Source organism: Maniola jurtina, chromosome 26 (assembly GCF_905333055.1).
Source record: "Maniola jurtina chromosome 26, ilManJurt1.1, whole genome shotgun sequence".
Classification (NCBI taxonomy): Eukaryota; Metazoa; Arthropoda; class Insecta; order Lepidoptera; family Nymphalidae; genus Maniola; species Maniola jurtina.
Window position 1 is genome coordinate 2,780,458 of NC_060054.1, and position 143,526 is coordinate 2,923,983.

At 40.0% G+C, this 143,526-nt stretch overlaps 7 protein-coding genes across 16 annotated transcripts; 4 read left to right on the plus strand and 3 right to left on the minus strand.

Moving 5' to 3' along the window:
* Positions 1 to 564: 564 nt before the first annotated feature.
* Positions 565 to 39,342, minus strand: LOC123878297 (zinc finger and BTB domain-containing protein 49-like). The gene is made up of 6 exons (XM_045925443.1): positions 39,199 to 39,342; positions 37,506 to 37,827; positions 36,659 to 36,788; positions 1,244 to 1,387; positions 1,013 to 1,156; positions 565 to 805 (listed from the first exon to the last, which is right to left on the minus strand). The coding sequence occupies exons 1-6, from the start codon at positions 39,340 to 39,342 to the stop codon at positions 619 to 621; spliced, it is 1,071 nt and encodes a 356-aa protein (XP_045781399.1). The 3' UTR covers positions 565 to 618.
* A 3,837-nt stretch (positions 39,343 to 43,179) lies between these two features.
* On the plus strand, positions 43,180 to 64,632 carry LOC123878537 (phenoloxidase-activating factor 2). 2 transcript variants are annotated; one of them, XM_045925751.1, is made up of 9 exons: positions 43,180 to 43,345; positions 55,232 to 55,421; positions 56,249 to 56,366; positions 57,301 to 57,406; positions 58,185 to 58,294; positions 59,761 to 60,011; positions 60,713 to 60,897; positions 62,462 to 62,626; positions 63,292 to 64,632. In XM_045925751.1, exons 2-9 carry the CDS (start codon positions 55,232 to 55,234, stop codon positions 63,451 to 63,453), a joined length of 1,287 nt encoding a protein of 428 aa, XP_045781707.1. In that variant the 5' UTR covers positions 43,180 to 43,345; the 3' UTR covers positions 63,454 to 64,632. The 2 variants fall into 2 exon arrangements, with proteins under 2 accessions (XP_045781707.1, XP_045781708.1); XM_045925752.1 differs by having other exon boundaries at positions 43,183 to 43,345; positions 59,782 to 60,011.
* An 892-nt stretch (positions 64,633 to 65,524) lies between these two features.
* On the plus strand, positions 65,525 to 95,794 carry LOC123878565. The gene is made up of 10 exons (XM_045925837.1): positions 65,525 to 65,629; positions 66,093 to 66,161; positions 66,661 to 66,726; positions 67,001 to 67,129; positions 72,097 to 72,165; positions 73,505 to 73,648; positions 74,876 to 74,991; positions 93,214 to 93,395; positions 94,655 to 94,838; positions 95,595 to 95,794. Exons 1-10 carry the CDS (start codon positions 65,606 to 65,608, stop codon positions 95,728 to 95,730), a joined length of 1,119 nt encoding a protein of 372 aa, XP_045781793.1. The 5' UTR covers positions 65,525 to 65,605; the 3' UTR covers positions 95,731 to 95,794.
* Positions 95,795 to 97,527: 1,733 nt separating this feature from the next.
* LOC123878587 lies at positions 97,528 to 104,986 on the minus strand. Of its 4 annotated transcripts, XR_006798848.1 has the most exons (9): positions 104,902 to 104,986; positions 103,668 to 103,718; positions 102,944 to 103,156; positions 101,744 to 101,809; positions 100,891 to 100,956; positions 100,288 to 100,407; positions 99,792 to 99,893; positions 98,148 to 98,815; positions 97,528 to 97,686 (listed from the first exon to the last, which is right to left on the minus strand). XR_006798848.1 is itself a non-coding variant. In XM_045925860.1 (8 exons), coding segments are annotated over exons 1-8 (867 nt in total). In that variant the 5' UTR covers positions 104,903 to 104,986; the 3' UTR covers positions 97,528 to 98,567. The 4 variants fall into 4 exon arrangements, 3 of the variants coding, with proteins under 3 accessions (XP_045781816.1, XP_045781817.1, XP_045781818.1); XM_045925860.1 differs by having other exon boundaries at positions 97,528 to 98,815; XM_045925861.1 differs by having other exon boundaries at positions 97,528 to 98,815; positions 103,668 to 103,733.
* Positions 104,987 to 105,403: 417 nt separating this feature from the next.
* LOC123878262 lies at positions 105,404 to 108,780 on the plus strand. 6 transcript variants are annotated; one of them, XM_045925408.1, is made up of 4 exons: positions 105,650 to 105,957; positions 106,213 to 106,450; positions 106,749 to 106,937; positions 107,939 to 108,780. In XM_045925408.1, the coding sequence occupies exons 3-4, from the start codon at positions 106,791 to 106,793 to the stop codon at positions 108,740 to 108,742; spliced, it is 951 nt and encodes a 316-aa protein (XP_045781364.1). In that variant the 5' UTR covers positions 105,650 to 105,957; positions 106,213 to 106,450; positions 106,749 to 106,790; the 3' UTR covers positions 108,743 to 108,780. The 6 variants fall into 6 exon arrangements, with proteins under 6 accessions (XP_045781363.1, XP_045781362.1, XP_045781364.1 ...); XM_045925404.1 differs by lacking the exon at positions 106,213 to 106,450 and having other exon boundaries at positions 107,939 to 108,070; positions 108,116 to 108,780; XM_045925405.1 differs by lacking the exon at positions 106,213 to 106,450 and having other exon boundaries at positions 107,939 to 108,019; positions 108,071 to 108,780.
* Positions 108,781 to 125,466: 16,686 nt separating this feature from the next.
* Positions 125,467 to 127,173, plus strand: LOC123878626 (protein ANTAGONIST OF LIKE HETEROCHROMATIN PROTEIN 1-like). Its single transcript, XM_045925933.1, has 2 exons — positions 125,467 to 126,014; positions 126,179 to 127,173. Exons 1-2 carry the CDS (start codon positions 125,565 to 125,567, stop codon positions 126,998 to 127,000), a joined length of 1,272 nt encoding a protein of 423 aa, XP_045781889.1. The 5' UTR covers positions 125,467 to 125,564; the 3' UTR covers positions 127,001 to 127,173.
* A 30-nt stretch (positions 127,174 to 127,203) lies between these two features.
* Positions 127,204 to 129,937, minus strand: LOC123878298. The gene is made up of 2 exons (XM_045925444.1): positions 129,357 to 129,937; positions 127,204 to 127,782 (listed from the first exon to the last, which is right to left on the minus strand). Exons 1-2 carry the CDS (start codon positions 129,702 to 129,704, stop codon positions 127,204 to 127,206), a joined length of 927 nt encoding a protein of 308 aa, XP_045781400.1. The 5' UTR covers positions 129,705 to 129,937.
* Positions 129,938 to 143,526: the final 13,589 nt, after the last annotated feature.

Below are 143,526 nucleotides of genomic sequence, written 5' to 3' on the forward strand. Positions count from 1 at the left end.
TGTAGGTCTTAAATAAAAAGTTTTATCTGCATGGGAGAAATTAATTTTGTTGCATAGGTATTGCTCTGTAACCCCTATATTGTGTAGATGCTTTTTAGCAAGGTCATGTCCTACTGAACAGTAAAAACTATTAAGAGCATTTGTTATGTTATTTGGGTCAGACGAAAAATTTACCATTTTGTTGTTTATTAACATTTCCTTAATTGGCAACTTTTGTTTAGTTTTTCGATTAGAAGCTTCATTCAGAATTTCCCATATTTTTTTAGAGTCCCCTGAGTGTTTGTAAATTTTTTTCCTAAAGTATTTTTCTCTTGTTTCTTTTATTATTCTATTACAAATGTTTCTATACTTACTACTACTTTATTATTCTATTACAAATGTTTCTATACTTAATACTATAAGGGTTTCATTTTTTCTTTTGAGGTACGGAATTCTAAAAAGTGTTATTTATTGTACGATCGATGGTACGGAACCCTTCGTGTGAGTCTGACTAGCACTTGACCGATTTTTACTAAACACAGTGACTCTGTTACCTCAGTTAAATAAAAGGTTAAACATTTAAAAAATCTTTAATTAAGTACAGTTACATAAATGATTTCTATTTTTTAATATCATTAGCTAAACATAATTGCTGCGCAAGTGCCGCGCCGCGTCGGCCGCATCAGGCGCGAGCGAGTCGCCGGTAGCTCCGACGCGAACACGGCCGGGCCGCTGCGCAGGTATAGCGATGCTGTGCTGCTTCAGAAGGTGCTTCTTCCAGTGGCAGCGACGCGTGAACGCACTGTGACAGACTTCGCATTCGAAGCTGAAAAAAAAAAAACTTTGAGCCCCTGTAATTTTAAAACTACATATTTTTAGAAAAATCTACAACACCACAGGCACAGATATTAGTTTCTAGAATATGTCTGCAAACTTTCATGGGCTTTGGTTGCTTAATATTCAAATGAGATTGGGGCTACGATTGTATGGGGTAAGTGACGGAGAGAGGCCTGTAGTAGCGCGTCACAGGTACCGTTTGATGTCGCTGTGCGAGTCGACGTGCCGGCGGAGGTGCGTCCGGTCGTAGAACATCTTGCCGCAGATGTGGCACGCGTGGCGCAGCACGCGCTCGTGCACGATGCGCACGTGGTCGCGCAGGTTCGACACGGTGTAGTAGCTGTTGCTTAATATTCAAATGAGATTGGGGCTACGATTGTATGGGGTAAGTGAGGGAGAGAGGCCTGTAGTAGCGCGTCACAGGTACCGTTTGATGTCGCTGTGCGAGTCGACGTGCCGGCGGAGGTGCGTCCGGTCGTAGAACATCTTGCCGCAGATGTGGCACGCGTAGCGCAGCACGCGCTCGTGCACGATGCGCACGTGGTCGCGCAGGTTCGACACGGTGTAGTAGCTGTTGGGGCATTGCGAGCATTGGTACTTCTTTGTTCCTGTAACCAATTTTGGACTTGCCTTTAGAAATCTATTAAAAATATGCTCCTGAGAAAAGCATATTATACTATCGAAGATTATGTAAATGATAAAAAAGCGTGGATTTGACCTGCAATTCGCTCCAGCAATGCGCAGGACTCCAATTGCTTTTATACATGGCATAATATTGTATATCAAATCTTTGAAAAGAGCAACCGCCGAGTTTCTTGCTGGTTCTTCTCGGTAGGAAAGGCATTCCGAACCAGTGGTAGATGCTTTTGGCGATTCAAAAGAACTTGTAAAAGTCTAATTAAATAAAAATATTTCGAATTTGAATTGTTGAATGAATAAGTAAGAGATTGCACAGCGATTTTTTTAGCGTTCCCTACGTCAAAAGGAAAAATGGAACCCTTATAGGATCACTTTGTTGTCTGTCTGTATGTCCGTCCGTCCGTCCGTCGTGTCTGTCAAGAAACCTATAGGGTAGATACCCGTTGACCTAGAATTATGAAAGGCAGGTAGGTAGGTTGGCACAAGTACAGGAATAAATCCGAAAACCGTAAATTTGTGGTTACATTATTTTAAAAAAAATTAAATGTGTTTCAATTTTCAAGGTAAGATAACTATACCAAGTGGGGTGTCATATGAAAGGGCTTTATTTTTGTGTACTTATAATAGTTTTTTAGTTATCGTGCAAAGTGTTGGAAAAAATAACCGAGTACGGAACCCACAGTGCGCGAGTCTGACTCGCACTTGGCCAGTTTTTTACTTGAGACAGCTACAGTACCGCTTACCGGTGTGTATGAGCAGATGTTTGACCAGGTCCCACCTGTAGCTGGTGCGGTAGTCGCAGTGCTCGCAGAAGAAGGAGGGCGGCAGGTGGTACCGGATGTGCGAGGAGTACGCGCCGAGGCTCGCGAACAGCTTGCCGCACACCTGGAGTGAATCACTTCAGACAGCTACAGTACCGCTTACCGGTGTGTATGAGCAGATGTTTGACCAGGTCCCACCTGTAGCTGGTGCGGTAGTCGCAGTGCTCGCAGAAGAAGGAGGGCGGCAGGTGGTACCGGATGTGCGAGGAGTACGCGCCGAGGCTCGCGAACAGCTTGCCGCATACCTGGAGTGAATCACTTCAGACAGCTACAGTACCGCTTACCGGTGTGTATGAGCAGATGTTTGACCAGGTCCCACCTGTAGCTGGTGCGGTAGTCGCAGTGCTCGCAGAAGAAGGAGGGCGGCAGGTGGTACCGGATGTGCGAGGAGTACGCGCCGAGGCTCGCGAACAGCTTGCCGCATACCTGGAGTGAATCACTTCAGACAGCTACAGTACCGCTTACCGGTGTGTATGAGCAGATGTTTGACCAGGTCCCACCTGTAGCTGGTGCGGTAGTCGCAGTGCTCGCAGAAGAAGGAGGGCGGCAGGTGGTACCGGATGTGCGAGGAGTACGCGCCGAGGCTCGCGAACAGCTTGCCGCATACCTGGAGTGAATCACTTCAGACAGCTACAGTACCGCTTACCGGTGTGTATGAGCAGATGTTTGACCAGGTCCCACCTGTAGCTGGTGCGGTAGTCGCAGTGCTCGCAGAAGAAGGAGGGCGGCAGGTGGTACCGGATGTGCGAGGAGTACGCGCCGAGGCTCGCGAACAGCTTGCCGCATACCTGGAGTGAATCACTTGAGACAGCTACAGTACCGCTTACCGGTGTGTATGAGCAGATGTTTGACCAGGTCCCACCTGTAGCTGGTGCGGTAGTCGCAGTGCTCGCAGAAGAAGGAGGGCGGCAGGTGGTACCGGATGTGCGAGGAGTACGCGCCGAGGCTCGCGAACAGCTTGCCGCACACCTGGAGTGAATCACTTCAGACAGCTACAGTACCGCTTACCGGTGTGTATGAGCAGATGTTTGACCAGGTCCCACCTGTAGCTGGTGCGGTAGTCGCAGTGCTCGCAGAAGAAGGAGGGCGGCAGGTGGTACCGGATGTGCGAGGAGTACGCGCCGAGGCTCGCGAACAGCTTGCCGCATACCTGGAGTGAATCACTTCAGACAGCTACAGTACCGCTTACCGGTGTGTATGAGCAGATGTTTGACCAGGTCCCACCTGTAGCTGGTGCGGTAGTCGCAGTGCTCGCAGAAGAAGGAGGGCGGCAGGTGGTACCGGATGTGCGAGGAGTACGCGCCGAGGCTCGCGAACAGCTTGCCGCATACCTGGAGTGAATCACTTCAGACAGCTACAGTACCGCTTACCGGTGTGTATGAGCAGATGTTTGACCAGGTCCCACCTGTAGCTGGTGCGGTAGTCGCAGTGCTCGCAGAAGAAGGAGGGCGGCAGGTGGTACCGGATGTGCGAGGAGTACGCGCCGAGGCTCGCGAACAGCTTGCCGCATACCTGGAGTGAATCACTTCAGACAGCTACAGTACCGCTTACCGGTGTGTATGAGCAGATGTTTGACCAGGTCCCACCTGTAGCTGGTGCGGTAGTCGCAGTGCTCGCAGAAGAAGGAGGGCGGCAGGTGGTACCGGATGTGCGAGGAGTACGCGCCGAGGCTCGCGAACAGCTTGCCGCATACCTGGAGTGAATCACTTGAGACAGCTACAGTACCGCTTACCGGTGTGTATGAGCAGATGTTTGACCAGGTCCCACCTGTAGCTGGTGCGGTAGTCGCAGTGCTCGCAGAAGAAGGAGGGCGGCAGGTGGTACCGGATGTGCGAGGAGTACGCGCCGAGGCTCGCGAACAGCTTGCCGCATACCTGGAGTGAATCACTTCAGACAGCTACAGTACCGCTTACCGGTGTGTATGAGCAGATGTTTGACCAGGTCCCACCTGTAGCTGGTGCGGTAGTCGCAGTGCTCGCAGAAGAAGGAGGGCGGCAGGTGGTACCGGATGTGCGAGGAGTACGCGCCGAGGCTCGCGAACAGCTTGCCGCATACCTGGAGTGAATCACTTCAGACAGCTACAGTACCGCTTACCGGTGTGTATGAGCAGATGTTTGACCAGGTCCCACCTGTAGCTGGTGCGGTAGTCGCAGTGCTCGCAGAAGAAGGAGGGCGGCAGGTGGTACCGGATGTGCGAGGAGTACGCGCCGAGGCTCGCGAACAGCTTGCCGCATACCTGGAGTGAATCACTTCAGACAGCTACAGTACCGCTTACCGGTGTGTATGAGCAGATGTTTGACCAGGTCCCACCTGTAGCTGGTGCGGTAGTCGCAGTGCTCGCAGAAGAAGGAGGGCGGCAGGTGGTACCGGATGTGCGAGGAGTACGCGCCGAGGCTCGCGAACAGCTTGCCGCATACCTGGAGTGAATCACTTCAGACAGCTACAGTACCGCTTACCGGTGTGTATGAGCAGATGTTTGACCAGGTCCCACCTGTAGCTGGTGCGGTAGTCGCAGTGCTCGCAGAAGAAGGAGGGCGGCAGGTGGTACCGGATGTGCGAGGAGTACGCGCCGAGGCTCGCGAACAGCTTGCCGCATACCTGGAGTGAATCACTTCAGACAGCTACAGTACCGCTTACCGGTGTGTATGAGCAGATGTTTGACCAGGTCCCACCTGTAGCTGGTGCGGTAGTCGCAGTGCTCGCAGAAGAAGGAGGGCGGCAGGTGGTACCGGATGTGCGAGGAGTACGCGCCGAGGCTCGCGAACAGCTTGCCGCATACCTGGAGTGAATCACTTCAGACAGCTACAGTACCGCTTACCGGTGTGTATGAGCAGATGTTTGACCAGGTCCCACCTGTAGTTGGTGCGGTAGTCGCAGTGCTCGCAGAAGAAGGAGGGCGGCAGGTGGTACCGGATGTGCGAGGAGTACGCGCCGAGGCTCGCGAACAGCTTGCCGCATACCTGGAGTGAATCACTTCAGACAGCTACAGTACCGCTTACCGGTGTGTATGAGCAGATGTTTGACCAGGTCCCACCTGTAGCTGGTGCGGTAGTCGCAGTGCTCGCAGAAGAAGGAGGGCGGCAGGTGGTACCGGATGTGCGAGGAGTACGCGCCGAGGCTCGCGAACAGCTTGCCGCATACCTGGAGTGAATCACTTGAGACAGCTACAGTACCGCTTACCGGTGTGTATGAGCAGATGTTTGACCAGGTCCCACCTGTAGCTGGTGCGGTAGTCGCAGTGCTCGCAGAAGAAGGAGGGCGGCAGGTGGTACCGGATGTGCGAGGAGTACGCGCCGAGGCTCGCGAACAGCTTGCCGCATACCTGGAGTGAATCACTTCAGACAGCTACAGTACCGCTTACCGGTGTGTATGAGCAGATGTTTGACCAGGTCCCACCTGTAGCTGGTGCGGTAGTCGCAGTGCTCGCAGAAGAAGGAGGGCGGCAGGTGGTACCGGATGTGCGAGGAGTACGCGCCGAGGCTCGCGAACAGCTTGCCGCATACCTGGAGTGAATCACTTCAGACAGCTACAGTACCGCTTACCGGTGTGTATGAGCAGATGTTTGACCAGGTCCCACCTGTAGCTGGTGCGGTAGTCGCAGTGCTCGCAGAAGAAGGAGGGCGGCAGGTGGTACCGGATGTGCGAGGAGTACGCGCCGAGGCTCGCGAACAGCTTGCCGCATACCTGGAGTGAATCACTTCAGACAGCTACAGTACCGCTTACCGGTGTGTATGAGCAGATGTTTGACCAGGTCCCACCTGTAGCTGGTGCGGTAGTCGCAGTGCTCGCAGAAGAAGGAGGGCGGCAGGTGGTACCGGATGTGCGAGGAGTACGCGCCGAGGCTCGCGAACAGCTTGCCGCATACCTGGAGTGAATCACTTCAGACAGCTACAGTACCGCTTACCGGTGTGTATGAGCAGATGTTTGACCAGGTCCCACCTGTAGCTGGTGCGGTAGTCGCAGTGCTCGCAGAAGAAGGAGGGCGGCAGGTGGTACCGGATGTGCGAGGAGTACGCGCCGAGGCTCGCGAACAGCTTGCCGCATACCTGGAGTGAATCACTTCAGACAGCTACAGTACCGCTTACCGGTGTGTATGAGCAGATGTTTGACCAGGTCCCACCTGTAGCTGGTGCGGTAGTCGCAGTGCTCGCAGAAGAAGGAGGGCGGCAGGTGGTACCGGATGTGCGAGGAGTACGCGCCGAGGCTCGCGAACAGCTTGCCGCATACCTGGAGTGAATCACTTCAGACAGCTACAGTACCGCTTACCGGTGTGTATGAGCAGATGTTTGACCAGGTCCCACCTGTAGCTGGTGCGGTAGTCGCAGTGCTCGCAGAAGAAGGAGGGCGGCAGGTGGTACCGGATGTGCGAGGAGTACGCGCCGAGGCTCGCGAACAGCTTGCCGCATACCTGGAGTGAATCACTTCAGACAGCTACAGTACCGCTTACCGGTGTGTATGAGCAGATGTTTGACCAGGTCCCACCTGTAGCTGGTGCGGTAGTCGCAGTGCTCGCAGAAGAAGGAGGGCGGCAGGTGGTACCGGATGTGCGAGGAGTACGCGCCGAGGCTCGCGAACAGCTTGCCGCATACCTGGAGTGAATCACTTCAGACAGCTACAGTACCGCTTACCGGTGTGTATGAGCAGATGTTTGACCAGGTCCCACCTGTAGCTGGTGCGGTAGTCGCAGTGCTCGCAGAAGAAGGAGGGCGGCAGGTGGTACCGGATGTGCGAGGAGTACGCGCCGAGGCTCGCGAACAGCTTGCCGCATACCTGGAGTGAATCACTTCAGACAGCTACAGTACCGCTTACCGGTGTGTATGAGCAGATGTTTGACCAGGTCCCACCTGTAGCTGGTGCGGTAGTCGCAGTGCTCGCAGAAGAAGGAGGGCGGCAGGTGGTACCGGATGTGCGAGGAGTACGCGCCGAGGCTCGCGAACAGCTTGCCGCATACCTGGAGTGAATCACTTCAGACAGCTACAGTACCGCTTACCGGTGTGTATGAGCAGATGTTTGACCAGGTCCCACCTGTAGCTGGTGCGGTAGTCGCAGTGCTCGCAGAAGAAGGAGGGCGGCAGGTGGTACCGGATGTGCGAGGAGTACGCGCCGAGGCTCGCGAACAGCTTGCCGCATACCTGGAGTGAATCACTTCAGACAGCTACAGTACCGCTTACCGGTGTGTATGAGCAGATGTTTGACCAGGTCCCACCTGTAGCTGGTGCGGTAGTCGCAGTGCTCGCAGAAGAAGGAGGGCGGCAGGTGGTACCGGATGTGCGAGGAGTACGCGCCGAGGCTCGCGAACAGCTTGCCGCATACCTGGAGTGAATCACTTCAGACAGCTACAGTACCGCTTACCGGTGTGTATGAGCAGATGTTTGACCAGGTCCCACCTGTAGCTGGTGCGGTAGTCGCAGTGCTCGCAGAAGAAGGAGGGCGGCAGGTGGTACCGGATGTGCGAGGAGTACGCGCCGAGGCTCGCGAACAGCTTGCCGCATACCTGGAGTGAATCACTTCAGACAGCTACAGTACCGCTTACCGGTGTGTATGAGCAGATGTTTGACCAGGTCCCACCTGTAGCTGGTGCGGTAGTCGCAGTGCTCGCAGAAGAAGGAGGGCGGCAGGTGGTACCGGATGTGCGAGGAGTACGCGCCGAGGCTCGCGAACAGCTTGCCGCATACCTGGAGTGAATCACTTCAGACAGCTACAGTACCGCTTACCGGTGTGTATGAGCAGATGTTTGACCAGGTCCCACCTGTAGCTGGTGCGGTAGTCGCAGTGCTCGCAGAAGAAGGAGGGCGGCAGGTGGTACCGGATGTGCGAGGAGTACGCGCCGAGGCTCGCGAACAGCTTGCCGCATACCTGGAGTGAATCACTTCAGACAGCTACAGTACCGCTTACCGGTGTGTATGAGCAGATGTTTGACCAGGTCCCACCTGTAGCTGGTGCGGTAGTCGCAGTGCTCGCAGAAGAAGGAGGGCGGCAGGTGGTACCGGATGTGCGAGGAGTACGCGCCGAGGCTCGCGAACAGCTTGCCGCATACCTGGAGTGAATCACTTCAGACAGCTACAGTACCGCTTACCGGTGTGTATGAGCAGATGTTTGACCAGGTCCCACCTGTAGCTGGTGCGGTAGTCGCAGTGCTCGCAGAAGAAGGAGGGCGGCAGGTGGTACCGGATGTGCGAGGAGTACGCGCCGAGGCTCGCGAACAGCTTGCCGCATACCTGGAGTGAATCACTTCAGACAGCTACAGTACCGCTTACCGGTGTGTATGAGCAGATGTTTGACCAGGTCCCACCTGTAGCTGGTGCGGTAGTCGCAGTGCTCGCAGAAGAAGGAGGGCGGCAGGTGGTACCGGATGTGCGAGGAGTACGCGCCGAGGCTCGCGAACAGCTTGCCGCATACCTGGAGTGAATCACTTCAGACAGCTACAGTACCGCTTACCGGTGTGTATGAGCAGATGTTTGACCAGGTCCCACCTGTAGCTGGTGCGGTAGTCGCAGTGCTCGCAGAAGAAGGAGGGCGGCAGGTGGTACCGGATGTGCGAGGAGTACGCGCCGAGGCTCGCGAACAGCTTGCCGCATACCTGGAGTGAATCACTTGAGACAGCTACAGTACCGCTTACCGGTGTGTATGAGCAGATGTTTGACCAGGTCCCACCTGTAGCTGGTGCGGTAGTCGCAGTGCTCGCAGAAGAAGGAGGGCGGCAGGTGGTACCGGATGTGCGAGGAGTACGCGCCGAGGCTCGCGAACAGCTTGCCGCATACCTGGAGTGAATCACTTCAGACAGCTACAGTACCGCTTACCGGTGTGTATGAGCAGATGTTTGACCAGGTCCCACCTGTAGCTGGTGCGGTAGTCGCAGTGCTCGCAGAAGAAGGAGGGCGGCAGGTGGTACCGGATGTGCGAGGAGTACGCGCCGAGGCTCGCGAACAGCTTGCCGCATACCTGGAGTGAATCACTTGAGACAGCTACAGTACCGCTTACCGGTGTGTATGAGCAGATGTTTGACCAGGTCCCACCTGTAGCTGGTGCGGTAGTCGCAGTGCTCGCAGAAGAAGGAGGGCGGCAGGTGGTACCGGATGTGCGAGGAGTACGCGCCGAGGCTCGCGAACAGCTTGCCGCATACCTGGAGTGAATCACTTGAGACAGCTACAGTACCGCTTACCGGTGTGTATGAGCAGATGTTTGACCAGGTCCCACCTGTAGCTGGTGCGGTAGTCGCAGTGCTCGCAGAAGAAGGAGGGCGGCAGGTGGTACCGGATGTGCGAGGAGTACGCGCCGAGGCTCGCGAACAGCTTGCCGCATACCTGGAGTGAATCACTTCAGACAGCTACAGTACCGCTTACCGGTGTGTATGAGCAGATGTTTGACCAGGTCCCACCTGTAGCTGGTGCGGTAGTCGCAGTGCTCGCAGAAGAAGGAGGGCGGCAGGTGGTACCGGATGTGCGAGGAGTACGCGCCGAGGCTCGCGAACAGCTTGCCGCATACCTGGAGTGAATCACTTGAGACAGCTACAGTACCGCTTACCGGTGTGTATGAGCAGATGTTTGACCAGGTCCCACCTGTAGCTGGTGCGGTAGTCGCAGTGCTCGCAGAAGAAGGAGGGCGGCAGGTGGTACCGGATGTGCGAGGAGTACGCGCCGAGGCTCGCGAACAGCTTGCCGCATACCTGGAGTGAATCACTTGAGACAGCTACAGTACCGCTTACCGGTGTGTATGAGCAGATGTTTGACCAGGTCCCACCTGTAGCTGGTGCGGTAGTCGCAGTGCTCGCAGAAGAAGGAGGGCGGCAGGTGGTACCGGATGTGCGAGGAGTACGCGCCGAGGCTCGCGAACAGCTTGCCGCATACCTGGAGTGAATCACTTCAGACAGCTACAGTACCGCTTACCGGTGTGTATGAGCAGATGTTTGACCAGGTCCCACCTGTAGCTGGTGCGGTAGTCGCAGTGCTCGCAGAAGAAGGAGGGCGGCAGGTGGTACCGGATGTGCGAGGAGTACGCGCCGAGGCTCGCGAACAGCTTGCCGCATACCTGGAGTGAATCACTTGAGACAGCTACAGTACCGCTTACCGGTGTGTATGAGCAGATGTTTGACCAGGTCCCACCTGTAGCTGGTGCGGTAGTCGCAGTGCTCGCAGAAGAAGGAGGGCGGCAGGTGGTACCGGATGTGCGAGGAGTACGCGCCGAGGCTCGCGAACAGCTTGCCGCATACCTGGAGTGAATCACTTGAGACAGCTACAGTACCGCTTACCGGTGTGTATGAGCAGATGTTTGACCAGGTCCCACCTGTAGCTGGTGCGGTAGTCGCAGTGCTCGCAGAAGAAGGAGGGCGGCAGGTGGTACCGGATGTGCGAGGAGTACGCGCCGAGGCTCGCGAACAGCTTGCCGCATACCTGGAGTGAATCACTTCAGACAGCTACAGTACCGCTTACCGGTGTGTATGAGCAGATGTTTGACCAGGTCCCACCTGTAGCTGGTGCGGTAGTCGCAGTGCTCGCAGAAGAAGGAGGGCGGCAGGTGGTACCGGATGTGCGAGGAGTACGCGCCGAGGCTCGCGAACAGCTTGCCGCATACCTGGAGTGAATCACTTCAGACAGCTACAGTACCGCTTACCGGTGTGTATGAGCAGATGTTTGACCAGGTCCCACCTGTAGCTGGTGCGGTAGTCGCAGTGCTCGCAGAAGAAGGAGGGCGGCAGGTGGTACCGGATGTGCGAGGAGTACGCGCCGAGGCTCGCGAACAGCTTGCCGCATACCTGGAGTGAATCACTTCAGACAGCTACAGTACCGCTTACCGGTGTGTATGAGCAGATGTTTGACCAGGTCCCACCTGTAGCTGGTGCGGTAGTCGCAGTGCTCGCAGAAGAAGGAGGGCGGCAGGTGGTACCGGATGTGCGAGGAGTACGCGCCGAGGCTCGCGAACAGCTTGCCGCATACCTGGAGTGAATCACTTCAGACAGCTACAGTACCGCTTACCGGTGTGTATGAGCAGATGTTTGACCAGGTCCCACCTGTAGCTGGTGCGGTAGTCGCAGTGCTCGCAGAAGAAGGAGGGCGGCAGGTGGTACCGGATGTGCGAGGAGTACGCGCCGAGGCTCGCGAACAGCTTGCCGCATACCTGGAGTGAATCACTTCAGACAGCTACAGTACCGCTTACCGGTGTGTATGAGCAGATGTTTGACCAGGTCCCACCTGTAGCTGGTGCGGTAGTCGCAGTGCTCGCAGAAGAAGGAGGGCGGCAGGTGGTACCGGATGTGCGAGGAGTACGCGCCGAGGCTCGCGAACAGCTTGCCGCATACCTGGAGTGAATCACTTCAGACAGCTACAGTACCGCTTACCGGTGTGTATGAGCAGATGTTTGACCAGGTCCCACCTGTAGCTGGTGCGGTAGTCGCAGTGCTCGCAGAAGAAGGAGGGCGGCAGGTGGTACCGGATGTGCGAGGAGTACGCGCCGAGGCTCGCGAACAGCTTGCCGCATACCTGGAGTGAATCACTTCAGACAGCTACAGTACCGCTTACCGGTGTGTATGAGCAGATGTTTGACCAGGTCCCACCTGTAGCTGGTGCGGTAGTCGCAGTGCTCGCAGAAGAAGGAGGGCGGCAGGTGGTACCGGATGTGCGAGGAGTACGCGCCGAGGCTCGCGAACAGCTTGCCGCATACCTGGAGTGAATCACTTCAGACAGCTACAGTACCGCTTACCGGTGTGTATGAGCAGATGTTTGACCAGGTCCCACCTGTAGCTGGTGCGGTAGTCGCAGTGCTCGCAGAAGAAGGAGGGCGGCAGGTGGTACCGGATGTGCGAGGAGTACGCGCCGAGGCTCGCGAACAGCTTGCCGCATACCTGGAGTGAATCACTTCAGACAGCTACAGTACCGCTTACCGGTGTGTATGAGCAGATGTTTGACCAGGTCCCACCTGTAGCTGGTGCGGTAGTCGCAGTGCTCGCAGAAGAAGGAGGGCGGCAGGTGGTACCGGATGTGCGAGGAGTACGCGCCGAGGCTCGCGAACAGCTTGCCGCATACCTGGAGTGAATCACTTCAGACAGCTACAGTACCGCTTACCGGTGTGTATGAGCAGATGTTTGACCAGGTCCCACCTGTAGCTGGTGCGGTAGTCGCAGTGCTCGCAGAAGAAGGAGGGCGGCAGGTGGTACCGGATGTGCGAGGAGTACGCGCCGAGGCTCGCGAACAGCTTGCCGCATACCTGGAGTGAATCACTTGAGACAGCTACAGTACCGCTTACCGGTGTGTATGAGCAGATGTTTGACCAGGTCCCACCTGTAGCTGGTGCGGTAGTCGCAGTGCTCGCAGAAGAAGGAGGGCGGCAGGTGGTACCGGATGTGCGAGGAGTACGCGCCGAGGCTCGCGAACAGCTTGCCGCATACCTGGAGTGAATCACTTCAGACAGCTACAGTACCGCTTACCGGTGTGTATGAGCAGATGTTTGACCAGGTCCCACCTGTAGCTGGTGCGGTAGTCGCAGTGCTCGCAGAAGAAGGAGGGCGGCAGGTGGTACCGGATGTGCGAGGAGTACGCGCCGAGGCTCGCGAACAGCTTGCCGCATACCTGGAGTGAATCACTTCAGACAGCTACAGTACCGCTTACCGGTGTGTATGAGCAGATGTTTGACCAGGTCCCACCTGTAGCTGGTGCGGTAGTCGCAGTGCTCGCAGAAGAAGGAGGGCGGCAGGTGGTACCGGATGTGCGAGGAGTACGCGCCGAGGCTCGCGAACAGCTTGCCGCATACCTGGAGTGAATCACTTCAGACAGCTACAGTACCGCTTACCGGTGTGTATGAGCAGATGTTTGACCAGGTCCCACCTGTAGCTGGTGCGGTAGTCGCAGTGCTCGCAGAAGAAGGAGGGCGGCAGGTGGTACCGGATGTGCGAGGAGTACGCGCCGAGGCTCGCGAACAGCTTGCCGCATACCTGGAGTGAATCACTTCAGACAGCTACAGTACCGCTTACCGGTGTGTATGAGCAGATGTTTGACCAGGTCCCACCTGTAGCTGGTGCGGTAGTCGCAGTGCTCGCAGAAGAAGGAGGGTGGCAGGTGGTACCGGATGTGCGAGGAGTACGCGCCGAGGCTCGCGAACAGCTTGCCGCATACCTGGAGTGAATCACTTCAGACAGCTACAGTACCGCTTACCGGTGTGTATGAGCAGATGTTTGACCAGGTCCCACCTGTAGCTGGTGCGGTAGTCGCAGTGCTCGCAGAAGAAGGAGGGCGGCAGGTGGTACCGGATGTGCGAGGAGTACGCGCCGAGGCTCGCGAACAGCTTGCCGCATACCTGGAGTGAATCACTTCAGACAGCTACAGTACCGCTTACCGGTGTGTATGAGCAGATGTTTGACCAGGTCCCACCTGTAGCTGGTGCGGTAGTCGCAGTGCTCGCAGAAGAAGGAGGGCGGCAGGTGGTACCGGATGTGCGAGGAGTACGCGCCGAGGCTCGCGAACAGCTTGCCGCATACCTGGAGTGAATCACTTCAGACAGCTACAGTACCGCTTACCGGTGTGTATGAGCAGATGTTTGACCAGGTCCCACCTGTAGCTGGTGCGGTAGTCGCAGTGCTCGCAGAAGAAGGAGGGCGGCAGGTGGTACCGGATGTGCGAGGAGTACGCGCCGAGGCTCGCGAACAGCTTGCCGCATACCTGGAGTGAATCACTTCAGACAGCTACAGTACCGCTTACCGGTGTGTATGAGCAGATGTTTGACCAGGTCCCACCTGTAGCTGGTGCGGTAGTCGCAGTGCTCGCAGAAGAAGGAGGGCGGCAGGTGGTACCGGATGTGCGAGGAGTACGCGCCGAGGCTCGCGAACAGCTTGCCGCATACCTGGAGTGAATCACTTCAGACAGCTACAGTACCGCTTACCGGTGTGTATGAGCAGATGTTTGACCAGGTCCCACCTGTAGCTGGTGCGGTAGTCGCAGTGCTCGCAGAAGAAGGAGGGCGGCAGGTGGTACCGGATGTGCGAGGAGTACGCGCCGAGGCTCGCGAACAGCTTGCCGCATACCTGGAGTGAATCACTTCAGACAGCTACAGTACCGCTTACCGGTGTGTATGAGCAGATGTTTGACCAGGTCCCACCTGTAGCTGGTGCGGTAGTCGCAGTGCTCGCAGAAGAAGGAGGGCGGCAGGTGGTACCGGATGTGCGAGGAGTACGCGCCGAGGCTCGCGAACAGCTTGCCGCATACCTGGAGTGAATCACTTCAGACAGCTACAGTACCGCTTACCGGTGTGTATGAGCAGATGTTTGACCAGGTCCCACCTGTAGCTGGTGCGGTAGTCGCAGTGCTCGCAGAAGAAGGAGGGCGGCAGGTGGTACCGGATGTGCGAGGAGTACGCGCCGAGGCTCGCGAACAGCTTGCCGCATACCTGGAGTGAATCACTTCAGACAGCTACAGTACCGCTTACCGGTGTGTATGAGCAGATGTTTGACCAGGTCCCACCTGTAGCTGGTGCGGTAGTCGCAGTGCTCGCAGAAGAAGGAGGGCGGCAGGTGGTACCGGATGTGCGAGGAGTACGCGCCGAGGCTCGCGAACAGCTTGCCGCATACCTGGAGTGAATCACTTCAGACAGCTACAGTACCGCTTACCGGTGTGTATGAGCAGATGTTTGACCAGGTCCCACCTGTAGCTGGTGCGGTAGTCGCAGTGCTCGCAGAAGAAGGAGGGCGGCAGGTGGTACCGGATGTGCGAGGAGTACGCGCCGAGGCTCGCGAACAGCTTGCCGCATACCTGGAGTGAATCACTTCAGACAGCTACAGTACCGCTTACCGGTGTGTATGAGCAGATGTTTGACCAGGTCCCACCTGTAGCTGGTGCGGTAGTCGCAGTGCTCGCAGAAGAAGGAGGGCGGCAGGTGGTACCGGATGTGCGAGGAGTACGCGCCGAGGCTCGCGAACAGCTTGCCGCATACCTGGAGTGAATCACTTCAGACAGCTACAGTACCGCTTACCGGTGTGTATGAGCAGATGTTTGACCAGGTCCCACCTGTAGCTGGTGCGGTAGTCGCAGTGCTCGCAGAAGAAGGAGGGCGGCAGGTGGTACCGGATGTGCGAGGAGTACGCGCCGAGGCTCGCGAACAGCTTGCCGCATACCTGGAGTGAATCACTTCAGACAGCTACAGTACCGCTTACCGGTGTGTATGAGCAGATGTTTGACCAGGTCCCACCTGTAGCTGGTGCGGTAGTCGCAGTGCTCGCAGAAGAAGGAGGGCGGCAGGTGGTACCGGATGTGCGAGGAGTACGCGCCGAGGCTCGCGAACAGCTTGCCGCATACCTGGAGTGAATCACTTCAGACAGCTACAGTACCGCTTACCGGTGTGTATGAGCAGATGTTTGACCAGGTCCCACCTGTAGCTGGTGCGGTAGTCGCAGTGCTCGCAGAAGAAGGAGGGCGGCAGGTGGTACCGGATGTGCGAGGAGTACGCGCCGAGGCTCGCGAACAGCTTGCCGCATACCTGGAGTGAATCACTTCAGACAGCTACAGTACCGCTTACCGGTGTGTATGAGCAGATGTTTGACCAGGTCCCACCTGTAGCTGGTGCGGTAGTCGCAGTGCTCGCAGAAGAAGGAGGGCGGCAGGTGGTACCGGATGTGCGAGGAGTACGCGCCGAGGCTCGCGAACAGCTTGCCGCATACCTGGAGTGAATCACTTCAGACAGCTACAGTACCGCTTACCGGTGTGTATGAGCAGATGTTTGACCAGGTCCCACCTGTAGCTGGTGCGGTAGTCGCAGTGCTCGCAGAAGAAGGAGGGCGGCAGGTGGTACCGGATGTGCGAGGAGTACGCGCCGAGGCTCGCGAACAGCTTGCCGCATACCTGGAGTGAATCACTTCAGACAGCTACAGTACCGCTTACCGGTGTGTATGAGCAGATGTTTGACCAGGTCCCACCTGTAGCTGGTGCGGTAGTCGCAGTGCTCGCAGAAGAAGGAGGGCGGCAGGTGGTACCGGAGTAGTGTTGAATTGGGGATCCTGTATCAAAATCCATGGGGATTTTGGATCACTCTCGCTAACGCTCGTTCGCTACGCTCACCGTGATACAAAATCCCCATGAATTTTGATACAGGATCCCCAATGTAGGCTACTGTCCACAACAACACATTAAATAAATGGAGTATTCCTAAATCCAAGCAACAATTAATCACTATCAACAGTGAGACAAAATCCTCAATGACTAGTTATTGCGGATCCTATATCATACGCCCGCACCGCACAGTGGATGATATAATACGATGAGTTCGACGAGACTGCGGCATTCATAAGAAATGCGAACGAGCCCATATGCATGATAATTTTACGTCTAAAAGTTTGCTCTCGCATAGTTAACCATTTGATTTGTTGCGCTCAAATTATTTTTGTATATTGATCGTGTTTCTGCTTGATCCGGCATTGCTGTATTCATTAGTATGAATTTCGATCGATTGATTCGAGGCTTGCGCATACTTATAATAGGTTGGATAAAGGTAGACTCTTTAAATGTTTATAGCTCATCAGAAATATATTCGTATTACATTAACGATTGCTTTTCCACATATCGGACATAACATTTTATCCAACGATAAAGCACATTTAGTACACGTTATAGCATGACCACATGGTATATAACACGCAGCTACTTCTTCTACAAGACAAATTTTGCAGCAAAGTGTTTCTTTAATATTTTCAACACATAATATGTTTCTGTCTGCAAAAGAACTTATTATATTGTTATTTACAAATTGTTCAGATACTTTTGATGCACCACAAACATCTTTGCTATCACTTTGTAGGTATGTTTCACCCTTCACAAGTAAAACATAGGGACAGGACGGAAACCAGCGTGCGTGCTCCGACCATGGATGATCTTCGATGCCCCAGTCTTTGAGCCTGCCATCACAAAAGTAACAAATCACGCGATCACTATCTCCTGTATAAAAAAAACCAGCATCAGCCATTTCTTGAGGTTTTTGATTTAAATCTTGAGGCCAGGTATCAAAACTTCGCAATCTTGCGATTTGAGTTGCATAGCGAGGATATTTAGGATATATTAACTCCATTCTGATCTACAAACAATGAATTTTGGATAAAGATTTATTAGTAAAAATATATTATAGCAGATTTCTAGTAAGGTGTGCAAGCTTATCATACATTATTATTTATCGAAAATTAATTCTTTAATGATGAATTTAGACACATTTCCCGCTATTTAAATATATTTCGATTGTTATAAATACTTTGATAAATAGAGATTAATGGACGAAAAAAATACGTACAATGCGTACTAATATAATAAATTCACTGATGCCCCCACGACTTCATCTGCATGGATTTAGGTTTTTAAATCCTGCGGGAACTCTATGATTTTCCGAGATAAAAAGTTGTCTATATCTCTCCAGTTCTTTTACTATACCCACGAAAAATCATGTCGATTCGTTGCTCCGTTGCGACGTGATTGAAGGACGAACCAATAAACAAACAAACAGACACACTTTAGCATTTATAATAAGTATGATTAGTGATGCAAAAAGGCGTCTGTCTAAACTAAAGACTAACGGCTGAATCTTGCCGAAATTTGATACACAGACAATTCACATCTTGGAGACGGATCCAGGATATTTTTTGACGTCGAAAATTAAAGGATTTCCACTCAAGTTTTAAATCAAATTCGCAAGGAAGAAGATTGAAGCATCAAATAGGAGCAAATATTATTAGACCTTTCACAAATTTTATACCTACCTATGGAAAGTAGTAAAATGTATAACCTTTTAACATTTTAACTATCGCGAGTCCGACGCATACCATTCCTTTTACGGTTAGATCTCAATTCACTGCGTAACTATAAACAACAGCGTCTTCCATGCTTCAAAATCGAACACCTATAGCTGATGCGGCAATAATTTATACGTAAGACAGTGTTCATACGAATGTATAAATCTAGTCTGATTACTTTCGCAAATATAAGTTTTATGTTGTGATGATTTAGTGTTTAAAGTTACATGCGCAAATGTTTAAATCTAATTTATTTCAATCCATTTCGTTTATTATGAAAGAGGTTTTAGAATTCGAGCGTATAAATAGGTCGATCCTAAGCGTCACCATTCCTTTCTTTCCGAGTTTTGGATACGACGACAACAACAGTCGAAATAAAGTATGTAAGTATTTTTATTTTATATGTTTATTTTTGAATTAAGCAACTAGGTACCTATTGAATTTTTATTTGGAGTTTTCATGTTGATAGTTACTTAAATTGTTTTTCAGGGCCTCTTCATCTTTCATCAATCCATTTGACGAAGACGAAGACCCCATCGCTTTGGTGCAGCCCCCATCAACATCGAAGTCTCTTAAGAAGAAACGTGAGGTGAAGCGGAAGAAGACGATCAAGAAAAAGGAGGTGACTTCTTCTGCTCCGAAGAATCCGTTCGAATCGAGCGGATCGGAATCTGAACCCGAAACGTCTCCAAATACACCTACGAGTCCATCTGTTAAGCGGAGGAGGTTTATTACCGAATCTGAGGTGAGTTGTCTTATTTATATTTTATTGGATTAAAGCTTTTAAAAGACTTCCCAATAAGAATGTTGTTAGGCAATTGGTCTGTATATAAATTTATGAATATAGTTTGTTAAAGTTATTATTTTGTTAGGGATCATATCCGAAGGGTACCAGTGGGATCCTATTACTAAGCTACCGCTGTCCGCCCGGACGTCTGTCTGTCAGCGGGCTTTATCTCATGAACCATAATAGGTAGAGAGTTGAAATTATCGCAGATGATACTAAATTGAATATTTTTCAATTTCAGGATGAATCTACTAGCAAGCCAGTGCGCGCTGCGAAATTGAGAAGTTTTCTCAGTCGGCGCGTTGCGTCGGGGTATACATCCCAATCAGACCCATCGAAGAAAGGCAGCTACTACTTCGAGCTGCGCGTCTACAACTCTGAAGAAGTGGAGAAACTCGCGAACAATGAGCGTTGGAAGCATGCCATCTGCACACTAAAACTTGCAACTGATTTAAATTCGGTGGTATGGAAGTCCCTCACCAAATTAATTGATGATAGTAAGGCTGAACTAAAAAATATTCAGCCCATTTTATACCCTGCAAATGAAAATAATTTCTAAGATAAATTTTGTAAATTAAATTTTGTAAATCTTAGAAATTATTTTCATAAATAAATTCAAAAAATATTTCATCTGCAACATATTGTATATAATAAGTATGACAATTAAATTACTATCTTTATGTTTGTGCCTGTAAATATTTTTTAACGTGTTTTTTTTACAGAAATTACAAAGCCTAAACCATACAAAGCCTAGACCATACAAAGCCTAGATCATACAAAGCCTAGACCATACAAAACCTAGACCATACAAAGCCTAGACCATATGAAACTAGAAATATAAAAACTAGAACCATATGAAACTAGAACCATATAAAATTAAATTAACGTGTTTTTTTTACAGAAATTACAAAGCCTAAACCATACAAAGCCTAGACCATACAAAGCCTAGATCATACAAAGCCTAGACCATACAAAACCTAGACCATACAAAGCCTAGACCATATGAAACTAGAAACATAAAAACTAGAACCATATGAAACTAGAACCATATAAAATTAAATAAAAATGTCTAAATGTTCATATCGAAAGATTTGAAGTTGGGATATTAATAACGTGATACTTACAGCCCTTATACTCTTACTAAGTCTGCACATTGTCTGAAAATAACTAGATTACTTTATTTTAATACAGTCATCTCATAACTATCCAAAATTTAAAATCTAGAACTGAGAAACTAGAACCATACAAACTAGATACTTGACATGTTTGAATGTTGATATCGAAACATCGCATTACTTCCATTCTATTAATAACTGTTTACTGTTTATTAGCCAATAGCTTGATTTATTATTTAGCTGTATTTCCTTACCGATTTTTTATACGCAGAATATTAAAACCAGAACTGAGAAACTAGATACTAAATAGATAAACAAGATAAGCAATTCTATGAAATTGAAAATGTTTTTCTGCAAAGAGTGTAACCTTTATGTTAAAACATCTATATCGTCACATAACAGAACAAATACTCATAAATCTAATAGTTTATTTCAATCTAGATATGAGAATGTGCAAATTATAAAAACGGCTTTTAGAAACAGAATAATCAGTTACAAAGTAAATCCGACCTCTACAACTTTAGTTCCAGAGAGTTTTTTTTCACAAATATTTAAAACCACACGCGAGATCATAAATATATCTCTAAAGAAACACACTGCCATTAAAGTAAATTTCGAGTTATTTGTTTCGTATATTTTACCAAAAAATTTTGAAAAGTCTATTAAATCTTTCAGTACTAAATATGGTATTATAGTCCAAAGTACTGATATTGATAATTTTTTATTACAATGTGCTCAAAAGTTAACTTGCAAATGCGCAGAATTCGAACAGTCAGAATCTGGTTGGACAATTGATTCTATCAGTCATTTGGAGATAAATATTAATAAATATAATCCTCTGAAAGGTGGATCATATTTGGCATTACCATCACATATAAGAAATACAAAATCATGTCTAAATATTCATAATTTCGATGATTGTTGCTTTTTATGGTGCATTGCTGCTAAAATGTATCCTACAAAACTTAATTCCAATAGAGTTTCATCATATCCTCATTATTCATTGCTTTTTGACATAAGAAATATGACATTTCCTCCGGGAATTGAAGATATTAAAACCTTTGAGAAGAACAATCCAACTATTAGTGTAAATGTTTATGGGTTAGAAGCCAATAATACAGTTACAGGTCCTTTGTATGTGACTTTAGCTCGAAAACTTACCCATGTTAATTTATTATATATTACTAAAAATGACAAAGCCCATTACTGTTTGATTAAAGACTTTGGCCGACTTGTGCGAAGGCAATTAACAAAACACAAGTCTAAAATATTTTTATGTGATGAATGTTTTTTATATTTCGCAAATGAACAAAAACTACACAATCACGATTGTGCTAAAAGACAAACTGTACTTCCAGAAGATGGTAGTAAGTTGCATTTTTCAAACTATGAGAGAACTCAAAGAATTCCTATCGTGATATATGGCGATTTTGAGAGCTTGCTTTGTAAATATTCAAACGAAAATAAATCTCTTTATACTGAAGATATACAAACACATGAACCATCTTGTTTCGCTTATTACATATGTTGCCATTCTAAACCTGAGCTTAATGACTTTGTAAGCTATCGCGGACCAAACTGTGGTAAAAAATTTGTTGAAAGCATTACGCGAGATGTAAAAAGATTGCACGGTATTTTAAATACAAATAATCCAATGTTTCCTCTTACTACCGAAGAGTTGACTTCATATAATGAAGCAAAAATTTGCTGCATCTGTAAAACAATGTTTAAAAAATATGATATAATAGTAAAGGATCATGACCATTTTACAGGTAAATACCGAGGCCCTGCTCACAACACTTGTAACATAAATGCAAAAAAATGTACGTTTATACCGATCATTTTTCATAACTTGAGTGGTTATGATTGCCACTTATTTATTAAAGAATTATCAGAAATTACCGGAAAAACGAGCTTGATACCAAAATCTAAAGAAAAATATATATCATTCACAAAATTTTTACCTATTGATAAAACAAATGCTGCTCAACTGAAGTTTATCGATTCATTTAATTTTTTGAGTTCGGGTTTGGATAAACTGGCAAAGAGTCTTCATCCGAATGATTTTCAGCATATGCGTGTATTTATTAAGGATGAACACTTATTAAATTTGGCCTGTAAAAAGGGTGTCTATTGTTATGATTATATGGATGCATGGGAGAAATATAATGAAACAAAGTTACCAAAACATTCGATTTTTTTTAATAAACTCACAGGTGAAAATATTTCCATTGAGGATTACGAACACGCTTTAAAAATATGGAAAACTTTTGGTATAAAAAACTTAGGAGAGTATACAGATTTATACTTACAATGCGATGTCTTATTACTATGCGACGTTTTTGAAAAGTTCAGAAATATGAGTTTAGACTATTATAATTTAGACCCCTGCTATTATGTATCATCTCCATCTTTAAGTTGGGACGCAATGTTGTTATATACTAAAGTTGAGCTTGATTTGATTTCTGATGTGGATATGTATCAGATGTTAGAAAAAGGTATTCGAGGTGGTTTAGCCCAGTGTTCATTGAGATATGCTGAAGCAAACAATAAATATTTACCATCCTACAATAAAAATGAGTCAAGTACGTACTTAATTTATTTAGACTGTGTCAACCTTTACGGTTTTGCTATGATGCAAAAAATGCCAATGCGTGACTTTAAATTTTTAAATGAAAATGAAATTAAAAATTTTGATGTAAGGAACATTTCTAAAAAAAGTCAGTGTGGATATATTCTCGAGGTAGATTTATGTTATCCGGATAATATTCATGATGCTCATTCAGACCTACCATTTGCTGCGGAAAAATATTCTCCTGCTCAAAATCAAAGCAAAAAATTGGTGGCAAATTTATATAATAAACATCGTTTTGTTATTCATTATATGCACTTGCAAGAATGCTTAAAGAATGGTTTATTGCTTTTAAAAATATACAGAGTGCTATCTTTTTATCAGGACAACTTTTTAGAGCCTTATATTTTTTTAAACACAAGTCTCAGACAAAATGCCAAGTCTGATTTTGAGAAAGACTTTTTTAAAAAGCAGAATAATTCTATTTTTGGAAAAACGATAGAAAACAAAAGGAAGCAGGTTGACGTAAAACTAGTAAACGTTTGGAGAGATACTACAAATAATACTAATAAATTGAATGGAGCGGAAAAATATATTAGTGCACCACATTTTCACAGTTTATCAATTTTTTCTGAAAACTTAGTAGCTATTCAATTGAAAAAAACAAAAATTGTCTTAGATCGACCAATATATATTGGATTCACGATTCTTGAACTGTCGAAAACGCATTTGTATCATTTTCATTATTCGGTCATAAAAAGAATCTATGGAAATAATGTTCAGTTATGTTATACGGATACTGATAGTTTACTATATCTTGTAAAAACTGATGATTTTTATGAAGATATGAAAGATAACATTCATTATTTTGATACTAGCAATTTTGAAGATGATAATATTTTTAATATGCCGAAAGCTAATATGAAAATACCTGGATATTTTAAAGACGAAATGGGAGGAGAAATCATTTCTAAATTTGTTGGTTTACGCGCAAAATTATATTGTTTACTTTCTGAGAAAAAAACTATCAGTAAAGCAAAGGGTATCACGAAGCCTGTGACAAAAAAATTAAACTTTGAGAAATATAAGAAAGCCTTATTTTGCAATGAAAATATAAGAGATGATATGTTTGTCATACGATCAAAAAATCATCAGGTTTTTACTCAGAAAATTAATAAATTAGTATTAAATAGTGATGATAATAAAAGGCAAATAATGGAAAATGATTTTAAAACTTTGCCTTGGGGGCATTACAGCACGATTCTTTAGTAAAAATATTATGCTAAGTACCTATGTATTTTACAAATTTTTATGTGTCTAATTTTAATATTAGTTTTAATGGTAATTTAGCATTTAATAAATTTGATTAAGTTTACCACAGTGTTTTATTTCAAATAAAATCACAACATATTTTATATTCCCTTTATTAATTCAACCAATTATTTACATTACTTCATAAACTTAGTACTTAACATAAGATTAACGTATTATAAAAACTTACTACTTAATGGAAAATATTCGGACTACAACTTACTTGCATGATATGAAAATATAAAATATACTTTATACTTTAATTAGAACTCATTTATGCTTTTTATTTTTACAATCGCAAAATAACAATAAAATAATATTAAATTTAACTATTCAGGCACACTTAGCTTTTGTATAATCCTATTAATTAAATCTTCTGTAGCATCCATCATATTGTCATAATTATCACTCACTATGTACTGTACACTCAAATTAGTCTTTGCACTGTTCTCCTGTTCTTTACTATCAATTTCAAGTATTTCAATTTTTATAATGTGGCTTCCCTTTGCTTTATTTTTCCGTATAACAAAAGATGAATCTGGAGCTGGTGAAATCACATGATCTATTTTTGGAAGCTTCTTTTTTAAAGACAATTTATTTTTCTTTTTTATGGTTTTCAAACTGGTGTTATTTTCAAGTGTTTCATTATTTTTTTGCTCACGTAAAGCTTTCAATCTATTCTCTTCTTCTCTTTCTAAAATAGCATCCAAGTCTTGAGCTCCATAAAATGGATTATTCATACTTGTGTTTCTTTCGTCATCCGTGAAATAAAAGTCCGACATGATGCTGTAACAAAATACAAAATTTTATAAATATAACAATAAAACAACATTTATAAAAATATCAATAAACAAATTCTAAAATAGAAAAGAATACAGTCAAAATATTATATAAGTAATTTTTTTTCACTAACCAGAAGCGAGTGAGTTCCTTGCGTGAGAAGATCTGGGAATGAAAATTGTTTAGTAACAAATCTATGGAGTCAAGTTTTCAAAACAATTGTATATACTTGTATGACATTCGTCCGCATTATGCAATCTCTAGCGACATGTTAGAACCTGTTTAGTATTAAGTTCTTACGAATTTCAATTTCATACTATTATCACAAGGTTTAAATTAAAATGTATACCTACATTTTAATATAATCATCGACAAATAATAGTGCGCTAGACAAGTGCGAAGTGAAACACGAATGTGATACCTACAAGCAATACCTTAAAATTTAAATCAACTAGCAATAATATGAAGTTATTTAATAAGTTGCATTTTTAAAATTATCATCAATCAGTAATATGAAGTTGATAAAACAGGCTGAATCATTAAAAATAAATTATATAGATGTTGAAACACCACCACCATGCTTTAGCCGACATAGTAAACTTCTACCAAACATAATTCGATGCATAATTTGCGGACCCTCCAACTGTGGGAAAACAAATATTATGATAAACTTATTATTGCACGAAAATGGACTTAAATTCCAAAATGTTTATATTTACTCAAAGTCCACTTTTCAATCTAAATATTGTTTCCTACAAAAAGTTTTTCAAAATACTCCAGATGTTAAATTTATTATGTTCAAAAATAGTGAAGAAGTTATTTCGCCAACTGAAGCCTTAAGAAATTCTATTTTCATTTTTGACGACGTGACTTGTGAAAATCAAGTTAATATTCGAAATTATTTTTCGATGGGCAGACACAAACAAATTGATTGCTTTTACTTGACCCAAACATATTCAAAAATTCCTAAGCAATTAATACGTGACAATGTTAACTTTTTAATTATTTTCAAGCAAGATGATATAAACTTAAAACATATATATAAGGAACATGTTAATTCTGATATGAGCTGGCATGTCTTTAAACAATTGTGTGCAAGTATTTGGAAAGATCCGTTTATGTTTTTATCAATCAACAAAGATTGCGAACTAAATAACGGTCGGTACAGAAAAACATTTGACATATTCGTGAAATTCGACTAACAATTTTACAATTATATACCACATACGAGACACAAATTTAGTCAGTCAAATGAGAGCACTGGTAAGAATACCTACCCATATTTAATTTAAAAATGGAAGCCGTTGTAAAGAAACAATTAATTAAATCAATTGAAACCATCAAAAAGAAAGCAAAACAAATGCGTGAAGAAGAAGATGATTTAGAACTAAAAAGGCGCAAACTTTTTAAATCCATAACGGATCCATTAGAATCCATAGTATTGCAAAAAAAAGAAAATAAAAACAATAGTCACCATGATTTACCAGATACATGTTCACCTTCAACTTCTGATAAAATTAAAAACATAGAAAATGATGATAAAAATTATGTAACACCAAAACCAATAACTTCTACCCAAAATTTTGAAGAAATCGAAGAATTCTATACTCCATCTCCAACGCCTGAAAAAAGCAATGAAATCTATAATTTGAATGTACCTTTTGGTGTACGTAATGAAAATAGTAATTTAATGATTGGAAATACAAAAGTAACATTTTCAGATGGTGATGCTCATAGCAAAAATATGATGGCTAAAATAGGAAATAGATCCTATGAAGTAACCCCAGGTTTGGCAGAATTATTATTTCAGAGTAAACCAGATGTAAAGATTGTATCTGATCAAGATAAATTAGTATATAAAGATATTTTATGCAATACTAGTGCACATAGGAGAGATTATAACCCTACGAATCAGATTAAAGGCGATAAAGGGACAAAATATACTAAAATTGTGAAACCTCTCTTTACTGATAGTGAATTAAAAGAAAAAAAACAAGGTGGTTTTATGCCAACTCTTAAAACTTTGAAAAAAAATACAGATTTCATATACTGGGATGATCCGAATGAGTTAGTAGATAGATTGAAAATTTTAATTGCTTCAAAAGATGCTGGCAACACTAGTCATGACAATGAGATTATATCAATAATTGAAGAACTTAAAGAAGCTGGTATAATAAAATAAGTATATAAAAATAAAACCTGGTTACATTTTTGCTTAGTTCTATAAACACTGTTGAACATGAATGTCAACAAGTTTGGTCATCATGTACACAAGAAACTGAAAATGGATAGCTCTGCCTTAGAAAATATCTTTGATGCTCAACATAAAATCATCAAACATGTTGGTACACCCATTGACCCAAACGACTGTGCTACTAAACTATATGTTGACAAATTCTTAGATGGGCTCTATATACGATTAAAAACAGTAGAGGAAACATTGTTGCAGTTAAAATCAGAAATAAATAGTCTAAAAAGGAATATAGAAGGTGTAAGTCGTAAATTCAAAAAATGAGCAAAGATAGTGTAGTAAATGAAATACATAAAAATGTTAGGAAAAATTTTCCTCGAAGACATGTTATACTTAAAGACATTGATGATGTATGGCAGGCCGATTTAGTTGATATGCAATCATTCTCAAAAGATAATTCACAATATAAATATATTTTAACAGTCATCGATGCTTTTTCAAAGTATGCATGGGCATATCCGCTTAAACTTAAAAATAAAGAAACTGTGACTGAAGCATTTAGTAAGTTACTAGAAAAAGGTCGTGTTCCCAAAAATCTACAAACTGATTTAGGAACAGAATTTTATAATAGTTGTTTCAAAAAATTATTACAAAAATACGGTATAAATCATTATTCCACTTATTCCACTAAAAAGGCGTCAATAGTAGAAAGATTTATAAGAACGTTGAAAACTAAAATGTACAAGCAATTTAGCTTGCAAGGGAATTACAAATGGAATGATGGAACCCTCGAGCACATCATGAAAAAATATAACTCCACATTTCACAGAACAATTGGTACAGCTCCAGATAAAGTTAATGAAAAGAATAAACAAAATATACTAAAAAGATACAGACTACTACAATTATCAGCACCATCGCAGAAACGTTCAAAATTCAAAATTGGAGATTATGTAAGAATAAGCAAATACAAAGGAACTTTTGACAAAGGATATACTCCCAACTGGTCAACTGAAATTTTTAATATAGCTCAAGTTCAAAACACTCATCCAATTACTTACCTTCTAAAAGATGCAAGACAGCGACCTATTTTAGGATCATTCTATACTGAAGAATTACAAAAAACAAAACATCCTGATATATATCTTATTGAAAAGGTTTTAAAAACAAAAGGAAATAAATTATATGTCAAATGGTTAGGTCTGCCGCCTAGTGAAAACAGTTGGATAGATAAACTAAATCTTTTATAAACACATTTTATGTTAACAACTTTCAGTCTCTTATTATCTACGATACTGAGCAGAGTTCTCTTTTATTAAAAATGGAGAAACAACCATCCAAGCGTAAAATGACTTTGAGAAGAAAATCTAACAATTTGAAAACAAGTAATTCTGGTGCTGGTTTTAAGAAAAGCTTTAAGGATATTGTATCTCGCGCGAAAAAACATATCCATAAATTGAAACCTAAATGCAAAAAAGCTGCAATCGAATTAGCTCTTGCTGCTGCTAAGGAATTAGCAGCGACATCTTCAGTTAATGTACCGCGTATAATACCCATACCAAAGACAGGTGGGGTTTTGCCACTAGTCCCCATATTTGCAGGATTGTCTGCCGCGGGCAGCTTAGCGGGTGGTACTGCTAGTATAGTGAAAGCAGTCAATGCTATTAATTTAATGAAAAAAAAATTTCAAGAACTAAAGAGACATAACGAGAAGATGGAAACATTGTGTATCGGAAAAGGATTATTTATAAAGCCCTATGGTAATGGTTTGGGAATATACACAGCAAAGGAAAAAAACTGATTCGGCGGCTACCTAATCGTGCTCTAAGTAACTTGGATATTCTAAAAATTTCAAAAAATATTCCTTATTTCAGAGGTGTATTTATGAGAAATGAACTTCCAAAATATCCTTTTAAAAAAGAGTGTGGTATCATCAACTTAGATAGCTCTCAAAATCCTGGAACTCATTGGGTAGCCTATGCAAAAATAAATAATTACATTGAATACTTTGATAGTTATGGTAATTTGAAACCGCCTAAAGAATTTGTAAAATATGTGGGAGCGAATATTAATTATAATTATGACAATTATCAAGGATCTAATTCTTATAACTGTGGCCATCTATGTATCAAATTTCTTATTAATTTTTGGAATAAAAATTGAAAATAAATAGATGATACAAAAATATGTAAGCTCATTTAACCATCATGTCTATTACACTCACGATCGTGGGTGAAAAATCTATTCTAGAATCATTTTACGCCCCTCCTCTTATTTTGGAAGACGAATATGAGTGTGGCTTAGTATATTTTTCTGCATTTAATTCAATTCCAAATGTAGACTATAATAATAATGTGTTTGAATATGGAGAAGAGAAAAAAAGAATTCTTATTCAACCAGGTGCTTACGATTTACAAGATTTGTATGAATACCTAAAAGAAAGAGTTGAAAATTGTGAATTACAAATAAAATCTAACATCAATACAATGACATGCTCTTTGTACTGTACTGAAACTATAAACTTTAATTCAGAAAATAGTATTGGACCTATGCTAGGTTTTTCTAACGAAAAACTAAAAGCAAATAAATGGCATGAATCTACAGAATCCGTTAACATTCTACCACTGTCTGTCATAAGGATCGAATGTGATCTTGTACAGAGTTCGTACACTAACGGTTCTCCTTCACATATTATTTATGAGTTTGTGCCAAACATTCCTCCAGGTCATAGATTTATAGAATCTCCAAGTAATGTGATATATTTTCCGGTCAAAAGAAAGATAATTTCATCAATAACAATAAAAATTTTGGATTTGGAAGGCAATAATATAAATTTTAAGGGCGAAACTATTGTTTTGTGTCTTCATTTGAAAAAGTCAAAATGATCGTATTTAACAAAAGTAATTATTATAAAGAGTATAACCCAACTATTAAGAAAGTTATTACCAAGGAAAGTGTAAAACAAAGAAGACGTGTTAGAGTATATAAAAAAATTCATCAGAGTAATAAACAATTTCTTAAAGCCCTCGGCTTCAAAGTATGAGCCTCCTTCAGATCAACGAATTACCTGAATTCGATAACTCTATCGAGAGTTATGAGGTTCATACATATAATCCATACAATAACAGTTTCAATGAAAATGATGAAATTCGGATACCTATTCACCAGCAAGATATTTACGTGTTACCATCAGCCAGTTCCATTTACATTGAAGGAAAAGTTTCGGTGACTCATAAAGATCAAGCTGGCAAAGTTCAAAAGAAAAGTGTTGACTTCAGTAATAATGCAATTGCATTTCTTTTTCAAGATATCCGATACGAAATGAATGGTGTTGAAATCGATCGTATTAGAAATGCTGGAATAACTACAACCATAAAATCTTTCATTTCAATGAATAGCGGTGACAGTAAAGCGGCTGCTGCTTGGGGTTGGAATATAGACGGATTTAAAAATCAAAATGGAAATTTTAATGCTTTGATACCCTTAAATAAGATTTTAGGTTTTGCTGAAGACTACAATAAAATAATAATAAACTGTAAACATGAACTCATACTTAACAGAGGTAGTACTAACATAAATAGTGTTGTCATGGGTAGCGATGATATTGTAGACATTGATATACAGAGAATCCAATGGCGAGTACCACATATTAAAGTATCAGATCAGCAAAGATTAATACTTTTAAGGAAATTAGAAAAAGATAATCCCGTACAAATAGCATTTAGAAATTGGGATTTGTATGAATATCCATTATTGCCAAAAACTACCAAACATTCATGGGCGTTAAAGACTGCTTCTCAATTAGAAAAACCTCGATATGTTATATTTGGTTTGCAAACTAATAGAAAAAATGTTAAAAACAGAGACAGCACAATATTCGATCATTGTACATTAACCAATGTCACATTATTCCTGAATTCCCACTATTATCCGTATGATGCTTTAAATCTCAAGTTTGAGGAAAATAAATACAGTATATTATACGACATGTACACCAAGTTTCGTCAGTCGTTTTACAACCTTCCTATTGATCCACTGCTTGATCTTCATACATTTAAAGAAATAGCGCCTTTATTTGTCATAGATTGTTCCAGACAAAATGAAAATTTAAAAACTGGTCCAGTTGATGTTCGTCTGGAAATAGAAACGTCTCAGGAAATTCCAAGCAATACCAGCGCTTACTGTTTAATCATAAACGATCGTCTTGTGGAGTATAGGCCGCTGAGTAACATTGTTCGAAAACTATCATGAAAATTATTGTGGACGTTCAAGGTTTTAAAAATGATCAAAATTACTTTCTGCCTAAAGAGATTGCTATAGTGTATAGTGATCGAGTTCAAGTTTTGTTAATAAAACCACCATATCCCTATGAATGGCTAACAGACACAGAAAAGAAACAAGTTAAATGGATTGAAAAGAATAGAAAAATATTATGGAGCGAGGGAATCGTGCCTTACGAGACCTATAAATACCATCTAATAGATATTTTAAAAAATAATGATATTTATTGTAAAGGCCTTGAAAAGCAGTTATGGTTAAAAGATATATTAAGTAATCCTAACGTACATAATTTAGAAGATAAAGGATGTCCTCGTTTATTAACATTGTATGAGTTGTATAATTCACATTCTGACATATATAGTTGTGTTTATCATCCGACCATCTGTGCGCTGAAAAATGTAACTTGTTTAAAAAAGTGGTGTATGAATAATAAAGTTTTAGATGATTAAATATGCTTGTTTAATTTCCATATACCTGCTTCTTTTATTTAATTTACTGATTATACTCGTATTGAAAACACAATATTTGGTGTAGGTTGTTATAGCCAAATAGTTGTTTTTCATGTTGTAAAAATATTACATTTGAAGAGTAATTTTAAAATTCAAGGTTTCTTAGTACCTATCTAGTTTTATCAACATATTTGCTCGTGCAAATAGAATGAATATTTCGTTCTTAAACCATGTGAATAGTTTGTTCAAAATACGGATAGTTGATTAATTTTTGCTTGGATTTAGCTACACTCCATTTATTTAATGTGTTGTTGAGGACAGTAGTTTAGAATTGGGGAATTCTGTATCAAAATTGGTGGCGATTTTGGATCACGGCGAGCGAAGCGAGCGAGCGTAGCGAGAGTGATCCAAAATCCCCACCAATTTTGATACAGAATCCCCAATTCAACACTACTTACCGGATGTGCGAGGAGTACGCGCCGAGGCTCGCGAACAGCTTGCCGCATACCTGGAGTGAATCACTTCAGACAGCTACAGTACCGCTTACCGGTGTGTATGAGCAGATGTTTGACCAGGTCCCACCTGTAGCTGGTGCGGTAGTCGCAGTGCTCGCAGAAGAAGGAGGGCGGCAGGTGGTACCGGATGTGCGAGGAGTACGCGCCGAGGCTCGCGAACAGCTTGCCGCATACCTGGAGTGAATCACTTGAGACAGCTACAGTACCGCTTACCGGTGTGTATGAGCAGATGTTTGACCAGGTCCCACCTGTAGCTGGTGCGGTAGTCGCAGTGCTCGCAGAAGAAGGAGGGCGGCAGGTGGTACCGGATGTGCGAGGAGTACGCGCCGAGGCTCGCGAACAGCTTGCCGCATACCTGGAGTGAATCACTTGAGACAGCTACAGTACCGCTTACCGGTGTGTATGAGCAGATGTTTGACCAGGTCCCACCTGTAGCTGGTGCGGTAGTCGCAGTGCTCGCAGAAGAAGGAGGGCGGCAGGTGGTACCGGATGTGCGAGGAGTACGCGCCGAGGCTCGCGAACAGCTTGCCGCATACCTGGAGTGAATCACTTCAGACAGCTACAGTACCGCTTACCGGTGTGTATGAGCAGATGTTTGACCAGGTCCCACCTGTAGCTGGTGCGGTAGTCGCAGTGCTCGCAGAAGAAGGAGGGCGGCAGGTGGTACCGGATGTGCGAGGAGTACGCGCCGAGGCTCGCGAACAGCTTGCCGCATACCTGGAGTGAATCACTTCAGACAGCTACAGTACCGCTTACCGGTGTGTATGAGCAGATGTTTGACCAGGTCCCACCTGTAGCTGGTGCGGTAGTCGCAGTGCTCGCAGAAGAAGGAGGGCGGCAGGTGGTACCGGATGTGCGAGGAGTACGCGCCGAGGCTCGCGAACAGCTTGCCGCATACCTGGAGTGAATCACTTCAGACAGCTACAGTACCGCTTACCGGTGTGTATGAGCAGATGTTTGACCAGGTCCCACCTGTAGCTGGTGCGGTAGTCGCAGTGCTCGCAGAAGAAGGAGGGCGGCAGGTGGTACCGGATGTGCGAGGAGTACGCGCCGAGGCTCGCGAACAGCTTGCCGCATACCTGGAGTGAATACTTCAGACAGCTACAGTACCGCTTACCGGTGTGTATGAGCAGATGTTTGACCAGGTCCCACCTGTAGCTGGTGCGGTAGTCGCAGTGCTCGCAGAAGAAGGAGGGCGGCAGGTGGTACCGGATGTGCGAGGAGTACGCGCCGAGGCTCGCGAACAGCTTGCCGCATACCTGGAGTGAATCACTTCAGACAGCTACAGTACCGCTTACCGGTGTGTATGAGCAGATGTTTGACCAGGTCCCACCTGTAGCTGGTGCGGTAGTCGCAGTGCTCGCAGAAGAAGGAGGGCGGCAGGTGGTACCGGATGTGCGAGGAGTACGCGCCGAGGCTCGCGAACAGCTTGCCGCATACCTGGAGTGAATCACTTCAGACAGCTACAGTACCGCTTACCGGTGTGTATGAGCAGATGTTTGACCAGGTCCCACCTGTAGCTGGTGCGGTAGTCGCAGTGCTCGCAGAAGAAGGAGGGCGGCAGGTGGTACCGGATGTGCGAGGAGTACGCGCCGAGGCTCGCGAACAGCTTGCCGCATACCTGGAGTGAATCACTTCAGACAGCTACAGTACCGCTTACCGGTGTGTATGAGCAGATGTTTGACCAGGTCCCACCTGTAGCTGGTGCGGTAGTCGCAGTGCTCGCAGAAGAAGGAGGGCGGCAGGTGGTACCGGATGTGCGAGGAGTACGCGCCGAGGCTCGCGAACAGCTTGCCGCATACCTGGAGTGAATCCAATCAAAAAGCTGTGATAGCCTTTTTTTTTTCTTTCGTCTGCCTTTACAAAGATTAGCCAATGTCAAGTTTGTGATCATTTACAAGTTAGGGAAACTATACAAGCATGGACTTCGTCTGTGCCGGCGCTCGCCGACACACGCGCGGCGCCCATCTAGAGCGCTTCCCAGTCAGTTCCACCACCAAAAAACACCAGTGAAACACAAAAACTGGCCACTTTTAACAAAAAAAAAAAAAAAAACACTCCATAAAGGCACCGCACGCGCGCCAGCAAATGCCAACACTGGCGAAGTTCTGTGTAATAGCCTAGTGTAGATGCGTGGACGACAAAATCCATACTAATATTATATGCGAAAGTGTGTCTGTCTGTCTGTCTGCTACCTTTTCACGGCCCAACCGTTTAACCGATTCTGACGTTTGGTACAGGGTTAGCTTATATCCCGGGGACGGACATATGCTACTTTTTATCCCGGAAAATCAAAGAGTTCCCACACGGGATTCCTAAAGACCCATCTGCTCAACCGATTTGTATGAAATTTGGTACCGAAGGGCTTGCGTCCATGTCATTGACATAGACAACTTTTTATCCCGGAAAACCAAACAGTTCCCACGGGATCTTCATAAACCTACATCCACGCGGACGAAGTCGCGGGCATCCTCTATTTAAAGATATTCTTTGTAAGATAATTTTATTTGCGCGCAGACCGTTTGGTTTTTAACAAAGAGGCAAAACAAAGGAAAATTATAAAAACGTCAAATTAACAATCGAGAAATATATATAAAATTGAGGGTAGTTAGAGAAAATATGTTGCATGAACTGACATTTCTAACAGATAATAAATGTATGATTTTAGATAAGTAATATTTGATTTTAATACATGGAATGTATTGTTACGTAGTTAATTAATTTATATTTAAAGCACAAGCTTTACGCTTAATTGGAGGGGAAAGGGGAATATTAGCGTGGCTAATATCCTTTAAAAAAACCGGTCAAGTGCGAGTCAGACTCGTGCACTGAGGGTTCCGTAATCGGGTATTTTTTCCAACATTTTGCACGATAAATCAAAAACTATGTACATAAAAATAAACAAAAATCTGTTTTAGGATGTACAGGTAAAGCCTTTTCATATGATAGCCCACTTGGTATGGTTATCTTATTTTGAAAATTGAATCACATTTTAATTTTTTTTTAATTGATGTAACCACAAATTCGCGGTTTTCAGATTTATTCCTGTACTTGTGCTATAAGACCTACCTACCTGCCAAATTTCATGATTCTAGGTCAACGGGAAATACCTTATAGGTTTCTTGACAGACAGACAGACAGACTACAAAGTGATCCTATAAGGGTCCCTTTTTTCGGAAACCTAAAGAAAGGTTTTAAAAATATAGAGCCACTAGCTGATGCCCGCGACTTCGTTCGCGTGGTTGTAGGTTTTTTAAAATTCCCGTGAGAACTCTTTGATTTTCCGGGATAAAAAGTAGCCTATGTGCTAATCCAGGGTATGATCTATTTCCATTTTAAATTCCAGCCCAATCCGTCCAGTAGTTTTTGCGTGAAGGAGTAACAAACATACACACACACACACACACATACAAACTTTCTCCTTTATAATATTAGTGTGATATCAAACCTCGCATATAGCAGGCCAAGTTTCCTTATGCAGTGTTTCTTTGTGTTCATCCGAGTCTTTTTTGCAAGTAAACTTGATTTGACACGTCTCACAGAATAATTTTGAGTACTTGAATTTTCTCCAGCGTTTTGGTGCTTCCGTCTTCTTTCTGTATGGTCCACGTTTTTTTCTCTTGTTCTTAATATTTCCAATAGCCTTTTCAAATTTTCTGTATAGAAAAAAAAAAGAAATTAACAAGTGTAAATTAAAAATTTATAACACCCCCGATTATATATAACACCCTCATGTCGAACTCATTATTTGGACTAATTTCTTAAACTGAACACTTTCAAGTTAAGATTTTTATATAATCGTATTAAGATAATACTGCCATTGTCGGAATTACAATGCCATAAGCCTAATTTGTCGTATTTTTTATTTTTATTAATTAAATTATTATTATTATTTATTATTTATATTAATAAATTATTATTATTTATTAATAATTATTGTATTAATTTACAAATTGCGAAAAACCAAATTAAATTTGAATTTCGCGGGCAGAGCCGTCGCATGCACCTTAACCATAGGTAGGCAATGTAGGCATCATAGGCACCACAAAAAAATTTTTTTTTGAATCGTGTATTTTTGAAAAGTTCAACATATATTGCAAATAAAACATCACACTTCACACTAATATTATAAAGGCGAAAGTTTGTATGTGTATGTGTGTGTGTATGTTTGTTACTCCTGCACGCAAAAACTACTTGATGGATTTGGCTGAAATTCGGAATGGAGATAGATAATATCCTGGATTAGCACATAGGCTACTTTTTATACCGGAAAATCAAAGAGTTCCCACGGGATTTCAAACCTAAATCCACGCGGGCGAAGCCGCGGGCATCGGCTAGTCTTCACTAACGCAAGAGGTGTTTAACTCGAGTTTTGAAGGCGAGTTTGAAAAATACTACAATACCTACTATTGGCATTGGGTTGTGCTTGGTAGGTAGTAAAATAATAGCCCAAATTATTTGCTAGTTTTCTGATTACACTATATATGTATATAAATACAAAAGCTTGCAATTCTCAGGACATCACTTCAAATTACTCCTTCACTCTCATAGTCCGATGGGACGGCAATCTAACACAACCGGAGAAAGATCAGGTGCAAGACAGAAAGACGTCTTCACTAAATTTCCTCACCTAGGTTTAGGTGTCCTTCTCGGTCTATCAATACTACTCTTCCCTTCCAAACTTTGTAATATTTCCTTTGGTACATCCTCCGTGCTTTCTTCATACTCACATTTGATCTCCTCTTTGACAATTGTTATACCTAATGACAAAATTTTAAAAGAAACTTTATTGGTAACTTCAAAAGGAAAAACGGAACCCTCATAGGATCACTTTGTTGTCTGTCTGTCCGTCGTGTCTGTCAAGAAACCTATAGGGTACTTCCCGTTGTCCTAGAATCATGAAATTTGGCAGGTAGGTAGGTCTTATAGCACAAATACAGGAATAAATCTGAAAACCAAGAATTTGTGGTTATGTCATTAAAAAAAAAAATTTAATGTGTTTCAACTTTCAAGGTAAGATAACTATACCAAGTGGGGTATCATATGAAAGGGCTTTACCTGTACACTCTAAAACAGTTTTGAATTTATTTCTATGCATAATAGTTTTTGATTTATCGTGCAAAATGTTGGAAAAATACCCGAGTACGGAACCCTCAGTGCGCGAGTCTGACTCGCACTTGGCCGGTTTTTTCTCTGCAGATACAGAACCCTCATAATAGTTGTTTTGCACCATTTAAACTATCACAATAATTACACTAATATTATAAAGGAGAAACTGTGTGTGTATGTATGTTTGTTACTCCTTCACGCAAAAACTACTAAACGGATTTGGCTGTTTGGAATGGAGATAGATAATATCCTGGATTAACACATAGGTCACTTTTTATCCCGAAAAATCAAAGAGTTCGCACAGGATTTCAAAAAACCTAAATCCACGTGGACGAAGTGGTGGGCATCAGCTAGTTTTATATACAAACCATTGTTCTGATCACTACCATCATTTATTACATTGTCAGCATCGTTAATTTGGTCTCCAATTAAGTTCTCTTTTAAATAATCTTCATCTAAATATTCTTCGTCAAAATTATCACTGGAATGATCTCCTTTGTCACTACTTTCGTTAAACTTGTCATTGGAATGATCTTTTTTGAAACACTCTCCGTTAAAATTGTTATTAGACTGGTCCCGTTTGAGCCAACCGTCGTTGAAAAAGTCCTCATCACTTTCCTTGTCAACAATTTTGCTAGTGTCATGGGTCTGCTCAGTTTTTATGTTGCTTTCCAAAAAATTTTGGCAGATCTGTTCCGTTAGAAGACACAGTTTTTTAAACTTATAGGCTACTGTTAGGCTTGTCTGACAACTTTTGCATATTTTTGTAGGTAGATCATCTTCTTTTTTTATCTGTAAACACATTGAGAATACTAGTAACTGCGAAAGGAAACAGTAGTTCCTTATCCTAATTTTATTACTAAAAATTTACATATTATAAAGTAACTATAACATAAAATAATCCTAATTGCTCCGCCGATTAGTGGCGGAGGCTTCTAAAGCTAATTGTGATGTGTGTCCGTGCCCAGTCCTCGCGCAACGTGATCGCGAATTTCGCCGCGTCAGGTGTCAGATTCCGCAGCGACTGTGGAAACGGTTAGTAGGCATGTCTAGCATTGCGGCCTGACTATGCCTGCGTAACATACTTATCAATGTAATGATAATAATTGATAATGCCCAGGATTTATACATGTGGATAAACTTAGATAGATAGATAGATAGAAACTCTTTATTGCACACAAAAACACATATAAGGATAACAACACAGTAGGAAGAAAAGGTTAGGTTCTTGAAATCCTGTGGAAACTCTTTGGTTTTCTGGGATAACTGGGATAAAAGGCTAGTATTGCTGATTAAGGGTTTAAGCTATCTCTAATTCAAATTTCAGCTGAATCGGTTCAGTCTTAGTGGTGATAAGTGAATAAAAAATATCCAAAATTTCACAATTATAATAAGTACTATTAAGCCTGGCTGTCTAATGAGGAAATGAAGCCAGTATTCTTGGCACCATTCCACGCGGGCATGATTGGTATACTACTAATATGATAGGCTAGCTTTAAGTTTCATTGTAATATTTTCAATAAAAAAAGGACTTATGATTTTAACAAGTGTAAATTAAAAATTTATAACGCCCCAACAAGTGAAGGTTACGGTCACTAGAAAAGAGCTGATAACTTTCAAACGGCTGAACCGATTTTCTTGGATTACAGCTAAGAACACTCTCAATCAAGCCACCTTTCAAACAAAAAAATCTAAATTAAAATCAGTTCATAAGTTTAGGAGCTACGATGCCACAGACAGATACACACGTCAAACTTATAACACCCCTCTCTTTTTAATTATGAAGCACATAAAATAGTGATGTATTTTTGATATGTTTCATGTTATAAATTAAAATACAGCTTTGGTAAGTTTGTGTGCGCAAAACTTGAATAGAATGGATTGATTTTGAAATTTTTACATATCATTGAATTTGTATATCAGAGTGTACCTATTTATATACTTTCTCAGTATATTTGCTAAGTTAATACTGTATTTTATTTTTTATTTTTTTAAACACATTAGAACTCACGGAGTTCTATAGACTTTGTTGTTTGTGTAAAGAGATTGTGAAAATCTTACCTTAATACCGGTACAGTATTCAATTTTTGTTAACAGCGTTCTAGCGAATATATTAATCATTTTATTGTTTGGAGTTAAGCAAATTCTGCAAGACTCCGATTTAATTTCTTCGTCTACGTCCATTGGGACGCGTTTTGTATTCATTTTACTCTTTTTTTTTAATTTACTCATTTTCGCACATAACTCTCATTTTTTGCATATTTAAATTGAATTAATTTATTATTTTATATTTAAAATTATGCCACAACACAAACACTTGCTCTCCACCACTTTTTTTTTTGTCGTCTGGCTTTACAAAGATTAGCCAATGTCAAGTTTGTAGTTATTTGTAACAAGTTAGTTAAACTACACAAGTATGGACTCCGTCTGTGCCGGCGCTCGCCGACATACGCACGGCACCCCCTTAGAGCACTTTCCAGTCAGTTTTAACAAAAAAAAAAAACACTCCAAAACGGCAGAGCACGCCCGCCAGCCAACACCAACACAGACGAAGTCCTCTCCACCACTTTTTCAGTGAGTGAATTACGGTGTATGTAATCTGTGGTAATTATTAAAAAAGGCTAGAACCCAGAGCAAAGAACCAGTTAATAAAAAAAAATCTAAAATGAACCAATCACAGAGCACAGACCATATTTTAACAATTAGCCGCCAAGTGACAGTTGACAGCTGTTTCGTGATATTCTACCGCTAGCGGAACTCTTAAATTCATTATGTAAAATTAAATTCGAATAGAGCCGCTGACGGTAAAATTACAAATAATGTCACTACCTATTTTACCGGTAGTAGTATCACATCCTAGTGAATACAATAGGTACAACCTTGCATACAACTGTCGCACCCATGGGCAACACTAGCGGCAGATTACGGTTACATGTAATTTTGCCACTAGTGGTTCATTAGTAAGAATCATTAAAATGCCGCTAGCGGCAATATACTTTATATTACCGTCAACGGTAAAATAACATTTATGATATTTTTGTAATGCCGGTAGCGGTGGATTAGCCTTTTTTAAATTATTTTCCTGTCAATGGAGTTTTATGGGGCATGAGACGGGTCTGCCCGCGAAATTCAAATTTAATTTGGTTTTTCGCAATTTGTAAACTAATACGACAACGTAGGCTTATGGCATTTTAATTGCGAAAATGGCAGTATCATCCTCACAGGTTTATTATATAAAAAAAAATCTTTACTTGAAAGGGTCCAGTTTAAGAAATTAGCTCTAGTATCGACTAACATTACTTAGATGGACAAAATCTTGGTTTAAAAGTTTGGTTTAACCAGCCAGCTCCAACTGAATTTTTAAAAAATGTGGGAGCTTTATTTACCCCGTATTTTATTTTTATATATTTTTTTATTATATACATATTTATTTATTACGGGTTTCCGTATTATCATACATCACCTAAATATGGAATAACCCGTAAAATAGGTCGCATCTCGCAATATTGCGATTGAGATATTAGTCTTGGATAAAGAAGCTATGTATTCTAATGGTGAAAGAATGATTAAAATCAGTATTTTCAGAGTTTATCGATTAGTAATAAGCAAACAGGCAAACAGACAGACAGGTAGACTTTAGACGAGTAGCTGATCCGTCGCATTGCTCCGATGTGGCGTGATTGAAGGATAAACAAACACATTTTGCGCATAATCCATACTAATATTTTAAATGTGAAAGGGTGGCTGTCTGTCTGTTTGCTACCTTTTCACGGCCCAACAGTTTATCCGATTCTGACGAAAGGTACAGGGTTAGGTTTTATATCCCGGGGACGGGCATAGGCTACGTTTTTATCCCGGAAAATCAAAGAGTACCCACGGGATTCCCAAAACCCCTTCCGCTTAACCGATTTATATGAAAGCATGGAAATTTGGTACCAAGGTAGCTTGCGTCCCTGTAATTGACATAGGCAACATTTTATGCCGGAAAATCAAACAGTTCCCACGGGATCTTTAAAAACCTAAATCCACGCGGACGAAGTCTCGGGCATCCTGTAGTATATTATATTATTACCTACATATTTATAATATTAATAGATATTAATGTCTCCTTGTAAGCATATCGCTTTATTTAAACTGGTTTTGTAATCTTAGTTGTAGTTGTTTGACCGCAGTCTTATTCTGGTCGAGTTAACTATTTGGTATTTTTATTTAATCACCCGACTGCTGCAAAGCAAAAAGGAAAGGTTATGATTTTAGCAGTATGTATGTATGTGTGTATGTTTGTATCCAGATTCTGTGTGTTCCACCGTAGCGCCTAAACTACTGGGCCGATTTTGATGAATGAGGTGTCAATCGATTCGTCGTAAAGGTCCGTGTGATATAGACTACACTTTATACGAAAAAATTGATCTAATGGATGTTACATCATCAAAAAAGTGGGGGTCTCCAAATTTTTTTTTGCTATTGTATCGAGTGGGGTGTCAAATGAAAGAGGAGAAAATTTTGAGTTCATAAATATAATACTACAACATTAAAATATACCAAGCGACAGAAAATCAATTTTACTATAATATTTCAGCGTTTATTAAGACGATCGCAGTCGGGTTTTAGTTTTCAACTTTATCTTGTTTTCTTTTGACCTGTATGTACGTACGTATAACGTAGTATGTCCACTCGTAACTATTTAACGGTCCTGACTGACTGATTGACTTATTGCCGCGAGTGTCACTGGGTACAAACAATTGTTAAAACAAGTGTAAATTAAAAATTTATAACACCCCCGACAAGTGAAGGTTACAGTAAGTAGAAAAAAGCTGATAACTTTCAAACGGCTGAACCGATTTTCTTGGATGATAGCTAAGAACACTCTCGAACAAGTCACCTTTCAAACAAAAAAACTAAATTAAAATCGGTTCGTTCGTTTAGGCGCTACGATGCCACAGACAGATACACAGATACACAGACACACAGATACACACGTCAAACTTATAACACCCCTCTTTTTTGGTCGGGGGTTAAAAATCAAAATGGTGTATTTAATTAATGCCCTTGTCACATACAAGCTGAAAAAGATGCAGTGCAAACTGCAGTCGGTATTTTTGAAAACTTTTAAATGACTTGTTTTTCAATCCATACACTAATAATCACACTAATATTATAAAGGAGAAAGTTTGAATGTGTGTGTGTGTGTGTGTGTATGTTTGTTACTCCTTCAGGCAAAAACTACTGGACGGATTAAGCTGAAATTTAGAATGGAGATAGATTATACCCTGGATTAGCACATAGGCTACTTTTTATCCCGGAAAATCAAAAAGTTCCCACGGGAATTTCAAAAACCTACATCCACGCGAACGAAGTCGCGGGTATCAGCTAGTAATAATTAAAATCCGAAAATACGTCTGTCTGCTAACTTTTCACGGCCCACCCGTTCAACCGATTTTGAGGGTAGGAAGGTACAGAGATAGTTTGCATACCGGTTTTGGAAAGTCGCTAGTCGTAAAAATTTATAACACCCCCGACAAGTGAAGAAAAGAGCTGATAACTTTCAAACAGCTAAACCGATTTTTTTGGATTATAGCTAAGAACTCTCTCGATCAAGCCACCTTTCGAACAAAAAATTGGTTGTCTGTAAAGTCGGTTTACTGACGATAGTTGAACGTGACAACAAAGGCCGATTGTGCTTCTTTGTCGCTCGTTCCGCGCTCTCGCTTGCACTTCAAGCCTTACATGGAACGCCTCAGAGCGAGGTAACGCCGCATGAGTCATGTTTTTTCGTGCGTGCAGCCGGCTCTTTCGAATTATAAGACGTTGTCACGTCAAAAAAAACTAAATTAAAATCGGTTGATTCGTTTAGGAGCTACGATGCCACAGACGGATACACAGGTAAACAGATACACCCGTCCTTATAACACCCCTGTTTTTGGGTCGGAGGTTAAAAAGTTTCCCTTCTAATCGAGAGTCGTTTATTTTTCTCATAGAATAAGACCGTCACAATGTCCGGGGACCTCGCGAACGAGGAAAATCGTAAATTAAACACACCGTCAAGTTAGACCACAAACACAGACATCACAATCATCACAAGTGATCCGTCCGCGACTGAGTGAGCCTGTGTTTGTCAAACTACTGAAATTGTTATGTTCTAAAAAGGTTCTAAAGTATTTTCAAGAAAAAATAGTTCGCTCGTTTGGGCGTCTGCACATCGAACAAGGTTAGTGCCTGGTTTTTTCATTTATTTTATGTCTTTTTATAGCTTGAATATCAGAAAATTATTTATTTAGCTAACCCGCCCCGACGTCAAGTCGAGTGGAATTTTAAAAATACGTAGTACTACCTACCTAAATTCTACTTAAAACAGACTTCCAATAAAGTTGAAAACTAAAACTTTACTGCGATTGTCTTAATAAACGATATTATAGTAAAATTGTTTTTCTGTCGCTTGGTGTATTTTAATGTTGTAATACATTTATATTTATGAACTCTTTTCTCCTCTTTCATTTGACACCCCACTCAATACAATAGTAAAAAAAAAAAATTTTGGAGACCCCCACTTTTTTCATGTAATATCCGTTAGGTCAATTTTTTTCGTATAAAATGCAGCCTATGTTTAGGCGCTACGTTGGAACACACAGAATCTGGATACAAACGTACACACATACATACATAGACTGCCGAAATCATAACCCTTCCTTTTGGCTTTGCCGCAGTCGGGTAAAAAGGAGGTACCTTTCAATTCCGCCCGTACTTTTTATATATATACTAGGGGATGCCCGCGGCTTCGCCCGCGTGGATTTCGATTTTTTTTAAATCCCGTAGGAACTCTTTGATTTTCCGGGATAAAAAGTAGCCTATGTCCTTCCCCGGGATGTATCCCAACTCTGTACCAAATTTCATTAAAATCGGTTCAGCGGTTGGGCCGTGAAAACGTAGCAGACAGACAGACAGACACACTTTCGCATTTATAATATTAGTATGGATGAGGTTTCTGGACAGATTTGCAAAAAATGTTTTTTTAACCAACAGTAGAAGTTTCCGTAGTGATGGCATAAAAATTTCTAGATCAATCTCCTTCGTCCTGATGCTACAGGGCTTACTGCCCGCCTAAGTTAGATATCAAGATTCAGGAAGTGTTCGTAGTGAATTAATTTAACCGAAGGTTCAAATCATTAAAGTAAGTCCAAATTAACTCGAATAACAGTAAGTGTAAATTAAAAATTTATAACACCCCCGACAAGTGAAGGTTACAGTAATAACTAGAAAAGAGCTGATAACTTTCAAACGGCTGAACCGATTTTCTTGGATTTTAGCTAAGAACACTCTCGATCAAACCACCTTTCAACCAAAAAAAACTAAATTAAAATCGGTTCATTAGTTTAGGGGCTACGATGCCACAGACAGATACACAGATACACACGTCAAACTTATAACACCCCTCTTTTTTGGTCGGAGGTAAAAAATGACTGATTGTCATACGATTTTCATCCCTTATTTAACCCTCTCAGGGGTGAAATTTTTAAAAATCCTTTTTTTTAATTTATATTGCTTGGTTTCTAGCCTTTTTATGGCGTTAATTTAAAAAGATGTTCTTCATATTTTATTTACAAGCATTTAACGTCCACGCATCGGTCAAGGTTGATTTTAGCATTTTTATGGCAAAAATAACGTCTTTTTAAAGTTGTTATAATATTATTGGAATGATGGCATCTATTGATTGGATAATGATCATAGTAGGTAGAGATACTACTACTAATTAGTTACTATTGTTGTTTTTCTTGTTTATTTAGTGGCTTTTGGTAGTGTACACAATAATGTAGTTCGCCAGTTTGCTTGAAGAAAACACGAAGGAGAACTACCTACCTACTAATTATTATACACAGCTTGCATGCCAGGGAAGAACAAAAACCGGGCTAAGTGCGAGTCAGACTCGCGCACCGAGGGTTCCGTACTCGGGTATTTTTACAGGTTTTCTTGACAGACACGACGGACAACAAGTGATCTTTTCCAAGGGTTCCGTTTTTCCGTTTTGAGGTACGGAACCCCGAAAATTCCGGGATAAAAGTAGCCTATATATACTTTTTGTCAAAGACAATAAGCAGAACAATGAAGAAATTAGTTTGACATTGCGTTGCGATGGTCTTCAACTGTTCACATTTGAGATTTGCATAGTAGGTAGGTACCTACCCAGATACGAGTCAGCACAATGGCCAAGGTTGTAATAGCATTTTTATAGCTTAACGTTTTTTTAAATATGTCTATTTGAATAACAATTATGTGCTTGCCTAGATGAACATTAATTGCGCCAACTCAGCGCTGTACCTATTAACAAAATAGAATAGGTATACTTAGGTAGGTAGATACCTATAACTACTTAATTTATTCTCTTTTGTAAACAATCTCTTGAATTGACCGAATCCATCTAAAATCTAGGGCTATTTATTTCAGACAGACAGACTGACGGACGGGCGAAGGGACGGAGGGCCGGACGGACAGACAGACGGACAGACACACAGACAGACCACAAAGTGATCCTATAAGGGTTCCGTTTTTCCTTTTGAGGTACGGAACTCTAAAAATACAAAAAAATACATATATTATTTAGGGTGAAGTGTGATATGAGGGTTCCCGAGTTTGGTTCAAGACAGGGACACTAATGAAAATTTATAATTTCTAAATTGTTTCTGGTCCGGTCTGGTCTGGTCTGGTCTAATTTTTCGGGTCGATTAGGTATTAATATCAATCGTCCGTGTCTGCGATAGTTATAAACAAAACGGGTTTGTTAACTGACCCGTCGCGCGTCGTTGTGAAGCTAGATTACTGTGTACCGTGTCTTGACCTTTTGATAATTAATAAAATAAATATTAATATAATACTTAGACTACCTTAGCATAATGATTAATAAGTGGCGTAGCTTGCCTAGGACGGGACCTGTATCAAAATGTGTTGGGGGGCCCAAAGGAAGGTTAAAGTGTGTTTAATAAAAGAAAGTGCGCGAGTCTGACTCGCACTTGGCCGGTTTTTTAGGGTTCCGTACCTCAAAAGGAAAAACGGAACCCTTATAGGATCACTTCGTTGTCTGTCTGTCCGTCGTGTCTGTAAAGAAACCTATAGGGTTTTTCCCGTTGACCTAGAATCATGAAAGGTAGGTAGGTAGGTCTTATAGCACAAGTACAGGAATAAATCTGAAAACCGCGAATTTGTTGTTACATCATTAAAAAAAAATTAAAATGTGTTTCAATTTTCAAAATAAGATAACTATACCAAGTGGGGTATCATATGAAAGGGCTTTCTTTACCTGTACATCCTAAAACAGATTTTTATTTATTCTTATGTATAAAAGTTTTTGATTTATCGTGCAATAAAAGTCAGTGCGCGAGTCTGACTCGCACTTGGCTGGTTTTTTTAATTCTATTACAGCCCTTGACTGCGATCCCACCTGGTGGTAAGTGTTGATGCAGTGAGTGGGCCAACTTAGGAGGGCTACATTGGCAGTTTTTATCAAACCCATTAATACCTACCTCATATCGGTTTCTACATGGCATCGTACCAGAACGCTGAATCGCTTGGCTATTCCATAGACAAATAAATATAAAGAGGGGTCTCTCCGTCACTCGCTCCATACAAACGTAGTTCGTATTTCATTGGAATACTAACCAATCATACTCATGCGGCGTCTCATCAATATCATGACTCATGCGGCGTTACCTCGCCGCAGGCGAGGTAACGCCGCGATCGGCCTTTGTTGTCACGTTCAACTATCGTCAGTAAATCGACTTTACAGACAACCAATTTTTTAGAAAAATCTAAAACACCACACGCACAGATATTAGTTTCTAGAATATGTCTGCAAAATTTCATGGACTTTGGTTGCTTAATATTCAAATGAAATTGGGACTACGATTGTATAGAGTAAGTGACGGAGAGAGCCCTGTTAAAGTTAGGTTGGTCGGTACTTTCATTGTTTTCTGAGAAATCATACGTTTCTAATCTAAATACGTAAAGGAAATCCCGTAAATGTCAACCGAATTGAGGTTATCTAGCTAATGATACCTAGTTAAGAGGGCTCTCTCCGTCACTCGTTTCATACAATCGTAGTTCCAATTTCATTTGAATATTAAGCACCGGAGACAATTAGTCTTTTTAGACATTGTAAGGTCTACATCTCCTGAGGATGCTCCGGTGTCGGGGCGAAACGCGCGTCGAGTGGTGTTGGAATTTGTGTGGTGCTTCGTACCATACAGATTTCTTTGGTTTGGCGGATTATAGCAAATTAAGCTTTTGGTTCCTTGTATATCATGGACTTCCGCAAAATAACGCCTGCTTCTATAATACATCTTTTCGAGGATTTGGATAATAAAGATCGACTAGGTAGGTACCTACCTAGTTTATCTAATTTATCCTTCATCATATTTTTATTTCGGTAATAAATATTTGTTTACCAAAAAACGTGAATAGCTATTCTAATCAAAATTCATATAATCATCAAACAATAATAATATTATTAGATAATAGCCCCCAGATAATTGGATTGGAAATGCCATCATTTCATATTATTAATATCTAGAATTTACTTTATTAATACCTGGAATTATTTATCCATACTAATATTATAAATGCGAAAGTGTGTCTGTCTGTCTGTTTGTCTGTCTGTCTGTCTGCTACGCTTTCACGGCTCAACCGCTGAACCGATTTTAAATAAATTTTGTACAGACTTAGGATACATTCCGGGGAAGGACATAGACTACTATTTATCCCGGAAAATCAAAGAGTTCCCACGGGATTCCTAAAAACTCATCCGCTTAACCGATTTGTATGTTTGGTACCGAGGTAGCTTGCGTCCCTGTAATTGACATAGGCAACTTTTTCTCCCGGAAAATCAAAGAGTTCCCACGGGATTTCAAAAAACCTAGATCCACGCGGACGAAGTCGCGGGCCTTAGCTACTGCTATTATGAAGCTTAAAGGATGTTTTAAAACTTCTATAAAATCGCCGAAATAGGTATAGGGGAGAGTGTGCATGAAAGAGCCAGGTTTTGAAAGAGCCGATGTGATTTTCCATTACTTATCGATATTCTACCAAAGTTTAATTTTACTCCTTAAATGGCAACACTGGATAGCTGTTACCCACAAACATTTGACAGTTTTACAACAGCAAATGGCCTCACAGGACTGTTACGAAAATTCGGAAGCCAAAAAGTAAGTTTCTTTGTGTTTCTTTCATCTTTTTTTTCAAAAAGGGTATTGCATAAGTTGACAAAACTGATATACAGTTTTGGCGTCTATATATTTGCCCTTGTTTTGCATAAATAATATCAGATCAGCGTTCTGGTATAGTGCCTTTTTTTTGAAGTTATATTTTTAAAAGCGTCGTGTTTTGAAAGAGCCAGTTATTTATGCTTTGAAAGAGCCGCCTCTTTCATGACACGAAAACTGGCTCATTCAATACATCGCACGGTGGGGCAGTTCCGGGAATTAGCTGGCCATAAATCGATTTCTCAAAAATGGCCATTGACAAACAAAACTTACTACCTTAGGTAGTTAAGTAGACACCGAACATAATGCCACTTCTCCATTCCTCTAATTAGGGGTGTTCACCATTTTGTGTCAGTCTAAACCTGAGCGTCACTCTACGTGTTCATATTGCGTTAACTGATTCAATTAAAACAACTTTTTAAAAAGTGATTTTTATATGTTAGTGAGTTATTTTTGAAAAAAATCTTAATGGATTCGATTATAACAGGTAAGCGCCCATATATTACATTTATAAAAAAGTTTGAATAACGATAAAATAGATATTTTATGGCACATGCAAAATAATGCTTCTGTTGCGGTCGAAAAATCATCTTTTAGATACTCAAAAAGGTTTTACTTTAACTTCCCACCGAGTCCCATCGGTTTTATTCATTGTAAATAAAAACTGACTATTATCCCTAATTGAATACATCGAGATTAGCTGCGGTCTCCCGCGGAATCCATATTTTGAAGGCTATGAAGTACATAGCGGAAAATCGCCGTATTTCACAAATTTCTTTTTTTCGGTTTAAACCGGTTTTTATTTGCTTCCAGAATAGGAAGGCACTTTAGGGACTCGCACCGTAACACGTGGATTTCTTTTTACTAAAATGCAATAACAAGACTTGCCCGATTTTGATGCAAAATTGATTTATCTTGAGAGATATATTCTATCACAAGATGAATATTGTGATGAACAAAAGAAGGAAGTTAAACATAATTTCTCACGTCTAAAGTCACAATTTAAGAAAAAATGGATCGAGTCACAAAAAAGGCCCATACTTTCGTTCAAAAGAATGATGAATGGTTAAAAGGAACATACGAAATACCGAGACCTAAATAGCTTTCTTCTGGTAGACCATCAAAGTCGTTTGAAGATTCAAGTGGGAGAAGTAAACGCAGAAAAACACTCAAAATGCGTAGCACTATAGAAACAGACCACAAAACTTTATATTGAGTTGTATCCCTGGCACCCTATGTCTCCAACAATGCATAAAATCTTAATACATTGTGCAACTGTAATGGATCATGCACTTCTGCCTATTGGGTTACTATCCGAAGAAGCAGCAGAGGCACGAAACAAACATTTTCGCCAGTATCGGTATTTCGCTAGAAAATGCTCAAGGGAGCAATGCAATTATGACGGCCTTAATAGGTTGTTGCTAAGTTCGGATCCATTAATATCGAGCATAAAGCCAAAACCTAAAAGAAAAAATGTGCCTCATAGCAAAGAAGCGTTGGAAATGCTTATTTCCGCTGAACTCAACACAGCAGAATGTCCTCATGAGGAATCTGAACCGGACCAACTTGACAAGGATGAATTGAGCTCTAGCTCTGGTGAAGACACTTGGGATTGATCTGAATCACATTATGTTTATTTTTGTATTTTTTTATTTACCATTGCATCTTTATTTTCTTCGTTTTTGTTTTTATATTTTCTTAATTTATCATAATCACGATTTTAATTTACTATTATAGTTTTAGTGTTTTTAGTTTTTTACTGTTTTATATAGAAATAAAATCTGTTTTGGCACTTTATGGAATTATTTGTTTTTCGTGTCAAAAAACGTTTGTTTCTCCTTCGCGGTAAAACTACTGAACCGATTTGGCTGAAATTTCGAATGAATATAGATTATGCCCTGGGTTAGCACATAGGTTACTTTTTATCTCAGAAAATCCATGGTTTCCACATGATTTAAATCAGAATTTCGACAAACAGGATTTAAAACCAAAATATACGCAAGCGGGGCCGCGCCGCCATCAGTTAGTTTTAAAAAATAAGTTCCCAAAATACTAAAAAATATAATTTAACCTATTTACAACACATATATGGGAGAAAATAATATTGGCCGCCTAATTCCTGGATCTGCCCCACTGTGCATCGTTTAGTTTTAATTAACCCCCGACTAAAAAAGAGGGGTGTTATAAGTTTGACGTGTGTGTCTGTGTGTCTGTCTCTGTGTGTGTGTGTGTGTGTCTATGGCCACGTAGATCCTAAACCAATGGACTAATTCTGATGGTTCTTTCTTTTTGTTTGATAACTGATGTGATAGAGATTGTTCTTAGCTATAATTTATTTATTTATTTATTTAATCTTTATTGCACAAAATACAAAAAAAAAACAAAAGGCGGACTTAATGCCTAATGGCATTCTCTACCAGTCATATTTATAGAGGTCGGGGGTGTCCAAAATTTTTAATTTTAGTTATTTCATTATTATATGATATATGTTTCAGAATAAAAAGATATGTCTTCGCAAGCGTCAACAGCTAAAAAACGGGTAAGGCCCACAACTGCTGCAATAGAAGAGGCTGTAAAAGAAGTGCTTGCTGGAAATCAGTCCATACATAGAACAGCGTTAGCGTTATCGTGTGGCCTCTAAGGGGTGATTAATTTCTTCTGCCAAAAATGTTTTTAATTTTAAATTGTTTTTATATTGTTTTTATTTTTTAAGTTATAGAGTAAGAATACGAAAAAGGGCTCTATTTTATGTTTTTAGACAAATTTTTATTAATTATTTAATTTTTGACTAAGACAAAGTTCAAAAGTTTTAATTGTTGATTAAGACAATGTTTAATTATTACTGAGACTGTTTAAAAATTGTGATTTTCATAGAAATACTAAAGTAAGCTTAGTATTAATCTGATTTTAAATACTTAACATAATTTTAATTGATAAAAAACCGTTTAGTACCACAAAAGTAGGTATCGGCTCTTTCATAACACATGGTGGCTCTTTCATTGACCTGCTGCTATGAAAGAGCCGATTTCCTTTTTTTTTTAAACTATTTATATAAGAGATTATCAGCGTTGTTATCCTCTTTATTTTTATTTTATAACATTGCCAATTAAAGTGATTATAAGAAAACCTAGTTTCATTTGAAAATAATATAGTAAAAGTGTGTTTTTTTTTACACTATTCAAAACTGGCTCTTTCATCCACACTCTCCCCTACCTACCTCCATGCAGAATAGATTACCTTGTTTTTTGTTGTCAATAATTATTAATTAAAATCGCTTATTTATTATACACCTATACTTATGTATTCTAGGAATCTTGTTTATTAATTAAAAATCTGATCAAACGACAAGGTTGCAGCCATTGCAGCAATTTGAATCTGCACGTCATTCAATGAATTTCAATGTCATACCAGACACATATACAGAGTGTTTGGTAATTAGTATAATATAATGACGACACGTACCCATGCTACTTTGATCTGATAAATACAATGCTGAAGTAAAATGACGAAATAAAATTATAAAAATTTTCATACAAAATTTTAATTTTTTTTGTCCAATTTTTCATGGGCCTAACGTGCGCTAACTCACTGAGATCGTTCGCCTATCTAAAGATGGCCAACAATCTCAGTGAGTTAGGGCACGTTAGAGTCATGAAAACTTGGACATAATTTTTTTTTTAAATTTTGTGTGGAAATTTTTATAATTTTATTTCGTCATTATACTTCAGCATTGTGTTTATCAGATCAAAGTAGCATGGGTACGTGTCGTCATTATATACTGATTACCAAACACCCTGTAGTAGTTCACGACAGATTGAGAATTGAATTGCCCAGTTAAAACCAATTTGCTCTTATCCATTGAGGAGTTCTGTTCTCCATCTCCGAAGATATTCATCAGATCTTCACCAAATTTATATGGGACCACCTGCACAATATACCCTTTCAAACAAAAAAAAATATTTCCAAATCGGTTCAGGGGTCATTGAGTAATCAATCGGTGAACATACATAGATTCCGATGAATTGAGAACCTCCTCCTTTTTTGAAGTCGGTTAAAAAAAGCTTATTATACAATCGAAGATTATCTAAATGACAAAAAAGCTTGGATTTGACTCGCCCCAGCAATACACGGTGCTGCAATTGCTTGTATACAGTATGGCATATTATTGTAAATTGAATACTTGAAAAGAGCAACCGCCGAGTTTCTTGCTGGTTCTTCTCGGTAGGAACGGCTTACCGAACCAGTGGTAGATTATTTTGACGATTCAAAAGCACTTGTAAAAGTTTAATTGAATCAAAATATTTTGAATTTTGAATTTTTAATTCAGCAATGGCGAGTTCGCGGAATCACCTATGCCCGGTTCTTATTATCTACTAATCGTTATTGTACAAAAGCTACTATTCGTTTTTGAGTTACGAGTAACGAACCGTAAATGCCGTTCCTAAAAATTTTTGGGTCAGCTACCTGAGACGGCCAGATGTTGGTTATCCTCCTTACCGAAGCACTCCGTCGACAACCATCACGTTTCGTTTTACCAATGAAGCATGTTTAGAATTACAATAAAAATTAATTTCTTTATTATTATTTTAAGCATGTGGATGTTATGGTGTGAAAAAATGTTTTTTTTAGTTTAATCTATGATTTCGGTGTTGCAGAAATCTTTTTATTTTATTGGAAAGAATTTTTTTTTAATATTAAAGAATAGTCGGGTAAAAACCGTGCGTTGAATTTGAGCGAAAATCGTTATACGGGTAATTGGGATTTACCGCTTACTAATAATTGAAGCCAACCATATTTCCTGAAAAACAAACGAACGTCTTTTGGGTTTTTCTTTCACGGTAATGTTTATAGCTCGGATAAGATATATTTCATACTAGCTGATGCCCGCGACCTCGTTCGCGTGGATGTTTTTTTTTAAATCCCGTGGGAACTCTTTGACTTTTCAGGATAAAAAGTAGCCTATGTGCTAATCCAAGGTATAATCTATTTCCATTCTAAATTTCAGCCCAATCCGTCCAGAAGTTTTTGCGTGAAGGAGTAACAAACATACACACACACACATTCACATATACACACAAACTTTCGCCTTTATAATAGTGTGATAGTGTGAAGTGTGATGTGTGAATATGATGTTCATAAATACACATACGGGACCATAAAAGAACGAGGCTCGACTCGCGCTTGACCGGTTTTTATGGATCGCCGCGCCGCCGGCTAGATTTTGGCAAAAAATGGCAAAACTAGTTTACTTAATAATGTATACAGATTTTATAGCCCAACAACGCTAGAATGATATCAATCCGTAGGGCCACGGCTTTTTCGCTTTTTCGTAACGCCGCGCTGGCCAAACACACAGTGGCATAAGAGAGAGACCGTTTAAAGACCCCTGTTAGATTCATCGGATGGGGCCTCTCCCTCAATGAATAGAAGGTTAATCGACGCCGTTCAAATAATCAATGATATATTTATTATAATGGTCACGCGCGGTCGCAGCCCAATTTTTAGGGGGTCTTGACTCATGGTTAAGTAAACAGTTCCTTGGGAACGCCGAGTTTCTTGCTGGTTCTTCTCGGTAGGAAAGGCATTCCGAACCAGTGGTAGATGCTTTTGACGATTCAAAAGAACTTGTAAAAGTCTAGTTGAATAAAAATATTTTGAATTTTGAAAATAATCAAAGCCTGCGTTGCAAGATTCTATTTTGGCGCACCCCAGGCCTTAATTTATAATTTTTTTCACCTTATTCTGTTTACATCTGCATTCTTAAAGACCTAATATAACTTACACTTCTAAAAGGCTTCTTTTATATGTATACCTATTTATATTTTCACCAACAACTTCTATAGAAATATGACTATATAAAATGTACAAATTCACTGCAGTATGGTTGTTCATTACAGGTGCACTTATGAATGAAAATGACCTAAAGTAATATAATATTCTTTTTTTTACCTGACTGCGGCAAAGCCAAAAGGAAGGGTTATGATTTTAGCAGTCTATGTATGTATGTAGGTATGTGGGACTCTTTCCAGTCCGTGGGCCCGTGGCATTTTGCGCGCCAAGTTTACCGGCAAGTTTGCAGCGAACTTTGACGTTACATCGCCTTTTGCGATAACGCCGTGGCCCAGCGCCCAGCAACCGGAATGACGAACAGCTAATGACCTTCGCAGCCGCAGAGTTGTTTTCTTTGACACCACACTGTGAATATCAAAGTTTATCATCTGTCCATTATTTATACATTCACCTTGGGCTGGGGCTGCCAATGGCTTTTGACACTGAAATCATAATCTTAATCCATATTTAATGCAAAATACAAAATTTTTAATGACTAGCTGATGCCCGCGCGACTTCGTTCGCGTGGATGTAGATTTTTTAATAATCCCGTGGAAACTCTTTAATTTTCCGGGATAAAAAGTAAACTATGTCCGTCCCCGGGATATAAGCTGACCCTGTACCTTTCGTCAGAATCGGTTAGACTGTTGGGCCGTGAAAAGGTAGCAGACAGACAGACAGACACACTTTCGCATTTATAATATTATAAGTAGGTATGGATTTATTAATATTATTATAAATGAGACATTGTGTCTGTCTGTCTGCTAATTTTTCATGGACTATCCCTTTAACTGATTTTGACGAAATTTAGTACAGAGATAGCTGGATTAGATGAAAAATGCGAAATAGAAAGATAATTCTGATTTTCAGTATAACTAAGAATAACATAAGAATACCATAAGTTCAGCAACTCAAAACAATTGCGACTGTAATAATAATTTCACACCATTAATGCAGGTTTTCCGGAATCGACCTACGGTATTCACGGTGATTTTGATTATATTTTTCGTTATTTCCAGATGTTCAAGTTAATTATATCCCTGGGCGTACTGGCGCTCGCCCGGGCCGCGCCTCAGGCAGCGGACGGTGACTTGGACGCGGTCATCGCACAGATCTTCGGCAAGCCGAGCTCCACCATCGCGCCCGCTGTCGACAACAAGAACAACCTGGCGTCGACAATTGTGCCACCTATCAACACTAATACGCAGAGTGAGTAGCTTGTCGTTATAGCGCGAAACATTATAGCGCGTAACGTTAAAGCACGTAACTTTATAGCGGGTAACGTTATAGCGCGAAACGTTATAGTATACAACGCTATAACATAGCGCGCTATTAAACGCACACTATAAAGGCTGCTGGACATGCTGGCGCTTGTCCGGGCCGCGCCTCAGGCAGTGGATGGTGACGTGGTCATCCTACAGATCTTCAACAAGCCGAGCTCCACCGTAGCACCCGCTGTCGACAACAAGGACCAGGCATCGACCACTGTACCGCCTATCAACACGTTATAGCGTATGACGTTACTCGGCTATAGGCAATTCTGCCCAATAATGTTATAGCGTGTAACGTTATAATATAACGCGCTATAAAGGCTCCCTTGCTGGGCGTCACACAAGCCGCGACTATAGTAGCCTATAAACACCAAGCATGTATGCAAGTGCAGTAGCATGTTGTTATAGCGAGTATAACATGATAAAATACCACGTTGATCATGATCATCAACTAAAGGTTTAAAAATCCTACATCCAGTTTATAAGGAATATAGTTTCATTAATATGCAGGTACTTTAAAAAAAAAAAAAAAAGAATATTAGCCGCTATTATGCTGCTAATCATGACTAATACTCCCCTTTCCCCTCCAATTAAGCGTAAAGCTTGTGCCAGGAGTGGGTACGACAATATTGCAACGGGTGGGGTTTGAACCGCCTACCTTACGGAATTCAGATCGGTCCTCAGCCGTTGAGCTATCGAGGCTCAACGTTTACTTTAAGGATGTATTTTAACATTTACTGTATGGTACCCTTTTCCTTATTTCAGCGGGCGTAAAATCGCCGTGCAAAACCGAGGACGGGGCAGACGGCACCTGCGTCAACTACTACCTGTGCAACACCGACAACAACGTCATCACGGACGGCGTCGGGCTCATCGACATCAGGTACTCCATAGCCACGAGTCAGCCGCATCAGTAGTGCCATATAAATGCAGGAGTTATGTCGGACTCCTACCGACTAAAAACCTCACGAAGTTCTATCCCAGCGCTGACGACGGAGCACAAGAAACCGACAACACTTCGTTACTCCGCCAGCGGATGTCCGCCGCAGCAAACCCAGTATCTGTCTGTGAATGTCCTAAACTAATGAACCGATTTTAATTTAGTTTTTTTTTGTTTGAAAGGTGACTTGATCGGGAGTGTTCTTAGTTATAATACAAGAAAATCGTTTCAGCCGTTTGAAAGTTATCAGCTCTTTTCTAGTTAACTGTAACCTTCACTTGTCGGGGAGTGTTATAAATTTTTAATTTACACTTGTCTCTTTTACATACTAAACCAAGTGTAAATTAAAAATTTATAACACCCCCGACGATCCAAAGTATCTGAGTTTTCCAGAACATCATTTTCAAATAAAGAATTATGTATTTAGGCAACGTCCATCTTGACAGCTTGACATTTGTCTATTGACATAATATTATGAACCTAACGGTTATCTAACCTTCTTTTCTACAAGAAAACTAGAAAAGAGCTGATAACTCTTAAACGGCTGAACCAATTTTTTTAGATTATAGCTAAGAACGCTCTCGATCAAGCCACCTTTCAAACAAAAAAAACTAAATTAAAATCGGTTCATTCGTTTAGGCGCTACGATGCCACAGACAGATACACAGATACACAGATACACAGACACACAGATACACACGTCAAACTTATAACACCCCTCTTTTTTGGTCGGGGGTTAAAAATAGAGTAATGATTGTAGTTTGGGGATAATACTGCACGTTTCCATGGACCTGTGTGGTATTGTCCCCAAAATACTGGTGATATTGCCCTAGTATACCCAAGCCCTAGTATACTAAGTCCGCTTATTATTTTCCAGGGTAGGCGACGGCAAATGTCCGTCATATTTGGACGTGTGTTGCATCGCCCCAGACACCAGGGACCCTATTGACCCTATCACTCCACCCCCGGACAAATTGCCTCAGGTAGGTGTTTTTAGGGTTCCGTACCTCAAAAGGAAAAACGGAACTCTTATAGGATCACTTTGTTGTCTGTCTGTCTGTCCGTCCGTTCGTCGTGTCTGTCAAGACAATCTATAGGGTAAGTTTCCCGTTGACCTAGAATCATGAAAGGCAGGTAGGTAGGTCTTATAGCACAAGTACAGGAATAAATCTGAAAACCGCGAATTTATGCAGAGTTCCCCTTCTTTCAAAGCATTCTCTCCATTTAACGACAACTCTCAATAACGTCATAAAATGCGCAGTCCCTTCAGTGTCGTTATAGAGTTTTTTTTGTTTTTGTTTTAAATATTAGCCATGCTTATCATGATTAATACTCCCCTACCCCCTCCAATTAAGCGTAAAGCTTGTGCCAGGAGTGTGTACGACAATATTGTCGTGTCACTATTTAGTGCAGCGGGTGGGGTTTGAACCGCCGGCCTTTCGGAATTTAGTTCACTCCTCAACCGTTGAACTAGATCGAGGCTCTTTATACTGTACTAGAGGATGCCCGCGGCTTTGCCCGCGTGAATTTCGGTTTTTTTTAAATTTCGCAGGAACTCTTTGATTTTCCGGGATAAAAAGTAGCCTATGTCCTTCCCCGGGATGTAGCCCATGTCTGTACCAATTTTCATTAAAATCGGTTTAGCATTTAGACTGTGAAAACGTAGCAGACAGAAATATAGACAAACCAGACAGACAGACAGACACACTTTCGCATTTATGATATTATTATGGATTTTCTAAATCTTCTGTATCTTCACAGCGCACAGGTTGCGGTTGGCGCAACCCCAACGGAGTAGGCATGGCCACCACGGGAGACAATGACAGTGAAGCCAAGTTCGGAGAGTTCCCATGGATGGTTGCCATTCTTAAGTGAGTATAATTTGAGTTTGTAGCACGCCATGCTTTCTTTGTCTTTGTTCTAACACCTTGTTTTGTATTGACTTCGAGAAATGCACCTATGTAGGTAGTTGGCTAGAATAATAGAAGTTGGGTTTATACAAAAAGTATGCATACCAAAATTTTAATTCTTAAAATGTTTTACTCCATACAAAAGTATTATGTATTCTGATTATTTATTTTTAATAGATAAGTATCCACTTACTGAAAATAGTGTAATGATAGAAACTAGATTTAGCTCGAACATATTTAACCACATCGGGGATTAAAGAAATGTTTTAAGTTTGTGTCAAACAAAAAATTACCAATCTTTTAGTATTTAGTGCTAGGAGTAGGTACGACAATAATGCAACGGGCGGGGTTTGAACCGTCGACCTTTCGGTTTTCAGTCCACTCCTTTACCGGTTGAGCTATTGAGGCTCTAAAATATTTTACTTACGTACATTATTTCTGAGGTTTTAGTTTGCACGAAGTATTTTGTGGATTCATTAAAAAAATGCACGTTTTATTCGGTAGCAAATGGCACGCATGATACATTTATTTGCACCCACATTGTTCTGTCACTAAACTATTTATTTTACATATATGAATTATAATAATAAGTATATTATGTTATCATTAGGTATATTCTTCTCCAGCAATTAGCAATTATTATATATTTTATATGTAAAGGGATAAACTGACTATCCCACACACATACTCGTAGCTCAACGCTGAAACTAGAACTTTTTTTTGTATTATAGAAGCAGGCGTTATTTTGTTAAGTCCATGATATACAAGGATGATATAAAAGCTTAATTTGCTATAATCCGCCAAACCAACGAAATCTGTATGGTACGCAGCACCACACAAATTCCAACACCACTCGACGCGCGTTTCGCCCCGACACCGGAGCATCCTCAGGAGATGTAGACCTCACAAACGGGCGTCGAGTGGTGTTGGAATTTGTGTGGTGCTGCGTACCATACAGATTTCGTTGGTTTGGCGGATTATAGCAAATTAAGCTTTTATATCATCCTTGTAGAACTTTTTTTCATAAATAAGTATTTCTATTTTCACATAATTGTATTTCAAACTTGAGAAATGAGATTTTCTCTAACGGGTTCTACTTCACTAGGAAAGAGTTTCTATGTAAATTTGGTACGATAAAGAATATTTTACTTTACTTTAATCCATGTGAATCGTTGATGGATAAAATTCGATCCCCAACTTAAAAGTGGGTACCTAGTATTCATTTAGTAGCATTTTTTCTGCAAATCAAAACTTTCTTCGCGGTAAACGGCTGATATTTTAGCAGCTACAATTTTCAGTCAATACCTACTCAAATAGTCTGTCACAGTTACCAACACAAACGTCACTGACTGACTGACTGTCCCTTCCCCACATGTTTGCAACCACTCCAATATCAACTCAATCCTTCATATTAATCTCACATCAAGTACCGACTACATTGACCCCAGGATCGAGCCAGTCAACGACAATGACCCTGAAGGTCAGAAGCTCAACGTGTACGTCGGAGGAGGTTCCCTGATCGACCCCAGCGCGGTGCTCACAGCGGCTCACTACGTTGCGGATAGGAAGCCCATCAGGGTGCGAGCTGGGGAATGGGACACGCAAACCACCAAGGAGCTGTACCCTTACCAGGACAGAGATGTTTCCGCCATTGAAATTCACAAGGATTTCAACAAGGGTGAGTTTTAACTATTTTACTATTTAAAAGCATGTCTGCTTAATAGTCATTGTTAGGGTTATTCATATTAAGTATGGAGTTTTTTGTGATCCATATTCGTCATCCCTAACAACGTTGTATCTACGAGTAGGTATGTGGCCAATACTCCAATAGATGGTTGGAGTAAGTTTCAATTCGGCCTTTGTTTGCCATTGTGCAAGGGAGGCGCCGATATGTTCTTAGCAAAGAGTATGTAATCACTACTTTTGTTCTTAGGAGACCTCGGGCCTCCCAATATGCGCTGAAGGCAGCTATTGATAGCTTATTGGCAGCCATTAACTTAGCGAGGAATGTTCTTAAGAGTTAATGTATGCACAGACACCAATTTCCCAGTATTGTGACCTCATTTGTTTCCAAGAGGAAACAAATTTCATCTACTTACACCACTAGCATGGGTTGTGCCCTTTCCTATTATGCCAGGTTGATACTTTCTCGCACATATTGCGCAAACCTGCACATGCAAATATCGTGGAACTTGCTTACATTTGGGGCGTTCTTTCAAAATTACGATATTATCATAAGCTTAGGATAGGCCTTCCCTAAAGAGCGCCACCACACCCAATCCTCAGCCTTCCTCATCAAGCCACTTCCAGCCAGATGGATTGTTTAAATGCTAGACTGAAGAATGTGCAGACTTTCTCAATATACCTACAATTTTCCAGGTAATCTGTTCTACGACATCGCGGTGCTGTTCCTGAGCAAGCCAATGGACATGGCACCCAACGTAGGAATCGCATGTCTGCCGCCACCACGCGAGCGTGTGCCCGGCGGCACGCAATGCCTCGCCTCGGGCTGGGGCAAGGACAAGTTCGGCAAAGAGGGACACTACCAAGTCATACTTAAGAAGGTCAGTGTCATTTCCTATTACCCTATCACTCCAGGCCATCTATTCTTCGACATTGCGGTATTGTTCCTGAGCAAGCAAAGCAGAGTGAAGTGAATGGCTGCCCCAGAAAGAATAGAAAGACTTAAGGGACAAGGAGCGAGATAAACAACTTGTTGGAGGTCAAGAATGCGCCCCTGGGAAACACGCTCAGAGCAAGTAGTCGGGCTCTCCCGCGATTCGGTCCATATAACCGAGAGGTTGGTGAGGCCGTGGGAGGTGGAGTGTTATTCCTGAGTAAGCCAATGGACATGACACCCAACGTAGGGATAGCATGTCTACCGCCACCACGCGAGCGTGTGCCCGGCGGCACACAGTGCCTCGCCTCGGGTTGGGGCAAGGACAAGTTCGACAAAGAGGAACATTACCAAGTCATACTTAAGAAGGTCAGTGTCATGTCTCATATTACCTTATTACTCCAGGCAATCTATTCTGTGATATCACAGTGTTATTCTTGAGCCAGCTGGTGGACATGGTGCCTTTTTCTTTTTGTTCTCGTGAGGAAAATCCGTCATGGATACCACTGCCCACGGGGGAGCACAGTGGTTATGTCGGACTCCTACCGACTAAAAGCCTCACGAAGTTCCATCCCACCACTCATGACGGAGCATAAGGGACCGAAAACACCTCGGTGGACATGGTGCTTAACATGTTTAACCTCATTTCTAATTTGACCACGAGTTTCTCTACGCGATCAAAAGAGGAATGAGCAGAGCCTAGGAGAACCAGAGTAAACAATATAGCTCAAATGGTTGTTTTGAAGGAACAATGAATGGGGCAGATAGAAGCCGATAGACATTTGGGTTTCAAGTTGGTTGCAAGATTTTTTTTAATGTATCTTTTAACACATTTTTTTTGGGAACCCTGAAGTAAGTTTAAAACCCTGTATCTGTGACCAGGGTCCCTGAACTTCCTTCTGCTTAGACATTTGCTTCTCAGACATTGGTGCCTACATTTCGACACCTCCCACGTAAGTTGTTGTAAGCCACAAAATTGGTGTTTTGCGTTTTTTAAATCCATACTAATATTATAAATGCGAAAGTGTGTCTGTCTGTCTGTCTGTCTGTCTATCTGTCTGCTACGTTTTCACGGCCCAACCGCTGAACCGATTTGAATGAAATTTGGTACAGACATGGGATACATCCCGGGGAAGGACATAGGCTACTTTTTATCCCGGAAAATCTAAGAGTTCCCACGGTATTTAAAAAAACCGAAATCCACGCGGGCGAAGCCGTGGGCATCCTCTAGTAACAAATAACAATGTCTATTTTTTCTGTTTTACACTTTCAAATTTAAAAAAATGCTAAAAATGCTATTTTTAAAGAACTTATGAGACGTAGGTATAATGTTGTATTTTTCGACCGAGGATGGCGTAAAACATCATTAATTCGACCTTTACAACGTTTAACGTGGGGTGAAGTGTGGAAAATGTCCCGCGTTCGCGTCTTGTATGTAACAGATACAACAGATCACGCCGGAATTCAAACGTGACTCGAGTCCTCCGATATAATTATAAGTTTTTTTCCAGATCCAAGTACCAGTAGTGGAGAGGAAGCAGTGCCAGGCCGCACTACGCAAGACCCGTCTTGGCCACTTCTTCGAGCTCCACAGTTCGTTCATGTGCGCTGGCGGTGTGGCCGGCAAGGACACTTGCAAGGGTGACGGAGGATCTCCTTTGGTGTGCCCTATTGAGGTAAAGGCCGATTCACACCAATCGCGTACACGTGACACGCGCGTAGTGCGTTGTAAACCCCTAACACACCGGGATACACATACGTCCACGCTTAACGCAAGCGGTGTGCCATGTTCCATACATTACAACGCAATGGTACGCGCTACGGCCTACGTCTACGCTTACGCAGTCTGTATGAACGAGTTATAAACCCTTTGTCTGAGAATTTCTTTTAGCATCATAAGTTAAAACGATCAAATATCATAATAACGATACAAAGAAACATATTCGAGTTGAGAACCTCCTATTTTTAGGGTTCCGTTACTCAAAAAGAAAACGGAACCCTTATAGGATCACTTTATTGTCTGTCTGTCTGTCTACACAAATAAAGCTGAAAATAGCACAAGTAAAGGAAAAAAATCCGAAAACCGTGCGCATGGTTACATCACCAAAAAAAAAGTGTTTCAATTTTCAAAGTAAGATAACTATACCAAGTGGGGTGTCATATGAAAGGGCTTTACCTGTACATTCTAAAACAGATTTTTATTTATTTTTATGCATAACAGTTTTTGGAAAAAATACCCGAGCACCTCGGCGCGAGTCTGACTCGCACTTGGCCGGTTTTTCTTGAGTCGATAAAAAGATTAGTACAACAGGAATGAAATGAATCTCTCTTGTCCGTTCAGGGTGACCCAGACCGCTACATGCAGAGTGGTATAGTGGCGTGGGGCATCGGCTGCGGCGAGGACGGAACCCCCGGTGTCTACGTCGACGTGTCCAACCTGCGCAACTGGATCGACGACAAGATCGCCGGCAAGGGGCTGGACACCAAGCTCTACTCCTTCTAGAAGATATCAAGAAGCAACAGAAACATCTCAAATCAATCAATAATCAATAGAAATTCTATTCTCATTCTATCATGCGTCTACTGCTGGACATAGGCCTTTCCAAGAGCGCGCCACCAAATACGGTCCTCCGCCTTCCTCATCCACCCGCTCCCCGCCATCTTCTTCAGGTCAACAGTCCAGCGGGCTGGAGATCGTCCCACACTGCGCTTACCGGTACGCGGTAATCCATACTATTATGATATACAAGGCGGCCTCATTCCACTTTCCTTCTTCTACAAACGCACCGCACGCCACCGCACGCAGTTTCACCCTCACCACCTGGGTGTCTGGTGCACATCAACCGCCCGTTGTGCTAGATCCTTTTTTACACGCACATACCAACTATGGAATCAACTCCCATCAGCTGCGGTTCCCACTAGATTACAACATGGGGTTATTCAAGGGGCGGACCAACAAATTCCTGAAAGGCCGGCAACGCATCGGCGGTACCTCTGGTGCTGCAAGTGTTAATGGGTGGCGGTAATCACTTAACACCAGGTGACACGCCTGCTCGTTTGCTCGCTATCTTTTATAAAAAAATAAACGCAGGAGAACAGTGACATACATACCAAATTCTCACTATACAGTCAAAAGTTACCACTTGTCCCTACAAAATGACATAACTAGGTACTGTTGAGCTGTCCCCAAAGTAGGTACTTAACAACTATAAAGGGTCGATACACTGTTCAGATTTCCCCGGCTGAACAGTAACTGCAAGTTTTAACTTGTCTATTTTTGTATGAAGATTGTATTTTGTGTTCTTGTAAGGGATCTGAATTTCAATATTGTTATATACAATCGAGAACTTGTTCGAGTATTCCTGTCAAAAACTAGACAAAATGGTCGTCACAGACTACGTTTGTGAAAATACAAATATTATGTCTAAGTCTTAGAACTATTTTGTGGTGATTTCAATCCCAATTACTATGTGAAAAGTTACCTACAGTCACATATTTTACATTCTGACCTACAAAAAGATATTTTGATAATAATCACTGATTGATGTGTACTGTATATTTTTAAAATATTGACGCAAATGAACAAATTTTTACTAATAAAACAATTGCCTTAGTTTATTTTAAAAAATGTGATATAATGTTATTACTTATCTGTATTTGAATAAAATAATACTCAATTTAAGCAGCCTCTCTCCTATTTGTTTTAAATATGTATAAGTGTCAACATAATAATATTAAATCTTGAAATGTCTCTACTTTTAAACATTTTGTTCAACGAAATAAAAAGTAAAGAAAAGTTACTGTGTTTCATTGCCAAAAAATATACCTTCTATTAAATTAATTAATTTAAAAAAAATGAAAATTAATTTTGGGGCAATACTACCAGAAGTGCTATCCTTTTACATTTGGCTCCGTCTTTTATAAAAACTTTGGTGGTAAATAAAAGCTTCAACCAGGATAAATTCGTGTCTTTCACTACTTCGGGTATTACTTTACTGATTTTGATGAAACTATTAAATTAGAAAGAAAGAGGAAAGAAAACTAATTTATTCAAATTAGGTATCTGAACATTTCTTTCTTATAAATGGGAAGTGACAGGTTCGTTTCCCGGGAAAGGCAAAATTAAATCAAAATTGTCTCTGGTCTACCCTGTAAGGGGCTTCGGCCGTTGCAAATTACTTAATTTAAGATAACTTACTAGACGATACCCGGGACTATATAGGTTTTATGTATTTAATAATCAAACAAGTGTAAATTAAAAATGTATATAACACCCCCGACAAGTGAAGGTTACAGTAACTAGAAAAGAGCTGATTTAACTTTCAAACGGCTGAACCGATTTTCTTGGTTTATAGCTAAGAACACTCTCGATCAAGCCACCTTTCAAACAAAAAAAAAACTAAATGAAAATCGGTTCACTAGTTTGGGATCTACGATGCCACAGACAGATACACAGATACACACGTCAAACTTATAACACCCCTCTTTTTGGGTCGGGGGTTAAAAAGTATTTTGTAAAATAAAAGGCTGTTTCAACTAGGGCTAACGATCAATTATATTTTTATCTACATTTTATGTACCTACGCATTATTTGATTACAGTAGTTCTCTAATTGTTCAAAACCTTTCAGTCATAGAGAACGACTGGTATTAGCTATGTTCGGTTTTCATACTCTTGTGGTAAGACTTTTTATACTTTTTAACCCCCGACCCAAAAAGAGCGGTGTTATAAGTTTGACGTGTGTATCAGTGTATCTGTGTATCTGTCTATGGCATCATAGCTTCTAACCTGATGAACCAATTTTAATTTAGTTTTTTTTTGTTTGAAAGGTGGCTTAATCGAGAGTGTTCTTAGCTATAATCCAAGAAAATAGGTTCAGCCATTTGAAAGTTATCAGCTCTTTTCTAGTTATTGTAACCTTCACTTGTCGGGGGTGTTATAAATTTTTAATTTACACTTGTTATTATATGTAAGTATTGTCAGTAAAGACTCGCGATACCATCCAAAATAGAACCCTAGAAAATTAGAATAACATAGGTAACATTATGCTAGATGGAAAGACAATTTTTTTTGGGAAAAATGGAAAATTTTAATAAACTGACCAACATATTTACTGTTTTTTTTTTTTATTGATTTTCGTAGCTGCTGCTTCATTCGTCGTTTCTTATAAATGGTGATCCTTCAGCCAGCTTCGATTTCAACTATCCTAATGTAAGTATCTACCTAAGTTTATTGTTTGTAAACTTAGCTAACATATTTAAACTTAAGTGTCATACTTAGATACCAAAATTACTATCAAATATTGGAGATCGTAACTTAGACTTCATACCGTTTTAAATCGAATATCTTCTGAGATACGACGGAAACCTTTGAACGAAACTTTCTGTTTTAGGACCCTTCTTAAGGAGCATGAGAAGGGTCTGCCCGCGAAATTCAAATTTAATTTGCTTTTTCGCAATTTGTAAACTAATACGACAACGTAGGCTCATGGCATTTTAATTGCGACAATGGCAGTATCATCCTCACAGGTTTATATAGAAATCTTTACTTGAAAGGGTCCAGTTTGAGAAATTAGCTCTAGTATCGACTATAACTCACAAATTAGCCGATAATAGAGCTAATCTAGCTACTAGAGCGCATTCTTCTAACTTCTTTCTTAAAAGTCTTTTAAGGATTTATTTAAGGATTAATAAAAAATACATTTTTTTAGATAAAAGATGACATTTACGAACAACCCGTGAACTTAATGACACCAAAGAAGAATCCACATGCGAAGGTATTTTTTCCATTATTGATTTATAAAGTAAAGAATTGGCATTAATTATTATGTGAAGTTTATGTTTAGATTTAAATACAAGTTTTGTGAGAAAGTTATAACAGCTGATTACCTGGTTTTGATTTATCCATTTTTCATTATATTTATTCTTATCAAACAAATAAAGAAACATGTTTATATTTTTTGCTATTTACGGGAAAACTGAGATCTTTAAATATTTTATCTATTAAATATACAGTCAAAACTTTATTATTTATTAATTAAAAAAAAATAGGGTGATGTGGAAGATACACCATCATCTACAGAAGATCCATGGTCTCCATTCGACTTCTCAAAGTTTGACGCATTCTTAACTGGAGTGCGTGAGGACCCCGAAAGCAACAGAGTCAAACGTAAAGCCAAGGTAAGTCAGGAAAAATTTAGAATTATTAAATTACTAGCTGATGCCCGCGACTTTCGCTCGCGTGGATGTAGATTTTTTTGAATTCCCGTGGGAACTCTTTGATTTTCCGGGATAAAAAGTAACCTATGTGCTAATCCAGGGTATAATCTATCTCCACTCTAACATTCAGCCCAATTCGTCCAGTAGTTTTTGCGTGAAGGAGTAACAAACATACACACACACACACACACACACACATACAAACTTTCTCCTTTATAATATTAGTGTGACTAGATGATGCCCGCGACTTCGTCCATGCGGATTTAGGTTTTATTTATTACTGTGGGAACTCTTTAATTTTCCGGTAAAAAGTTGCTCATGTATTTACATAAGCAACTCCATTCCAGGATAAAGGATTCCAGGATGCAAGCTACCTCTGTATAACAGATGGGCTGTAAGAATACCGTGGGAACTCTTTAGTTTTCCGGGATAAAAAATAGCCTATGTCCTTCTTTCTCCTTCCTTCTCCGGGATGTCAGCTAACTCTGAAAGAAACATTAAAATCGGTTCGACTGTCGGGCCGTGAAAAGCTAGGAGATAGACAGACAGACACACTATCGCATTTATAATATTAGTAATTGTATGGATACATCGTGTGGTCTAGAGTTCTGTAGTCGCTCCCGCATTGCATTCCACATCTCGCGTGCATGACGCGCAAGTGTGAGCGTAGCTTTATGCATACCACGTCATAGATCAGTGTAGTATTACGTAAATTACACGGAATAACCCTTTTTAACTAAAATTAAATATTTATTTCTATTTATATTTTATTAAACTTACATATTATTCAGAGCATTTTTAACCCCCGACCCAAAAAGAGGGGTGTTATAAGTTTGACGTGTGTATCTGTGTATCTGTCTGTGGCATCGTTGCTCCTAAACTAATAGACCGATTTTAATTTAGTTTTCTTTATTTGAAAGGTGACTTGATCGAGAGTGTTCTTAGCTATAATCGAAGAAAATCGGTGCAGCCGTTTGAAAGTTATCAGCTCTTTTCTAGTTACTGCAACCTTCACTTGTCGGGGGTGTTATAAATTTTTAATTTACACTTGTTACTTTTTACACCTACAGTTGGTTTTATTTTGCGGTTTCATATTAAGTTTGATTGATTCAATTTTTTAAATAGACATAGATAATTTGCAAAACAATACGTTGTATAAAATTCTACATAATATTGTGCAAATGCGTTGCAACAGTTCAACAGTGGGAAAACATGAAAAATATCTTACGTCGAGTAAAGAAGAATAGAAAATGAGAGACGGAAATTAAGGATAGAATTCAATATTTCAAGGAACATTTTAAATGTTTACTAATTTAACGAAGATTCCTTATCACAACGATTTCTAATACGAACCCAACAATAAATTCAGCCAGATATCATAAAGTATTTTTTTATTATTTTTATTAAAAAAAAAAGAATATTAGCCATGCTCATCATGACTAATAATCCCCTTTCCCCTCCAATTAAGCGTAAAGCTTGTGCCAGGAGTGGGTACGACAATAGTGCAACGGGTGGGGTTTGAACCGCAACATTTCGGAATTCAGTCCGCTCCTCAACCGTTGAGCTATCGAGGCTCATAAAATATTAACTACCACTTACCAGATATTCCTTTTGCATAATTTACGAAGATGGAAATAAAGGCACTCATGTCTGAAAGCACTCTGATAAGAAGCCTACAAAACCTCAGAAAACACAGAAACTGACTTGAAATATTATTTCAACAGAACACCAGACGATTTAACACCCTGAGCGGTCCGAAGCTTCGAGAACGACCTCACCACTACCTGTATCCGGAACCAATCAAAGACCGCATGTTAGAGTTCACCAGTACAACGAAAAAACCCGGAATCCTCCCCGAAACCATGAATCCAGGGGTAATTTTCCGAGTAAGGATGTCAGATGCCATATTGAGGATAAAACAGAGGATGTACGAAGACCCAGAGAGGCATATCGAAGCTGATATAATTTATACGAACTTGATAAAGAAGGTAGTGATGGATGAAATAACTAAGTTCCACAATCTACTGCTTATGTACAAAACGGATAAGAGTATCAAAGAACATCTGGGTGAATGTGGCGGGAGGATTTACAAATTCATCAGCTATATGACGATTAAGGTAATTCTATGAGATTATTTTGCTTGCTTTGATTTTTAGGGGTCCGTACCTCAAAAGGAAAAACGGAACCCTTAGAAGTTCACTTTTTTGTCTGTCTTCCCGTCTGTCATGTCTGTCAAAAAATCTATGGGTACTTCCCGTTGACCTAGAATCATGAAATTTGGCAGATAGGTAGCTCTTATATAGTACATGTAAAAGAGGTCTGAAAATCGTTTTTAGGGTTCCGTACCTCAAAAGGAAAAACGAAACCCTTATAAAATCACTTTGTTGTCTGTCTGTCTGTCAGTCTGTCTATCTGTCTGTCTGGCCGTCCGTCCCTCCGTCGTGTCTGCCAAGAAAACCTATAGGGTACTTCCCGTTGACCTAGAATCATGTTTGAAAACCGTGAATTTGTGGTTAGGTACATCACAAAAAATGTTTAAAATGTGATTCAATTTTCAAAGTAAGATAACTATACCTAGTGGGGTATCATATGAAAGGGTTTTTTTTTACCTGTATATTCTAAAACAGTTTTTTTTTTGTGCGTAATAGTTTTTGATTTATTGTGCAAAATGTCGGAAAAAATACTCGAGTACGGGACCCTGGTACGCGAAACTGACTCGCACTTGGCCGGTTTTTATTGATTTGATCACTCCAGTCTCCACTCTCCATCGCTCGCTGAATGACTCCGAGCTTTCTTATGAGGTCTATTATATGTAGTTAGCGACCATGTCTCGGATTCATGGCATTATTGCTAGACGCAATGTTATTAGTAAAGTTAGTAAAATTCTTCGAGGAGATTTTTTAACTGAATTAATTATTTTGCAAAGACTTGCAATTACATAGCCTCAATAGCTCAACGGTTATAGGAGCGGACTGAAATCCGAAAGGTCGGCGGTTCAAACCCCACCCGTTGCACTATTGTCGTACCCACTCCTAGCACAAGCTTTACGCTTAGTTGGAGGGGAAAGGGAAATGTTAGTCATGATTAAAATGGCTAACATTTTTTACAACAAAATTGTAAGGCATTTTGAGGATGCTCCGGTGTGGGGGGCGAAACGTGCGTCGAGTGGTTTTGGGATTTGTGTGGTGCTGCGTGGTGGTGGTGCGTATGGCTTGCTTGGTGGCTGGCTTTTCCTGCATGTTTATCAGAGGGAGGGCGGGCGGTGCATGTTGCTCCATATAGTACATTTTGAATTTATTTTTAACCCTCGACCTAAAAAGAGGGGTGTTATAAGTTTGACGTGTGTATCTGAGTATCTGTGTATTTGTCTGTGGCATCGTAGATCCTAAACTAATGAACCGATTTTCATTTAGTTTTTTTTGTTTGAAAGGTGGCTTGATCGAGAGTGTTCAGAGCCGTTTGAAAGTTATCAGCTCTTATCTAGTTACTGTAACCTTCACTTGTCAGGGGTGTTATAAATTTTTAATTTACACGTCTTGTATTTAAGGTACACATCTACTGCCTATTCGACGCGCTGTGGATCGACGGCAACCCTTACGTGATAGGTGACGAGTACTCCGTCACGCCGGTGGAGGTGCCCCCCATGCTGCAGTGCGACGCCGCGGAGTGCAACTCGGTCGTCTTTGTCGACTCCATCACTGAACCCAAGGATGTCGCGGAGTGATGACTTGAAAATAAATGATTTTGGTGTCTAAAATCTTGATTTTGTTTAATTTTATCCATAGTTACTACTAGCTGTGCCCGCGACTTCGTTCGCGTGGAATAGTGACTTTTCGGGCAGCATATACTCTGTAGGTACGTTAAAAATGTTCGCCGTGATTCTTTAAATTGACATAACTTTTTTATTTATGAACCGATTGACATGAAATAAACACTAAATGTTAAGTGAAGCTTACTACAATATATTAGTGAAAACCGTATCTAAATCGAATAAGCCGTTTCTGATATTAGCGTGCACAAACACACAGACAAACAGACAAAAAAAAATTACAATTTCGGGTTCGGCATCGATATAATAAACCCCTGCTACTTTTTTTTTATATATTTCCATTGTACAGACACCACTTTTCTACAATTTTATCATATGTATAGATCTATATATATTGATTTCTAAATCTTTGGGCATTATGAAAATGTTATTATTTATTATCGTTCAAGATGGCCATCACATATTTTTTGGGATGCCTGAGTATTAAAATGACGTTTAAAGTACTTTCAAATACAATAAGATCGACTTTTTTTTTAATTGAACGTTTAATTAAACGTGTAATATGTGCCGAGTACTCAGTAGTGCGACGCTGCTGAGTGCAACTCGGTCGTCTTCGTCGACTCCATCACTGAACCCAAGGATGTCGCGGAGTGATGATCACTTGAAAATAAATCATTTTGGTGTCTACAATCTTAATTTTGTTTAATTTTATCCTCAGTTGCATATTGATTTTTAAATTTCTGGGCTTAAGAAAATGTTTAATTAGTATCATCCAAGATGGCCGTCACATATTTTTGGAGAGCCTAACAAAAAATATGTGACGGCCATCTTGGATGATATAACCACAAATTCGCAATTTTCAGATCTTTTCCCTTACTTGTGCTATTAGACCTACCTATCTGCCGAATTTTATGATTCTAGGTCAACGGGAAGTACCCTATAGGTTTTCTTGACAGACACGACAGACGGACAGACAACAAAGTGACCCTTTAAGGGTTCCGTTTTTCCTTTTGAGGTACGGAACTCTAAAAAATTAAATGGAATAAGAAAATGGCTGTTAGTTTAGTTTGAAGATTGTGTATCTACAACAGAATTAGTCCCAATGTATGGAGTCCCAGAAGTCCAGTTTAAAATTTGTTTTTTTTTTTTTTCCTATAAGCGTCGACGAGGCAAAGGTAGAAAACGCGGCAAATTGCGGTCCACTACAGTCTCTTCGGTAAACCAAGAGGTAAGTATTGAGTAATTTTTACCCGACTGCGGCAAAGCAAAAAGGAAGGGTTATGATTTTAGCAGTCTATGTATGTATATATGTATGTATGTATGAATGTGGGTGGGTATGTATGTTTGTATCCAGATTCTGTGTGTTTCACCGCGCCTAAACTACTGAGCCGATTTTGATGAATGAGGTGTCAATCGATTCGTCGTAGAGGCCCGGGTGACATAGGGTATAATATTATTTTATACGAAAAAAATTGACCTATCGGATGTTACATGAAAAAAGTGGGGGTCTCCATTATTTTTTTTTGCCGTTGTTGTTTTATAGCGCGCGCAAAGTCCGGGATTCGATCCCAGTCATGCACCTCGAGTTTTCAATGTTAAATGTGCATTCCCAGTTCACCACCCACTTAATAAATGCGAAGGTGTTTGTTCGATGGTTGGTCCTTCTATCACGTCGCAATGGAGCAACGAAATGACGTAATTTTTTGCAAGGGACCTGGAGAGTGACATAGGCTACTTTTTAGGGTTCCGTAGCCAAATGGCAAAAAACGGAACCCTTATAGATTCGTCATGTCTGTCTGTCTGTCCGTCCGTATGTCACAGCCACTTTTTTAAAAATGTGTTTAAATTTCAAAGTAAGATAAGTATATCAAGTGGGGTATCATATGAAAGGGCTTTACATGTACATTCTAAAACAGATTTTTATTTATTTTTATGCATAATAGTTTTTGATTTATTGTGTAAAATGTCGGAAAAATACCCGAGTACGGAACCCTCAATGCGCGAGTCTGACTCGCACTTGGCCGGTTTTATGCCGTAAAATCCATAAAATCATAGAGTTCCCACGGGATTTTCAAAACCCTTAATCCACGCGGATAAGTCGCGGGCAACCAGCTAGTTTCAAATAATAAAATATCGGTTGCTTTGCTTTAAATGGTTAAGAATAGTAACAGGGCGGACTAAATTCCGATAGGTCAGGCAGTTCAAACCCCACCCGTTGCACTATTGTCGTACCCACTCCTAGCACAAGCTTACGCTTAATTGGAGGGGAAAGAGGAAAAGTCATGATTAGTAAAGGATTAGTATGGCTAAAATTCTTTAAAAAAATTGGTTGTCTGTAAAGTCGGTTTACTGACGATACGAACTTGACAACAAAGGCCGATTGTGCTTCTTTGTCGCTCGTTCCGCGCTCTCGCTTGCACTTCAAGCCTTACATGGAACGCCTCAGAGCGAGGTAACGCCGCATGAGTCATGTTTTTTCGCGCGTGCAGCCGGCTCTATCGAATTATAAGACGTTGTCACGTCAAAAACCATACAGGATTACTAATGAATTAAATGATAAATGGCAGTTAAAGAACTTGTCAGCAACGAGTGTGCCGATAGCAAGACGAGCGAACCTGGCGGACACGCAGCAGGTCAAGGGCCACAAGCGCAAGAGGCCCGGCAACGGTCGCGACAGGCCTAACTATGACTCCTATGATCCGCCGAGCAAGGTACCTAGCCATAGTTATGTTAAAATAACAGAAAATCACACTAATATTATAATGGCGAAAGTTTGTATGTGTGTGTGTGTATGTTTGTTACTCCTTCACGCAAAAACTACTGGACGGATTTGGCTGAAATTCGGAATGCAGATAGATAATATCCTGGATTAGCACATAGGCTACTTTTTATCCCGAAAAATCAAAGAGTTCCCACGGGATTTCGAACAACCTAAATCCACGCGGGCGAAGTCGCGGGCATCGGCTAGTAAAAGTATAACATCGTGAGGAAACCTCGACGACCTCCTTCGTGCAGTGGTAAGCGCTTGTGGTCTTAATAGTGGGAGATCCCGGGTTCGATTCCCGGCAGAGGTTTGGAATTTCATACTGGCCTGGTCTGGTGGGAAGCTTCGGCAGTGGCTAGTTACCACCTTACCGGCAAAGCTGTGCCGCCCAGTAATTAGGCGGTCCGGTACGATCCCGTGTAGAAACGAAAGTGGTATATGGATTTAATAAAAACAACTATACCCCTACCAGGTTAGCCCGCTTCCATCTGCGATCTAGACAGCATCATCACTTATCGCCAGGTGAGATTGCAGTCAAGGGCTAACTTGTATCTGAATTTTTAAACAAAATCTGGAAATGGGCTACTCTTTGCCCAGGACAATCAAAGAGTCCCCACGGGATTTTTGGGTTTCCGTACCTCAAAAGGAAAAACGGAACCTTTATAGGATCACTTTTTTGTCTGTCTGTCTGTCAAGAAACCTATAGGGTACTTTCCGTTGACCTAGAATCATGAAATTTGGCAGGTAGGTAGGTCTCATAGCACAAGTACAGGAATAAATCTGAAAACCGCGAATTTGTGGTTACATCATTAAAAAAAAATTAAAATGTGTTTCAATTTTCAAAATAAGATAACTGTACCAAATGGGGTATCATATGAAAGGGCTTTACCTGTACATCCTAAAACAGATTTTTATTTATTTTTATGTACAATAGTTTTTGATTTATCGTGCAAAATGTTGCCAAAAATACCCGAGTACGGAACCCTCAGTGCGCGAGTCTGACTCGCACTTGGCCGGTTTTTTAAACAAAATCACACTGAGTTAGCGAAGCGCTGGAGCGTGACATGGGTTACTCTTTGCCCAGGACAATCAAAGAGTCCCCACGGGATTTTTAAAACCTAAACCCATGTGGAGGAAGTTGTGAGGAAAGCCGGTCAAAGGTGAAAGTTTCCAGGGCTACGAGTCATCGTTCGTGGAGATGCCCAAGGACTTGTACCAGGCGCACCTGAGGCCAGGGGTTATCTTCCGCATACACATGTCCGAAGCCATCCTCAAGATGCAGTACCGGAAGTAAGACCTATTTACTAATGATTTTAGTTTTTTTTTTTACTAAATCACATAATATATTGTGTAGTCTAAAATATTACAATAAAACTTAACGCTAGCCTTATCTAATCACTATACAAATCATGCCCGCGTGGAATGGTGCCAAGAATACTGGCTGCATTTCCGATATTTTATATCTATTGATATTTTATATATACATGTCGGAGCGAGCGGCTCACGATCGTCATCAAGAAGGCTAGGTTCTAGCTTAGTTCGTCTATCTTTTGTGGGCAAAGGAAACGCGCGAGACAAATACAATAACTAGGTGTAATGAAATCACTAAAGAGTCTTATTTAACGATATCGTTCACTGATCACCAGTCACTACGTTCTTAATCAAATGGCCACGCTATAATCTGCGTTTAGAAGTCTTTGTCAAGATTTCATTAAGTTTAATTAATAGAGCGAATAACGAGTCCCCGCGGGTCGCGCTCATTCGGTATAGAGGTCAGAATTTGACTGCGAGCTTCATGCTCTCAGCTTATAATGTAAGCTTTCCCATTAGATAAACAAACCGACCCCAGGCCACGTTCGATGGCATGGTAACCACGTCACCGTCGCTCATAATGAAAACAATGATCTCTTTGTACTTTGCTTCGCGACAAGTTGAACACGCTAACATAAGCAAAAGCATTCCCATAAATTGGGCAAGGTGCTATCTGATATCAGCCGCCAGCGCCGCGCGCCGACACGGCGATCCTGACTCTCACACGCCCTCGTGTGCTGCAGGACTTCAGTTGTCATAACAAATTGACAACCCTTCATGTTCTGAACCAGTTCTGAACCGTTCGGCTATCCTACTCAACTACCACAAGCACAGAATGTCAAGTATCCACAGATCAAAAATAGTTCACCATATTATTGTGCCAAAATTCAATGAACAATCTATTCGTCTAAAACTCAATGAACAATCTATTCGTTCAAAACTCAATGAAGAACAATGTCTGAACCACAATGAAGAACAATCTAAGTAGTTGTCTATACTCCAAAATAACGAAATTTAAATTCGCTTAAGGCTTAAACACAAACATACGTATGTACAAATAAACGTACACGTAACGATCAAACCGTACAATGAAACGTAGACGTAACGATTAAACAAAAGTGTAAAAGTAAGTAAACGTGCAACAGTAAACGTGTACAAGGAAACGTGCAAAAGTAAACGTGATTCATTTTCAATCCGCACCACCATGACTATATGAACTCATCCATAAGCCACAGCAACACAGCGACTGTAATAAGTCACACCACCAACGGAATACGTCCGCACTCCACGGCAATAAGCCAAACCCGCCACGGGGCACACCACCACGCACACACACCCTTAACCCGTTGCCGCCGCGCAGCCTCCGACCAGCTAAACTGGGTTAGGAATATGGCCTACGATCGGACAACAGGACAGGTTGTGAGCCAAAATCAATCACGTTATCACATTAGAAATTTGTCATTTACTTCATACGCGATATCAGCTAGACATTATCGTCATTTACTTCACACGCGCCGACAATGGCTACACCTGACTGTTCCTCATTTTCATCATCATTATCTAAAATCATCTCAAATTCTGTGGGTATGTAACATTCTGGCATCGTTTATGATGGACTATTTTTAAAATCCAGTAACTCAATCACTTTAAATCAAAACTTTGAATCTAATATATCCGTTTTCTTCATACATGGTGACAAAATTACGAACAGCAAAAAAAAATTAAGGTTTACTTCCGTTTTATCAATCTTAATTTGCAATAATGTAGCAATACAGTAAACGTGTCAGTAAAAACAACAACGTATTATTTTTGTTTAATTTGCACTATTTGCTTTCTAGTAACGTCAATATGAATTAAATCCCAAAATTTTTGGTATCGGATCAAGTTCAAGCTGTGTTTTCCGAATTTTAATTTTTCGAACATACAAATCATACAGTTTTCTACAAACTTTAGGATGTATTTTCTCATATCCAGGAACTAGTAGAAATCATATTTTGCTTTTTGAGTCAAAGTGCACAATTGATTCGTGCATAAACTTGGTTTAGATATTACCTTACTACCTGAAACACTATTGGCAATCATTGTATTTTAGAATTCCATTCAACTTTTCAGTGCAAAATATCATGTGTAACAAACGTTGATATTGATTCAAGTTTGAAATGTCACTGTTCATTTCGTTTCATTTTATTTTATTTAATAGCATCGTTAGTATTAAATCACGGTTTTGTTTTGCTTTTAATCTTGTTTTAGAAAGCAATCGTTCTTCTTCAACATTATCTTAAAAATTCTCGGTTGGCTAATGACGTGTTTTTGCATATTTTGGCAAAAAGTTGACGAAACCTGAATCGCATTATCACTCATACGAATTTAAATTGTTAACAGTAGTAAATCTCTATCATAATTAAAAGTCAAGTCAATATTAAAAATTTCCGTTATTACTCACAAGGAAGAACGTTTACAAGTGTGACAGATTCCAACTCTCTTCAAGTTTCAAAAAAAAAAAAAAAAAAAAAAAAAAAAAAAAAAAAAAAAAAAAAAAAAAAAAAAAAAAAAACTTGACTTTAAAGCTCGAGATCATGATGGTGGACTTTCTTTAATTTATTTGATTTTTAACTCACTCAGGCTGGAGTTCGTTTTAAAATATCAAAATATAGTGGAAAGTAAGATAAGTAATTATTTCCAACATAACATTAAACACTTGTTGCACGCTACTGAAATGAACAACGCAAAGACAAATCAAAATAATCTAAATTGATCTGTACACAAGGGCACAACAGATGTAAAAATGTGGAAACCCCGGTTAACGCGGCGGTCTCCGTTTTCGTCGATACTAAAGTTTACTAAAATGGAAATAAGTTAGGAACGCATGGATCGAAAAATTTGAAATTAATATATAATATTTTTCATTATATCCCCTTGGATTTGGTCCGATAAAAACATGATTGGACAAACTTTCCTCGATAGAAAAAAAATCAGAAGTTTGGTCTAAAACCTTAGACTTTTGGGTTTTTCTCTTTAATGACAAAGCTCTTAAAGACGTAACTTTCACCATAGGTGTAAAACAATCAAAGAAAAAATTCGGTCCGATCATTTCACAGTAAGTGCTATATTTCAAATTATATTCTAAATTATTTGATTTCACGCTTCCTCGCTTATTCTGTTCAAATCGCGTACAGAGCGAGTACAAAGAATTTTCGACCCTATTGTTGAGTGTTATGGGCCGTAATTACGTTATCTTGTCAGTCATACCCGTCGCCTCAGCGCGGTAAGACCTGTATCGGGTTTCATAAGCATTTTTTCAGGTGGAATGTCGTAAGAATGCCATAGAGTAGTAAATTAAGTTCTATGTTATAAAGTATTTTTATTTAGGATTTTTCTAGATTTTAAGATAAGTTGATATTGTGCATTTATTATATTAAAAAATAATTTAAGTTTTAAAAGATTTCAGTAAATAGTAGATTGCAGTGTAGTGAAACTAATATTTGGTCGTTATGGACCAGGACTTATAATTTGAAATTAAAAATAAATAGACCAGGTGTGGTGGCGCTCTTTAGGGAAGGCCTATGTCTAACAGTGCGCATCCACAAGCTGATAATGATGATGATGATGATGATGATGATGATCATGATAATTATGAAAATGACATCCGCTTTCAAGTCCGAGATGTTTCCAAGGTTATCTAAGATGTTATAATTATTACTTTCTTCACTTCCTATGCAATGATTCATTTGATAGGGTTCCGTACCTCAAAAGGAAAAAGGAACCCTTATAGGATCACTTTGTGGTCTGTCTATCAGTCTATCTCTCTGTATATCTGTCTATCTGTGGAGACCGCGTATAAGCAAGCGTAGTGTGGGACGCCCTCCAGCACGTTAGACTGATGATATAAAGCGGCTGGCTGGAAGTGACTGGATGAGGAAGGCTTAGGACCAGGTGTAGTGGCGCTCTTTAGGGAAGGCCTATGTCCAATAGTGGACATCCACAGGCTGATAATGATGATGATGATGATGATCATGATGATTATGAAAATGACATAAAATTTCAAGTCCGACATGTTTCCAAGGTTATCCAAGGTGTTATAATTATTATTTTCTTCACTTGCTATGCAATGATATCTTTCATTAGGGTTCCGTAGGAAAAAAGAGAACCCTTATAGGATCACTTTGTTGTCTATCTGTCTATATATCTGTCTGTATGTCCGAATGTCAAGAAAACCTATAGGGTACTTCCTGTTGACCTAAAATCATGAAATTTGGCAAAAGCCATAAAATGGTTACATCACAAAAAAAAATGTGTTTCAGTTTTCAAAGTAATATAACTATACCAAGTGGGGAATTATATAAAAGGGCTTTACCTGTACATTCTAAAACAGATTTTTTTATTTATTTTGAAGCCTAATAGTTTTTGATTTATGGTGCAAAATGTCGGAAAAAATACCCTAGTACGGAACCCTTGGTGCGTGAATCTGACTCGCACTTGGCCGGTTTGATATGTATATACGTCACTAAGTATTATAAGTCAATAATAAGTTTGACCAAAAATTGTGGTGTCGTAAATGTTTTATAGATACAAAAATAAGTATGTATCTTATTCAATATCCTTCAACTTAGACCTTATTATCTCAGCCAAAAGTTGAACATGTGCAAAGCAAAATTTTATACCTACTTTTTGTCATAAAGCTAGTCCAATTTACAAGAAATAAAAGATCCTATTGTGTTTGCCTTTGTCAATACAAAGGATCATAATGGCTTTTGTGTTCTCACTCACTTAGACTAACACTGAAATATCGGTGTTAAAATATTTGTTGTAAAACTTACCTTATGCAGTTACTTTTAAAGTATACATCAAATTGTTATTAAGATGAGAGTTACTTCGTTTTGGAATGTCATATATCTATTTATCCGACTGATTTTATTGTTTTGAATCGAAATGTAAGAAAATTAATAAAATCTTACTACTGAAATCGTTTGTTCATATCTTTCATTAGTCCGTGAGAAGTTTTGTTGTACGATAATTTGGTCAATTCCAGATCCAATTTCTCAAAATCCTGTCTTAGTACGGGAATCTATTGCACCTTTTCAAACTTCAAAATCACCACCAGGCTCAGACTCTGCATTGTATTAGTAAGTCGCAGTACTATTTTTGACCGAGCGAAGTAAGGTCTTCAAGCCTACCTACGGGGTAGGCTTGAAGACTTGAAGGGTAGCTCAAAGCTTCTGAATTAGAGAACATAATTACTACAAATTTAAAATTTGTAAATGTAAATCAATGGCCCGAATCTAAAAATAACTAAAAAAAGCTATAAAATATTATAATCTCTTTGTTGACTTCTCGAGCGCACTTGCTTTGTAAGGTAACCATATTGAATAAACGAAAACGAGGATTATAAACAAAACAGCTTTTTATACAAAACGAAATATTTTATAATGTTATTCTGTTATGGCTGCAGGTGCATATAATACCTTTCAGGTGTTTTTGCACCCCTAACGCTTGTAAAATATTTTTTTTACTGTGAATGTTTTGATAATATAGAACAATAGGATTTTACGACCCCGGTCATTAGCGAAATGTAATAAACAGTAACTTGTATGATAGTAACTTCTAGGACTTCATTTGTACATGATGATTGTGGAAAGTGTTGTTGAGATATAAAAATAAGATATAGAATTAAATTTACCTATAAGATGTAAGTAAATATGAATGATTATTATTATTATCAACTAGTAACAAACTTGGACTTGTCCCTACTGTATATAATCTTTCATTCTTATGAAGTATCTTTTTCAAGGCCAAGTTTAATGGTCACCACATTAATGGTCAAAACTGGCAGATAGGTTTATATTGAAAACGTTAACGTGAAATAGACCTTAGCAGCCTTGTTTCATAGCTCAAGTTAATCCATTCATGTATAGCCATCCAGACAGAACCAAAAATTAAAATTGGTGTTATTGAATTTGGGACCTTAAATTAAGGTCATTTAAGTTCATTTTAATCTGATGTTACTGTGTTTTGACGGTCTAATTCTACGAAATTTGATAAAATGTTTCACTGCGGGTTTCAGCAGGTAGGTAATTATGCTCTGAGTCTCGTTATGTATTGTACGAGTTTTTACAACGTTGATAGAATGGTATTGGACCTTAACAGCCTTGTTTTAAAGCTCAATTTCGTCCATACATCTACAGCCAGTGGGGTGAACGGAAACATTGAAACCGGTTGAACGGCAAAATTGAAATCAGTGATTGATAGATACTGAATATTTGACCTTAAATCAAGGGACTTTAGGTCCATTTTAATCTTGACGTTATTATGTTTTGAAGGTCGAATTTTGTTAGACTTAAAATCTCATACTACGCGCATAAGTTGTAAAAGGATACTTGATAGCCTATTATAAATAGATATAAGCCATGTTATGGCTGCAGGTGTATTGAAATAAATATAATCCTTATCAGCTGTTTTTGCAACACCTAACAATAGCATTTTACAACCCCGATAAATATCGAAATGAAATAAAAAGAAACTTTGATAGATAACTAGAGGATGCCCGCGACTTCATCCGCGTGTATTTAGGTTTTTAAAGATCCCGTGGGAACTGTTTGATTTTCTGAGATAAAAAGTTGCCTATGTCAATTGCAGGGATGCAAGCTACCTCAGAACCAAATTTCACACAAATCGATTTAGCGCATGGGTTTTTAGGAATCCCGTGGGAACTCTTTGATTTTCCGGGATAAAAAGTAGCCTATGTCCGTCCACGGGATATAAGCTAATCCTGTACCAAATTTCATCAGAATCGGTTTGTTCGGCCGTGAAAAGGTAGCAGACAGACAGACAGACACACGTTCGCATTTATAATATTAGTATGGATTAGTATGGAAGTATGGATTTCGGTGCTAAGTAATTTAGGCATAACCGAACCAGAAAGTAAAATCGGTGATATTGAATTTGTGACCTTAAATCAAGGACATTTAAGTCCATTTTAATCTGAAGTAAACCCCTATACACACACATACGTAAAACACGCAGGTTGTAAAAGATACCTGATATCATGATTGTAAAGAGATGAATCTAAACTAAAAACAATAGGCATTAGCTATTTCTTGTTAGGTAAGTGTACAAAGCAATAAAAGTATTTAAACTATTGATTGTAAATAATATTCAAATCATTTTAATCAGTAACTAGGGAACACTTTTCACTGTTTACTATTTAATGCCAAGTGGCATCAGTGTGGATTAAAAAAGTAAATAAAACAACATTTTACTTGTAAAAATAATTTTACGTACATGCAATCTTAACACATGTGAACATGAACTTAGCAAAGTCGAATGCAGTCGATTCTGATGTTATATGTAAATACTGCAGTAAAGTACGTAGATTAAAATGCAGAAGTGATGCGATACTGATTAATCTGCACTGTGGCGATTCGCAACCGGTTCAGGGGCGTCTAAGAGAGATGCCGATACAATGTGTATCGCCATCTCTAGATTTGAAATTATGGCTGGTATACCTAGAGGCCTTAAACGACCCTTCCGAGTTCGGTTAGGTAAAACGGCCGTTTTAGGGCTGCAAACCTTGGTTAGGTGCTGGTGAACAGTAAAAATCACTTAATCAGCCGGTTTTCTAATAATCAGCTATTTTAAAAGTCGGCGAACTCCACCCTAGCCACTAATTTCAACTTTGTCATCAAAAACCTTCTCAAAGAATCATTGCATTGACACTCGACGATCAAAACCAGATCGTATTGATTCCATTTTTCTTAAAACACAAAATATATCGCAATAGCTCTACTTTCTCAACTGATACGCGCATCTACCTACGGAATCGCCATAGCATTGGACGTAGACCCATGCAGGATCACCCCGATACGACGCATTCACGCATGCAATCGCCGCACTGCCTGGTTTCCACGAAACCACCAAAAAGCAAGCTATTCGATCACACGAAAATCTCATAGTCCTTTCTAGCCATCAATGCTTCTAGCTCAACTTTACACAAGAGCCATCAATGATTCTTTGTTAATTTAGGGCTATGCTACCATTATCAAATCAATAATGTTTATTTCTCCGATTGCCCCTTGATTGAACAAATCTAAAAACTTTATTACTCTGATTTCTCCTTGATTTAAACTAAATCAACATTTTAATTTCTCTTTATGATTTCAACTTAATTAAATTAACACCAATAGAGAATTCATCAAGCTTTTTTTATAGCTCAGAATGAATTATTGCAAACTTCCAAACACTTTCTAAACAAAGCATTCTAAACACAGAACAACAGAAAAACATTTGTTGGTACAAACGTTCATTTGTTTAGATTGTTCGGCACAGTAGGTACCTAGCAACAGGTACGTACGTAGTGATTCGTGAACTTGTTTAATTTACAAAAGAAAACACTTCAATCAGTTACTAACCGAATATGAGAGCAAGTTTACATTAGGTACATACATTCATAACATCGCGTCGGTGACTATAATATCAAGTGTTTAAGAGTCACACCGCTAAGCTCTATGTTTTTGTTAGAAAGAGACTCTTTGTTTGTATTAACGATAAACATCGGCACCTTTTGTAATTAGCTCTACGCTATTCAAATAACATCAGTAGGTATAGGGTACTGATTCTGATGGCAACCAAATTCCGGAGCATTCGCAACTTCTTCCCACCAGTGCCGTGTAATAAGAAAAGTATGTTGTGGTACTATACTAGGATAGGATAGAACACAAAACACGTTTTTTAGAAGATAATAAAAACAGGATAGACAAACATAATTCAATTCAAAACTGTCAAGACCCCGCCACTACAGGCACCAGTTCCAGTACAGTATCTTTTGCAGAGCAGTACCAAAATTCAGAGTCTTTAATTTAAAATTCACTCTTAGCCCTTTCTCAGCAATATTAAAAAAGGAAAAGATCCAAACACTCAAAACTTAGTTTACAGAAAGACACTAGAATCGACACCATTGAACCAAGTCAGTTTATTTTAGAGAAATACATCAGATTCATCAGAATCGACACCATCAAGGTAAGTCGACATAAAGATTTACGCAATGGTAACGGAACCCTTTTTTTTCGGCATCAACTTAAAGCAACCACTTGTAAACATTGCCTCGTAACTTAACACTTAAAGACGGCGACGTTTTGTTACGGTGCGGTCACATTAAGGTAGTAGCTAGTAAGGTCGTCAATGCTTATTTAATTGGGACCAAAATCGTCCAACGCCAAACGGCACTGCGACCGCCGCCGTACACTGTTCGCGGTTACATCCACGTTCAAAGGGAAACACTACTGAACATCGCGCTGCTGGCCGCTAATGTGGCCGGGACATTAATACAGCTCTTATTCACAACTTCACTGCGTAATATTATTTCTTTACTCGTAGATACAAACATTATACTCTTTGAAATAAAATCTCTGTCTTACTTTCAATAAAAAAATCAATTCAATTAATACTCGGTACTGAATATTTTCGCTTTTTCAAAACCCATTAACCAAATTCTAATAAGAATAGGCTTGACACAATAAAAACATCTTTCTAATAAGCCATAATCTCGTTTCACAGAAAATATTCAACACCAATCAAATAACATGGATAGATCACACCTGATTAGCAGATCTCTGGCAGGAGTACACTGGTCCTGGTTCCACTTCACGTACGAATACACGCAAATGTTCGTTCTATGTCCATAATTTCTTTCATCGCAAGTCTTCAAAATTATGACTTGCAAAATTTCGCGCATTTTCACTTAATTGCACTCGCGACGGATCCCACTTCTGATGTCGGAGCGAGCGGCTCACGATCGTCATCAAGAAGGCTAGGTTCTAGCTTAGTTCGTCTATCTTTTGTGGGCAAAGGAAACGCGCGAGACAAATACAATAACTAGGTGTAATGAAATCACTAAAGAGTCTTATTTAACGATATCGTTCACTGATCACCAGTCACTACGTTCTTAATCAAATGGCCACGCTATAATCTGCGTTTAGAAGTCTTTGTCAAGATTTCATTAAGTTTAATTAATAGAGCGAATAACGAGTCCCCGCGGGTCGCGCTCATTCGGTATAGAGGTCAGAATTTGACTGCGAGCTTCATGCTCTCAGCTTATAATGTAAGCTTTCCCATTAGATAAACAAACCGACCCCAGGCCACGTTCGATGGCATGGTAACCACGTCACCGTCGCTCATAATGAAAACAATGATCTCTTTGTACTTTGCTTCGCGACAAGTTGAACACGCTAACATAAGCAAAAGCATTCCCATAAATTGGGCAAGGTGCTATCTGATATCAGCCGCCAGCGCCGCGCGCCGACATACATATATTGATTTTAGATAGATAGATAGAAAACTTTGGGTACATTCAGTCGGTAATTCAGTAGTTATAAGGCTGTGTCAAACGGACTGACGGACGGACAGGTGCAATTCCACTCAAGTAGACTTAGAGATCTCGTTTCGCTGGTCAAATACCGGATGTCACCAGAACGTTAGCAAAAACGAAGACAGGTGATAATACTGATGATTACTGATAAATTACCATTAAAAACTACGAAAAAAATTTAAAAATCCTGTATTTTTTAAAAGTTCACTATATATTTCAAATCAAACATCTGACTGACGCTAGTGGTCAACGAACCGTTCCGTAAATAGGTCATTTGAAGTAAATGCCGCGTCATAGGTGGGGCACTGACCCGAGTTTTGCACGCTTTACCACGCTATGCAATGCGGGTTTGAAAAATACCAAATCATTAGAACTACAAGATAAGGCAAATGGTTATTGGTATTGGATTGTGCTAAGATAGTAACGCTGGTAACGCTAAGTTTTTGCTAGGGTTCTGGTTACACCCTATACAGGGAGTTTGATAATTATTATTATTATTATTATACTATATATAGCTCAATTACCACTCACTCACTCACTCACTCATTGACATAATTGTTCTCCTAGAAAGAGAAGGAAAATGATATAGTGATGTAGGGGAGATGTGGTCGGATTCGCGAACCCTCTGGGGAAAAATTATGACATTTCAGAAAAACAAGATGGCGGCCGATGTGATTTTTGCAGCTCCGTTGTTTTCCAACCGATTTTGTTGAGTTTTGCAAACTTTGAAGAAAGTAGTAAATGATTAATAAAAAAAGTAGAAAAAATTGGAAAAACAAGATGGCGGCCGAGCCGTAGCGTCTTCAAAATTTTGATTTTTCGACCCCGAACCGCGGTGCCACAGATCCGAAACGGGGTAATCGAGGATAATTATTTTTTCTGGTTTCGCCCACGATTATCCTGTATTTTGACAGAACGAGAGTGGTTTTTAAAAATTCAAGATGGCGACTGTCATGGCGGCCGTTTTGTTCGAGGTACGAAAAAACGCAATTTTAAAAGTTAAATATCTCAATGTTAGCAACATCGGAGCGATTCGGTTTCTATCAAGCCGTTGTACGTACACGCTCGAGGTATAGATTGGAGGAAAAAAATTACCCCATTTTTCGGGAAATTTCGAGATTTTCGGGAAATTGTAAAAAATCGAAATACGCACTTTTAGCAAAATTCGAGTATGAGTGATTACGTGTTTTGCTCGTACAAATGACATTTGGGTATTTTTGTCACCGGAGACTGGCAACACTGGAATTTATCAAAGTAAAAGTGATTTTTGACACGGTCTTTTTCACGGTATCCCCTTTCGCGTGGGTGCGAGCGAGAGGAAAGATTGAAACGTCATCAGGACCGGTATATCCTGTAGTTAATAGGAAAAATATGAAACCGTGTAAAATCTTTCTGTGAAACGAGCTGGCGGCCATTTTGTATTTTTTTTAATTTTTCGAAATTTCGATCACGTTTTTGAGGCAGTTGGCAACATTTTGGAAAGTCAATATGTATGAATCGATTGTGTATCTCGGCTGGCAGTATGGAGATATGCAACCGGTGTTGCCACTTTTGGGGAGATTTTCGAGATTTTTAACTAAGAAACTCTTGTAAAATTTTGTATGAAAAATTTTTTTTTCACTGATGGTGTCGTATAGAAAACAAAAACTTAGTAAGCCAAAATTATGGAGAGAGCTGATGATTGAGGATATCGGAGACGGGTGAAGGGCCCGCTTAAGGTATTGAAGATAGGTGGGGGGTGCTCGAGCAAATGTCATTCATGACGTCATCCAATTGCCAAAAAGCTGAAAAAAATTTCAAAATGGCGAAAAAAAGATGGCCGCCATACAAATTTCGCCGGCGTCCAGCTCGGAGGGTATAAAAGATGGAGGTGCGGTTTCTTGGCAAAAGAGGATTAGGATTCAAAGGTTTACTCGATAAATAGAAAAAAAATTCAAAATGGCGGAATTTAATTTTCCATACATTTTGTATGGCGAATATTGAATGCCTCATTCTCCTAGAAAGAGACAAGAAACGATACGATGATGTTTGGAAGATATGTTTGGGTGCGGGATGGGAGTCGGGAAAAATTATGACATTTCAATAAAACAAGATGGCGGCCTATATGATTTTTGTAACTCTTTTGTTTTCCAACCGATTTCGCTCAAACTCACAATCTTTGAAGAATGTAGTAAATGATTAATAGAAAAAGTGGAAAATTTTGAAAAACAAGATGGCCGCCGTAAAAATTTCGTCGGTGTCTATCTCGGAGGCTATAAAAGATGCAAGAGTGGTTTCTTGGCAAAAGATGATCAGGGTCCGAAGGTCTACTCGGTGGAACAAACTCTGCATGCTCGCGGACCACTTTAGTGGTCCGCGCACCCACGCACCCTACTAAATTATTATCCTAATCTACAAAAAATAATATGGATGTCGTTTTCAGGGTTTTCCAGGGTGCTGATTTTGATAATGACATTTATTTTGAAATCCAAGATGGCGGACTTACATTTTCTACAAAAAAATAGAAATGCCTGTCATTTTATGGGTTTTTTCGGGGTGAATATCTTAATAAATCAATTTGGTTTTATATAATAAAGTTAACGTTACCACGTCACGCGAGCTGCTTTAGCAGCTCGCGCACCGAGCGAAACACTAGTTATACTATATATAGCTCGATTACCACTGACTGACTCACTCACTCATTGACATAATTGTTCTCCTAGAAAGAGAAGGAAAATGATATAGTGATGTAGGGGAGATGTGTTCGGATTCGGGAACCCTCTGGGGAAAAATTATGACTTTTCGGAAAAACAATATGGCGGCCGACATGATTTTTGCAGCTCCGTTGTTTTCCAACCGATTTCGTTGAATTTTGCAATCTTTGAAGAAAATAGTAAACGATTAATGGGAAATGTCGAAAAAATTGAAAAAACAAGATGGCGGCCGAACCGTAGCGTTTTGAAAATTTTGATTTTTCGACCCCGAACCGCGGCGCCACAGATCCTAAACGCGAAATCGAAAATAATAATTTTTTTCTTGTTTTGCTCACAATGATCCTGAATTTTGACAGAACGGGAGTGATTTTTAAAAATTCAAGATGGCTGCTGTCATGGCGGCCGTTAAGTTAGAGGTACGAAAAAACGTAATTTTAAAAGTTAAATATCTCAAAGTTGGCAACATCGGAGCGATTCGGCTTCTATGAAGCGATTGTACGTATAGGCTCGAGGTATAGATCGGTGGGAAAAAATTACCCCATTTTTAGGGAAATTTCAAGATTTTCGGGAAATTGTAAAAAATCGAAATAAGGACTTTGTGCAAAATCCGAGTATGAGCGATTAAGTGTTTTGATTGTACAAATGACATTTGGGTATTTTTGTCGCCGGAGACTGGCAACACTGGAATTTATCAAAGAAAAAGTGATTTTCGACATGGTCTTTTTTCAGGGACGATCATTTCGCGTGGGTGCGAGCGAGATGAGAGATTGAAACGTCATCGGGAGCGGTATATCCTGTAGTTAATGGGAAAGTTGTATAACGATGTAATTTATTTCTGCAAAACGAGTTGGCGGCCATTTTGTAATTTTTTGAATTTTTCGAAATTTTGATCACGTTTTTGAGGCAGTTGGCAACATTTTGGAAAGTCAATATGTATGACTCGATTGTGTATCTCGGCTGGCAGTATGGAGATATGCAACCGGTGTTGCCACTTTTGGGGAGATTTTCGAGATTTTCAACTAAGAAACTCCTGTAAAATTTTGTATGAAAAATTTTTTTTCCACTGATGGTGTCGTATAGAAAATAAAAACTTAGTAAGCGAAAATTATGGAGAGAGCTGATGATTGAGGAAATCGGAGACGGGTGAAGGGCCCGCTTAAGGTATTGAAGATAGGTGGGGGGTGCTCGAGCAAATGTCATTCATGACGTCATCCAACTGCCAAAAAGCTGAAAAAAAATTCAAAATGGCGAAGAAAAGATGGCCGCCATACATATTTCGCCGGTGTCCAGCTCGGAGGGTATAAAAGATGGAAGTGAGGTTTCTTGGCAAGAGATGATTAGGATCCGAAGGTCTACTCGATGAATAGAAAAAAAATTCAAAATGGCGGAATTTATTTTTCCATACATTTTGTATGGCGATTATGAATGTCTCATTCTCCTAGAAAGAGACAGAAAACGATACATTGATGTATGGGAGATATGTTCGGATGCGCAATATGAGTAGGGAAAAATTATGACATTTCAGAAAAACAAGATGGCGGCCTATATGATTTTTGCAACTCTTTTGTTTTCCAACCGATTTCGTTGAAACTCGCAATCTTTGAAGAATGTAGTAAACGATTAATAGGAAAAGTGGAAAATTTTGGAAAAACAAGATGGCCGCCGTACAAATTTCGTCGGTGTCTATCTCGGAGGCTATAAAAGATGGAAGAGTGGTTTCTTGGCAAAAGATGATCAGGGTCCGAAGGTCTACTCGGTGGAACAAACTCTGCATGCTCGCGGACCACTTTAGTGGTCCGCGCACCCACGCACCCTACTTTATTAACCTCAACTACCCCGTTTTTACAAAAAATGATATGGATGTCGTTTTCAGAGTTTTCCAGGTTACTCATTTTGATAACGACATTTATTTTGAAATCCAAGATGGCGGACATGCATTTTTTAAGAAAAAAATCGATATGGGTGACGTTTTATTGTGTTTTCGCGGTTAATTTTGTATCTTAATAAATACTATCGTTTTAATACTTGTCAACCCAACCACGTCACGCGAGCTGCTTTAGCAGCTCGCGCACCGAGCAAAACACTAGTTATTATACTATATATAGCTCGATTACCACTCACTGACTCACTGACTCACTCATTGACATAATTGTTCTCCTAGAAAGAGACGGAAAATGATATAATGATGTAGGGGAGTTGTGTTTGGATTCGGGAACCCTCTGGGGAAAAATTATGACATTTCAGAAAAACAAGATGGCGGCCGATGTGATTTTTGCACCTCCGTTGTTTTCCAACCGATTTCGTTGAATTTTGCAAACTTTGAAGAAAGTAGTAAACGGTTAATAGAAAATGTAGAAAAAATTGGAAAAACAAGATGGCGGCCGAGCCGCAGCATTTTGAAAATTTTGATTTTTCGACCCCGAACCGCGGCGCCACAGATCCGAGACGGGGTAGTCGAGGATAATTATTTTTTCGTGTTTCGCCCACGATTATCCTGCATTTTGACAGAATGGGAGTGATTTTTAAAAATTCAAGATGGCGGCTGTCATGGCGGCCGTTAAGTTAGACGTACAAAAAATCGCAATTTTAAAATTCAAATATCTCAAAGTTGGCAACATCGGAGCGATTCGGCTTCTATGAAGCGATTGTACGTATGAACTTGAGATATAGATTGGTGGGGAAAAATTACCCCATTTTTCGGGAAATTTCAAGATTTTTGCGAAAATGTAAAAAATCGAAATACGCACTTTTAGCAAAATCCGAGTATGAGTGATTACGTGTTTTGCTCGTACAAATGACATTTGGGTATTTTTGTCACCGGAGACTGGCAACACTGGAATTTATCAAAGTAAAAGTGATTTTCGACACGGTCTTTTTCACGGTATCCCCTTTCGCGTGGGTGCGAGCGAGAGGAAAGATTGAAACGTCATCGGGCGCGGTATATCCTGTAGTTAATAGGAAAATTATGAAACCGTGTAAAATCTTTCTGTGAAACGAGTTGGCGGCCATTTTGTATTTTTTTTAATTTTTCGAAATTTTGATCACGTTTTTGAGGCAGTTGGCAACATTTTGGAAAGTCGACATGTATGAATCGATTGTGTGACTCAACCGGCAGTATCGAAATATGTAAACAGTGTTGCCACATTTGGGGAGATTTTCGAGATTTTCCCCAAAAACTCCTCCTGTAAAATTTTGTATGAAATTATTTTTTTTCACTGATGGTTTCGTATAGAAAACAAAAAAAAAATCGAGGAAAAATTTGGAAATAGCTGATGATCGAGGATGTCGGAGACGGGTGAAGGGTCCGCTCAAGGTATTGAAGATAGGTAGGGGGTGCTCGACCAAATGTCATTCATGACGTCATCCAATTGCCAAAAAGCTGAAAAAAAATTCAAAATGGCGAAGAAAAGATGGCCGCCATACAAATTTCGCCGGCGTCCAGCTCGGAGGGTATAAAAGATGGAGGTGCGGTTTCTTGGCAAAAGGTGATCAGGATCCGAAGGTCTACTCGATGAATAGAAAAAAAATTCAAAATGGCGGATTTTTTTTTCCCATACATTTTGTATGGCGAATATTGAATGTCTCATTCTCCTAGAAAGAGACGGAAAACGATACGATAATGTAGGGGAGATGTGTTCGGGTGGGCGAGGCGAGTAGGGAAAAATTATGACATTTCAGAAAAACAAGATGGCGGCCTATATGATTTTTGTGACTCTTTTGTTTTCCACCCGATTTCATTGAAACTCGCAATCTTTGAAGAACGTAGTAAACGATTAATAGAAAAAGTGGAAAATTTTGGAAAAACAAGATGGCCGCCGTACAAATTTCGTCGGTGTCTATCTCGGAGGCTATAAAAGATGGAAGAGTGGTTTCTTCGCAAAAGATGATCAGGGTCCGGAGGTCTACTCAATGGAACAAACTCTGCATGCTCGCGGACCACTTTAGTGGTCCGCGCACCCACGCACCCTACTTTATTAACGTCAACTACCCCGTTTTTACAAAAAATGATATGGATGTCGTTTTCAGAGTTTTCCAGGTTACTCATTTTGATAACGACATTTATTTTGAAATCCAAGATGGCGGACATGCATTTTTTAAGAAAAAAATCGATATGGGTGACGTTTTATTGTGTTTTCGCGGTTAATTTTGTATCTTAATAAATACTATCGTTTTAATACTTGTCAACCCAACCACGTCACGCGAGCTGCTTTAGCAGCTCGCGCACCGAGCAAAACACTAGTTATACTATATATAGCTCGATTACCACTGACTCATTGACATAATTGTTCTCCTAGAAAGAGACGGAAAATGATATAGTGATGAAGGGGAGTTGTGTTCGGATGGGGGATTCGACTGGGGAAAAATTATGACATTTCAGAAAAACAAGATGGCGGGTTAGTATATAAAGACGACACGTACCCATGCTACTTTGATCTGATAAATACAATGCTGAAGTAAAATGACGAAATAAAATTATAAAAAATTCCATACAATTTTTTTTTGTGACCAAGTTTTCATGGCCCTAATGTGCCCTAACTCACTGAGATCGTTGGCCTCGGCCTATCTAAAGAACGACGATCCAACGATCTCAGTGAGTTAGGGCACGTCAGGGTCATGAAAACTTTGACATAATTTTTTTTTTAATTTTGTATGGAAATTTTTATAATTTTATTTCGTCATTATACTTCAGCATTGTATTTATCAGATCAAAGTAGCATGGGCACGTGTCGTCATTATATACGAATTACCAAACACCCTGTAGAGGTTCCCTCCACCGTCGTCCATAGCTCCATCATTTCATTTCTTTTTTTTCTCTTTTAGGGTTCCGTACCTCAAAAGGAAAAATGGAACCCTTATAGGATCACGTTGTTGTCTGTCTGTCTGTCTGTCAAGAAATAGGATACTTCCCGTTGACCTAGAATCATGAAATTTGGCAAGTAGGTAGGTCTTATAGCGCAAGCACAGGAATAAATCTGGAAAACCCCGAATTTGTGGTATACACCATTAAAAAAAATTAAAATGTGTTTTAATTATCAAAGTAAGATAACTATACCAAGTGGGGTATCATATGAAAGGGCTTTACCTGTATATTCTAAAACAGATTTTTATTTATTTTTATGTACATATAATAGTTTTTGATTTATCCAGCTACGCCGAGGATAAGGACGAGTCGGTGATAGAAGCCGACGTGGAGTACCTTCGCCTCACGCGCAAGGTCATCAACGACGAGATCACCAAGTTCGAGGACCTCAAGTGGCTGGTGAGCTGGTTCAACAACCGCTCCGAGCTGGTGCAGGAGCACATGTGCAACACGAGATATTATGCCGTTGGTGAGGATTTTTCTAACTACGGGTGCTCCTTTTCTGTCCTTTCTTGCTTGATCCTTTCTCTCCAACCTTGATGTGGTACCTGACGAATTGCTCGTAAACAGAAGAGTGACAGAGACAAGTTCGAGGACCTCAAGTGGCTGGTGAGCTGGTTCAACAACCGCTCCGAGCTGGTGCAGGAGCACATGTGCAACACGAGATATTATGCCGTTGGTGAGGATTTTTCTAACTACGGGTGCTCCTTTTCTGTCCTTTCTTGCTTGATCCTTTCTCTCCAACCTTGATGTGGTACCTGACGAATTGCTCGTAAACAGAAGAGTGACAGAGACAAGTTCGAGGACCTCAAGTGGCTGGTGAGCTGGTTCAACAACCGCTCCGAGCTGGTGCAGGAGCACATGTGCAACACGAGATATTATGCCGTTGGTGAGGATTTTTCTAACTACGGGTGCTCCTTTTCTGTCCTTTCTTGCTTGATCCTTTCTCTCCAACCTTGATGTGGTACCTGACGAATTGCTCGTAAACAGAAGAGTGACAGAGACAAGTTCGAGGACCTCAAGTGGCTGGTGAGCTGGTTCAACAACCGCTCCGAGCTGGTGCAGGAGCACATGTGCAACACGAGATATTATGCCGTTGGTGAGGATTTTTCTAACTACGGGTGCTCCTTTTCTGTCCTTTCTTGCTTGATCCTTTCTCTCCAACCTTGATGTGGTACCTGACGAATTGCTCGTAAACAGAAGAGTGACAGAGACAAGTTCGAGGACCTCAAGTGGCTGGTGAGCTGGTTCAACAACCGCTCCGAGCTGGTGCAGGAGCACATGTGCAACACGAGATATTATGCCGTTGGTGAGGATTTTTCTAACTACGGGTGCTCCTTTTCTGTCCTTTCTTGCTTGATCCTTTCTCTCCAACCTTGATGTGGTACCTGACGAATTGCTCGTAAACAGAATAGTGACAGAGACAAGTTCGAGGACATCAAGTGGCTGGTGAGCTGGTTCAACAACCGCTCCGAGCTGGTGCAAGAGCACCTGTGCAACACGAGATATTATGCTGTTGGTGAGGATTTTTCCTTTCTCTCGTGCCTTGATGAGATTCCTGACGAATTGCTCGTAAACAGAAGAGCTCGTAAAACGGACGGATGGACGGACGGACGGCCGGACGGACGGACGGACGGACAGACAGACAGACAGACAACAAAGTGATCCTATAAGGGTTCTATTTTTCCTTTTGAGATACGGATCCCTAAAAATCTTGGAACTTTCCAGGTATACCACCAACGATGTTCACGCACAGTGAGGAGTACATGAAGCGGATGTGCTTGTTCGACAACGTGTACATCGACCATATCCCCTACGTGGTGGGGGAGGACGGCTCGCTGCTGGCCGCCGTGGCGCCGCCCGTGCTGCACTGCGACGCCGCCACCTGCACCTCCGTGCCCTTCATCGACAGGTACGCATCCCCTACGTGGTGGGGGAGGACGGCTCGCTGCTGGCCGCCGTGGCGCCGCCCGTGCTGCACTGCGACGCCGCCACCTGCACCTCCGTGCCCTTCATCGACAGGTACGCATCCCCTACGTGGTGGGGGAGGACGGCTCGCTGCTGGCCGCCGTGGCGCCGCCCGTGCTGCACTGCGACGCCGCCACCTGCACCTCCGTGCCCTTCATCGACAGGTACGCATCCCCTACGTGGTGGGGGAGGACGGCTCGCTGCTGGCCGCCGTGGCGCCGCCCGTGCTGCACTGCGACGCCGCCACCTGCACCTCCGTGCCCTTCATCGACAGGTACGCTCGCCCTCAGAATTCGGATGATGCCCATGTCAATAAGACAAGTGTAAATTAAACACCCCCGACAAGTGAAGGTTACAGTAACTAGAAAAGAGTTGATAACTTTCAAAAGGCTGAACCGATTTTCTTGGATTATAGCTAAGAACACTCTCCATTAAGCCACCTTTGTGCAAGCAAGCTTCCTTTCCCCGCTTTATCCACTGTGGATAATATATACACCCGTGCGCCCATGCTCGGAGTGCATAAAACTGGCGGGGAAATAAAATTTGTATCCTTTCCTCGGGGAGAAAATGTCTCGGCCCATGCTAGGGGGGCTGAAGGCTACATAGACTACTTTTTATCCCGGAAAAGCAGAGTTCTCACGGCATTTTTAACAAACTAAATCCACGCGATCGAAGTCTAAATAAAGCTGTTCGTCCACAGTATAATGTTCGACGAGCGCCTGCAGCGCACCAACGTGCGCACGGTGACTAGGTGTCAGGCGAGCTGTCGTGCGCACTGCCGCAATGATCCAGACTGTCTCAAGCGCTGCTCGGACAGGTGTCTGCGCGCTGACTAGACAGGGAAGAGGGAATTATTGTTTCTCTCTCACGTTAATAAGAAAATACGTCAAATAAAATGTTGCTATTAATAAAAATGGCTTTTATTTTAATGTATCAGCTGACCGCGCGGTTAATCCCTCCGTCAATGTTATTCGCACGGTGACTAGGTGTCAGGCGAGCTGTCGCGCGCACTGCCGCAACGATCCAGACTGTCTCAAGCACTGCTCGGACAGGTGTCTGCGCGCTGACTAGACAGGGAAGAGGGAATTATTGTTTCTCTCTCACGTTAATAAGAAAATACGTCAAATAAAATGTTGCTATTAATAAAAATGGCTTTTATTTTAATGTATCAGCTGACCGCGCGGTTAATCCCTCCGTCAATGTTATTCGCACGGTGACTAGGTGTCAGGCGAGCTGTCGCGCGCACTGCCGCAACGATCCAGACTGTCTCAAGCACTGCTCGGACAGGTGTCTGCGCGCTGACTAGACAGGGAAGAGGGAATTATTGTTTCTCTCTCACGTTAATAAGAAAATACGTCAAATAAAATGTTGCTATTAATAAAAATGGCTTTTATTTTAATGTATCAGCTGACCGCGCGGTTAATCCCTCCGTCAATGTTATTCGCACGGTGACTAGGTGTCAGGCGAGCTGTCGCGCGCACTGCCGCAACGATCCAGACTGTCTCAAGCACTGCTCGGACAGGTGTCTGCGCGCTGACTAGACAGGGAAGAGGGAATTATTATTTCTCTCTCACGTTAATAAGAAAATACGTCAAATAAAATGTTGCTATTAATAAAAATGGCTTTTATTTTAATGTATCAGCTGACCGCGCGGTTAATCCCTCCGTCAATGTTATTCGCACGGTGACTAGGTGTCAGGCGAGCTGTCGCGCGCACTGCCGCAACGATCCAGACTGTCTCAAGCACTGCTCGGACAGGTATCTGCGCACTGACTATTAACAAAAGAGTAGTCACACTAATATTATAAAGGTGAAAGTTTTTATGTGTGTGTGTGTGTGTGTGTGTGTGTGTTTGTTACTCCTTCACGCAAAAACTACTGGACGGATTTGGCTGAAATTTGGAATGGAGATAGATAATATCCTGGATTAGCACATAGGCTACTTTTTGTCCCGGAAAATCAAAGAGTTCCCGCGGGATTTTGAAAAACCTAAATCCACGCGGGCGAAGTCGCGGGCATCGGCTAGTGTCAAATAAAACAAAATGGAGTTATTGAAAGTTTACTTTTTTATTCTATTCAGATACAAGTTAGCACTTGAATCGCAATCTCACTTGGTGGTAAGTGATGATGCAGTCTAAGATTACAGTGGGCTAACCTGGAAAGGGCAAGGCAGTTTTTACTAAACGCATACTCCTTTGGTTTCTGTACGGCACCGTAGCGGAACGCTAAATCGCTTGGCGGCACGGTTAAGCCGGTAGGGTGGTAACTAGCCACGGCCTCCTACCAGACCAGACCAGAAATTATAAAATTCCAAACCCCTACCGGGAATCGAACCCGGGGCCTCCCACTAATAAGACCACTGCACCAGGGAGACGGTCAAAAGCGGTTTATTTCAAATTTTTAGACCCAAGAGGTTAGAATTTTGATCTTGTACTTGCGCAGTGGTTAATTTAGTGCGAGCAGGGCGATTGCCAGTTCTGCCCCACCGCGCGGTTAATCCGTCAGTCAATGTTGTTCGCACGGTGACTAGGTGTCAGGCGAGCTGGCACGCGCACTGCTGCAATGATCCAGACTGTCTGAAGCGCTGATTAGAAAGAAGAGAAGAGAAGAATGTGACAAATAAAACAAAATGGAATTACTCGTACTAAACGTTTTATTTTAATACGTAGCCTAGATTTTTTCGAGTAAAACTGTCGAAAATACTTTTTAAGATCATCGCAAGCTCATTACTAAGTTGAAACTTTGATTTGAACTAGCCCAATTGGTAATTTAGTTCAACTGACGTTGTTCAGTGCTCGGCGGACAGTCGCGCGGAGCGGACGTAAGGTTCTGTCGTTGTCATGGCGGCTGCGTCAAATGTGCAAACTGAGAGGGTTATACAAGAAGTATGACTTCGACCATGTCTTTGGAATTGAAGAATTTCATTTCGTCATCCCGCAAGTCCGAAAACAAGGATACAAATTCTCCTTTAAGAAGTCTTTTCTCAACCAGTGGATGCACATTAAATCTTCTACCATGGCGTCTTCTTCTTCTGTTGTTTAATAAATAGGCCGCAATCACCAAATTCAAAGTTTTATCCATGACACTGTACCACTCTCGATCACGATCCGCATCGCACTGAACGACGAATTCATCCGCGACGGACGCAAAACCTCATCCGCGTGCGGATGGTCCGCGTCGCACTGAATAGGGCCTTAAGGTTTCATACATTTTACCGTCCGTCGCGGACGTCCGCGTAGGTCGTCCGCGTCGCACTGAAAAGGCCAACTCTTGCCACGACCGCGCGGAAGGTCGTCAATCAATATCGGTCGCACCGTGACTAGATGTCAGGCGAGATGCAGCCTGACAAATGCTAAAATTTTAAAGATGGCCGCCACGAAAATTAAAAAAAAAATAGTGTTATTATTAGGGTTCCGTACCTCGAAAGGAAAAACGGAACCGTTTTAGGATCACTTTGTTGTCTTGTCGTGTCTGTCAAGAAAACCTATAGGGTACTTCCCGTTGACCTAGACTAACTTGCAGAGTTTTACAAAAAGGTATTAGGTATATCTTTTACGATGGTACAGGACCTTTCATGTGCGAATCTGACTCGCACTTGACCGGTTTTTTAATGTATTTACTCGTGTGTTTGTCTGTCACAGCCAATTTGCTCCGAAATCCGAATCTACTGAACCATTAAATTGAAATGTGGGGCACTTGTGAATTTCTGTGACTTAAATCCGCGCGTGTGACGTAAATTCGCGTAAATATTTTTGGTGGTAGTGTGATATTAGTTGTTCTTTGGATGGTCTTGTTGTCAGTCAGTTTTTTTGCGTCTTCCAGTCTTGATGCAAGAAATTTGCACCGCTTCCTTAATCTGAGGATTTCTAATTGCAGATCCCTAATTTTTCTTTCTGCCTCCTTCAAGGTTTTCTTTCTCGGACCTGTAAAATGAAAATTACGTGCTTAGTGGAAATAATTTATGTGTATTACGTACATTTTGAGATCTTATTGGCCATTTTAGCTCTATATGTCAACTGTGCTGTCAAGTGTCATAGTCTGGTGGGAGGCTTCGGCCGTGGCTAGTTACCACCCTACTGGAAAAGCCGTGCCGCCAAGACTGATCTATTAACGCACAGCTCAAACTACTGGACGGATCGGGTGAAATTTGGCATGCAGATAGCTATTACTACGTAGACATACGCTAAGAGAGAACGAAAGAAAGGATTTTTTAAAATTCAACCTCTAAGCTAAGGGGGTACAAGTGTAAATTAAAAATTTATAACACCCCCGACAAGTGAAGGTAACAGTAACTAGAAAAGAGCTGATAACTTTCAAACGGCTGAACCAATTTTCTAGGATCAATAGCTAAGAACACTCTCGATCAGGCCACCTTTCAAAAAAAAAACTAAATTAAAATCGCTTCATTAGTTTAGGAGCTAAGATGCCACAGACAGATACACAGATACACACGGTCGGGGGTTAAAAATAGGTGTTTAAAAGTAGTCCACGTGGACAAAGTCGCGGGGGTAGACTAGTGTAATATATTTTGTTGGATTCTATCCATCTATACTAATATTACAAATGCGAAAGAGTGTCTGTTTGTCCGTCTGTATGTCTACTAGCTTTTTACAGCCCGACAGTTTTAACCAATTTTGATGTTTGGTACAGAGTTAGCTTACATCCCGAGGACGGACATAGGCTACTTTTTGTCCTGGAAAATCAAAGAGTTCCCACGGGGTTCTTAGAGGTCCATCCGTTTAACCGATTTCTATGGGTATAGATATAGCTTGCATCCCAGAAATTTTTATGGGCAACTTTTTCCCCCGGAAAACCAGTTCCCACGGGATTTTTCAAAAACCCTAAATTCACGCAGACGAAGTCACGGGCATCATCTAGTAAAACTCAAAAGTGTTGTACCTTGCATTTTCTTTGACGTAGCTGGTATTCTTCGAACCAATTTAATGGTAGGTGGTTTCCTCATGCTACAAGCATGGTTGTTCTTAGTGCTGGACACTGCATCTGAAATGATATCGAAAAGGATGATTTATAAAAATTTAAATGAAATAACATTATAACCCTTTTTTACCAGACTGCGGCAAAGCCAAAAGAAAGGGTTATGATTTTAGCAGTCTATGTAAGTATGTGTGTATGTTTGTATCCAGATTCTGTGTGTTCCACCCTAGCGCCTAAACTACTGGGCCGATTTTGATGAATGGGGTGTCAATCGATGTGTCGTAAAGGCCCGGGTGACATAGGCTACATTTTATACGAAAAAAATTGACCTAACGGATGTTACATGAAAAAAAGTGGGGGTCTCTAAAATTTCGCGGGCAGGCCCGTCGCTTTCACCTTAAATAGATTTTTTAAACTTGTGTAAAGGTAAGTCTTAATTGCCTGTGTGTAGAATCCATACCTTCATTGAGTGTCAGTTTGGGCAAATCATCCAGAATGTCAGTATTGTCTTCGGTTGGAACCCTTTCACTTGCATTTGATTGTTGTTGTTGGTCACAATCATTTGGTTCAGGATGTGAGTCTGAAAATTATATATTTTTTCTATTATTAATCTTTTTAGGGTTCCCTACCTCAAAAGGAAAAATGGAACCCTTATAGGATCACTTTGTTGTCTGTCTGTCTGTCTGTCAAGAAACCTATAGGGTACTTCCCGTTGACTTAGAATCCTGAAATTTGGCAGGTAGGTAGGTCCTATAGCACAAGTAGGTACAGGAATAAATCCGAAAACCGTGAATTTGTGGTAACATCATTTGAAAAAATAAATTAAAATGTGTTGAAATTTTCAAAGTAAGATAACTATACCAAGTGGGGTATCATATAAAAGGGCTTTACCTGTAAATTCTAAAACAGATTTTTAATTATTTTTATGCATAATAGTTTTTGATTTATCGTTAAAAATGTCGGTAAAGATACCCGAGTACGGAACCTTCGGTGAGCGAGTCTGACTCGCATTTGGCCGGTTTTTTTTAATGAGAAAAATCTTTAAAAGTTCAAGATAACTTACCAGTGCTTGATAGAAGAGATGCAGAGGTTTCACAGAAGTCCCCACTGTCTGTAGACTCTGGCATGCCTGAAAATGTATCACTAATATTATAAAGGAGAAAGTTTGTGTGTCTGTTTGTGTGTATGTTTGTTACTCAATCACGAAAAACTACTGAATGGATTTGGCTGTTTTGAATGGAGATAGATTATACCATGAATTAGCACATATGGTACTTTTTAGGGTTCCGTACCTCAAAAGGAAAAACGGAACCCTTATAGGATCACTTTGTTGCCTGTCTGTCTGTCTGTCTGTTAAGAAACCTATAAGGTACTTTCCGTTGACCTAGAATCATGAAATTTGGTAGGTAGGTAGGTCTTATAGCACAAGTACAGGAATAAATCTGAAAACCGCGAATTTGTGGTTACATCATTAAAAAAAAATGTGTTTCAATTTTCAAAATAAGATAACTATACCAAGTGGGGTATCATATGAAAGGGATTTACCTTTACATTCTAAAACTGATTGTTATTTATTTTTATGCATAATAGTTTTTGATTTATCGTGCAAAATGTTGGAAAAAATACCCGATTACGGAACCCTCAGTGCACGAGTCTGACTCGCACTTGACCGGGTTTTTTTAAAGGATATTAGCCACGCTAATATTCCCCTTTCCCCTCCAACTAAGCGTAAAGCTTGTGCTTTTAAATATAAATTAATTAACTACATAACAATACATTCCATGCATTAAAATCAAGTATTACTTATCTAAAATCATAAAGATACCCGAGTACGGAACCCTCGGTGAGCGAGTCTGACTCACACTTGGCCGGTTTTTTTTAATGAGAAAAATCTTTAAAAGTTCAAGATAACTTACCAGTGCTTGATAGAAGAGATGCAGAGGTTTCACAGAAGTCCCCACTGTCTGTAGACTCTGGCATGCCTGAAAATGTATCACACTAATATTATAAAGGGGAAAGTTTGTGTGTCTGTTTGTGTGTATGTTTGTTACTCAATCACGAAAAAACTACTGAATGGATTTGGCTGTTTTGAATGGAGTCAGATTATACCATGAATTAGCACATATGCTACTTTTTATCCCGGTGAATCAAAGGATTCCCATGGGATGTAATAAAAACCTACATCCCTGCGAACAAAGTCGTGGGCATCAGCTAGCTGTGTGACATTTGTACTAATATAATATGTATATGTAGGTCTTCGTCTGTGTTGGTGTTAGCTGGCGGGCGCGCTCTCTCCAAAAAGGCACAACACGAGCGCCAGCAAACGCCAACACAGACGAAGTCCTACTCCAAAAACCAAAGAGTATACAGGGAGAGAGTATACTTTGATTGAATTGAATTTTGACTTTGTCTGTGTTGGTGTTAGCTGGCGGGCGTGCTCTGCTTTTTTGGAGTGTTTTTTTGTTAAAACTGACTGGAAAGCGCTCTAAGGGGGTGCCGTGCGTGTGTCGGCGAGCGCCGGCACAGACGGGGTCCATACTTGTATAGTTTAACTAACTTGTTACAAATAACTACAAACTTGACATTGGCTAACCTTTGTAAAGCCAGACGAGAGAAAAAAAATATGTATATGTATAAGTACATTATAATCTAACAGAATCAATCTCATGAGACTCTAAACCGCTCCTCAACCATTAAGCTATTAAGGTTATATCAATATCAGTTATACTCTTGTTATGTTGAATACTTTGAAAAGGATTTAAACAGGTCTCTCTCCATCATTTACTCCATACAATCGTAGCCCCAATTTCATTTGAATATTAAGCAACCAAAGTCTGTGAAATACAGACATATTCTAGAAACTAATATCTGTGCCTGTGGTGTTTTAGATTTTTCTAAAAATATGTAGTTTTAAAACTACAGGGGCTCAAAGATTTGTATGTGAATTGTTAAGACTGCATAACTTTGAAACCAAATATTTTAACGGAAATCTGGAAAACCACAGGCATCCTGGAATGTTTCTACAAAATTCCATTGAGTATGATTGGTTAGTATTCCAATGAGAGACAAACTACGTTTGTATGGAGCGAGTGACGGAGAGACCCCTCTTAACTTACATGGCATGTTTAAAGTTGGCACAGCTATTTTGTTGATTCTATTAAATCGGCAAAGATACTTTGCTTCAAAATGACGGCGACAGACTCTACGATTCTTGTGAATGGACATACTGGACAATTTCGAGATATCCCCACCAATATTTTGAATCCAGGTCATAAAACGATCCAAATCTTTTGCAGGATCTGGGAAATTGTGCAGGGCATTATCTGTACCTGGAAAGTAAAAATATCTTAGTAGACCCACAGGTTCATAACATATTCATTAGATCAAAAAGAGGGGTGTTATAAGTTTGACGTGTGTATCTGTCTGTGGCATCGTAGCTCCTAAACTAATGAACCGATTTAAATTTAGTTTTTTTGTTTGAAAGGTGGCTTGATCCCGGTAAATGGTAGTATCATCCTCACAGGTTTATATAAAAATCTTTACTTGTAAAGATCCAGTTTAAGAAATTAGTTCTAGTATCAACTAATTTGTGAGAATAGTCGATACTAGAACTAATTTCTTAAACTGGACCCTTTCAAGTAAAGACTTTTATATAAACCTGTGAGGATGATACTACCATTGTCGCAATTAAAATACCATAAGCCTACGTTGTCGTACTAGTTCACAAATTGCGAAAAACCAAATTAAATTTGAATTTCGCGGGCAGGCCCCTCTCATGCCCCTTAAAAGTTAAAGTAATAGATAATGGATGGTGTTATTACAATGGCAAGCTTTACAAACCTGCAGTTCTTGCACAGCCTGGAACACAGCACCTCTTGCAAGACATGTTCACTGAACACAAGAAAACTGGAATATTAGGTACAGTGCTATTTCGGTTTAATAGTATGAATTACTAAAATGCCTAAATATTAGACTTGCAACGAATATTCGGTTACTATTCGGTATTCGGCCTATTCTTCGGCTGCTTTTATTATATTCGGCCGAATACCGAATATCTACATATTATTCGGCCGAATACCAAATACTTAAATAATATATTTTGTCATAGAGAAATAATCCGTAAAATGAAAAATTATAATCGATTGATTACGTATATATTCAGTTCTGTTATAATCATTTAAGTAGTCATTGGTGCATAACACAGGTACATAATCATCTTCTGAATTGGAAAAATGGAGGATCCTATGTATTTGAATTATTGTGATAATCAAAATTTAGAAGGGTAAGGTTCTCATTTCTTTTATAATCATTTATTAAGTAGTCATTGGTACATAAAACAGGTACATAATTTAATCCAATTTAAAAAAAAACCAGCCGAATACTTTTGCCTAATATTCGGCTATTCGGTCAGGGGCCTCGCCGAATATTCGGTATTCGGTATACTGCCGAATATACTATTCGTTGCAAGTCTACTAAATATGCATAAATTACTTAATTAAAGTAAACAAAATACGACACGACCCCCCCCCCCCCCCCCCCATTGCAATGCTTTGGATTCAGAGACATCTACGAAGTATGAAAATTTTGCTGGAAACTACTGGAAAGTGGAAAGTGGAAACTTTTTTTGGTGGGGGTTTAGTCTAAGATGACTATGTCACCCCCCTAGGTTCTGCAATTTTATTGCATACATAAAACATAAAAATCAGAAAAACACAAATTTGAATTTATTTGATGGGATATGCCCGGACCGAAGTCCTAACAGAGTTATAATCTCTGCCCTTTTAAACTTGGACTCTGCGAACCATGGACATCGAGGGAGCTGACACACTATTGTTTTATACCATATGCCTTTAACCCGAGACCTTTCGTCAAAATATTCTTGCCATTCTACTACACATTCCTGTTTAAATTTTATCAAAATTTCATTTGGTAGTGGTATACAGTTAAAGGGTATACCATCGCTGATGGCGCGTTTGGCTGCCGTGTCTGCTTCCTCGTTGCCCATGATTCCTACGTGGGAGGGTAACCATTGAATTATGAGTCTTATTTTTGTTTTATTCGGCTTGTTACTTACTTGTTGTTTACTTGTTTGTGATACTCGGCTCTTTTATTAATTTCTCTTTTCTCATTTCAAAACATTTCAAATTCCAAACGTCAAATCAAATTCACTTCAATCAAATTTTTTTTTTTTTTTTTTTCTCTCGTCTGGCTTTACACTGATTAGCCAATGTCAAGTTTGCAGTTATTACAAGTTATTAGGGAAACTACATGTATAAGTATGGACTTCGTCTGTGCCGGCACCCGCCGACATACACGCGGCACCCCTTTAGAGCGCTTCCCAGTCAGTTCCACCAGCAATAAACACCAGCAGAACACAAAAACCGGCCACTTCTAACAAAAAAACACTCCAAAAAGTCACAACACGCGCGCTAGCAAACGCCACCACAGACGAAGTCCACTCAATCAAAGTTAGTTATGTGGTTTTCCAAAAACCAAAGAGTATACTCTTTGGTTTTTGGAGTAGGACTTCGTCTGTGTTGGCGCGCGTGCTGTGCCTTTTTGGAGTGTTTTTTTTTTTTCGTTGGAAGTGGCCGGTTTTTGTGTTATTGCTGGTGGAACTGTCGTTGGATGATGGATGAAACATGGTACTGAGAGATTATATAGTGAGTAGGATTAAAATCAAAGAGTATGTAATCACTACGTTGAAATATTGAAGTTTGAACTTTATTTAACGTACCTAGTGATTACATACATACTCTTTGCTTTATTGAACCATGTGATTGAACCCCAGAACCTGACTTCAAATTTGAAGTTTCATTCGTAGTGATTACATACTCTTTGGTTTCATTTTTCGGTGTCCGGTGATTTTTATTTTATTTTGTTTAGTTCTGATCGTTTGTTTTGTTTAATTTCATAAAAAAACTTACTACCTAACTGATATTATACTATATGTAGCTCGTAAGATATAAGTGTCGTGTCGATATACATGTAAACTAATAAGTGTAGAAAAATGGAGCTTTTACAAATGTGTGTTAACTGTAATATCGCTTTAAAGCGAATCAAGCGGTTTAAAATATTATCATTGCCTCCTGATATGACTGATCTCTTAACGGAGTGGCTAACTTCTGAGGTTAGCCATTGCTTAACCATCCATAACAGTCTATTGACGTCAACTGTTGGACATAGGCCTTTCCTGAAGAGCATTACCACATTCAGTCTGAGGACTTCATCCAGCCACTTCCCGCCAGCTTCTATGCCATCAGCCCATCGTGCTTACTGCCTGAGGGCGTGCTAAACTAGCCTTGCTCATCACAGTCTCTTCTCTAGAATAGAATAGAATAGATTTCTATTCAAGTAGACTTTTACTTAAATAATTTATCACTAGGACTCTGGCTCCAACGGCTATCGCCTCTACGATAGACATGGCCTGCCCATTGCCACTTCAGCTGGCTCATGGTTTGGGCTATGTGGTACGTGAGGATGGGAAAGGATCACTGGTTATACATAAAGACTTTTGTCAGGCGTTGAGAAGACCGACTTAATTTCCCAAAAACTGCCCAACCTAGCCGAATTCTTCTTTTCCTCATCAAAATGCTTCTACCTAATTAAATTATATACCCAAGGTACTTAATTGTAGAACCTTTTTGTCTTTAATATAATATTTTGCTTATTTCATCAACGGTAGATCATTTTGATGATTCAAAAGCACTTGTAAAAGTTTAATTGATTTCAAATATTGAATTGAATCGAATTGAATTACTATACTGATTTGCCTGGTTTTTTATTATGAATAAGAACTTGTTACCCCAAGTCCGTAAAGCTAAAAAGGAGGATTATATTTAGTTATTAGGCAAAAGAAAAAATGGAAACTTTGGAAACCTAGGATTCAAAAGTACTTGTTTGATTTGTTTTACCTTTTAGGTATCACCTGATAGCTGCATCTGTACGGTCTGCTACGACATAATGACAAGATGCATTGCAACCAATTCAAGGGAAAGGCAACGTGGATATACAAGTGTTTGTTATGGCTGCGGTAAATCCGTTGCAAGTGCAAGGAGATTCAGCATTCCGGAAAATCTTGCCTTAGTTGTGTTATCGTGGCATCAGTATGTAAGTAAATTATTTCGATAATCATAATCATCATCACTGTCAACCAATAAATGTCCACAGACAGACATAAGATTTATTTATTTTTTAAATACTGTTCGTATATATATAAGATTTAACTTCTATGCATATTTGTCATTTAAATACTTAAAATCATGTAGTAAACCATTTTATATTGTAGATATTATTGTACATTTCTATTAAGCCTTCATTTTAAAAATTCTGTGTATATCTTGTGTAATGTACCTATATTTTATTTAGGTATAGTATTGCTGTGTACACCTATTAGGGGTTGTCACTTAGATTAGGATCTTTTGTTTTTATGTTTGGACCATTTTTAGTAACAACTAAATAAGTCAAATAAATAAATAAGTCTCTTCCACACACCACAGTCTTGCACTGCTTGAATGCAAGGGCTCCCGCTTCCAACGCTGTGCTTTCCAGTGTGTGGTTGCCATTGTGGTGCAAGCACCTTGGGGCCCCAATGTCTAGCGGTTTTTAGGGTTCCGTAGCCAAAAGGCAAAAAACGGTACCCTTATAGATTCGTCATGTCTGTCTGTCTGTCCGTCCATATGTCATAGCCACTTTTTTCCGAAACTATAAGAACTATACTGTTGAAACTTGGTAAGCAGATCTGCCGTCCTAACAAAGAGTGCAATAAGTCGAGTTTTTGGGCAAATTGACTTAAGACCATATCCGTAATCAGGAAAATGAGCTCTATATTTTCGCTTTAGACGTCTTTTTTGTATCTTCAGTAGTTTCGGTTCTGTTGGTTATCAAAACTGCAATATGTAATATTACGATTTGTAAGTAGCTAATCATAACCGCGAATATCTCGAAAGTAGTCGAAACCTAGTTATTGCTCTCTTCGTTAGGACGGCAGAGATGTATTCTGTAAACTATAATCTTACTTGCCCAGTCCGGTGAGCCATGGCCTGAACACTTTGAGAAGAAGCTATGCCTAGTTGTGACGGCATGGGTTGATGATATATTTTTTTTTTCAGGTTAGAGCGTCTGACTATTTGTGTTTTCGATGTGTGCAGAAAGCTAAGAGACACATGGCCCGAAGAAACACTGCTGATGCTGCCAGACTTCAAGATGATACCGTTCAACCTGATGAGAAACCAGCTATTCAGGAAATTGAAACAACTAACCAATCAGACAGAAACCACGCTGTTCAGGAAATTCAAGCATCGGCTTCTCCATCTCAACGCTGCCTAGCTACAAGCAATATTAAAGCTGATAATTCTATTGTTCTGCCGAATTATAAACGTTGCGCAAACACATCCAGCAGATGCATATTCCAAGGCTGCCGGCGGCGTATAGGTCACAATGTACCAACCTGGATCAAATCAGCAATGCTGTCAAATAACAAACTTTTTATTCCTCGGCGCGCCAGAGTATGTGAAAGACACTTGAATTCAAATGAATGGGACTCTTTGATCAATAACAAAAATCTAACCAACACTTTCACAGCAGAGCACATCGAAAGCATGTTAGATTATAAACGTGAGAATGTCATAGATTTCGAAAATGTGGAAACGATGCCTGATAATATATGCCACTATTGGACGGGGCATACTACCAAGGAATTCATTGATTTGTATAATGCTATACCGATCCAGTCTGCCGTTACCAAAAAGTCTAAAAGCGCATTAGCAATGTTCTTAATTAAATGCAGGACTAAGGACAGTAATGCTAGGCTGTCTAGACTTTTTAAGGTTCCTAGATCCACTGTACAGACCAAAGTTAGCCTTGCAAAGAATTGTCTAGCAAATCATCTTTCATCTAGGGATGCTTCTACATGAAGTAACTGCCTAGTAGAAATAAAGACTGCAGTACCTGAGAAGTTGTTTGGGAAACCTGGCATGTGCTAAAGTCTGTGTCATCATCATCATCATCATCAGCATAAGTCTGTGGACGTCCACTGCTGGACATAAGCCTTCCCTAAAGAGCGCCACCACACCCGGTCCTCAGCCTTCCTCATCCAGCCACTTCCCGCCAGCCGCTTTATATCATCGGTCCATCGTGCTGGAGGGCGTCTCACACTACGTTTGCTTAAACGCGGTCTCCACTCAAGGACTTTCCGGCTCCAACGGCCATCGCCTCTACGACAAGCATGGCCGTTGGAGCCGGAAAGTGGCAGTGGGCACACTGCCGCTTCAGCTTGCTAATAGTAAAAGTCCGTGTACGCTCACTTATCTATTGGAAAAAACTGGCCAAGTGGGAGTCAGACCCGTGCACTGAGGGTTCCGTACTCTTACTCTGATATTTTTTCTAACATTTAGCACAATAAATCAAAAACTATTATGCATAAAAATAAAATGAAAATCTGTTTTAGTCTGAGTCTGACTCGCACTTGGCCGCTTTTTTCTAACTTGAGGTGCACTAAACGGGTCTAACCTCGAAATTCAAATATTTGGTTTTTCGCAATTTGTAAACTAATACGGAAAAGTAGGCTTATGGAACTTTAATTGCGCCAATGGCAGTATCATCCTCACAGGTTTATATAAAAATCTTTACTTGAAAGGGTCCAGATTAAGAAATTAATTCTATTATCGACTAGTTTGTGAGAATAGTCGATACTAGGATTAATTTCTTAAACTGGACCCTTTCAAGTAAAGATTTTTATATAAACCTGTGAGGATGATACTGCCATTGGCGCAGTTAAAATACCATAAGCCTACGTTGTCGTATTAGTTTACAAATTGCGAAAAACCAAATTAAGTTTGAATTTCGCGGGCAGACTCGTCGCATCCACCTCAACGGAATAAAAAGTAATTGAACTGTATCCACCAAGCAATTCAAATCTGGAAACAGTAAGTTTTTCGTTCTCCTGTAAAGTTGCTAATAATACATAATGTTAGTTTAGAACATATTCGTTCTATTAATTTTGTAGTTAGTATATTAATAAAATATGAAATGCTTTTATTTCTTTTATTGAATGCATCGAAAAGCGCCTTAATTTTTTTTTTTGTTGTACAATAATTTTTTTTTCTCTGGCTTTACAAAAATTAGCCAATGTCAAGTTTGTAGTTAGTTATTTGTAACAAGTTAGTTAAACTATACAAGTATGGACCCCGTCTGTGCCGGCGCTCGCCGACACACGCACGGCACCCCCTTAGAGCGCTTTCCAGTCAGTTTTAATAAAAAAAAACACTCAAAAAGGCAGAGGACGCCCGCCAGCCAACACAGACGAAGTCCTGTACAATAATTGCTTACAATGTTACCCATGATGACTGTATTGTCCATAGATAATAAATTTTGGAAGGCAAACTGCACCGTTACTATTTATTTTGTGGTTCTGTGACCGCTAGCGCCATGTTCGCCGGGTCATTGCCAGCCTAGTGTATTTACCCTAGATTTTGGGTAAAACTGAACTACTGGGGGAATTTTTTAGGAATGAAATTAAAGTTATTTTAAATGGTAAATTATAAAATTACATAAAAATGTTAAAACTCACTGATAAAAAACCAAACTGTTCAAGGTGTATGAGACGGGTCTGTCCGCGATATGCAAATTTAATTTGGTTTTTCTCAATTTATAAACTAAAATACGACAAAGTAGGCTTATGGCACTTTAATTGCGCCAACGGCAGTATCATTTTCAGAGGTTTATATAAAAATCTTAACTTGAAAGGATCCAGTTTAAGAAATTAGTTACAGTATCGACTAATTTGTGAATAACTCGTGTCAAACTCATTATTTTGACTAATTTCGTAAACTGAACACTTAAAGATTATTAGAACAAGTAAAGATTTTTATGTAATCCTGTGAAGATGATACTGCCATTGTCGGAATCAGAATGCCATAAGCATACTTTGTCGTATTAATTTATAAATTGCGAAAAACCAAATTAGATTTTAATTTCGTGGGCAGACCTGTCTCATGCACCTTAACTTGGAAATAGGATTGTATTTAAAAATGATTCAAAGTAATAATAATGAAAAATGAGTGGCGTGTTTGAAGTTCTTAGACTTTGTGGACATTAATCAGCTTATGATGATGATACAGAGTGTAAGGAATGTGCAGATGAAAACTTTGTGAATAGGTAGACTCAACTCGAAAATGATGGATTACCGATGTAGGCATTTGTAATTTTGTAATATTTGAACATGCAAAGTATAGCGAACAATGCAATGCTCTGCTACCAAACGCCTATGCATGTCTGAGTGTTATTGTAATTTTGAATAAAATTTAGTGCAAATATATGTTTGCTAGATTTTTATTTTTTCTTACAGTCTTATAGTTAAATTAAAATGCAATATAAACATTTATGCGTCAGAAATAAATGTGTAAGTAATAAATCTATGGTGAATTGAGACCAAGCATAGGCTAAAATGAAATTAAGACCTTGCAACACTGCCAGCCTCTTGACTCGTCGTCTTTGTAGTGATTACATAATCTTAACTCTTTGTTCGTCTTCAGCCATTTTGAATATGCGGTGTTTCTTTTCTTCCTGTGGCATTCCTGTGGTTTCTTCTACAATGTTAGATTCTCATAGAAAATCTTATTATGTTAGTAGGATTTCATTTAATTTGGGAAAAATTCCACATTATATTGTGTGAATAAGTGGCATGAAGTAATAACGCCATTGAAAAAGTGATGTTAAGGCAGCGATGTAAATGTAAATCCATGTCTTTGTGTTAAAGACCATGTGCCGAAGCCCGAAGCAAAGGTGCCGTTATAAATTATTGATTGTTTTCTATAGTAAAAACCCATAAATCTAAAAAATAAATCATAATAAATAAAAACTACAACTTGATTAACGTATTCAATGGTTGTTAAATCATCCTATAATTTCTGATGGAAAGGACTGGTGACTGCAGTTTCTTGTTGGCTTCTTTTCCCTGGATTTTGTATATTATTCAGATATTGAAAATCATGAATCTTTCTCACTCTTCCTCAACCTGGTTGTCTGCAAAAGTGATCCTACAAGGGTTCCGTTTTTCCTTTTGAGGTATGGAACCTTAATAAAATATTGTTCATCAAAATATGAATAAAAGTTCAAAATTAAACGAGAAAAAACCACAGTAAAAAGTGTTGTCGGCTAGGAGCATTTGCTATCTTTGTCCTGTGTATACATCGATGGTCCTGTGTATTGAATAAAGTTGTGCTTTTACAGCTTGCTCCTTTGCTCATATAGGTAATACAAGCAAAAAAGCAAACTATAAAAGTTATAAAATATAAAGTAAAAGCTATACAAGCAAACAAGCATATTTGTATAGGCGTCTTACATTGAAAATGTTGAATTATTCTTATAATTTGCTGTCATGTATGAATGTGTTGGTTCTGTTCCTACATTCAAATGATAATACATTGGGAGAAAAATAACATCATAAGTCCTGTGAAAATGAAAAAAATACTTTATTTTTAATTTAAGAAAAAATTGTAATATTGTTGTCACTACTCCTGTTTGCTATCTTTGTCTGTCTGTCAAATGAAGTTGTGCTCTTGCCTTCTACAGCTTGGTCTTTGGAATTTGTGTGAAAATAAAAATAAAATAATAAATTATGGTACATTAAAAATAAAAAATAAAACAAGAAGAAACTACAATGGTTATTGTCACTAGTGGTGTTTGCTATCTTTGTCTATCTGTTGAATGAAGTGGTGTTTGTGACTTCAGGTCATAAGTTGTGTGAAAATGAAAAATAAATACTTTGTTGTACATCAAATATAAATAACAATTTAAAATTAAAAGGTTATTGGGTCGGATGTTCTCCTTGTCGATTTCTGGAGGCGAGTTTGTCCTCACCTTGTTTGGACTTTGGCTAACTTCGTAGACTGTGACTGATGGAATAGTGAACAGTGCCACAGAGCTAGCTTGTTGGGCCATCGTTGACATCTTAAAAATCTGTGTAGCTTGTCATCATGTTATTGTCACGTTAAGTGTCATTAGTACTCCCGGTGATTGAACGTTCACCTTGTGGGACTTTAGCGGAGCGTGGGGGGTGGGAGGAGCTTTATTTAAGCCGGAGTTTGTGCCCGCGTAGTGTGTAGGCGTGGTGAACTCATCCAGTGATGTCATATCTACCAACTTTTTGGTAGATCTACCAATTTTCACTTCAATCTACCTATCTACCAACCTAGACCTAAAAACTACCTATTTTTAGGGTTCCGTAGCCAAATGGCAAAAAGCGGAACCCTTAAGGATTCGTCATGTCTGTCTGTCTGTCCCTCCGTATGTCACAGCCACTTTTTTCCGAAACTATAAGAACTATACTGTTGAAACTTGGTAAGTAGATGTATTCTGTGAACCGCATTAAGATTTTCAGATAAATATAGAAAAAATACAATAAATTTTGGGGGTTCCCTATACTTAGAACTGAAACTCCAAATTTTGTTTTTCATCAAACCCATATGTGGGGTGGGGTATCTATGCATAGGTCTTCAAAAATGATATTGAGGTTTCTAATAAGTATCCTTTTTTTTCTAAACTGAATAGTTTGCACGAGACACACTTCCAAAGTGGTAAAATGTGTGTGTGTGTGTCCCCTGTAACTTCTAAAATAAGACAATGATAAAACAAAAAAAAAAATATGATGTACATTACCATGCAAACTTCCACCGAAAATTGTTCCGAGTATCAATTAATAGACCATAACAAAAGCACGAGTAAAAATTGGTTGGAACGAGATCTAGTAAGTAAAATAACTATACCAAGTGGGGTATCATATTATGAAAGGGCTTTATCTGTGCATTCTAAAACAGTTTTTTTTATGCTTATTAGTTTTTGATTTAACGTGCAAATCGTGCGGTTTTTTTTAATTAGTTTGACATAATATCACCACTTTATATATATTTGAATTATTTTTAATCTTGAAAAATCTTCTAAATTGAGGTGGTAGATCTACCAATTTTGCATTTTACATTCTACCAACTTCTACCAACATTTGGCACATAATCTACCAATTTTCTAAAATTCGGGTTGGCAACACTGAACTCATCACTATCTTCAGGTGCTCTTAAAAGGTTATTAGGTCGGATGTTCTACTAGTTCTATTCTAGTACTTTTTAAGGCAAAAATAGCTAAGTCTGTTGATAAACCGCTACGAAAGCCAAATTGACCGCAGTGTAATTCGATAGTGCAATTTAAGTGAGATATTAACAATCTCTCAAATTTTTTTGAGAATATCGTTGCAAGAGAAATAGGGCGGTAGTTTTTAGGGTCGGAGACGTCACCAGCTCTGTTTTTAACGATCGGTATTACATTTGTTTTCGTCATATTTACAGGAAGATAGCTATGATCGATACATGAATTGTATAATGTAGCCATTATTTGGAAGAGCCTAGGGCCCCCATATAGCACATGCTCCACGCTGAGGTGGTCGTGGCCCGGGGACTTGCCGCGCACGCACCGCGCCAGCTCGTCGGCCGACACATGCAGCGCGCGCGACTCTCCCGCGCTCGCGCCGCCACCGGAGACTGACTCGGCGCTAGGGCACGCGCCGACTATCGGCCAGTCTACGCGGAATTTATTTTACAAATAAGTTTGCTATAGGACTTCGTCTGCGACGGCGTTTGCTGGCGCGCGTGCTGTGCTTGTTTGGAGTGTTTTTTTTGTTAAGAGTGGCTGGTTTTTGTGTTGGTTGGTGTTTTTTGGTGGTGGAACTGACTGGGAGGCGCTCTGAAGGGGCGCCGCGCGTATGTCGCCGGGCGCCGGCGCAGACGGAGTCCATACTTGTATAAATTCAATAACTTGAAAATATCACAAACTTGACATTGGCTAATCAGAGTAAAGCCAGATTAAAGAAAAAAAAAAAAAAGTTTGCTATATCTTTATGGTTGTGTAAACCACCCACCGACACAGGAGTACTGCATTTAGGCTGTAGTTTATTCGTTTCGTTTTATTTAGTATTCAGGAAGTCAAGGTCATGAGGTAGAAGCGAGGGCTCCTGAATCGCGATAACCTGATAGTCACTACATAGATCTCGAATATGCTGGCAGGAACGCTTGACCGATCGGCAATTAAATGAAATCATTTTTACACTAGTCATTTTTGCTGCTGCACTATCTTCAGGTGCTCTTAAAAGGTTATTGGGTCGGATGTTCTCCTTGTCGATTTCTGGAGGCGAGTTTGTCCTCACCTTGTTTGGACTTTGGCTAACTTCGTAGACTGTGACTGATGGAATAGTGAACAGTGCCACAGAGCTAGCTTGTTGGGCCATCGTTGACATCTTTAAAATCTGTGTAGCTTGTCATCATGTTATTGTCACGTTAAGTGTCATTAGTACTCCCGGTGATTGAACGTTCACCTTGTGGGACTTTAGCGGAGCGCGGGGGGTGGGAGGAGCTTTATTTAAACTAGAAAAAAACTACATAGAATGTTTGTTGTTGTCGCTAGTAGAGTTTGCCTATTTGTCGAATGAAGTTGTGCTTTTTCAGCTTACTCGTTTGCTTGTATTACCTATATGAGCAAACGAGCATGATATTTAGATGTCTTACATTGAAAATATTGAATTCATACAATTTTCTGTCATGTATGTATGTTGATTGTTGGTTCTTGTAATTCCTACATTCAAATGATCATACATTGCGAGAAGATTAACACAAGTCATCTGAAAATGAAAAAAAAAAATTATTCAGCAAATATAGATAAGAAATTAAACAAGACGACCGACGACGAAGACTGACCTGGTGATAAGCTTTCTGGTAGATGGGCTAGGAAGCCACGCTCGTAAATGGCGTCAACACTATCTCGAAAGCCTCTGTCCAGGATGAAAGCATCGTCTTCTCTGAAAAACTGAATAAAACTTTCTTAGCTCAATAAATCTCTCATGATTGATGCATCATTCGTAGTGGCAGGCTATGGTCCTACAGCATCAAGAATGTACCCATCGCAACACTCTATCATAAAAGGTTTTACTAAGTTCCGATACTTATGGAGTGAATGTAGTCCAGTCAAAATAGACAAAAATAAGTCATAACTTAGCCAAAATTCGCATAGAGCTGAAAATTGCCAGAGACGTTAAATACATCATTATAAATGAAATATCAAAAATCCCCTTCGATCCTACTTCTGCAAAAAATTTTATTCAAGGTCAAAAGTATAAAATTAAGGTTTTTTCCATTTTTCTCGAAAACAGTAAGTATTATCGTGAAAATAGGTCGGACAAAAGTTGTCTCTACAAAAATGGTCTAGTCACTTTTTCTCTTACGACTCACCATTCGTAAGATATCGCGGTTTTAATCATTAGAAAATTCATATTTTACATAATAGCACACATTTCCGCACCACCTATGAGGTAATGTACTTGGCGCATTTTTTTTAACGTGGTTTCCCCAGTAGGTATACTCCACGATCTATTGTAATAAAGAAAGTTTGATCAGATCGTATCCTATTAATTGAAAGAATAGTAATATTGCTAATGATTAAAGTGGAATAGGTTGTTTTTTTCTACATGTCATCATTATATAAGATAATTGTCTAATTCTACTTCAACAATTATTTCTTCGTCTTCATTCTCTTCTTCTTGCAGAATTTCTGTTTGCTGTTCTAAGAAAAGGGATGCATCAATTGTCTCTTCATTAATATCATAAATATCTTCATCTGTTGTATTCGTTTCAATATTGGAGCAAGTCTGACCCTGACAATTGATGCATACTGGCGAACAAAATAATCCTACTTTTTGACAGCCACAATTCTTACTACAATCCGTCTTGCATTTACAAAAAATAGTATTAAGTAGTTTTTCTGGAGCAGGCGGGAGTAAAGTTTGAATTGGCTCCAAATAATTGTCTGTTAATTTCCAACCCCATTCTTCTGGGTCCAGCTCATTGCCTAGCCACACTTGAACTTGATAATACACACGATACAAGTGTTGAAAGGCAGAAGCAGATGTTGGAGGCAGACAAGACAACTGTACTGTTTTATTGTTCCATGCAGATTTTACAAACTTCAAATATCTATATTTGTCTATAGAATCAATTTTTTTTGGAGCACCATACATTGCAAGAAGAAAACGAATTCCATTTGTAACGATGTCGTGTGGAGAAGAGTCAATCTTTGTGAATACTTCTGCGCAATGAATTAAATCATTACGTTTTTCAAACAATTTAAATACTGATGTTTTACCTCTTTTAAAAATGGCTGATGTAGTATCGCAACCAGTTATTGCATGTAAAAATAAAATATGAGCTTGACATTTCGGATATGCAGTCAGACTTTGTGATGAATATATTGTTGATTGTACTTGAGCTTTCCCAGGTTTTAAAAAGTAAATAATTTTATCATTTGGAGTCCGTGCAGTCAGTAATATCAACAAATCAACGTCTTCCCCAACAACGACAGTTGTATTTGAACTTTTCCATTGTTCTATTGCTGTTTCAATTATAAGGACATCAGCATCATTATCAGCTTGTTTTATTGAAATACCAGCAGCTGCAAATTCTTCACATAGCATTAAAATGAAGCGAGACTTATTGTGAGTATTTGCAAGAAATTGTTGTTGGTTTGTTGGAACTTTCATATATCGATCAAAAACGATATCAACAGATGAAGATGTTTTTGTAGTCCGACGACGTTGTTCTGCAGCTTTAATATTTTTCGTATGATTAGTATAGCCATCAAATACAATCGTACTGTTATGACCAAAATGTCTTTGTACATACTGAACATATTTTTCAAAAATAGTATGAAATGTTTCATCTCGATCCCACACAACACGGTGTAATAGATACCCTCCATCGATGATGTAGATAGCATTTGTGTTATCAATTTCGGAGTTTAAACATTCAAAGCAATTATAAAGAGCCGACTTCATAGTTTTACGCATTCCCACTTCATCAAAGAGTGATAATGGGTAAGGAGCTAATTCATATGCGAAGAATGTTTCAAGTTCATCTTCGAATGCCTTAGTAATGCTCATGCGTTGAAATAATAATACAGGGTCTATAGGCACCTTTTCATCATGTACCTTTATGACGCTACTTGCATTTAAAAGAGGAAGTACTCTATCAGCGCGTTTTAATTTAATATTATTAAACGTTTGGCCAGTCATTTTGCTTATAGAAGCAAGTCCAACTGCACGAGCATTATGACAATTAATTTTCTCATCGCCGACAACTCCGCTGGCAATAGACATAATTTTTGGAATTATAGGAAACGGATCATGTAATAAGAGCCACTCCATAAGTTTATTAATATCTTCAATATCTCTCTTTACACGAGAATCGCTTGCATCCACATGCTGGTCTGTTGTGTCCATTCTAACATTTGCGAGATATTCCAATCCTTCACACACAGTATTCATCGTATGCATGCCATAAACCCATTTACTAATGACACTTTCTTGCGTACTTCTCCCTCGAGCAACACCTCCATCTGTTTTCATACACTTCATCATTGATTGTTCAATCACCATATCCGTCGAAGTCCCACAATTTAATTTATCAGAACGTCTAATAGTGAAAAATCCTTCAATAAACCTATGATAAACACTAGGATCCATCAAGTTCTCTAATTGCATCATATCTTGTAGATATAAATGCGCAGACTTGGCATAATTAAAATGTCCTGACGCATGAAGATAAGGAAGCATTTCTTTAACGCAATTCAAATGAGCTCGCCAATCACCCATACGTTCAGCTCTTATAAATTCCTTTGCAATAGACACCATATGAAAATATTGTATCCATAGTTTTGCTGTAGGTCCTCGTTCTTCGTGCTCCTGTAGTTTTTCATTAAACTGATAAAGTAATGCTTCAGCTATTTCATCGCCTTGTTCAATATCATTATAGGAAATAGTTTTATTTATTATAAGTTCAATTGTATTTGTAAGGTTTTCATCCATCTCACTATCGAGAACAAGCTCTTTGGATATTATTGTTGCTAAAGTAAGATGTAGCAAGGTATGAGCTCGAACAGCTCTCGCGTAAGCATGACCATTGAGCATTTTTTCTAATGAATTAGGTGCATAAATCAAAGAAAGTACTTCTTTTATACCACTTCCTTGCATAATATATCCAATCGCTCCAAAAAAAGACATGAGTAAATGAAAACCTCCAAGTCTTACTATGATCTTCGATAAATCAGATCCTTCAGGCGCTGCGGATACGATTTCTCGAGCTTTTGCGTACAAAGGTTGATCAAAAGTAATAACACAATAATCGTGGCCATAACGTTTTGCATCTTCTAAAGCACACAGTAAAGTTGTGTATATGGTATTGTAGTTACTCGCTGGTTGATGAATAAATGGTAAAAATAAAATTCGAGATTCCGAAAAATTTATAATATTACTTGTTAAATGTTCAATATAACCATTCCAACCAGGCAATAATAAGTTTTTCCACTTCCCATACATATCTACTTTTTTAAGTAAAGATGTTGTTGTATTATTTTCATAATCAAAATCCTGCACAGCTATTTTGCTATATCCTACCACACTATCTGTTTGATAGACTTGTATTGGCACATGAGCTTTTTCTGCAAAATGTTGCGCTGAAGGAAGTATGTTTGTTCGTAATATAGGCTCTTCTGCTATAACTGAACTTTTTGGAGTAATAATTTTAATGATCCCCATGATGTGAAGCGTATTATGACCGCAACATTGACCGCATTGACTGCAACATACTGAATAAATGTGCCAGTTTTTGGTGGCAAAATATGCGGTGGACGATGCAGAACTGCTGCTGCCTCATACATTATAGTATCATTATATGATGCACACAATCCGAAAGACGAAAAAATCTGTATAAGACGTTTTGATCCAAATCGTCGATGAAAAAAAACTGATAAACCCAATTGCAATCTTGATTTGAAAGACCTAGGCCGAACAGCAGTCATTATACAGTGGCTGATAGTTGTACATATTAATTTCAAATGATCTAATTTAAATCGTCGATTTTTTAAAATTACTTGCTCCAAAAAATAAGTCAAGGACTCCGGAATATCGCTGTTGATATTTTCAAACATTTGACTCGGCGGGGGATAATTATCATTATCAATCACTACAGATTGAATATCCTCTCGAATAATTGCTGCAGCAGCTTTCAATATTCTGAATCGTTCTTCGTTTGTATTTTGTTTTTTATTTTCATACCAAGCTTTATTAAGAATATCGTACTGATTATCAATAAAACAGATAATTGTTAAACTTCCTTTCTTCTCAGTTATAATAATTTTATCACCATACTTTAACTTTAATCTTCTTTTAATTGTTTTATTATCTATAGTTGGATTTTTGCCGATATCTTTTAATTCTTGTAATGAAAATTGGCAATCATCATTATTTTCAATGTACTGAAATATTTCCTCCATCGCCAAGTTTACTGAATCATCTTCGGGACGACCAACTTTATATCCCGTAGTAGGCCTCAGAAAGATATTATAACAGTTATTGTGGTACTTAGCTTCAGCAGCAACTAAGTCAAATTCATACTCAATGCGGGCAATAACAGCTTTTGCTGCGTCATCAGAACGAGTCCGAGCTACCTTTAAAATGGAATCTTTAAATTCAAGTGTAGATACGTTATAAATTTTACGACGAGCATTTTGCGCTTTCTTCTTTTCAGCTTCTTCATTTGCTTCATCGCCGCAAAATAAACAATATTTTTTGAAGTTGAAGTCTGGCTCACTTACTCGTGCTCTAGTATGAGGTGGACTTATCGTGGATGTACTACCTTGTTCTGTCTCACGCTGTCTTTTAGCTGCAACAATACTACTCTTTCGAGTATACATTTTACGACACTGCACGTGGACTGTCACAGATTGCTTGTCCTTTAAGTATTCAAAAAAATTATCATTTCTTTCAACACTTGCATCAATCAAAGTCTTCATTCCACGATCAACAACAACAACTTCACTTTCTTTCAAAGGTTTATCACAAATGAAACAAACTTCTGACATTTTGTTTAAATTATTTAACAGCACAAATTAAAATTGAAAATATTACCAATATGCACGTCTGCTCACTGCACAGGAATTTTCAAAACTAACATATATATAACGTATATACTGAGTCATTTCATTTACTTTCTTCAAAAATAAGCAGGTATGCGACCCTCCACACTCGAACAATGACGTAGTTAGCAGATGTTACTCAAGGTTACCGACGAAGGGAATTAGGGACTGACAGTATAGTCTTATATTTTAAAATCCTCATTTAATTTATACAAGTTTTATTGTGTAAGTAACACAAACGAATAGTTTCTTATTTTCATTTATATTGAACGTCCGGTGACGTATACAAGCTGCATTTTAGTGCATATTATGTAAAATATGAATTTTCTAATAATTAAAACCGCGATATCTTACGAATGGTGAGTCGTAAGAGAAAAAGTGACTAGACCATTTTTGTAGAGAATTGTATGATCTACAACTTTTGTCCGACCTATTTTCACGATAATACTTACTGTTTTCGAGAAAAATGGAAAAACCTTAATTTTATACTTTTGACCTTGAATAAATTTTTTTGCAGAAGTAGGATCGAAGGGGATTTTTGATATTTCATTTATAATGATGTATTTAACATCTCTGGCAATTTCCAGCTCTATGCGAATTTTGGCTAAGTCAAATGTCTATTTTGACTGGACTAATGTCTCTTTTTGGAACAGATAGTTTGTACTTTTCTGTGTAAATAAGTACCATCACAGATAACTATTGCATTCTGTTGGTCATTAGCATATGAGCGATGCACTTCCCTGCCTTCATGCACCTGCATGCAGGCACGGCAGCTTGTGCCACAGCAAGCTGCCGACTTCTCAGGGTCGCCGGCCTACTCTACTCTAGACTATTGGATAGACGAATCAGGAAGTTGGTTAAGGACCTGCCCTTAGGGGTCCATTCACTGGGCGATAGTGTCCTCGTCTTCCTGATTGACACGATAAATGTACTTAGGTAGGTAGGTACTTACCTTCTTCAGTCGACACCATAAAATATAAACAATATAGCATAAGGTCATAAGCAAAACCAAAATATCACAATGCCTCCGATTACAGAAACACAGGCACCTAGGTACCTACGTAGACTTTCCAAAATCTAATTGTTACCTCAACTTCATAACATACAACTTCCTCACAATGTCTATAGGTAGGTGAATAGATAGATTATATGATGTATGTATACGGTCTATCAAAATCAGTTGGTCATTAATAGAGTAGGTCGAAACTTCCATTTTGCCCCTCTTCTTCTGGTAAACCTTTTGTTTTTGTATTTTGACTACTGCAAAAGTTCACCGTGAACTTCAGAAACAAAATATGACGCCCGGCAAACAACTTGAGCACACGTGATTGGCTGGCGAATGGCGGTTGCACGCGATTGGTTGATCAGTCGAAGCGAGTGTCGTTGGCGGCGCGCGGTTTGTATCGTATGGCTCCAAGAACGGTAAAACAAAATATGACGCCCGGCAAACAACTTGAGCACACGTGATTGGCTGGCGAATAGCTGTTGCACGCGATTGGTTGATCAGTCGAAGCGAGTGTCGTTGGCGGCGCGCGGTTTGTATCGTATGGCTCCAAGAACGGTAAAACAAAATATGACGCCCGGCAAACAACTTGAGCACACGTGATTGGCTGGCGAATAGCGGTTGCACGCGATTGGTTGATCAGTCGAAGCGAGTGTCGTTGGCGGCGCGCGGTTTGTATCGTATGGCTCCAAGAACGGTAAAACAAAATATGACGCCCGGCAAACAACTTGAGCACACGTGATTGGCTGGCGAATAGCTGTTGCACGCGATTGGTTGATCAGTCGAAGCGAGTGTCGTTGGCGGCGCGCGGTTTGTATCGTATGGCTCCAAGAACGGTAAAACAAAATATGACGCCCGGCAAACAACTTGAGCACACGTGATTGGCTGGCGAATAGCGGTTGCACGCGATTGGTTGATCAGTCGAAGCGAGTGTCGTTGGCGGCGCGCGGTTTGTATCGTATGGCTCCATGAACTGTACTAAATATAAATAGTTCGTGTTTATTTTGTTAAGTTAAGAATTTTCTTGTATTGTTGTATTTAATTAGATTATAATAGGGCTGACATGTACATATAAAATGTATAAAAGCCCTTAAATAAATAAAGAAAAAAAAAGTTTGGATCTTTTTGATTAATCATGTATCAACAGAAACATAACAAAGCCATCGGAACTGCGGCTTTGTGAGCCGGAGCGTTGTCTATCGGTTAACATTCTCAGTACGCAACCTACAGAGACCTTTTTCATGTGCAATTTGTTCACAAGGATCTATCGAACGCTGTCATATGAGGTCCCTGTGACCTCAGCTTCATGCCTGAGTCACTCTTCGATCTATCAACACAATCTTTGACTTTTTCCAAGTTATCTTCAGTGGATGTTCTGCCCAGCTTAAACTCCTTGGCTCACCCTGCAACTGTAGAATATGGAGGAGCAAAGTCCCCCAATGTTTCCTCTAAGGCTGAGATCTATAGAGCGCACTAAAGGAATCCTCAGTGCGTTGATGATAAAATAATTAAACGACACGAGTTCCTTCGTAAAATTTAGTTTTAATTTTTCTCACAACAAATAAACAACATTAACAAAACAGTCTTGACGTACGAGTATATATTGAGTGAAGGTTTTTTTTATTTTTTCAAACATTTATTTTTAAATAAGTATGTGTGTACAGTGTAACCTACATCACTCCCCTCCAGAGGCCGTGTCTACGGACGATAATAATCCGGAAACCGTACTCTTCTACCGGAACGCGTGGTTCGCAATCCGATATTGTCTCCGTTGAGCTCTTAGCTCTGACTTAAGTCACTGTTAAAACGAGACAGCGTTATATCGCTGATATAAATCTGTCTCTTTTAAACTGAAACTTAAGTCTGAGTAAAGTCAAAGTGCACTCTGTAGATCTCAGACTAAGTCTCTGTGTTTGTTTTTGGTGGACATTTTTTTCAAAACAGAGGTGTCTTGATGACTGCTCTAATTTGGTTTTTGCCATTTTTATGAATTTTTAAAAAATTCTTCTAATATTAGTTCAAAGTTGCCCTCGGCATTTTAATAAAAAATAAACCCATGTAGTCTTAAGCATACAAAGTTTTATACAAGATTAGTGTAGTTATTGTAGTAATCTCTTAATATGCATTTGAGACTCATCTTCTGTTACAAAAGTGTTTAGTGAGACCGATGTAGGTTGAATAGGCGAATGGTGGGTAGCTTCAGTGTGTGCCGATGATGTTGATGACGGCCTCGGCATATTTGATAAAATGATAGTTTTATTGCACTGCTTATCACAGATATCTGTCGAATCAGTTCAATTGATTTAATAAGCCCCTCTGTAAAACGTGGAATGATTAGAAGCAGTTTCTATCCTTATTAAAACAAAGATAGCAAGCGCACATGCTGCAGTAAATAGAAGATTTTAGGCTGCAAATTTTGCAGCGCTGGCGGTCCTTTGCCCATGTGGCCCAATGACAGATTCCCTCTTCAGCGACTTATCTAGGGGGCATATCAATGCGGCGTCGTTTTGGCTTATTTTTAATTAAAGCAGGCCTTCCTCTCTTTCGTGTCGTTGGAGTAATAAAAAGTCGAAACCCGACTGCGATCGTCTTAATAAACGCTGAAATATTATACTAAAATTGTTTTTCTGTCGCTTGGTTTATTTTAATGTTGTAGTAAAATATTTATGAACTCAGAATTATCTCCTCTTTCATTTGACACCCACTCGATACAATAGCAAAAAAAAACCTTTTAAATTAAATTTTTTTAACCGACTTCGTAAAAAGGAGGAGGTTCTCAATTCGTCGGAATCTTTTTTTTTTCGTATAAAATGTAGACTATGTCACCCGGATCCTTACGACGAATCGATTGACACCTCATTCATCAAAATCGGCCCAGTAGTTTAGGCGCTACGGTGGAACACACAGAATCTGGATACAAACATACCCACATATATAGACTGCTAAAATCATAACCCTTCCTCAAAAAAAAAATATCGCTAGTTCATTTCCGGACACACTGTTGAAGTTATTTACAATTTTGTACACTTTTTTTTTAACTACATAGTTTATAAATGTTGTGAGAACAACAACTGTTGGACCTTTCGAACACCAAGACGAGTTCGTCTATCATTCAAAATACCCGCTACCGAAAACAACCTTTCGCATGGTACACTTGTTGCGAGAACATTAAGTTTTTGCGCGCCAGTATTACCAAGTGTGGGTAAGAGTTTTGATTAATCATCCACCATTCAAGAGGAGAATTTTTTTATTTTTTTTTTATTCAGGTTTTTTTTGGGATCATTTAATCACTATTTGATTATGCCAGATCCATAATATCCTAACAAAACTACGATCTATCTTAATACAATTAAATTCTTAAGATTCTATAATTCTTATAATTAATTCAAAAAGAGTTCTCGCGGCCGAAGAAAAAGGCACCGCGAGAACACTTTGGAAAATACCCACATCTGTAAAATTTAAGCAATACTGAGTCCTCATTGAGGCTCGCATTTCTTCACTCCGTACACACTCCACTAATAAATGGTGGGTATCTTCTATTGAACAATAAGTTGAACAATTTTTTGTGTCCGATTTTTTTCACCGCTCATCTGCACGAAGCGGCGATCATAAATCACCGAGCTATGCCCTTAAGGCGCATTTTCACTAGGCGACATGTCGCAGATACTTGTCGCTCGACATTCACGTAGTTGTCTCTGCAAAAGTTGTGGGACAATGTCCCGCGACATATGACTCGTTCACATTGGCCAGTCGTGATCAGTATGTCGCCCGAGGAAGTAGTGTTGTTCAGTGCAGCTTACATAATTATTCGGAAGACATTAGCAAAACGTAAAAAAAAGAGGTGGTGGGTCCGGGAATATTTGCTCCAAAGGGAAAGTTCAAGTTTAATAACCAGTCTTCGAATGCGCGATGGATCTTTCGAAAATTTTACTAGAATGTCTAGAACCGATTTTGAGATACTTTTAAATATGGTTGGGCCGGCCGTAGTCAAGCAAGATACAAAGTTTCGGAAATCTATCGACCCTCACATCAGACTCGCTATAACATTGAGATACTTGGCAACTGGCGATAGTTATGGTTCATTGTCCTATACTTTTAGAGTGTCAAAATCAGTAATTTGTCATACTATACCAGAAGTTTGCAAAGAATTGATAAAGGCATTAAATTCTTTTGTTAAAGTAAGTATTTAATATTATTTAATCTCATGTACCCTTACTTACAGTAATAATACCATAAACGTTTACCGTAAGTAAGGGTTACGGTAAACTATATTGGTATTTTAAATTTTATATTGATACTTAATATTGTATGTTAATTTATTAATATTATTCTTGTATTTCAGACGCCAACCGATGTAAATGAATGGAAAGAGAAATCTCGTAATTTTGAAATATTATGGAATTTTCCTCACTGCATCGGAGCGATAGATGGAAAGCATGTGTTACTAGAAGCGCCACCCAATTCTGGCAGTGATTATTATAATTACAAAGAGAATTTTAGCTTAGTTCTCTTAGCAATTGTGGATGCTGAGTATAACTTTGTATATGTTAATTGTGGTGCAAAAGGGAAGTCGTCTGACAGTGGAGTATTCCAGGAGACTACATTTTATAAAGCACTTAATGAAGAGCAACTGAATTTACCAGATCCTGAGCCACTGGTCCAAGGTGGTCCGAAAATACCATACGTTCTAGTGGGAGATAGTGCATTTGCACTTTCTGAAAACATGATGAGGCCCTACCCCGGCATTCATGAAAAGGGAAGCTTAAAGCGGATTTTCAACTACAGGCTGTCAAGAGCAAGAAGAATTGTTGAAAATGTTTTTGGCATTATGTCTGTAGTGTTTCGCGTATTTCGTAAAGCTATCCCATTACGTCCAGTAAATGCTGAATTAGTTGTAATGGCTTGCGTGTACCTACATAATTTCCTGAGACGTAATACAACTTCAACCGCGAGGTATACACCAAATACCACATTTGATTTTGAAGACGCTGGTCATAATGTTGTGGAAGGTTCGTGGCGAAGGGAGTTGACAAATAATAATATGAGGAACTTAAGTAGGCAAGGCAGACCTCCTCCTCAATCCGCTCAGACAATAAGAAACCTCTTTGCTGAATATTTCTGCAGTGCTCAAGGAAGTGTCCCATGGCAAACTATTCAATCATAGGCTGCAAGAAATTTGAATGATGTTTTTTATAGCTTTGGGCTAAAGACCAAGGAATAAATGATAATAAACTTAGCATCATATAAAAAAAACTACTAACTAATAAGTTTTCATTATTTTTAAGTATTTATTAACTATTATTTTTTAAAAATCTATGTTTAAGTGACAGAAAATCAACGTTATTAGTATTATTATAAGTATTATAATTATTCTTTGTTCTGCGTTTCTGATTCAAAGCGGGAAACTAGTTCTTCAATATTCTCAATTTGTCGTAATTCTGTGAAAGTTGGTGCAGTTGGTGCTTCATTATCATTATTAACATGAGAAGCATTAGCAGTTACTATATCATCATTAACAGAATTTGTCGAATAGGATGACTGTTGAGGAGCAGAACGGTATCCATAACTTTGAGTATGGCTTGAATTACTTCCCGTTTGGTATTCTGCATAGTTGTATTTTCCCATCCTAGCCTCTAATAAGATATTATTAATAAAGTACTTCGCCTGTAGCACAGCATGTTCATTCTTTATATTTCTTAACTCAGAAGCTACATAGTCGGCGTAAACTTGAAATTCGTCTTTTGGTTGATCCATCCTGGCTTTTGCGCTCTTCATTATTTCATATACCTCACTCAGATCATCTTTTTTCCTTTTATTTTGAGTATTTGGAAGCGGCACCGGTATTGGTTGAGTTGGTAATGGCGGCGACGTTGATGCCTCTGGTGGTTGCGTTAATACTTGCGATGCCACTGGTATTTCTTCGAGTGCCACCGAACTTTCGGATGACTATAAAAGGAAAAAATCAGTGTAAAACAAACATTAAATCACAGTTTCGCAGGCGAAGAACAAAAGACAAGAAATAAAAATAAATTGTATAAAAAACTACAGAGATTTTAATTGTGCATTTATTACCAAAGGAAGATTATCTATAGAATATAAGCTGTATTTTTATACGACTGCTTGAAAAAAGGAGTATATTGTGCTTGAAAAAAGGAGTATATTGTTTTCAGGGTTCAAGTATGTATGTATGTATGTGAGTTCCTATATTCCACCATAACTTCTATACGCCTGAACGGTTTTTATGAATGAGGTATTGTTAGAATCCTTAGCTTATTCCAGGTGACATAGGCTAGTAAAATTAAAAAAAAATTGATGGGGTGACTATGGTCCCGCATTAAAGACTGAAGTTGAAAAAATTTTTCGAAAATGAGATTAAGTATACTATCATCAACTAGAAAATGATGAGTAGATTCCAAAAATATATAACACTATAGTTCAATATCCAGTGATTCACAAAAAAAATATCATTTAAAAATATCGATACGTTGCAGTCGTACTTCTCGAAAAGTAATTTTCGTTAATTCTTGTATTGAAAACTAGTTGACCCGCCCCGGCTTCGCACGGGTAAGCTACAAAACAAACTCACCGTACTTACAGGTGGAGCCTATATTGTATACTTTAAAACGTGAAAATTACGCAAAGTTTGGCTTTTAAACTGTACTTGAACAACAAATACTAAAATTAGATAAATATTATACACAAACAAAATTATTTCATTTTTAAAGAGCCTTAGTATTTTCAATTCACAATGATGTTAATAGATGGCGCTCTCATTCACTATTGCAAAAAATACTTTTACATCAAGTATTATTATTTTCAAGTACTAATATATAACAATAATATATTTATGCATAATTACGGGATACCGTTTGAATCACCGCGAGGTCTCAGTTCGGGGCGAACCACTAGTGTATTAGTTCTTAGTTGGTACCTACCTATAATATAAATTCACAATCGAAAATCCCTCAATATCCACTGTTCAGGTTCTAGGTGGTTAGTAGCCAGCAACATCAAGATTGAAGAACTGGAGTTCATTGGTGAAGCCATATTAATTATAGATGGTCAAGACCCTTATAAATATGTATGAAATGCATTTAATAAGATCGTTAACCTTTATGCGAGTGAATTGCTGTTATCCGTTAAGAGTTCCATCCTCTAGCTCTGATATTATTTGTCAGATCTTCACCAAAATTGAAAAAAAATTATATGTGAGGTGCACTTTCAAATAAAAAAAGAATTATTAAAATCGGTTTAGATTTCATGGAATTATGTAGTAAAATAGACAAAAATATCTCAGGACAAATCCTGAAATGGTAACCCATGGTACGCACTTTGACGACCGTGGCTCTAGATACAGATTTATAACAGTCCTAGTAAAACAAGCGTGCAAAACAAAAAATACTATACGCCCGAATTAGCCCTAATTTTTTGTTTCATTTCTGTCAAATTGTTTAACTCAAAAATGATTTGTAAACTGGTACAAAATAAAAAAAATAGAAACAATATTAACGGGAGCTTACCTGAGTATTCATAGTGTCCATACTGCCTGAACTTGTCGACCCTTTTACTAGGAAAAGCAGCGAATCATACGCAAACCAGGTACTTTTGTGAACATCCCCACTTCCACTTCCAGTGGATTTTGAGCTTGCAATTTTTTTTCTCTCCCTGAGAAACTGAGACCTTAAGTTATGCATTTTTCCCTCGACGTCTTTTCTAGGTATATCTAATGTAGTCGCGATAGATTCCCATGCATCATTTTTTTTAATTTTGTTTTTATAATCACGATGTGAAGTGTCCCACAATAATTGCGAATTTTGATACATCTCGATCAGGGTCAATATATTCTCGTTGGACCACACTACTGCCATTTTCGCAACACAAAGCGACACACGTTTTCACCACTCAAAGCCTGTCCGGCGACTGTCGAGGGACACGAAAGTCGCGCGCGTCGACGCTCGCAGACCATCGACTAGCGACAAGTTGCGCGACCCGTAAATGTCCCAAGCGACGTCGGACGACGTCGGGCGACATCGCGCGAGACACGTGAATTTCGTGTCGAGCGACAGAGTCGCGCTACAAATGTCCCCTAATGAAAATGCGGCATTACTCTATTGATGCCTGTCGGCCCGACGCCACCGCGCGGCTCGGTTTTCATAAAAGCGTTAATTGTGACTCAACTTGATAATGTGAGACTGTTAAGTGTTATTTTTTACGTTTACTAGGAATGAAGCTATAGAATGCAGTCTTTTGTGTCTTTTGTTTTTCAAAATGCGACTCTGGTGTAGTATTACGATCCGATAAGTATGGAGATACCGCATTTCGGAGGGCCACTTGTATTTAAAAATTAATCCTTGTATTTTAAAGCGGTGACCTAGGGTGTTTAACTTCAAATTACGTTAATTAGATATTAGGCAATAAGGAAATAAATAAAAATATACACTTGTCTATACAAAAATGTTTATTTCTGATTTTGCTCAGGTAGGTATAAAGAGCTAAATCTTTGATTGAGATGTTCAATCACCGGCATGACTTTGTGGAGTTTGTTGGTATGTGCGGGCAAGGAGGTGTTGCCTACAAAGTGTAGACATCTTTTTAGAAGCAAGAAGCGGTTGTAGCCCATGAGCTCCCCGAAATTCCCAACTCGCAGCTCTTCCATTTTGGGATACCAGTATTCCCGCTCACAATTGACCACAACGAGCGATTGCAGCATAATAATGCCAAAAAACGTCCAGATCTCGTCGTCTGTGGTATCTTTCCACCGACTTAATCTGGAGCTGGGTTTTGAAGCATTATTATGCAATTGTCGCCCATACCGGTTGGTTTCGCGGACAATGAGAGCAATAATATTGGCATCCCAAATTTTCTCAAATATCTCCAAAGGAGTTAGCCCAGAGATATCAAATGTTGACACACTGTTGAAGTTATTTACAATTTTGTACACTTTTTTAACTACATATGTATACAAATGTTGTGAGAACAACAACTGTTGGACCTTTCGAACACCAAGACGAGTTCGTCTATCATTCAAAATACCCGCTACCGAAAACAACCTTTCGCATGGTACACTTGTTGCGAGAACGTTAAGTTTTTGCGCGCCAGTATTACCGTGGTATTGCCAAGTGTGGGTAAGAGTTTTGATTAATCATCCACCATTCAAGAGGTGAATTTTTTTATTTTTTTTTTATTCAGGTTTTTTTTGGGATCATTTAATCACTATTTGATTATGCCAGATCCATAATATCCTAACAAAACTACGATCTATCTTAATACAATTAAATTCTTAAGATTCTATAATTCTTATAATTAATTCAAAAAGAGTTCTCGCGGCCGAAGAAAAAGGCACCGCGAGAACACTTTGGAAAATACCCACATCTGTAAAATTTAAGCAATACTGAGTCCTCATTGAGGCTCGCATTTCTTCACTCCGTACACACTCCACTAATAAATGGTGGGTATCTTCTATTGAACAATAAGTTGAACAATTTTTTGTGTCCGATTTTTTTCACCGCTCATCTGCACGAAGCGGCGATCATAAATCACCGAGCTATGCCCTTACTCTATTGATGCCTGCCGGCCCGACGCCACCGCGCGGCTCGGTTTTCATAAAAGCGTTAATTGTGACTCAACTTGATAATGTGAGACTGTTAAGTGTTATTTTTTACGTTTACTAGGAATGAAGCTATAGAATGCAGTCTTTTGTGTCTTTTGTTTTTCAAAATACGACTCTGGTGTAGTATTACGATCCGATAAGTATTATTGGCGTCACTCAGAAAAGCAGGTATTATTTAAATATTTTTATCGAATTATTGGAATGTCCTCTCCAAAACCAACACAAAAAAAACACAAGTTTAATGTGTAAGGTTATCCGAGAGTTTTAATCTAAACAAACTAATGCCAAAATAAATAATTTAATTAGAGCGTGATTGCTATCACAACATCTAATTATCAGTTCACAACCCAAATACCGAAAATATGCGATATCGCTCCGAATCTCAGAAGGAGACTGAACTCAAACCTTCGAAACACCCGTATTTATGCAAGTTCAATCTTGTTGGCCACCTAGCAACAGATTGTAGGTATGACATCGAATGAGCCAAATATCGATTTTATCAAACTACCTGCATTAGGTAAATTAATAATTTTATATTATTTTTGACAACTCAAATCAACTTTTTAAAAATAACCTTACAGTTCGGCCGTCCTGAATTTAACACGCCCTCGTGTTTCTAAATAATCTTGTCATGTCAGTCGCGGGCTTCCTTGCCCTAAGTCAAATCCAAATCATGGGCTATCCTGCCCTCCGTCAAATCATTAAAACCTATCCTTGAACTGCCGAACTCTCAGTTTTAATATCAAATCAACAATAAATCCAAACGACTAACTTCTCATTCGATGTATACGAAATCTGAACCACTTATTGCAAATTACTTTCCACTACACAAAAGACTAAATTCTTAAAAAAAAAACTAGAAATTTAAATCACCAAATCAAACTCAATAAAAAAATTTAATCAAATGTGGGTTGTTTACAAAAAGATACCAAAGCGAAAATAAGGCAACGTGAGACACGTCCCGCTTCTGAATTATTGGCGTCACTCAGAAAAGCAGGTATTATTTAAATATTTTTATCGAATTATTGGAATGTCCTCTCCAAAACCAACACAAAAAAAACACAAGTTTAATGTGTAAGGTTATCCGAGAGTTTTAATCTAAACAAACTAATGCCAAAATAAATAATTTAATTAGAGCGTGATTGCTATCACAACATCTAATTATCAGTTCACAACCCAAATACCGAAAATATGCGATATCGCTCCGAATCTCAGAAGGAGACTGAACTCAAACCTTCGAAACACCCGTATTTATGCAAGTTCAATCTTGTTGGCCACCTAGCAACAGATTGTAGGTATGACATCGAATGAGCCAAATATCGATTTTATCAAACTACCTGCATTAGGTAAATTAATAATTTTATATTATTTTTGACAACTCAAATCAACTTTTTAAAAATAACCTTACAGTATGGAGATACCGCATTTCGGAGGGCCACTTGTATTTAAAAATTAATCCTTGTATTTTAAAGCGGTGACCTAGGGTGTTTAACTTCAAATTACGTTAATTAGATATTAGGCAATAAGGAAATAAATAAAAATATACACTTGTCTATACAAAAATATTTATTTCTGATTTTGCTCAGGTAGGTAAAAAGAGCTAAATGTTTGATTGAGATGTTCAATCACCGGCATGACTTTGTGGAGTTTGTTGGTATGTGCGGGCAAAGAGGTGTTGTCTACAAAGTGTAGACATCTTTTTAGAAGCAAGAAGCGGTTGTAGCCCATGAGCTCCCCGAAATTCCCAACTCGCAGCTCTTCCATTTTGGGATACCAGTATTCTCGCTCACAATTGACCACAACGAGCGATTGCAGCATAATAATGCCAAAAAACGTCCAGATCTCGTCGTCTGTGGTATCTTTCCACCGACTTAATCTGGAGCTGGGTTTTGAAGTATTATTATGCAATTGTCGCCCATACCGGTTGGTTTCGCGGACAATGAGAGCAATAATATTGGCATCCCAAATTTTCTCAAATATCTCCAAAGGAGTTAGCCCAGAGATATCAAATGTTGACACACTGTTGAAGTTATTTACAATTTTGTACACTTTTTTAACTACATATGTATACAAATGTTGTGAGAACAACAACTGTTGGACCTTTCGAACACCAAGACGAGTTCGTCTATCATTCAAAATACCCGCTACCGAAAACAACCTTTCGCATGGTACACTTGTTGCGAGAACGTTAAGTTTTTGCGCGCCAGTATTACCGTGGTATTGCCAAGTGTGGGTAAGAGTTTTGATTAATCATCCACCATTCAAGAGGTGAATTTTTTTATTTTTTTTTTATTCAGGTTTTTTTTGGGATCATTTAATCACTATTTGATTATGCCAGATCCATAATATCCTAACAAAACTACGATCTATCTTAATACAATTAAATTCTTAAGATTCTATAATTCTTATAATTAATTCAAAAAGAGTTCTCGCGGCCGAAGAAAAAGGCACCGCGAGAACACTTTGGAAAATACCCACATCTGTAAAATTTAAGCAATACTGAGTCCTCATTGAGGCTCGCATTTCTTCACTCCGTACACACTCCACTAATAAATGGTGGGTATCTTCTATTGAACAACAAGTTGAACAATTTTTTGTGTCCGATTTTTTCATTAAGTATTTAAAACTATTTAGTGGAGTGTGCCCGGAACGTAGTCTGAGAGCCACCACTAACAATTTTCTACGCAACTTAACATTAGAGAACCAAGGTATACGAGGAGGTTCCTTTAGGTGAATGAGTCTTGGACAGTATTTTATCATCTATGTATCTTTGGACTTCCACAACTGCTCTTGAATAAGCGGTCGTCGGGATGATGTTATGCATCTTTTTGTAATAATGAGTCCATATGGATTTTTGACTTATTTGCGTTGAAGCGTTTGATGTATCGTCGGTCTCTGTTTCTGCGTTTTGTTCCAAAATTAAAGTCGTTACCAATGAAATAACGTATTTTTTAGTTGAGTATGCTGTGTTCTCATTTTCAAAATAAAGCTTGTATCTTGGGTCACACTATCACACTTTATACACTTAAGCAAGATAGGTTTTTGTGCATCACTGGCAAGTGAAATAGCATTGTCGCAATTTATGACGAATGAATTGAGAGTTTCACGACACCCGTCGTGTGGTTTCACAAACTTAAATAACACATTTAGTTCCATCTCGATATTTGACTGTTTCACTGTTATTCTTTGTAAGACCGGAGATTGCTCAGCGGATTCTGGGCTCTTGACATCAAGAGGCATATGAGATGAGGCCAGACGGATTTGTTTATGTTGAGGATAAGGTAAATTCAATGTATCGTCTTTGAATAACAATGCTCAATTCATATGAATACGTGGGCGGCGATTACGACGATCAGCGACGCTTGCATTTCGGAGAACTGCTAATATCCCGATGGCTTAGTGGTGAACACGTATGGTTAGTGTTCGGGTGAGATTCTCCAACAGGACACAGAGGGACACAGAAGGACACAGAGTAGCACAGCAGGGCACAGAGTAACACGGTTGTTATTAACACTGTCATAATTTCACTTTTGACACTTCGATATAGTAGTTAATTCACTTAACTGTCACTGATACAATAAAAGTTTTGTAAACACACAGAGGGTCCAGGGATACTGATTTTATATCCCTTTACGCTGCCACTAGGTGTTATAGAGGTTCTCCCGAAAGGGTTTTTACAAATTAATTATTTTTTAAATTTAATTGATAGATAATTTCTTACAATACATAAAATTTAAATAATAGTTATTTGTTTCAGTGTTATTTTTGTAACTGAACATTTGATGTAATAAAGGCAATAACTAACCTCAAACATACAACAAGTCTTTCTATGCCATTCTAAACCATGTATTTTGTTTTGTTATATGCGTTTCTAGTATTTCTAGCAGTCGTATAAAATTTGAAGGTGTCATATGAAAATATGTACAAAATCGTTTATCATTTTGTAATAAGTTTGGGAATAATGTGTGAAACTCTCCAAAGCACTGGCTTTTTAAGTTGATATTATGAACCCACATTCTGTTTCCCTTTGACGTATTTCACTTTCTTCATCTTCCATTTAAAGGAAATTCAATATCAATATCAATATCATTTATTCATTCTAAGTTCTTAAACTATTTCAATGCACAAATAGTTATTCTAAATGTTATTTTATAATACTATGTACTATTTGTTAGTAGATGTGCCTTATAAACAGTAGGTATACAATGTTAAAAAGTTGGTAAGAACATACGAATAGGTTTGACAACCCCTGTGCTAGTAAACACTGTATTACAGTGGGTTGACTTCTCCCATTCCTAAGTACTTAATTTAAATTTGTTAATATGGTGCGCTGATGGTCGGACATGCAAAACCGTACCAATACAACACCGTTATTATATCCAAACATAGTGTACCAATAAAAATAAAATGTCTTAATAATATATTTGAATGGAGGGTAGGTAGTGATTCTAGTTACGCACACGCGGTATTATTGTGAGGTATCATGCAATCCAACTGCCTGTCACTCCTTTGTGCGTACATTGAGTTACGAGTTTTTAGAGACCGAGTTATTATCCTGTATCATTAGTAATAAGTATTAGTAATATTTTTTTTTATTAATTAGTAATATTATTTTAATAGTTATGATAAAGAAAACAGATTCACAATCAAACACATAATATTGAACTCTTATTCGTCACTATCGGTTGAAATATTATTATCATCTAATTCTACAGCATCCGAATGGGGTAAATTGGCATAAAATATTTTGTATTGTTCAGGTATTGCACCTGTAATACAAAGCTCCATGAGGTTTGGAATTTAGCCTTTGAAATGTTAAGTGGTCTTTTATAAGCTAAAGGTAGTTTAATGTCCCACAGAGAATTTAAGGATTTAGTGTTAGTTTTGCGCCTTTTTCTTTTTTCTTGTAATTCAGACGCCATGTTGAATATTCTAGACTTCAGAACAGATTGGCTGTAACGATTTATTTTTTTACTGTTGTTGCAATGCTCGAAAAAAACTTGTCAATCTCGTCATCCTTATTTGTCTCTTTTTCTTTAAGTAAATATTGTAAAAGTTGAGCTGATGCCGAGGTATATTCTTGGGTCCCTTTGAATTGCTTTCTTTTAGGTATGTTCGGAAACAAAGCAGAGTTTGCTGACGTAGTTGTTAAAAAAGATTCTGGTCGGTCGGTGATATTAAGTTCTGGATCAGATGACATGGGAGAATAATCGCGATTTGACAACAATCCGTTGACATCAAAATTTTCGTCAACTTCACTGCCATCTTCCATTAATGATTTTTTTTTCCAATAAGTCCATCTGCCATCGGCCCTCCGGCCATAATCAGATTTGCAAGGGAGTTGTGAAGGTTTGTTCGTTAATTTAGGGGGCATTCCAATAAATGTCCTCCCTTTTCGTGCTGTAAATTATGGAGCATCATCTCTCGTCCAATTCCAATATGTGCCATATTTTAAGGCGTTTAGTGTTGGGGTTTAGAAGCAATATCTGTGCCAGTGTGTTAGGATGTTTTTCCAATCTTAGCTTGTACTTTTGGGAATAATTGTTCACTTCCTCTTTGATTGTTGGCATTTCTAGGTATCTGTGGATTTCATCATTTCGTGTGATAGACTACAGGCCCATGTTCAAAAATGGATGGGTCATATGAACCACCAGGTGACGTATACAGGACGATATAAGAGCATAAAATAATAAGATTCAGCACTATGCCGTCACTTGTAAGCTGTCCAACAGAGTGCTGGTGAGAATTCAAAAGTGCAGGTAGAGTGAGTACATTTTGGTCATATATTTTTGTACGGCATTTTTACCATCGATAGATCCATGAAAAATAATAAGAAAGCGCGCAGTGCCGTAAAAAAATGGTGCGCCACAAAGTCAGTAAATTTTTTGATTTTCTGACAATTTCCGGGGTAAATTTGGTCATTTAATTCTGTACGGCACTAGTTTCATACTGTTTCAATACAGCCTCTAATCCATTATTCCGCAACGCCGTACAAAAATCATGCGACAAGGGGAAAAAATTGAGGGTAGCAACCCCCTCTCTTTCCGTGGTCCGGGGGATGATTTGAAACAACATAAAATTAATTTATTTTGAAAGTGTTTTATGCATAGATAATATTTTTTTACATGCCGTACATTTTCTTGGTTCATGAACCATGGTGCTGCAGAGATTGCTCTTAGTACGATATTCTGAAATCGCTGAAGTATCTCTAGGTTGGAATTGCTTGTTGATCCCCAGAGTTCTATTCCATATGTCCAGATGGGTTTAATAATGCACTTGTTGACTAGACAGTTTTTCTGGACATGCAACAAGCTTTTGATAGAGTCTGGCATGAGGGGCTATTATACAGGATGTTTGGTAATTAGTATATAAAGACGACACGTACCCATGCTACTTTGATCTGATAAATACATACAATGCTGAAGTATAATGACGAAATAAAATTAAAAAAAATTACATACAAAATTAAAAAAAAAAAAATTGACAAAGTTTTCATGACCCTATCGTGCCCTAACTCACTGAGACTCGTTGGCCATCTTTAAATAAGCGCAGCCAACGAGTCTCAGTGAGTTAGGGCACGTTAGAGTCATGAAAACTTTGACATAAAAAAATAATTAAAATTTTGCATGGATTTTTTTAATTTTATTTCGTCATTATACTTCAGTATTGTATTTATCAGATCAAAGTAGCATGGGTACGTGTCGTCTTTATACACTAATTACCAAACAGCCTGTTTACACTCAAAATCTCACTCCCAAATTCTCTCATACATGGGCGTTGTAAAAGGATTCACATGGCCAGCATTACGCAGAGATCAGTTAGAAGATGGGAAAATGCCAGACGCTGTGATGATGAGACAATAGGTAGCACATCAAAAAATGTTAATGGCTTCGTCTCAATTCCGCCACTGCTACAATGTGCTACATTTGTGGTAGGCATTTTAAAGAGTGCGGTGTTCGTCCACCGTTGCCATGGCACCCAGCAACGGTCGCTAAGGCGCCTAGGAACGGTAGCTTTGCCGAGCGCAAGCGATCGAACCCGACGTGCCCGCCACCCGTCGCCCGCGCCTCGAGCAGTCTGACTCGCGCCGGCCTACAGCATGTGCGCGTCCCGCGTATGTACCCGGGCATTTCCTTTTATATTCGGATATTTTTAGGTTAAGTTAGGTTAGGTTAGGTTTTTTTTTTTTATATACATTGACCCTCTGACGTGATCAGAGCCTGTTTCAGCTATAAATTTTTATCTACTCATTCATACTAGTTCTCGCTCTCATGCCTCTCGTACTTATTTTCTTCATACCTTTTCTTTCTTTCATTCATCATCTTTCACACTATGGGTATAATTCCCTTCCTACTATCTGAATATCTGTCGTTTTAGGGGTGCAGGCGTTGTTTTATTTATTCTCAAAAATTTCACAATGTCCTTATGTCTACACATTTTTACTACATAGTATATTAATTATTACATGTTAAATTCAATTTGCAAACAATGATATTAGGAACAGAGCGGGTCCAATTTTCACACATGTTAGTTATTATATTCAATAATATACAAAAAACACTGTGTCCACATTAATCCGCTCTGTTCCTAATCAGTTTTATTTCTTAATATTACCTTTTTACATATATCTGTACAATACTTTAGGAACTTATCTCTATGTTTACTATTCATTATTGTTGGTAAATTTTCTTGGACTAAATTAACATTAATCTCATATTCCAAGTTAATGCGTCTTTTTTGGAACATAGGACAAGAGAGAATAATATGTGAAACGGTTTCGTCAATACCCTGCTCGCAGGCGCACGATGGGTCCTCCTTACACTTGAAGCGGTTCAAGTATTCGGAGAAACCACCGTGCCCCGTCATGATTTGCGTAGTAAGGTTATTTTTCTCTAATTTGCGGATCACCCTGTATGCCGCCACTGCATCCGGGAAGAACAATCGGGTTACAGAGGCCGTCCGTCCCGAGGTGTACCTCCGATTCCATTCATCAAGCGTCAGCCTACGAATGTGCCGCTTGATGAACGAAATCGGACACAAATCGTAGTCGGGCTTCCTCTTGCTGCTCAAGGCGGCCTCCTTTGCCAGCTGATCCGCTCTCTCGTTGCCCTCGAGTCCTGCGTGTGCCTTTATCCAGAACAAGTTGACCACCTTGTTCTGGTTGGATATAGTTGTTAGGTTATCCCTAGTTTCCACCGCAAGAGGGTGAAGACAGCTGTGGTTTTTCACTGTCTGGAGAGCCGCCATAGAGTCGCTGTAGACTCCGAAGCTAGATGCCGATTGCTTCTGGATTTCCCTGGTTGCCCGGCATATAGCCAGGAGCTCGGCCTGGTAGACCGTGCAGTAGTCTGGCAGCGCCAACTTAATAGCTCGCGCCTCGGCGTCACCCTTCCATATAGAGTGTGCGGCACCGACGCGCCCACTTCTTACTTCCATCCGTGAAGATTCTTACTTCTAGGTTGGCGCTAGCATCCACCTGCACACGGTCCACCAGGTTTACGAAATCCAGCTTAATGCGCCTTGCAGGATGTGGGGATTTCAGTGCGGGTGCCATCCGTTCCATCTCCCCACCCATCAACACTGGCTGGGGGACTCCTCTCTTGGCTTCGTATAACGACGCTGCCTCGCGAATTCTAAGGTCCAGAGGGAGTATCCCAGCCAGCAACAAGGCTGAATTTAAGGAGACGGTACGGTAGGCTTTGCACATTTTTTGCGCAATGCCGCGTTGCACGGCAGCCAGCTGCTTGATCACTCCCAACTTGCTCGCCGCCGGGGCCCATACACTGGCAGCATACAGTATGATCGGTTCGATTGTTGCTACATATATTATTTTGATGACTTCCGGGTTCAGTCCCCAACTTGCCTTAGCTGCTCTGCTCAGTTGCTTGTGGACTAATATTGCCTTACGGCAGACGTTGGAGACATGTGCGTTGAATGTCAGCTTGCCGTCGATGGTGACACCCAACAGTTTTAGCTCCCTAGTCATTACTATGTCAACTCCTCCCATGCTCAGACGCGGTGTGTCATATTTAAGTTTTTTAGTAATAAGTATTGCATTTGTTTTATGCGGTGCGAATTTAAGTTTGTTTTTAACACCCCACATCCGAACATGATCGAGGGCGGCATTAGCTCTCCGTTCGATCTCGGTTGCAGTCTCACCATCGAATACAAGCACGACATCGTCCGCGAACGCTTGCGTATAATCTCCCCTGCATTCTAGGCTCTTCAGAAGAGGGTCCAGCAGGAGGTTCCATAGAATTGGGCCTCCTATCGAGCCTTGTACACATCCTTTGTTTGTGCTCTTGATATATTCCTCGCCAGCGTAGCGAACCCTAACTCTTCTGTCCCTTAGATAGCTGTCGATGACCAGTCTCAGGTTCATCGGACACTCTTCCTCGGCCAGCCGGACCCTAATAGCCGGCCACCAGGCGCTATCGAAGGCCCCCTCTATGTCCAATGATACTAGTACTACTATTCTTTTGTTCCAGCTTTTTGCGAATGTGCTGCATTAAGACATAGAGGGAGTCCTCGGTGCTCCTTTGTGGCATGAATCCGTACTGGCGAGTACTCATCCTAGGCAAAATGTGAAACTTGAGACGGGCCACCAGCATCTTCTCATATATTTTTCCCAGTATGGGCAGAAGACCAATAGGTCTATATGATTTCGGAGTAGAGTAGTCACTTTTGCCGGGTTTTCTTAGCACCACCACCGTGGCCTCCTTCCACGCCAGTGGGAAATGACTATGCGCCAGGCATTGGTTCAGTAGTGCTAGGAAGGTCTCTGGTGCACTACCTATGGCTCGACTGCATATATCGGCTGTAAGGCCATCCATTCCAGGGGCTTTCTTGGGATTAAAAGATTCACTCGCGGTTTTCAGTTCTACCATAGTAAAGGGTGGGTCATAGTTGCCGCTCTGTAGTACTTTATTCACTCTATCGGCCTCTATTCTAACGCGACGATGGTAATCATCGTCTTCACAGAGTAGGTCCTCCGGATAGAAAGTTTCCGTGATCCACTTTAAGGAGTCCTTTGCATTCATCTCTTTCCCATCCTTTACCATAGGCACATCATCTTCCCTACGCGTGGTTCTCCCTATTACCCTGTAAATGCCTTCCCAGACCCCCTCTCTGTCCTGCCGTTCGCAGAACAGTTTCCAACTTGCAATTTGTGCCTTTTTAGATTGTGTCTCATATATTTCTTTCTTTTGCAGGTATTCTTCAACGACCTTTGCCCTTCTAACAGGGGCGGCGCATCGGATTCGACGCTTCTTTGTGAGGACTTCCTTTTTCAGCGCGGCGAGCTCTGCACTCCACCACGGTAAGTTAAGTTTTTCAATTCTTTTCTTGTTTGGTATTGTTTCCTTGCATGCTGCTATGATTGTATCTGTATATTTTTCTATTATTTTATCTAGTTCTTTCTTGTCACTAACTTTTTCTATGTTCGTTGTATTGATACCGTTATCAGCCATAAATTGTTCGAGTTTCACATGAAACTCGTCCCATTTTGCTTTTTTCGTGTTGAAAATTCTTGTGGTCCTATTTATTACGGTACCCCTAGCTTTGGTTAGACGAATTTTCAATGATAGGGTGTTGTGATCAGAGCTCGTGACGCTGTCGTCCACGTGCCAGTCCTTTACCAGCGCCAACATGTCAGAAGAGCACGTCGTTATATCGATACAGCTAGAGAATGTTTTGTTCCCTCTAACTGTATCAAAAGTCGGAGTGCTACCTTGGTTCAACACACAGAGGTCCATCTCGTCTAGGGCTCCGGCCATCGCCTCACCTCGGCTGTCTATATTCGAGCTTCCCCACCAGGTGTTTTTGGCGTTCGCGTCACCCCCACTAGGACATAGCGCGATCCGACCTTTTGCACTACCCTTTTTAGTTGATCCAGGTATGGCTCGATGGGTTGGTTGGGTTCTAGGTAGAAGGAGACCACGGCTATCTCCCAGGCACTGGTCTTTATTTTTACCACGACGATGTTATTCGTGGTAAGTGTAGGTAATTGTGTTATGACCATGTCTTTGTCGAAGACGGCAATGGCCGCTTTCACGGTGCCGCTTCCTTTGTTAGTGCTCTGGAAGATTCGCACCCCCCTGTAGTCCTTCATTTTCCCTATGCCCCCCACATACGGCTCCTGTATCAGTGCTATCGCTACCTTCCTATCATTGGCCTCAATCATCAGTTCTTGTATGGCAAGCTCTTTTCTTTGAAGGTTTGCTTGGAATATCGGGTAGGGTTTGGCATCGTTTATTCCTTGAGGTTTGGTCTGTGCTATTTTTGTCCGGGTAGAGTCGCCCGTGGCGCCTTTAGCAATATGCTATGCTGGCCCGAGCCAAAGCGTCCCATTTGCGCCTTACTGGGCATTCTTGACTAAACGCGTTATGGTTAGTCTGCTCCAGCTTGGCCTGGGTGCAGTTACAACACTTGGGAGCCACGTTGGCGAGCCAGTCGGCACAGTCCGTCTTCATATGAGAGCCCCCGCAGTGGCTGCACTTGGTGACTGTTCCCTTGCAGAATTTTCTTCCGTGACCATAGCCGAGGCAGAGAGAGCATTGCACTAGCGGCGAGTAGTCCGCCACTCGGACCCTCTGCAGGTCAATGTGAACCGCTTCGGCCTCGACCATTCGTTGCCACAGTTTGGGAGCCACTCTAATGATGACGTGGCTTACGTGGGGGTTCCTAGCTTTGCGTCTGAATCTAACTTCCAGACGGTCCTCTTTGCCTATGCCCTCGAAAAGACTTTTATTTTGATTTCTAAGGGCACTCTTGATGTCATCGTCACTGTTATATTGGAGGACATCCCTGAGTATTAGAAGGGGGTCTTTATTCTGGATTTCTTCCACGTTAAGACGGTCGCCAGCCCTTTTGTGTCGCTCCTTAATTTTTTGTCTCTCTTCCTCTGTGCTACACCCCACTATCACTTTCCTGTCTTTGGCCTTGCGAACTCTATCGACTTTGACCCAGCCGTCTTTGGCGTTCACCGCTTCTCTTATTTGTGTCAGCACTTCCTCCCCGGTGGCGGTCTCGTCTTTCGCCGAGACAACCACCGAGTGGAGTGCGGCTTCTGGGCCACGTTT

Excerpts from the sequence above, each read along its gene's own strand:
- LOC123878262 (XM_045925403.1), top strand. The coding sequence starts at position 105,838 with ATGGAGCTTTTACAAATGTGTGTTAACTGTAATATCGCTTTAAAGCGA. Across the intron at positions 105,958-106,748 it reads CGGAGTGGCTAACTTCTGAG|GTATCACCTGATAGCTGCAT; the intron begins GTTAGCCATTGC and ends TTTACCTTTTAG. Across the intron at positions 106,938-107,938 it reads TGTTATCGTGGCATCAGTAT|GTTAGAGCGTCTGACTATTT; the intron begins GTAAGTAAATTA and ends TTTTTTTTTCAG.
- LOC123878537 (XM_045925751.1), top strand. The coding sequence starts at position 55,232 with ATGTTCAAGTTAATTATATCCCTGGGCGTACTGGCGCTCGCCCGGGCC. Across the intron at positions 56,367-57,300 it reads GTCGGGCTCATCGACATCAG|GGTAGGCGACGGCAAATGTC; the intron begins GTACTCCATAGC and ends ATTATTTTCCAG. Across the intron at positions 60,012-60,712 it reads TCACAAGGATTTCAACAAGG|GTAATCTGTTCTACGACATC; the intron begins GTGAGTTTTAAC and ends ACAATTTTCCAG.
- LOC123878297 (XM_045925443.1), bottom strand. The coding sequence starts at position 39,342 with ATGAATACAAAACGCGTCCCAATGGACGTAGACGAAGAAATTAAATCG. Across the intron at positions 1,388-36,658 it reads AGAAGGACACCTAAACCTAG|CTACTACACCGTGTCGAACC; the intron begins GTGAGGAAATTT and ends ATGCCCCAACAG. Across the intron at positions 1,157-1,243 it reads TCGCACAGCGACATCAAACG|CTACTACACCGTGTCGAACC; the intron begins GTACCTGTGACG and ends ATTAAGCAACAG.
- LOC123878565 (XM_045925837.1), top strand. The coding sequence starts at position 65,606 with ATGTTCGGTTTTCATACTCTTGTG. Across the intron at positions 67,130-72,096 it reads GAGTCAAACGTAAAGCCAAG|CGTCGACGAGGCAAAGGTAG; the intron begins GTAAGTCAGGAA and ends TTTTCCTATAAG. Across the intron at positions 73,649-74,875 it reads CCTATGATCCGCCGAGCAAG|GGCTACGAGTCATCGTTCGT; the intron begins GTACCTAGCCAT and ends GAAAGTTTCCAG.
- LOC123878626 (XM_045925933.1), top strand. The coding sequence starts at position 125,565 with ATGACTCGTTCACATTGGCCAGTCGTGATCAGTATGTCGCCCGAGGAA. Across the intron at positions 126,015-126,178 it reads CATTAAATTCTTTTGTTAAA|ACGCCAACCGATGTAAATGA; the intron begins GTAAGTATTTAA and ends CTTGTATTTCAG.
- LOC123878298 (XM_045925444.1), bottom strand. The coding sequence starts at position 129,704 with ATGGCAGTAGTGTGGTCCAACGAGAATATATTGACCCTGATCGAGATG. Across the intron at positions 127,783-129,356 it reads TGGACACTATGAATACTCAG|TCATCCGAAAGTTCGGTGGC; the intron begins GTAAGCTCCCGT and ends TTCCTTTTATAG.
- LOC123878587 (XM_045925860.1), bottom strand. Across the intron at positions 103,157-103,667 it reads AGGCTGTGCAAGAACTGCAG|GTACAGATAATGCCCTGCAC; the intron begins GTTTGTAAAGCT and ends TTTACTTTCCAG. Across the intron at positions 100,957-101,743 it reads ATCTCTTCTATCAAGCACTG|GCATGCCAGAGTCTACAGAC; the intron begins GTAAGTTATCTT and ends ATACATTTTCAG.